Genomic DNA, 144,179 nt, shown 5'->3' with positions numbered 1-144,179 from the left:
CGACCCCTATGCAAGAGAAAAACCTAAAGAGTTTGTGTAGAACATGCAACCCTGTAAATGCCATCTCATTCCATATATAGCCTCACCTATAGAATTTTCTTGCTATAATCCCGTTGCTACTCATAGATTTTCTAGTAAGAATCGTGCTGCTACGCATAGAATTTTGAGTTTTTTAGGTATTGGATTTTGCCTTAATATTAGATAAGAATCATGCATACCAAATTCTCTATTAATTAACTGTCTTAATTTGAAACTCAAATTGTCTAATCTAATCTTGGACTTTCCATAAGTGTGGGCGCTTTAGTAAACCCTCATCGCATGGGCTCCATAACCAATAAAGGCACTCCAAAATAAGGGCAGGATTTTTATTTTTATTTTTAGTTTTTTTGAAATTCCTGCTTCAATGGGGCTATACAAAAACTTACAATTTGGGCTGATCTTCTTCAACGAAGGGCAGGATTGAATAAGTGTATTCCATTTATATCATGTGGATAAGCTAATGATTACCCAATGATATTTTCTATAGTCATAATAGTAATTTTCTATTGATAAGGCTTGATTGTAATGTGGGAGTGTTGTTTTGTTTTTTGCACCTTGTTTAGCTGAAAAATCTTTTTCTTTCTAATAAAATTATAAGTGGGGTGCTCCCATCTTTCGATTAAAGAAAAAAAAAATCATGGTGATAATAGAAAATAAGATTTCACTTGTTTGAATAGTAAGTAGAATCTGAAAACCGGTTGTGTGGTATGAACACCTCCCTAGTGTGTTGATGTCACCAAGTTTTATGGGGCCGACCATGATGTATGTGCTATATCTACACCATTCACCCATTTTATGAAATCATTGTAGTGTATGAACCCAACAATGAGGCAGATCCAAACCTTAAGTAAACCACACCACAGAAAGCAGCGGGATAGTGATTCCCACCATTGAAACCTTCCTAGGGCCTACTATGGTATTTATTTGCCATCCAACCTGTTCATGAGGTCACATAGACGTGGATGAAGGGACAACACAAATATCGTCTTGATCCAAAACTTTTGTGGCCCTTGAGAAGTTTTCAAAGGTAGGCGTTCAATCCACACTACTTTATGTTGTGTGGTCAACATGAGGTTAGGTTTGAATTTGCCTAGTTTTTGATATCATGTCATAAAAATCTTATAAATTGAATGGACTATTTAGATGTAACACATACATAATTTGGTGACATCAACACACCATGGAGGCCGGTGCTGTGGCACACTATGTAATCAGTTTCATAGAATTTCATTAGACATTTAGGGCCCGTTTGGGAGGATGGATTTGGAACCCTTGGATTCAAAACCCCTCGGATTTGAAATCCTCTTGTTGTGTTTGGCACCCTGGATTGGAAATCAACTTTAATCCAAAAGTAGCTATGGTATATTTACAAGGGTTTGAATTTAATTATTAAATCAACTTTAATATCTCTAATTAGTGATCGTATGTAATGTTTGAGATAATAGTTGTAATAAGCCCGTTGAAATATATACTTTGCCCGAAAATGACGAAATTCCAAGTCTTAAATGGGCCACAAGCACAAGATCATGTCCTTTTAACCATTGATTTAAATGGACAATGTTTGGACAGCACTTATCATCATATTAAAGTAATTAAAGCGACGCAATTGATAATTTAGTTGCTTTAGGATATCTGGCCATGTGCCCAATAGTTTAATACTCTAGTGACTTACATATTACACAAGCAACTCTTGGAAGGATTTTAGATGTAATCCAAACTTTAATGGGATTTGAATCCCCCGATTATTTTATGGTGCCAGCCTAATTATCTTTGATTGGAAAATAATTTTCATGTTTGCATGGATATTGTGTATCCAAACACATCCTAAACTTCAGGTGGCTTTATAACAAGGAGAGGCATATCCTTTTTTTTTTACACACGCACACACACCCCCGCACACTCACGGTAGTGGAATTTCACCACCTATGGATACCCGAAACCCTTGACCGGGTGTTGAAACTCCTGAGAGTCTATCAGTACCCGAGCAAGAGTAAGGATCCGAGAGGCATATCTCAATCGGCAAATACATAGGCATTTCATGGGTAAACACCACATCAACATCACGTTCGACGAGAAAAAGCTAATTTAGTAATGGGCTTGTTTTTTTAGCGGCCAATCATTGGTGGACGCCACAGGATAGACGGTGTGGATCATCCCAGACAGGCAAGACTTCTATGTTAGTTGTACACCATTTTTAAAAAATGGTGGTGACTCTTCAACGGTACACATGGCATAGCTGCACTGTAATCCAGATCGTCCAGACCCCTGACTCAAATTTTGTATGAAGCACAGCCAACAAATTGCACTGAGAAGATATGCTAAAGCCATCTGATTTTTATCTTTGGATGCGGATCATTCACTACTTTAACCATCCAGATAGCCATTAATTGGGTGGTTAGGATTGTTTGATCAACATGATTTTAAAGATACTTTTCAGAGGGGATTAGGTACTAAGTAAACTCTGTGGGGCACACTGTAAACGTATGTGTCTTATATCCACACCGTCCATCCATTTTTTCAGCTCAGCATATCTAAAGTTCAAGTGGACCACACTGCATGAAATAGTGGGGATAAGATGTCCACCGTTGAAACCTTCTTAAGATTTTTATCTGTCATCCAACCCCTTCATAAGGTCACACAGAAATGGACGAAGGGAAAACACAAACATCAACTTGATCCAAAACTTCTATATATGGCCCAAGAAGTTTTCAACGGAAGGCATTCAATTCACACTGTTTCCTATGGTGTGGTCCACTTGAGCGTTGTATATGCTTCAATTTTAATCATATACTAAAATGATCTGGTAAAATGGATGGACAGCATGGATAAGGAAATATATCAAGGTGGGCCCCACAGAATTTACTCATATTCTCCATCCCGAATGGGACCAATCATCCAGATTGTCCGGATGGTCGTACATGAATGCAGCATGTGAGGAGATGAATCACTGCTGTAAAGGAGGTGACCACTTTTTGGTACGCCTAACTACCATTATAGAAAAAAATATTCCACGTTTGGATGACCTGGTCATAGCATCGTATCAGCTTTAGCTGTCCATTGGAGGACACCTGTTAACATTACTGATGGGAAGATGTTTGGAGCATGTACACATATTTTATACTTTTTAATGGTCATGGATCTGTTTGGATTGCCAACTTGCTCTTTTATCCCATTTTAGGAGCTGTTTGTTTTTCCAATCATGACTATAAATTATAGTGACATGCTTACCTGGAGCTGGTTCTCATGAAAACCCGCGAGCACTTTTTGATATATGATATGTGCATAAAGTCCGACCAGTCCATATGATGCAGCACCCCATGAAACTTTTAGGGCTCAACTCTCAGCCTGTTCTAAAACTTTGGTAGACCATGGCAAAAGAAAACAGTTTCCTCCCCTGGTTTGCTTCTTTTTGCTATGGCCAACTAAAGTTTTGGATCAAAATGAAAGTTGGTCATTCGAGGTTACATAGGGTGTCGCATCACATGGATCAATTGAATTTTGTGCCCATGACACGTGTAAAGGTGTACATTAGTGCTCACCTAAGAAGATGCCCAAGTGAGCGTGACTCATGAATTAACAATTAATAATGACTATTGAGGGGTGTTTGAATAAGAGGAAAATATTTATATAATTACACCACAAAAATCAGGTCTAAATTGGGATTGGGTACTACTAAAATTTATGAGCCCTTTGTGATGTATGTGTGATCCACGCGCATTGTCCATATATTCTACTATCTCAATTTTTAGGGCATGAGTTTATAAATAAGGTAGATTGGATGCTCAAGTGGACGGCACTATAGGAAACAGGAGGTTAATCACGTCCACGGTTAAAATTGAAACTTTCGTATGGCCTATAACGATATACGTGTATTTATCATCCAACCGGTTCACAAGATTATAGCATTTATGTAGGATATACACAAATATCAGCTTGATCCAAAACTTATTGTAGCTCGTCCTACCTCCAAAATCATATATGGTGCATTGAGTAACTCATTTCGGTCTGCGAAATATGCCTGTTTTAAGGTTTTGAGAGTCTTGATGAATTCCACCTCCGATCAAGTCCTATCTGGTTCATCTTGGATATAAAAGTGTCCACGATCCACTCTACATCACTAACCTAACAAGCTTTTAGGAAAAAATATTAAAAGAAAATTTGGCCGACACGCCAGCATTCCCCATCAAAACTACTAATTCAACATTGAATCTAATGAATTTAAAAAGTAAGTTTCGTGCCGGAATCCTCCAGAATCCTATATGTAAAAGCTCATTTTCAACCAAACAAAGGCGGCGCCTGACATGTAACAAATGTGTGTGATGATCCATAAGCAAAATGCACCGTAGCCAAAAGTCATTACGGTCCACTCATTAGTTGGGGCTCACATGTCTATAAAAACGATGGACGGTCAAAGCTAGCCTATAACCGACGTCCGTGCCAATTTTGATTCTCTGGCTAAACAGCATTCACTGGGGGCCCACCAAATTTATAGATGGGACAATTTTGATGACATTGATAAAGACATTGTAGCCAATTTGTCTATCATGCACTCATTTTCTTGGAAATGCCTTGTCTATCAATATCTATCATTTTCTTTTGAAATGAGAATAAGATCCAACTATGATTGCACGGCCTGTTTTTAGCCTAAATGGCAACGATTGTAGGCCGTCCAATTGGTGGATGGACATCTTTGAACAGATGAATGAGAATATTCGTGGTCAGTTCGTCGCATCATTTCCTTGGAAATGTCTTCTCTATGAAATGATTTGCCCATTGATTTATTAATGGAATGCGGCCCACGGAACAGCTCCCACATACGCCTAATTCATTCATTAATTGGATGGACCACATGTTAAATATTCAAGCCATCCATTAAGTAGTGGGCACTCTAAATATTCCATGTACCAAAAATCAAAGTGGGATATCCTCCCATTGCGGCCAATCTCTACAAAAGCTAGTCAAAGTGGGTTGCGTGTAATCTGGATGGATTTGTACTGTGTATTTGAAAATTTTCAGGATGTATAAAGAGGATTCTATGATAATACAGCTGGATGACATCAAGCAATGCCACATCATCCATTAAGCGGTCCAGTGAAGGGTGATTGTGCTGAAACGATTACAACTTTTGGACTTTTTTCTTAACCATTCAATTTTTCTCATACCAGTTTGTCCCACCTGATCAGTGAAATGTTCAGTGTCCACTCTACCTGATGGATGGCTACGATTTTTGACACGTGTGCATGCCATCTCACATTCTATCAAAACCCTTTGAAAGTGTGGGCACAAGTCATATCAGCCAGTCAAGCTACATCTGTGAAGAGAGTATGGGGAGCGGATTAGGTGAGCCCGGGGTAACAGCGTGGTGGGTGAGTCCCTGACCGTGGGGCCCACCTGGATGCATGTGTTGTATATATATCCATCAGTTCTGTCAGCTCATTTTAGTTCAGGGTCCAAAAGAAATTAAGTAAATCCATTTCTCAAATTAACCACACGGCAGGAAATAGTGGTGATCATGGTCATTAAAAACTTCTTGTTGGCCACATGTTTTCGATCAAGCTGATAATTTGTGGCTCACAAGAAGATTTCAACGGTAGGTGCTCAATCCCTACTATTTCCTGTGGTGTGGTCCACTTGACCTTTGGATATGATTTGAGTACCATCCACACGATGGCCATTAATTGGGTGGTTAGGATTGCTTGATCAGGATGATTTCAAATATATTTCCATGGCTGGATATATATATATATATATATATATATATATATATATATATATATGTGTGTGTGTGTGTGTGTGTGTGTGTGTGTGTGTGTGCATGCCTACACAGCGAGGAGATGAATCACTGTCATCTACTCCATGCTTTTCTAAGGGTTAAGGGTCTGTTTGGGTTGCCAGCTTCAATTTTATTGCAATTTTATGTAATTGAGAAATTACATGAAATGAGTTTAAATTATTTTAGTTGATAATAATTATGTATTAGAGATCAAGATCTTTTTACTGTTAAAAATCCTTAGAAGTATATATATATATAATTACTGTTAATTAAAATGAGACAAACTCATTTTTAGACATCTACCAAACAAGCAAATCTTTACGTGTTTAATGAATTTTTATTTTATTCTTAAATGCTTATTGGTTGTTTGGCATGTTTACTCTAAGGGCACATTTTTATTAGGGGCTACAGCAGTTAAGTGTTGCGATGTTCCATAAATAGGTAATGATTATCACTAGTTTTTTTTTTTTTTTTTTTTCAAAGGCCATGCATTACCACTCTCGCATCTTTAATTTTGATCTTGGATATGCACGTTAAAGTACTCACTATGATTAGATACATGCGGATATAACTTGCCCAATATATGTTATATCTACATTGTCCATTTATTTTATACTATCATTTTAGGTACATAAACTCAAAATTGAGAAAGATCTAAAGTTGTGTGGACCACACCACGAAAAGTAGTAGGATAATTATGTCTATTGTTGAGACCTTATTGCCTACCAGTATGTTTATTTGCTATCTAACTAGTTCATGAGGCCACACAAACTTGGATAAATTGAAAACACAATATCAACTTCATCCAACCCTTTTGTGGACTGCACGAAGTTTTCAATAGCAAGAGTTCAATCCCCACATATTTACGCGGTGAAGTCAAATTTTACTTTGATTGTGCCTCATTTTTGTCTCCTTCCATAAAATGATATTGTAAGATAGATTGATGGGGTAGATATAACACATACATCATGGTGGGACCCACAAAAGCTTGCCACGTCAATACAACTCTGCCCATCTAAGTCGGTAGTACTTCTGGTGGTAATTCTAAAGGATTAGGGACCCACGAAAGCTTGCCACGTCAATACAAGTCCGCCCATCTAAGTCGGTAGTACTGCTGGTGGTAATTCTAAAGGATTACCATGATGTGTGACAACTAGTTTTATCTAATCAGCGACAAAGAATAATGATGTAAGTTTTACATTACATATAAAAGAAAATTTGGTCAACAGGCAGGCTTTCCCATCACAACCACTAATTCAACATGAATCAAAGGAATTTAAGAACAATGGTTTCATGCCGGAATCCTACCTGTAAATGCCACTCGTTAGCTGGGGCTCACAATAAAACAGATGGACGGTCAAAATCAATGATCATGCATGGCCAATGCTAATAGGACAATTTTTATTCTCCCTCTACACGGCATTCACGGTGGGCCACCAAATTGATCACATGGATAACGACATTCGTAGCCAATTTATCTACCATGTCATGATTTCCTTGGAAATTCCTTGTCTATCGACCTATCATTTTCTTTTGAAATAAGAATAAGAGCCAATTATGATTGGACGGCCTGTTTTTAGTCTAAACGGTGCCGACGGTGGGCCACCGGATTGGTAGATGGACATCTTTGATCAGATGAATGAAGACATTCATGGCCAGGTTCATTAATTACATGGCATCATTTCCTTGGAAATGTATTCTCTATGATCCCAAATCATTTTCTTTAGAAATGATTTGTACATGTGTGTGTGTGTATATATATGTAGGGAAAAGGTACTATGCGCTGGACCTCACAAGACCGTCCCATGACGTCAAGTTGTGTGAGCCCCACCGTGATGCGTTTCGAACATCTACCCCATCAGTCAGATGCACCATTCCATCGTGGGCCTAGGTCTCAAAAATCAAGTCAATCCGTGACTTTTGTGGGCCACACCACATACAGAAGTGGGGAGGGGCCGTGCACCATTAAAACATTCATAATCATTTTTTGGGCCCACCGAGATGTGGTTTGCAAATCCAGCCCATCCATTATGTGTGTCCCACTTGGATGAGGGTTCAGACCAAGTTTCAGCAGCATTCAAAACTCAGGTGGGCCCCACCAAGTGTTTTTATATGTTTTTGGCATGTCTTCACATGATTTTAGATGGTATGGCCCACCTGAGTTCCGTATACGGCTGATTTTTGGGATATCCCATAATTTAGAGGGGACCCATCAAATGCACGGTGTTGATGGTCGACACGCATCACGGTGGGGCCCACACAACTCGACCTCACGGGAGCTTATCGTGAGGTCGAGCGCATAGTACCTTTTCCCATATATATATATATATATATACACGCGCGCGGGGTCAAGCTCATGGGAACTCCCCATGAGGTCGAGCTATGTGGGCCCCGTCATGATGTATGTCAAACATCTACCCCATCAGTCAGATGCACCATTGCATAGTGAGCCTAGGGTTTAAAAATCAAGTCAATACGTGACTTGCATTGGCCACACCACATACAAAAGTTGAGAAGGGGTATCCTCCATTAAAACATTTATAATCATTTTTTGAACTCACCAAGTGGTTCACAAATCCAGCCCATCCATTATGTGTGTCCTACTTGAATGAGGGGTTAGACCAAGTTTCAGTGTCAGACACATCCAAATTTTAGGTAAGCCCGCCAAGTGCTTTTATATGTTTTAGGCATGTTTTCACATGATTTTAGATGGTATGGCCAACCGAAGTTCCGTTTACGGGTGATTTCTGGGATATCCCATAATTTAAAGGGGACCCATCAAATGCACGGTGTTAATGTTTGACATACATCATAGGGTGGCCCACAAAGCCCGACCTCATAGGGAGTTCCCATGAGCTAAATCGGCCATAGAACCTTTTCCTATATATATATATCCATCCATCCATCCGAATGCTCAGCTCAGCTGTGCACTAGTTCTCACTAAACTCATGCAAACTTTTTTAGAACTCATTATACGTGCTGTAACCCCAAAATCTAAATGGTTCACATGAAGCAGCACCTCACGAAACCCCTTAGTCCCAATTTTTACTTTGATCCAAAACTTTGGTGGGCCATGAAAAATGAAAACAGTTTCCTCCCTTGATTTATATTTCTCTTTGCTATGGCCCACTATATTTTTAGATCAAGGTGAAAATTTGTCTCTTTGGGTTTCATGGGATTCCGCATCACATGGACTGTTCGGATTAGATGACATGTGTGCAAAGGTGAACACGTGCATAGGTGGGCATGACGGGCATGACTCTCTCTCTCTCTCTCTCTCTCTCTCTCTCTCTCTCTCTCTCTCTCTCTCTCTCTCTCTCTCTATATATATATATATTGGTTTCATGACAGCTCCCGCATTAACCTATCGAGTTATTGTATGGAACACGTGTCAAAGATCCAAGTCATTCATTATAGTAGGCACTCTGGACATTTCATGTACCAAAAATCAAAGTAGGATATTATCAGGTGAGCCATTGGATATATGTTGAGTTTGGACTGTTGGACTTTTTTCTTAACCGTCCATTTCTTTTCTTCAATAGGTTTGTCTAGTGTAATGTCTAATGTTCACTCTACCTGATGGAGGGTTAGGATTTTTGACACGTATAGCATCTCACATTCTTTAAAACCCTTTGAAAGTGTGGGCACAAGTACTTAAGAAGAAGTTTGGGAGTAGGTGTATTAGGTAATAGTATAGTGGGTGAGTCCATGGGTACACCTTGATGGTACTCAATCCATCAGTTTTACTAGCGCATTTTAATGCCTGGTCCAAGAGAGATAAAGCAGAGAGCCATATCTCAAGTGGACCTCACCACGGAAAATAGTGGTGATTGACTATTAAAAACTTTCATGGGCCACAAAAATTTTGGATCAAGCTGATAATTTACGGACCTCATGAAGCTTTCAACAGTAAGTGTTCAATCCCCATTATTTCTTATGATTTGATTCACTTCCTTTGTATATGCTCTTCAATTTTCAATTCATGCTTTTGTAGACACATCACCGAAAATGAGAAGAAAATACCCTTTGGCTTTTAGCCAAGCTTCAATAAAACTTTTCTTTTAAAAAAAACCCAGACCCATCAAAAATTGGTAGGTATCTAAATCAAAATATCTGGACCTTCTGAGGCCTTAAACCATGCACCACTACGATAAAACCATCTTTATCTGACCCAGAAGCCTTTAAAATCTAGACCAATCAAATAAGAAAGCCCATTGACTTGATTCAAAGATAATTGAACAGACCAGATTGGTGGCCCATGACTCAATAAAACTAATTATTAGCTGATAATCCAGAATAGCTGGAATTTCGACTCCAACAATAAGAAATTCCGAACAGATCAAGATGAAAGGATTCCCAATGCCTCTTGGATATAACTATCGGATCTGATTGACCAATGCTAAATTCAGTAAAGAGTATATATATATGGCTATACATAATGGCTCATGATCCTAGAAGTCCTTCGTACTTAGCACATGGAAAAAGGCAAGCTAACGGGAGGTTATTTTAGTGCTACTTATAAAGAATAGTTGTTCCTTGTTCATAGTCCATCCCTATCTGATTATCAGCGGGCAAGAGCAAACCCTATACATAGCATATCGGCGGCTCTTGGGCTCTTGGAGCGCCGCTTGTCGTTGTCTGTATAAACTACAAAGCAACGAGCCTTCAAGGGGTTAATAGTCTTCAAGAACCAACGTATGAGGGTTGAGAGGGAAAAGAAAATATTGTAAGAAGGGTTTCATAAGGTTTTGGATGGGTAAGGTGCACGTGTGACGCCTGGCCAAGATTCTAATTGTACTGAAACTCTACCCAATTAACGAGATATTTATGATCGAAGCTATTAGATTAAAGATAAGATCGTCTGTATGATTGAAATCAGGGATATCCGATCGGCTCTTTCGCAGAAAAATATTATTTAAATTTTTTTCTTTTCATATTTCAAATAAAGTTGTATTCTACTCCACGCATTTTAAGAACATAAAAAAAAACATATATACTCTTTTAGTAATTTATTTTTGCAAACCTTCTCATCTATTTACATTCTTCTTCTTTAAAAAATAATAATAATAATAATAATAATAATTTTGCTCTGGGTCTTAAACCCTACACAATAAGGCTAAGGGTCTTATTCATTTCTTTTTATTTATCTAATATCTTAAATCCTACAAAATAAGAGAAAATGTGATATCGGTGAAATTATATTAAAAATTTTAAAAATCCTAAATCTAGTAAAATAAAAATTGCATGCTGTGCAGGCAAAAAATAGTACATAATTCTTTCTTTTTCTTTTTTTTTTTTTTTTATAATCGAGGGTCTTATCTAAAATCTATGAGGCAAATCAATCATAGGAGTCATCGGGATCCTTACTATTGCCCAGGTGGTAGACTCTCTGGAGTTTCAACACCCGGTCAAGGGTTTGACGTCATCATGAGCGAGAAACTCTTGTGATCCTTTAAACATGAATGATTAAAATATTTTAATTAGCCATGAGTTCTAAAGTTTTATTTGACGAGTGGTAATTCCAATTTAGATATATTTTATATTATTATTTTTTTATCCCACCTCATTTCACAGCTTTAAAATCAGTTTACAAAATGGAAGTGCTGCTTGGATAAAACACATACATCAGGGTGAACCCCAGTCTCTTATACCATGTCGGCACGTGGTGATGGGTCCACCTCGCAATCCGCGTCCGTGGATTGAAAGGGATATTCAACCAAACACGGAATAAACATGACCGAGGAGAAATGTGAATGTGATTCGCACAATGAAAGATTTGGCACATGCTAACTTGGTGGATGTGTGTTAGATCGGAGCCGTTCATCAGTTGGGGCCCACTCTTGAATATTTCCTATGAAGAAAATCAGGTGGTTCAAACTGCAGATGGACCACACCTAGCACGAGTTGCCTTAGCATTGCTCGCTATCAGAAAACGTAAGGAAGCTAGACTCTACCTATGCCACAGGTAAAGAGAAATGCATGAAAGTGATGGTTAGGATGGTCTGATCAGTCTATTTCTTGAACCATGCACCATCTACTCTCGGGCCCACCACTTGACCAGTCACGATGCACCGTACACCTGTAGGCAGGGCGCTTCTCCCATTCTCTCATGAAGAGATCCATGTTGAGATTTGTGTACGAAATAACTTGAATGGTCAAGATCATTTGAAGTACTTTTGAACGGTCCAAATTTCTTAGGGTTGATACGAAAACTTCTAGAATTTCTTTGAAAAAGGGGTCATGGAATTTGCTTTTTTGACGTGCATGGCACGTGACGAAGTGAAAAGGAATTGTTTTGCATGTAAAGGGACGTGCGAATGTCATAGAAAGAAGTCGTGGCGTGTAGATTATCAGAATATAGTGGACCCCGCTTCTCATTTTGGCGGGACGTGATTTTGGCGCGACCCCAACACCAGCCAGCTAGCTGGCCGGTGTCAAAGTTCCGTGGGCCTCACCATTATGTACGTGTATTATGGTGCCATCCATTCATTTTGCTATATCTTTTTACGGGAGGATCCAAAAAATGAGGCAGATTCAAATCTTAAAGGGTCATTTGGCACCGTGGATTGGAGGGGATTGGAGGGGGTTTTAAATCTCCTTAGTTGTTTGGCACCGTGGATTGGAGGGGATTGGAGGGGGTTTCAAATTCCCTTAATTGTTTGGCAACATAAAGTAATTGGGGGTTTTAAATATAGGGGGTTTCTAATCCCCTCTTTGAGAGGTTCATGGCCCACTACTGATGATCAGCACCATCCAAACATTGTCCATGTAAATCAGCACCTTTCAAACATTGTCCTGTCCAAACATTGTCCATATTAATCAACAATTAAAAATAGTTAGTTAGTCACTCAGATATGATCTTGTGCTTGCGGTCCATCTGAAACCTGGAATTTCATCATTTTAAGGCAAAACATACATTTCAGTAAGGTTATCACAACCATAGTGTCAAAAATTATATGTCTCATTAATTAGGGATGTTAAAATTGATTTAGTAATTAAATTCAAACCCCTATAAATATACCATGCATAGGTATTTTTCAATTAAAGTTGTTTCACACTCGGACGTGCCAAACAAACTGGGAGGATTGCCACTATACAACAAAACAATGTTGATTGATGGATTCCTGAGTGTGGAACCCACTTTGATATATGTGTGTTACATCCCTGCCGTCCATCTATTTTGTTAGATCATTTCAGTGTATGAGCTCAAAATGCAGCAGATCGAAATCTACTATGAGCAGTAGTGATTGACCATTAAAAGCTTCAAAGGGCACAAAAGTTTTGGATCAAGTTGATATTTGTGTGGTCCTTCATCTAGATCCTTGTGATCTTATCAATTGATGGAAAATTAACATTTTGTGTGGTCCTTTCATGCAAATCTTTGTGAACTTATCAAACAGATTGGATGGAAAAATAAACATTAGGGTGGCCCCTGAGAAGTTTTTAATGAGGAGCGTTCAATTACTACTATTTCCTGCGGTGTGGTCCACTTGTGATTTGGATCCGCTGAATTTTTGGGCTCACAACCCAGAGTGTCCCGGTGAAACGGATGGACGGTGTGGATATAAGATACATATATCACAGTGGGCCCCACAGTTAGGGATCCACCTTCGTCCCATTTAGGCCAGCAACCGTTGAGCATCCATGCCTTTCGACGCATGTGGCCCACCGTGAACATGACATGGCCAAAAAATCAGCCTGGCCCACTCATCATCTGGGCCAGAGATGCATGTCCATCGAGCTCGTAGCCTTACAACCGTTCATTTTTCTCGTACAATTATGTTCCTGATCCCGTGAGTAGACGGTTGATTTTCAGGCCTGTGCAAATTTCACGGCCTGATTTTTGGGCCAAGGGATGTTCAAGGTGGGCCCCATCAGATGAATGCCTCGAATCTCGCACGTACATAGCAAGTGCGGGAGAGTGGGATATGGATGACTATTGCGAGTAGCCATAGCAGGGCTACGTCGAGGCACGGAACACGTCGAGGCATTGTGGTTAGTATCCATCAGGAGTATGTATGTTTGATTGGGGCCCTTGTTCGGTGATCCGAACCGCCGATCTAATAAGGTATAGAGCTGATGGTAACTACCTCAAACATTTCAAGATTAAAAGATCTGAATTTTCTATAAATGCCCCACAACATAACGGTTGATAAGCCTGCCTACATTTAAAATAAAACAATTAAATGATCAAAATTTTTAAATATTTCAATATAATAATTATTTATTTATCCCTTCTATTTGAGAAAGATTTGGCATTGGATTTGACAATATAGATACAGCAAGTGGCATGCACAAAATTTTCAGAACGTTCATTAAATATATGAAGGATGGCTCCTTAATGATTAGGCTTTGAAGATTCATACTGCTTGGATAACTTGTGGATAAGAAAGAAAAAATCATCACAGCTATGTCAACATTAAAGTACAATTGATAACCGATTATCTTAGTAAAGACATATTCAACAAAGGTAAAACACAAACGAAGGCAACTACCGCTATACAATTGATCGTATATGATATTGCCACATAAGTAGTGATTATTCTCACATTGTTGCTAGAAAATATATAAATAATGGAGTACATTGAAGAAGGGATCATATCTCAATTAAGAACCAACAACAAATAAATCAAATAAATTAACTTTAGTGCAACGTTGCTTATCCAATCCTTTAAGATATTTATTATCTCCACCGCTAATTCTCTTAGCATCCAAGAGTAGTATTGTCCATCTTAGCTGTGCATAGGACTGACTTAATCATAATTAGTAGTTGCAGTTCCCTTTCATCTACACCTGCATACTAGATTTGAAGAAAGATTATAGTGTTAGGAATCATTTGTCTATACTTATATGTTGAGTCGACAGTAGTATATAATTTAGGTATTATCTACCTCTTGTTTATCAGCGCATTGATCGGTTAAGCACTCTAGTATTCTCAATTAAGACAATAGTCTTTACGAATAATAAGTCTTGTCATTTTAGGCTATAAACTTCGTTGTTCATCTTAGTTTGATATAACACTTGTTGCACTTTCAAATGTCACTAATTTCAAGATAAAAAATAATTTATCAGAGAAAAAATCTTATCCTCTGCAAATGATAGTGCACTTATTAAGTTGAGAGAATAGACAGTTGACCTAACACCATTTTTATTCTGCCACTCTATCTCAACATCAAAGATCACGGCGTTTGGTTTATATCAGATTGTAATCAATTCTGACACGCATACAAATTACACACGTGCGTCACCAACACCGTCCACATCGAGGCATATTGTATAAACGGCCTAGAGAATTCAAACACGCCCCAAATCCACACGGCAACGTATACGAACCTCTCATCACACCCTCATGCAGTTGGATTTTGGGTTCGTTGGCATCCCCATAACCCCATCTGGATCCCTTTATCTAATACCGTAAAAAAAATAATAATAATAAAAATAAAAATCACAGCAATCTAATGGTCTTAAATATCCATGGCTGGACTTATCTTCTAGGAAAGATCTTGACCATCCATTGTTAATTTGTTTCCTATGAGTGGACGATTGTATCATCAGACCAGTGTGATTTTTCCAAAGAAGCACGTGAAAGAGCAAGTCGGCCAAATGGATGGTCCAGATCAATGATATAAATTATCACCTGTCCAAATTAGGTATGGAGAGTTCCCACATTCGCTGCATTACATCATCAAGCGACCGTATGTCAAAACGAAAAGATGGACAGGAAAATTTGCATGTGGAGACGGGGACGACCCCAACCGGTTGGACCACAAGGTATGGTTCACCAACTATATTACTTCCATAAGTTCATGTAAGATCCAACCCTTCCGGTACATCGATCCCACCATGAAAATCTCCTAGTACAGAAACCATCATATTATCAGATGTGCCCCACCAACGAAAACAATTTTTAACCATTAGTAATTTGAAGAATTAATTTTTATTCCACTCTACAATTGAATATGGATGATTTGACAACACAGGTACGGCAAGTGGCATGCATGCACAAAATTTTCAAAACATTCATTAAATATATGAAGGATTGGTTCATTAATGGTTAGGCTTGGAAGATTGATACTGCTTGGATAACTGGTGGATAAGAACAAAAAAAATCATCACACAGCTATATCAACATTAAAGTACAATTGATAACTGATTATCTTAGTAAAGACACATTCAACAAAGGTAAAGCATGAACTAAGGCAAGTGCTGCTTTACAATTGGTGGTACATGATATTGCCATATAAGCAATGATTATTCCCATGTTGTTGCCAGAAAGTATATAAATAATGATGGAGTACATTGAAAAAGGGATCATTTATTAATTAAGAACCAACAACAAATAATTCCAATGTTGAAAGTATATAAATAATGATGGAGGATATTGAAGAAGGGATCATCTATTAATTAAGAACCAACAACAAATAATTCAAATAAATCAAATTTAGTGCAACGTTGGTTATCCAATCCTTTAAGATATTTATTATCTCCACCACTAATTAGTTTAGCATCTAAGAGTAGTTTTGTCCATCCTCGCTCTACATAAGACTGACTTAGTCATAATTAGTACATGCAGGTCCCTTTCATTTATGCTTGCATGCGAGATTTGAAGAAAGATTACAGTATTAGGAATTATATACATATACTTATATGTTGAGTCTGTTAGACAGGCTCACATGCCTTGTATACCTTGTATAGTTCGTTTCCATAGGTAGAAGATTCTGATTTTATTATTTTTCTTGTATAAATTATTGTAATCTCTATATATTCAACCCCTTGGGGCTGTCTCAAATACAAAAAACCTTTTGGCATCTCTCTGTTTTCACTGTTTTCATGGTATCAGAGCATTACTGATCCAAATCCGGCACCCCTTCGTCACCAGCACCACCTCCTGACAGATTCGACCGCCTCTGCATCGTCACACAGCCAGTCCGGCCATTCCTGCTGCATCCAGCCACCCCTACTGCTGGGTCCGACCACCCCTGCGATGTCTGACTACCCTTGCTGCTCGTTTGCTCGCCCCTGCTGCGTTGTCCGACCGATCTTCCGCCCCTTCGCATGCCCTCTGCTCCCTCAGCCCATCCACACGCCCCTCTACTCTCAGCCCTGTTGCTGTTGCGCCAGATCTAGATCCAGCAACCCCTGGTGCTGTTGCTATTGCGCCAAATCCATATTCAGATCCAGATCCAGCAACCCCAATTGTCGTTGCTATTGCGCCCGATCTAGATCCAGAAATTGCAATCCCTTGGGTATCTCCTTCTGCTACCTGCTGTTATCCTTCTACTGCAAGGTACATCCAAAACCTCCCTCTGCTGCGACTCTTCGCGTGGTTTACATTACTTCGGATCTATGGACAAGGACTCATCCCGTACAGAAGCCGTACATTGTAGTTTTGATGGTACCAACTACTTTCTATGGGCCATCTATTTTTAGAGCTTCCTCAAGGGTCGTGGTTTGTGAGGACTAATTGATGGATCTGTTACTATCTCCACTTCCACAAATGCCGATAAATTAGCTGATTAGGAAATAAAAAATGGACGAATTATTACCTGGATTCTCGATTCGGTCGATCAGTCCATTACTATTGGCCTCACACCTCACCGCACTGCTAAGGCAATGTAGGAGCATCTCCAGACAATTTATCAATAGAGTAATGCGGCTCGGTTATACCAATCGGAACAAGATCTCGTTAACCTTACTCAGGATAACGATAGTATTTTAATCATTTTATTCCAAAATTATCACAATTTGGACAGAGATGGCTATAATGGATCCAATATTTCCTCATGACTTTAAGATATTCCAAACTATGCGTGAGAGTGCACAAGTTCGATAATTTCTTATGAAGTTGTATCCGAAATTTGAGCATTGTCGGGCTGCTCTCTTGAACCGTAGCCCTACTCCTTCATTGAATTCAGTTATTAATGATTTATTGGATAAGGAACAATGACTGAAAGTTCTCTCTCTTCCTTCCTCAACTCCGGGATCATCTAATATAGTGCTTGCTGTGTCCACCACTACACCAACCCGTGGTTCCACTCCTTTGACTTATCGCGGCTGCAACAAGGTGGGTCATATCGTTGCTCAATGCAAAGAATGGTGTGCTTATTGTCGACGGACTAGTCATGGTATTCAGGACTGCCGTACACGTGCCTATGCATCTTCTTTTGGCCGTGGACGTGGTGGTCGTGGTCGTAGTCGTGGTCATGCTCTCTCTGCTACTACTGCCGTTATTTCTTCTGAATCGTCTGTTAGTGATACTGTATCTATTGTTTCTATTGAAGGTCTTTCATCACCTTTGACTCCTGCGATGCTCCAGCAAATCATTCAGGCCCTTTCTACAGCCTGTATGTCAAGTACATCCTCATCTTCTACATAGTTCTTCGATTCGGGTGCTTCCAATCATATGACTGGTGTTGTATCCCATCTTCGTGACATTCGTCCCTACACTAAAAATTAGGCTATTTCTACTGCGGATGGCACTAGACTACCCATTCAGTCCATTGGATCATTGACTTTCTCTCCTTGTACCTATCGTTAGTTTACCCTTCATGATGTGTTTCATGTCCCTAACCTCTCCTCCAATTTAATTTCAATTGGTCAACTCACATTCAATAACTGCTTAGTCATATTTCTTCTCAACTGTTGTTTTGTGTAGGATCTGACAACGAGGAAGGTACTTGGGATGGGTAGGCTGCATGGTCGTCTGTACGTGTTGGACTTTGATCCATCTGTTACTTCGGCTCGTTGTTTTTTTCTCCATCTTCATTAAATATTTGTTCGGCAAATAAATTGTGAAAATTATGGCACTTTCGCCTGAGTCATCCACATTCCGATCGGTTAATTCAGTTATTTTCTTCTGGCATATTAGGGAACGTTTCTCTTAATATAAAAAAGATTTGGATTATTCTTGTTTATCTTGTTGTCTTTTAAAAAGTAAGTGTATTCTTTTTCTTCTAAGTACTACAAAATCATCTTTTATGTTTAAACTAGTGCATACGGATGTCTGGGGTCCTTCCCTAATTATGTATCTCTTTGAGTTACAATACTATGTTATATTCATTGATGATTTCACACGTTATACCTGGATTTATTTTCTACACTCGAAGTCACAGGTTTTTAAAAAATTCAAGATATTTCACTTTATGATGGAGACTCAATTTCGAGTTCCAGTTCAAACTCTCCGCTCTAACTCAGGGGGGGAATATCTCTCAACAGATTTTCATACATTTCTTCAGGGTCATGAGATTATTTATCAGACCACCTGTTTTGATACTCTACAATAGAACGGGGTGGCTGAACAAAAAAATTGTCATATTGTTGAAACTGCTAACACCCTGATGACAGCTATGAGTGTTTCTCGTTCTTTCTGGGCGAAGGCAATATTACATTACGTCTACTTGATTAACCGGATGCCAACCAACATTCTGAACAGTAAATCTCCATACTTCGTTCTCACCGACTTACCTCCTGCATATTCCACATTTCGTGTTTTTGGTTGTATCTGTTATGTTTACCTGGCTTCATGTGAGCGTAACAAACTATCTCTAAAATCGATCAAATGTATGTACTTGAGATTTGGAGAAACTTAGAAGGGTTTTCGATATTATGATCCTGTTTCTCGTCGTGTTCGGATTTCACGACATGTTGTTTTTCTTGAACATATTGCATTTCATTCATTTCTTCCTCCTCCACACTCCCCAAACTCTCCTGGTCTAACCACCTTTCTTGATATTCCTTTTGCCTCGAGTACTCTCCCTCGTCTATTGTAGGTTTACTCATGTCGATCAGGTACAGATTCACCACCTATTACTCAACCCGAACCTACTGTACCTATTACAGATCCTGAACCTACCTCGATACATCGTTCTGCTTGTGTACATCGAGAGCTTGATCGCTTGATATACTCTATGTCTGCCATGAATGTTACTCTAGATACTGTCTACATTCCTACTTCATACACTCAGGAAGCCACTCATGATTGTTAGAAGAAGGCTATAGCAGAAGAACTTGCGGCATTGGATAATAATCATACGTGGGACATTGTCACTCGACCCACTGACCAACAACTAATTGGTAGTAAATGGATTTATTCTGTCAAGTTTAAGTCTGATAGATCATTGGATCGATACAAGGCTCAGCTTGTCGCTCAGGGATACAAACAGGAATACGGAATTGATTATGATGAGACATTCGCTCATGTGGCCAAGATGAAAACTGTTGACAATATCTTCTATTTGCTCTTGGCCACTTGCTCAGATAGATGTGAAAAATACTTTTTTTATGGAGACCTCCAAGAAACATTATATTTGAAACGTTCTCTTGGCTCTTTAATCCCTAACAATAAGGTATGTCGCCTAAAGAAAGCCCTATATAACCTCAAACAGGCACCTCGGGCATGGTTCCAACGCTTTCACGATGTTGTTAAAGGTGTTTGCTTCACTCAAAGTAGTCATGATTCATCCTTATTTTTGCACACCACTGCTCGTGGAATTGTCATTGTTCTCGTCTATATTGATGACCTACTTCTAACTGGTAGCGATGCTACTAGCATCTCGACTTTAAAGGAAGTTCTGCAATCATCCTTCAAGATGAAAGACCTCCGTCATCTAACATACTTTCTTGGGCTTGAAATTTCATGTTCTAAACATGGAATCCTGGTCAGCCAGTGTAAATATACCAAGGATCTTCTCGCCTTGGCATCATTGACGGATCAAAAGATAGTTTAGACTCCCTCAGAACTTAACGTTCAATATGACTGTGACGATGGTGATCTCCTTGCACAGCTCGTCTAATACCGCTGTTTGGTTCGGAGTCTAGTTTACTTAAATATGACTTGCTCTGATATTGCCTACGCTGTCTAAGTCATCAGTCAGTTTATTTCTACTCCTCGAACTCTTCATATGACTGCGATGTTGCGCATCCTATGGTACCTACGTGGAACTCTAGAATGATCACTGTTCTTCTCCTACACGGCAACTCTAGACCTTGTGCTCATTCGGATGTTGATTGGGCCGGTTGCGCTCTCACACGAATATCTACCACTAGTTATTGTGTTTTTCTCTGCACTTCTCTCATCTCTTAGAAATATAAGAAGCAGGCCACTATTTTCAAATCGAGCACAGAAGCCGAGTATCGGGCGATATCCGCTGCGTCAGTGAGCTTGTTTGGTTATGTGGAATTCTTTTCGACTTGGGCATTCCTCTGTAGAATCCTACTCCACTCCATGTCGATAATCTAAGTGCCATTCAGATTGCCTCTAAACTGATTTTTCATGAACGGACGAAGCATATTGAAGTCGACTGTCACTTTATCCGCGAGAAATTTCAGTCTGGGCTCATTTATCTTCCACATGTTGCATCCCATGATCAAATTGGCAACATTCTCACCAAGTCCCTCATTTCTGTCTGTCACTCATTTCTAGTTAGCAAACTATTACTTGGTGATGACCAGCATTAGTTTGAGGGGAGATGTTAGAGAGGCTCACATACCTTGTATAGTTCATTTCCATAGGTAGACAATTCTAATCTTATTATTTTCCTTGTATAGATGACTATAATCTCTATATATTCAGTCCCTTTGGGTTGTCTCAAATACAGAAAACTTTTTGGCTTCTCTCTGTTTTCACTGTTTTCAGAGTCGACAGTAGTTTGTAATTTAGGCATTATCTACCATTCGTTTTTTAGCGCGGTGCTCGGTTAAGCACTCCAATGTTTTCAATTAAGACAACAATCTTTACTAATAATAAATCTTATCATTTTAAGCTATAAACTCCTTTTTTTTTCATATTAGTTTGACATAACATTTGTTATACTATCAAATGTCATTGATTTCAAGATAAAAAATAACTTATTAGAGTAAAAATCTTATCCTCTGCAAATGATAGTGCACTTAATAAGCTGATAGAATAGACAATTGACCTAACACCATTTTTATTCCGCCGCTCTATCTTGACATCAAAGATCATGGCGTTTGGTTTAAATCGGATTGTAATCAATTCTGACACGTACACATATTACACAAGTGCGTCAGCGACGCCGTCCACATCGAAGCATACTGTATAAACGGCCTGGAGCATTCAAACACGCCCCAAATCCATACGGCCATTCAAACACGCCCCAAATCCATACGGCAACGTATACTAACCTCTCATCACACCCTCATGCAGCTGGATTTTGGGTTCGTTGGCATCCACATAACCCCATCTGGATCTCTTCATCTAATACCGTAAAAAAAAATAAAAAAATTTTAAAAAAAAATCACAGCAATCAATGGTCTTAAATATCCATGGACGGACTTATCTTCTAGGAAAGATCTTGACCATCTATTGTTAATTTGATTCCTATGAGTGGACGATTGTATTATCTGATCAGTGTGATTTTTCCAAAGAAGCACGTGAAAGAGAAAGTCAGCCAAATGGATGGTCCAGATCAATGATTTAAATTATCACCTGTCCAAATTAGGTATGGAGAGTTCCCACATTCACTGCATTACATCATCAAGCGACCGTATGTCAAAACGAAAAGATGGATAGGAGAAATTTGCGGGTAGAAACGGGGACTTCAAAAAAGAGCCCAGCTAGTTGGTCCACAAGGTATGGTTCACCCAGTGGATTTCTCCCATAAGTTCATTTAAGATCCAACCCTTTGGTACCATCTAAACCACCATGAAAATCATCTGGTACAAAAACTATTCTAATCATAAGGGCCCCACCATATAAAACAATTTCTACCCATTAGTATTTTGAAGAATTAATTTCTGTTCTATTCTACGATTGAGTATTGCTGATTTTTTAAAATATTGATCTTCATGATGGGTAAAATCTGTCAGACGGTTTGGACTTTCCATATACTTGAAAGGTTAGAAGTTATCCAGCGGTGGACCGGAACTTATAGTCTAGCCATTTGAACTTTTGACCTTCTTCCCAAAAAATGTCGGGCGCCGATTAGTGAATCGGGATTAATACCTTAGTGTGTGAGTCGTAGAACGTGGGGTCGACCTTGATATATCTGTTATATATCCACTCCGTCCATCCGTTTTTTCATATCATTATAAGATATTATACGTGAAATTAAGCAAATCAATATCTCAAATGGATCACAACTACAGTAAGCAGTGTTCATTGAAATATCAGCGTTAAAACATTCCTACGGCCCACAGTAATGTTTATTTTCCATCCAACCTGTTGATAAGGTCAAACAGACCTTTATAAAGGGAAAAAAAAATTATCAGCTTGATCCAAACCTTTCGTGGCCCCCACCAAGTTTTTAATGGTCAATCACCACTGTTTATTATGGTGTGGTCTACTTAGTAGTTAAGATCTTCTTCATTTTTAGGATAATATATAAATTGATCTGAAAAAACTTATGGATGGAGTAGATATATAAAAAACACATCAGGATGGGCCCCATGGTTAGGGTCTCACCCAATAAGCTGTCACCCCGGACCCACCTAATCCTCGCCCTAAAATGTCACCATCTTTCTCATGGCGAGGGTCTGACAATTTGGCTGGTATTGAAGGGCATCTTTGAAGAGTGTGGATGAATACTAGGTTCCTCCGCCTGAGTAGCTTCTAGAGTATACTCGAGTTTTCAGTTTGACAAGTGGGGCCCATTTTCAATAATCTTAATTTTTGATCATTTGTTTGATGCATCCCACCGTCATTGGATTATAATCAGCATCTTTTTTTTTCTTTTTTTCTTTTTTTTTTGTTTTCCGAAATGAATTGAATGTGATGGCTGTAACCTCATCTCTCTTTTTTGACCATCTATTTTATCCAAATGATCAGAAAGGTTATGATTGTCTCATCAAGCGTATTTTGTAGTAATGATACATTAACGGTGGAGTGAAAACGTATCAACGGTCTGGATTACTGAAATATTTTCCCCAGTTTTCAAAACAGGGAAATGGAGTATAATCATCAGAGCCTTCGGTCAAGATGCTACATGTTATATCTTTGACAGAGAGAGAGAGAGAGAGAGAGAGAGAGAGAGTCGGATTGTATAGTTTACAACACAGTGTGACGACGTGGCAAACGTCCGTGGGACCCACCATGATGTATGTGTTATACTTACCCAGTCCTTACATTTTGCTAGATTATTTTAGAACATGAGTCCAAATATAAGGTAGATACAAATCTAAAGTGGACCACACCACAAAACATTGCAGGGACAATAATCCCTCTGAAACCTCCATAAGGCCCATCATATATAAGAATCATTTGGTACCATGGACATGGGAGACTTGGAGGAGATTTGAGGTGGTATGTTTGTCATCTTAAAGTGATTGGCGTTTTCAAATCCTCTCATAAAGGTGGTTTCAAATATGATAATCTGCACTATTCAAACATTGTCCATGTAAAGGATTAATAGTTAAAAATAATTGGTGAGTCACTCGAATGTGATCTTGTGTCTGTGGTCCATTTGAGACTCAGAATTTCATTATTTTCAGACAAAGTATATATTTCAATGGCTTATTACAATCATTATGTCAAACATTATATACGTATATTAATTAGAGATATTAAAATTGATTTAGTAATTAAATTCAAATCCTTATAAATATACTATGCATAGTTATTTTTAGATTATAATGGATTCTCAATGATAGGCCTAAACACAATAGGAGGATTTCAAATCTAGGGCTTCAGAATTGAGGAGCTGCCAAATCCATGCTCCTAAATAAGACCTAATGTTTATTTGTCATCCAACTTGTTAATAAGATTGCGTGAATATAGATGAAGATAAAATACAAATACAAGCTCCTACATATAAACTATAGCCCTATCAAATTATCAATGCTCATGTCTTTGAAAATGGTTGGGTTCATGATTACAGTGAGGATTTGATGATCTCACTTATCTATTTTTTCTAATTTTAGGCGCTCGATATAGGTTCGCGAAGCCTAACCACTAGTGAATGGGTTCCATATGATTTCTCCTTGAAATATCTTGAGGGTCTTGACTCCTTAAATTCAAATTGAAAATTTTACTATGAATGTGATGGGACAAGTCCTTATCTATCGCATGCAAACTCCACCTAACCCTCTCACTATCTCACTTGACGTTGAAAACATACATATCCTAAAAATTCTCAAATAAAAAATTAAAGAGTAATAGCTATGGAATACATTATTATCTATTAAACTAACTTTAAACAATTTAAACCATTAATAGTATACTCTAACCATTTTAACCATGGATGAGGGGTGATTATCTTCTTGCCACACCCTTCGTAGGTCGGGAAATCATCAAATGTTCATGTATTTTTAGTTTTGTAAAGGTCCGTAAAATTGTGTAGGTACTATCAAGAATTTTCGTAATGGCACCAAAATAACTTTAATGTAGTTCCAATTTGTGTCGATGGATACTTACTACATTGAAGTAACTCTTTTTTTAATCTAAATTTTATTTAATATAGTGTTTATATATTTAACATAAGTTATCAATTCCCGCTCATAAGTCTTTGCATCCAAGGCTGCAACTATGGGAGAAAAAAGAAAAAGAAATGGGTCTGGCCCAACGATGAGAATTGAGAAGCCCATCACTGCCACCTTCGGAGATTGTGGGTTGGCTTACTGGTAGAGAGAGATGCATATATGAAAAAAGATGCCATAATGCCAAGTTATATGGGGCCCACCATGACGTGTTTTGGACATCCACACCATTAATCAGGATGCAGACTTTCATGGTGGACCATGGGCCTAAATAGTTAAGAGTGAATGCCCACCCATTAAAACCTTCGTGATTGTTTATAGGGTCCACTAACGTATGGTTCTAACATTTAACCCAAGCCCATCCATCATGCATGTCTCACTTGAATAAGGCCTATTTGGCTCAGGAGATTGGATGATATTAAGTAGTATTGTATTTCAAATACCACATTTTAAAGTCAGGGTTAGGTTTGTAATCGCATTCTCCGCTACTTGCTTTAATTTTTGTCATTAAAAAATGTGCAAAGGATTTCAGCAGTTCTCTTCAGATCCACCCAAATCCATCGGGGGTTGCACACCACCCACCTCACTCACATCACTAGGTTTTGTGGGCCCCACCATATTGTATGTGTTATATCCACACCGTCCATCCATTTTTCAAGATTATTTTAAGGCAAGGGTACAAAAACGAGGCAAATACAAAACTCAAGTGCACCACACCACAGAAAGAAGTGGGGACAATAATGCCCGTCCATGTGTTGCACCTGAGTTCCTGATACAGCTGTTTTTTAATATATCCCATAACCCAGTGGAGACCCACTACTGCACAGTAGCGGTATTAGAGGGCGCGGATTGGATACTGACAAGGTCAGTAGCCAAATCACTACTGGAGTGATGTCACCAAGCTCTGTGGACCCTATCATGATGCATGTGTTGTATCCATACCATCTAACCATTTATAAAGATCGTTTTATGGTATTAAAAAGAGAATAAGATAGATCTAAATTTCAAGTGGACCCACCACAGAAAACTGTGGGAGCCGTCACACCCACCGTTGAAACATTTACAGGGCCCACAGTGATGTATTTTTGAGATCCATCCTATTCATAAGTTAACATAGACATAGATGAAGTGAAAACAAAAATATCAGCTTCTCATCAGAAACTACTGTGGTCCCTTAGAAGTTTTGAACGGTGGATGCCACTGTCCCCACTATTTTCTATGGTGGGGTGCACTTGAACTTTAGATCTATTTCATTATCTTTGTAATGCCATAAAACGATCTCTAAAAATGGTTGGACGGTATGGATACAACACATGCATCATGGTGGGGTCCACATAGCTTGGTGACGTCACTTCAGTAGGATTTGGCTACTGACCTTGTCAGTGACTCAGTATTCAATCCGCGCCCGATATTAGACAGATTTCATGGTAGGCCCAGCTCAACTTTATGGTACGTCGAGCCCAACCTAACTTGACCCGACCCACTTACAAATAAATGGGCCAAGTTGAATTGGGCTTGGGCTTGATTATTTTTAGTGGGTTGGTTAGTTGAGCTATTGGCCCATTTAGTAAAGAATTACTGAGTCAGGCCAGGGTTAATCTCGACCCTACATATCGTTTTTATAAAGGGAATTTTGTTGGGTCCATTCGACATCATACGGGTTCATCCGGACCATTAAGTGGGGTCTCGGGTCCCCCAGCTTGCGGATCGATCAAACCCATTGATAGCTCCGGACAAGAAATTGATCAATGGTTGGGATTCATTGTACATATATGGTCACCAAAGCAGCAGATCAGCCTAATTTTTGTGCCCGGGCATCTCACAGTGGGGCCCAGCTAATGAGTTGCTTGGATGCAACAGGCCGGGACTGGGCCAGAGACAAAATCAATCTTTTTGTAGGCTCAGCCCAACGAGTTCAAATATGGGGTCCGTACCAACCCCGGGCCTGGCCACGTCACCACTAGATCTGATACATGTTGGTGATAAACTCGGGAGATCCACGCAGTTCATCAGCCTGTTATATGATCTGCTTATCTAGTGGGCCACATAAGTATGTTTAAAACAAGGAATGCTCACCTGCACACCTTCTTATGTGAGCACCGATTCGCACCTTTGCACACGTGTCATGGACACAAAATCTGAACGGTCCACGTGATGATACACCCATTAAAACCTTAACATCCAAAATTTCAGCCTGATATAAAACTCTTGTGGGTCATCGAAAAGAAAAATGCAAATCAATGGAGGAAACTGTTTCCATTTTACATGGACTACTAGAGTTTTATATTGGGTTGAAATTTAGGATAATGTGGTTTCAATGGGTTTTGCATCACGTGGACCGTTCGGATTTTTTTATCTATGACACGTGTGAAAAGGTGCGCACCGGTGCTCACGTAAGAAGGTCCGCAGGTGAGCATTCCTCTGTTTAAAACCGCCCGCGAGAAGTTCCTCCGGTCAGAAAAGGCTATGTGGGCCCACATAGATTTTCATGACAAATCCACTCCATCTATCACTTTCTCAAGATCACAATAGGACAGGAATATGAAGATCAAGCAGATTAAAAACTCAGGTGGGCCACACAATAAGAAACAGTGAGAATGGAAACGTTCACGGCTGAAACCTTTCTGCAGCTGATCATAATGTTTATATGCCATCCAAATCGTTCATAGGGTTATTACCACTTGATTAAACTAAAGGCACAGTTATCATCGTGATCCAAAACTTCCATGGCCCACAAAATTTCCAATGATGGGGATTTAATCTCTGCTGTTTCATGTGGCATGGTCCACTTGAGTTTTGTATGTTCCTGATTTTTGGACGCCTATATTATTGAGCTTGAGAAACTGACGGACGGAGTGGATTTATTATTGGAATATCTGTGGGGCCCACATAGCTTCCCGATCGCAGGAACTTCCTGCGGAAAGGGGGCATAGGCAAATGTGGACGAATGGTTGATTGGCTACTCCCCCTCCCACCGGGAGCGGATTGGCCACTCCCCCTGACACCAGCCCACCGGGAGCGGATTGGCTACTCCCCCTGACACCAGCCCCGTGGCTGGTGTTCGGTGGTCTGTGGGCCCACCATGATGTATGTATTTCATTCATTCCGTTCATCCATTTTTAAAAATCATTTTAGTGCTTCATCCTAAAAATAAGAGGGATATAAATCTTAGGTGGACCACACCACAGGAAAACAATAGTGATTGGATATCCATCACTTAAATCCTCCTAGGGCCCACTGTACTGTTTATCTGACATCCAATCTGTTGATTAGGTCATAAATACCCAGATGAAGGGAAAAAACAAAGATCAGCTTGATCCAATACTTTTATGGCCCCCAAAAAGTTTTTAATGGTCGACCTTCCTTCAACACTGTTTCCTGTAATATGATCCACTTGAGATTGCGATATACCTCATTTTTTGTGTAATATCATAAAATGATCTATAAAAATAGATGAACGGCATGGATAAAACACATACATCATGTTGGGGCCCAAAGACCACCGAACACTAGCCATTGGCTGGTGGCAGGGGGAGTAGCCAATCCGTTTCCCTCGCACCAGCCCGGTGGATAGTGGTCGGTGCTCTGTGGGCCCCACCATGATGTATGTTTTTCATCCATTCCGTTCATCTATATTTAAAGATTAGTTTATGGCTTGATTCCAAAAATGAGAGGGATATAAATCTTAGGTGGACCACACCACAGGAAAACAATAGTGATTGGATATTCACCATTAAAATCCTCCTAAGGCCCAATGTACTGTTTATTTGACATAATACAGGCCCAGATGAAGTTAAAAAACAAAGATCAGCCTGATCCAAAACTTTTGTGGCCGCCAAAAGGTTTTTAATGGTCGACGCTCATTCAACACTGTTTCTTATAATGTGGTCCATTTGAGATTGGTATATGATCATTTTTGGGCTCATATCATAAAATGATCTGGAAAAATAAATGGACGGCATGGATGAAACACATACATCATATTGGGGCCCACAGAGCACCGACCACAGCCATTGAGGGGAAGTAGCCGATCCGTTTCCGGTGAATCTTTTCTAACGGACGCGGATTTCCTGCAAAGCCAGGTTCCTGCACAAGGATGCTGGGTGGGGCCCACCAAAATGTTTTTGAGAAATCCACTCCGTCCATCCGTTTTATGAGATCAGTTTAGGATGTACGGCCAAAAATGAGGTGTATCCAACACTCACGCTGGCCATATAAGAGGAAAAATTGGGCATTCAGTGAGCACGGTTGAAGCATTTTTATGGCCATAGAAGTTTTGTATCAGGCTATAATTTCCATGTTTTCACCTCGTCCCATTGGTAATGACCTTGTAAAAGGTTTGGATATCATATAAACATCAAGGTGGAGCTCAGTAAGATTTCAACAGTAGAAATTTCTTTCCCCAATTTTCCCAATCGTGTGACCTACTTAAGGCCTGTTTGGATTCGTGTATTGTATTATATTGTACTGTATTCGGGTACTGTTCATGTATACAATGAACGGTTTTCATAATACATCCAAATCAAGGCGAGACAAATCGGTGTTTGGATTGGAGGTATTATGGAGAATAGTATATAGTATCTTATATATATCAACGTTTGGATAGGAGGCATTATGTTTGCGTACTGTACAACTGTATAAGTTTCCGAATATTACATGGACGGATTGAATTTTATCACCATTCTATCATGATTTGGTGGGAACGGATTGGCTACCCCCCACACCAGCCAATGGATGGTGGTCGTTGCTATGTGGACCCCACCATGATGTATGTATTTCATCTATTCCAAAAATATGTTTTTATACATCATTTTACTGTCTGATTCCAAAAACGAGATATATCCAAATCTCTGGTAGACCACATTACAGGAAATAGTGTTGAATGAGGGTCGACCATTAAAAACATGTTGGGGGCCATAATGTTTTCGATCAAGCTGATAGTTCTTTGTTCTCTTCATCTGGGTCTGTATGACCTAATCAACAGATTAGATGTCAAATAAATAGTATAGTGGGTCATGGGAGGATTTTAATGGTTGATATCCAATCACTATTGTTTTCATGTGGTGTGATCCACCTGATATATATGTCCCTCTCATTTTTGGGATCAAGCAATAAATTGATATGTAAAAATTGATGAACGGAATGGATGAAACACATACATAATCAGTGGGGCCCACACAGCACCGACCACCAGCCATGGAACTGGTGTCAGGGGGAGTAGCCAATCCGTTCCCTGATTTGGCACCACTGCACTGTGAAATCAACGTGACAATTAGCCCCATCGTATATTACCAGCGACAGACTGAGATTGCCACACCTGTAATATGTGGACCTATGTGTAATCATCTAGTCATCCACGCCCTAGAAAACAAAATGTGTTGCACAAAAACAAAAGTAGAAAACATACATTATAATTTTTGTAAACCAAAAAAAACATATCATTAAAAAAAAAAGAGGAGATGATATTCGGACACCAGCAGCAAAGAGAAGAACAGAAAGAAATTTTAAAAAAAATTTAAAAAAATAGACACGAATATTACAAATGCGTCAGATGTCATTCATCTCCAAGAAAAGAAAATAACAATAACAAAATTAGAAAGCCAACTTCGAAATTATATATATAATTTTTTTTTAAAAAAAAAATTATCCACTTCAGATGATATTGAACATTTCAGGAAAAAAAAAAAAAAACTGAAAAAACGAATATTACAAATGAGACATCCTTAACTACATACTATGAAATAGTCCTTCAATTCGTCTTTAATTACAGACGCAAAAAACATATCCGCTGCAACGGACATTCAAGTAAACACCCGTAAATAATATGAGACACCAAGCACCAAACCAACAATCGTACGATCTAGGTGTGGTTCGTTTCCTGGACCATCAGGAAACACTCTTTCCTCATTGTCATCTTGCACACCATTGTCACCAATTACAGTTGGCTCTCTGGGTGCAGCTACACATGTCCCGTTATCCATCGTCATGGTAGAAGTTGATGCACGAACAATCCGAGTTCCAACTGTTTCAACTGCTACTCTACCGATAGCGAAGGCCTGAATAATATAGTAAACCATGCACATGTATGTGAATAAATACGATTGTAAGATATGTAAATCAACATGGAAAATTGATTTCTTATAATGTATAGTGACGTTGTTAAAGATTCATCCAACCTTGTGTTGATTCCATGCAAGCATGACATCTTTATAAACCGTGAATGACTTATGTCTGCATCCACTGAATCCATGAACCTGAGCATTGCACTCTTCCCACGCCTAGTATATGCCGCGTGTTCTTCCCTCAAACACTACGTAAAACCTCATCTTCATTTTCTCTACAATTGGTAAACATACAGTTTCTCAGCCCAAAATTTGAGTGATGAAATTATAAGAAAGTTTGAGGATATTGATTATGTTGCCTGTGTTAAAGTCTGTATGTTACATCATTAAGGTCAGAAGTTTACCACTATACAAATAGATTCAATGACCTCTGATTCAGTAATTTTATGTCAACATAACCAATGAAAAGAAACTCATACAAGATTTGCCGAAAGTGACACTGGGAATCAGTAAATTATAATGAAGAAGAATATATCGGATCTAATCCAAATCTGTGAAGATTATCTGTATATAGAAAATGAATTTCAAACATGTGTATGTGTATCCTTCCTATATTCCGAATCAGAAACGCAATGCCTCCTGTGAAAATTATCTGTTACTAATATCCAATTGCATTAATTACATCAATCTAAAACAAAAACATGTACGAATATCAGCTAAAACAGAAACCATAACTACCTAGCTAAGAAAAAAATCTAATTGCTACAAAAGCATGTAGCAATAACCTGCTGACACCTGCGATTAAATAATGCAGTCATTGGAATGAGAGGCTGATCAAGACAGCAATAGATGTCTTCTAAAACAGAAACCATACCTACCCATCCAAACAAAAAAGGTTGACCAACCACACCATTAACAAATCATCCAAAGTTTAAATGACCCGACATAACTCCAGGCCTTTCAAATAGCGCCCTCAATTATCAAAATTATCTGTCGATTGTAATGCAAGTGAAGAGTGTATCAGTCCATAATTAAATATTCATATTGAGCACTGCAAGAGACCATCAAATGCAACTTCTGTATATCTAACCTTTTGCAAACACAACAAATCAGACTCACATTTATCCTCTAACATATTCCTACTGCAGAAATGACTACTGTATAATGAAAATTATATCAAGTTATAATCTCAGACAAAGTATCGCATAACAGTTAAAGTCAGAACCTGCAACAGAAAGTAGCACTGCAGTTTTCATATATGTAGCAGTCCAAAAGAAATATCGATCTGATTACTGCTCCAGCAGCAATCATATAATCCATATCTTTGCCATTTGTTAACCCACCAAACCAAAGTATTCATAGACTTGGTTGAAACGGTATCCACCCCAAAAGCCAAAGGAAAAAATAAAAAAAAAAATGTCCAGAAAACACCATTGGCCAAAAAATATTTTTAGTCATCCTAAATTCACTCCTGCCCACTCCGCGAAAGGATAACTTTTTCTATCCACTCATTTCTTCTCTCGTATCCCATTTTTATAAAATATCCTGCACTGACCAAATCGGATTGCAGCACCCTCGCAGCCCAAATCTGATCCTCATTACTCAGACCTTCCACATCCTCAAGTATCTCCAGCAACCTCTACACATGTGTCATACTTTTGCCCTGCGTCATAGTTATAGTCAGGGTCTTTACAGCCTCTACCATCTCCCCCATCTTGTCCCCTATTTGCTCACTCGGCTTACCCTTCCTACAACGGCTGATGTCACTCTCATCCAAACGACTATGAAGAGATCCTGACGTTTCCTCGATTGGGCTTTTGTTATATTTCTTCGCCTTATTTATAGATCCCTCACATGCGTGTGCGTGACAGTAGTCCTCTGACCGTCGTTATCATCGGATGAGAGTCGTACAGTATCAGAAGCCTCCTCATCAGAGCCGTCGTCGGAATACATTTCGGATCGGTTGCGCCGCTTCCCAGAAATGGGTGATGAGTAAGCCGTGCTTACAAATGATACTTGGCACAGTCATTGCCGAATATGAAGGCCAAGTCATCCCATCTATCGATGTGCTTTCCTCGCACACGTTCCGCATATGGGTGAGATTGTATAAAGAAAGAAAATATTAGAAATCATATACTGAAAAACTAGAAATTTTAGAATGATTTTTTTTTTTCTCTTAAATATCCAACCACAATATAACCAGCCCACACATCATCAGTAGCGACGACCATCTTTCTATCTGAGTCTCATCCAAAACCAGATGCATTGAGCAAGTCCTTGATAGAAATATATAACCTCTTCAAGGTCCGCAACTGATTAGAAATGTGACAGTTTTCAAGTAATATGCCACATGTCTCATTGATCTCTCTGATGGTTACCTTGTAGGCCTCGGGTTTGAACCTATTATCACTCTTCAGGCCGAGATTGACTTGTTCAACCAGGGCATCCACCAATAAATTGTCCATATTATCAGACCATTGAAGTCTACTTATTTTTCGAGAAGAGGCTTGCCTACGCCTTGGGGTAGATATACCCCTAGGTGAGAGCCCTTTCCTTAAGGGCGTAACAGTTCTTGGCGGAGTTTAAAGAGGTTGTGTAACATCCTGGATTTTTCACTGTTTTGGATTTTCAAAAATCCTTAAAATTTTCTTCTATAATTAGCTTATAATATCACTTACTGACCATTAGCACTCAATGTTAGTTGTACACGGCTGGTACCAGTAAGAACCGCACAAGTCCGATTAATCAACCATAGGAAGCCAATGAATCCACCTGGATCTTGACTAATAGGCCAAATCAACCCTGCTAGTCCTTTAACTTAAAACCGACGGTTTAGAGTAATCATGACCAAATCTCCACTTTCATGAGTTATAAATAGGCTACACTATGAACTTAGTTAATCCAAATCCTAATCATCGCCCATGAAAAATCTCACTACCAAATTCATTCCAAAAATGCCCTGATTCTCCGAACAAGTTCTAAATCATTCGTTGGTGGGCTACTAGTTCCAAAACTATAGAATAATGTCCGTCTTATTGGGCTTGACGTCCATCGCGGGAGTTGGACCTAGGTACTGTCCAGAACCGCTCAACTTGAGCCAAAGGACGAGTGCATGAGAAACGCAAATACCCCAAAGAAAGGAGCTGGAACTAAAGTGAATTAAGTCATCCACTCTTATGCAAAGTTGAGGATTTCGGACCGTTAGTTTACGACCAAACTTCACACGTAGAGTGGGGATATTTCTCTGCTCATATCCGTATAGCCACGGCCCCGATCAACTATTGGCAACCGTTGAACAAACTTCTCATCATATCTGTCGATCGGCGCATCCAAATGGCGGGCCGATCATATCCATACGTAGATCATCATTAGGGCTAACTATCCTACGGTGTATATTGACTTGTACATCCCATAGCGGGCCTTAGAGGCTAGAAAAACTCTCCCATAGGGTTAATATAGTAAAAACCCAACACTTGGGGCCATTGGCACCAAATCTAACATTATAAGAGGGCCTCATTTGGGGCACCCCTCTTCTCATACGATTTTCCATCTTCAAAGGGGTGAAAGAGAGAAAGAGGGAGAGAGTAAAGAAAGAAGAGAGAGAGCAAGAAGAGAAAGAAAGAGTGAAGGAGAGCAAGGGTGGACCATAGTCGAGGTGGGCCCAAGGAAACTCAATCTTGCAACTCCCTATCCCTTCTCCAAAGGAAAACCCTATACCACAACCACAAGAATCGTTTCGTTGATCGTCTAGGTAAGATCCCTTTTTTTTTTCCTTAAAACCCTTTGTGTTGAGAAATGATTGGCATGGATTTCTAACATGCAAATGTATGCTTTAGGGATTTCGGCCGATCAACCCTAAATCCACCCTCCTAGATCGTTTCCAAGATCTCAACGATCCATAGGTGCGGACTATTATCCTTAGGTGGTCTAGCACCAACTATACTATGAGCCTAATGATTTTGATTGCTTGAATGATGAATTTGAAAATTCTAGAGAAAACCTAGGAATTGTACGTTTTGTTTGAAATTGCACAGAATGGTATGTTTGTTTAGTTTTCACATGATGTTATTCTTGCCTCTCACATGATTTGCTACAATGATTGAATATATGTCCATGTCTTACTTGATTCCTCATATGACGTGCCCCATAACATGTACGATTCATTGATTCTTGTGCATTTTGGTTCTAAGGGATGTAGGAAGTGCTTAACTTCCTCACCAACCCACACCGCACACACACCTTGTTCGTCATATTGTTAGCTTTGCTTGCTAGGAGAAATTAGAATTGTATGCTGAGAAAAATGAGAACATGATGTTGTTTATGCTAGTTGATACATTGATAGTTGGCATGTTATGGATCATCATCCAAACTTTTGGGTTGGTCAGGAATATGAGGAAGGGAAGGTGGTCCCACTGGTAGGACTATCCTGAGGCTAAACCCATGGATTTGGGCGAGGGCGTGCAGGCGACAGTAGTTAGACTACATGGGTCGCTTGTACTCGATATCGTATGTCCCGTGCTTGCCTGACTCGTGTAGTTTAACCTATTTACTGACCAACATTGATTGTTAACCCTGTTTGCTCACATATGTATGGAACCTGGAACACCCTACAACCGTTGTAGCCCATCGATAATCAAATTGAAACTGGTCCACCGCCTCGTGAGCCGGGCATGGTGGAATGGGACACTGTGTCCGAGCTGTCGGCCTACGCTGGGGTGACGCGCCTCCCCGTAGTGACCACGAGTGATCCCTTTCTCTCAGCACTCCCCATGTGCTTGAAGTCGGGGATAGGGAACCCGACGGGATCAGGGATTGCGGGGTCTTGGCCTCACACGTTGGGGGGCCTTGGCCTTACAACTAGTTCAGGGGTGTATCAGTTTTCCCAACCTACTGGATGAATGAAATTAACTAAGAACTTGGTTAACATTATCATCGCATTGCACTAGTTAGGGTGACGACTCGGCAATCGAGGTTGCTCTGAGGGAGTGTTGGTCATACGCGATTGTTAAATAGAGTAGCTCAAGGGAGTGTTGTGACGAGGGCATACATCATATCACACATCATGCATATGCATTAATAAGATTAGTTAGTTGTTTATGAATGATTATTTTTCATTAAATTCATATTATAACTGATGCTTGTTACAACTTAAGACTAATAGAACCCACTGAGTTGATTACTCACTCCCACTCTGGGATGGTGTTTTAAAACACCAACCAGACTCTTCAGTAGATGCAGGTGACATAGAGTATGAGGAGCATGGCGGCGCGAGCCTTGAGGAGGATGACGAGTTGTCCTATTTTTAGTTCATGGGCGGCTTGCCTTAGTTTTGCGAGCGGATTTGGATTGCTAAGTAGGAGACTTGGTGAATCATTCTTTTGGACATAACTTTTTTTTGTACTTTTGTTGGGCAACGCCTTGTGCAACCCATAGTTATATTTTTGGACTTATAAACATTGAGCCTTTTCCATTACAATAAACTAGTTGTGAATTGTGATTCATATTTCAAGTAATTCGAAGCTGCGCATTTAAACATGATTAATCATAAAACTATAAAATTAATTATAAATGATACCCAGAAACTTGGGAGTCGAGTCTATGCGCGAACCCCAATTTCCAGGGCGTTACAGGTTGTCTTGCTGATCTTGGACTGAGGTGTAGATGACCACCCCTTCTTGTAGGTGACGAGTCCACATTTATATTCCTTGGATTATATGTGGAACTCCTCAGAAAATTCATTTCACCTACAAGTAACACATATTTATAGTAATATGACATGAGCATACAGTTGATCAACGAAAGTATTAATTCATGAAAATTCATAAGAAGATTATATAAGTCATCCTATCAAAAAAATCTACAGTAAAAGTAAATAAGTATGCAAATATTCCTGCTAAAAATATAGCAGATGAGTACAAAACCAATGAAAACTAAATACGTTGACTGGTGCATGGAAGACTGTCATTCCACATTCTCTCAGCTATGTCGTCTCTCTTCCTCACTCACTCTTCCCGACTGCGGTCCATCACCAGAGATAAAGCTCTTCCTTCCTCCGCAGTAGATATTTCCACAGGGGATGGTGCAGTATCCTCCGTACTGTCTCCACTGTCTTGTACTACCTCAGCAAGTCCATCATCACCACTAATATGGATGAAACTATGAAGGACACAATAAGCTATAACAATTTTAACTTGTGTTTTAAACTTGAACTGAGGAGGAGCACGTAGAATAGGGAAGCAGGCTTTTAAAAGCCTAAAAGACCGCTCTATGACATTTCACAACTAGGCATGGGGATAATTGAAAAGTTCCTTTTTATTTGCGGGCTTCCTTCCAGTACGGAACTCATTCAGATGATATCGCACACCTTGGTAGGGGGTCATAAACTCGGGCGTATGTGCATATCTAACATCAATAACATAATATTTTCCCACACATTGCATGTCAATATTTCAGTTAGGTTTCATTCATAAACACCTAATATGTAAATAAACACCCCCTATATGTGATTACCGTGAGGAATAAGAAAACAGTTAGGGCGACGGGTTAATGCATTTTGCAAGATATGTGCATCGGATGCAAATACATCCCAACCAGCAAGCACATACACAAATTTCATATCAAACGTATATGCAGCAAGAACATTTTGAGAGAGATATCCTTTCCTATTTCTGAAAGTTGAGCTCATTTCTCTTGGCACATAAGTCTGTATATGGGTGCCATTTAGGGCCCCGATGCAGTCCTACAATCAAACGTGTGCTACATGATTAGTTCACTCTTTATACGAATTAAAATTCTTACCAATGACATCTACCTCTTCTCTAATATTACCTGAAAGTATGCACTCCATAAAGGGTTGTCAAATATTTCCCTGGGTGTGTGTAAACCAGGAAACTTCACATATTCTGGGTATATACCGATAATTGCGTCCTACACCCTAGTAAAGTGTCTGCTTACGGTTTCACCAGATCTTAAAAATCGATGACCAATTACACGATTACGTACATTGTGTCCAACTGTATGTAAGAACATTACTACTTGCTCTTCCATACTATATCTCCTGGAATCGGATAGGAGTTTTCGATCTCTCAACAATGAACACAATTCGAAAAACGTGTCCCTTTTCATTCTCAGCTGTGTGAGACAATCAACATTACTTTTTCGTATTATGCCATTGACAAATCTCTCCCTCTTAATATAACAATCCTTATACTCTGATTTAATATAGTAACGACGATAATATTCTGCAGCACCCATTAGACATGCAGAAGCTGTTATGGCTATTAATGCAGCGGCTACTTCACTCTCAGTCCATTCATTAGCAGATGACCTTTCATTACTGTTTTCAGCACTATCGGAAGCCATATGACTATTGGAGATGAAAGTTATTTGATTGGGAATTACAAAGAATTCATAAAATTTATATTGAGAGTATGGAAAGGATATGTGACAAGCATTACAGATCAAATTTAAATGTTTGTCATGCATATGTTTTTATGTAAACTGTTTCATACATTAATATACACTTCTGTTTTATTTAATATACAGATTTGACTGCAAACATGAAACCATGCACATATTTGTTATCAGATAATTTAGCTATCATGTTACCATCCCAATCCAGATTTAACAGCTACACAAATATGTTTACTATGAAATAAGCGAAGGCAAATGTAACGTTTACAGTTATTTACTGTACACATTTATATTAATGTATGATAATTTAATGGTACAGGAAATGTTCATACAGTACTTATGCAAATCATAATGCAAAACATATTCAGGGAGTTTAACAGGTATCACCCTGATTTGAACATATACAGGCATGGATACATCTCATAGTTCGTGCAGACATCGTATCAATATCTATTTATAGCCTGTAAGTTACTCACAGGCAAATCTACCAATAACCTACAAGGGGATGGGGGATTGAAGTCGCTTCTCCATAACTGACTTATAGGCATCCATACATTCCCATGTAAGTGACCGTCACCTGTAATGACTTACCATTGACAATCACCTGTAAGAGACATACAATTACCCAAATAAGCTCTTAATGATTCTGATATACATATTAATCTTATGATTGAGTTAGTTGTCAATGAACATCATACATGGTGATATAAACAGTATTTCAAAATCAGTAATGACATACCTATTATATGGCAAAGAGATTGTAGCGAGTTGGAAATTTTGCACTGAGGGCTGCAAAACTTCTATTGTCTGCATCAGCGCATGATATATTGTAGGGGTGAGGGTTCGATTACGCGATGAAAAAAATTTGGTTAAGGAGATGATAGTTTAATAATGAGCTCTCATAGCATGCATTGCTTCTTTTCGAAAAGTAGAAAATGGTGATTTGAATTAGAATACCATATACTCATAGGAGCACTAAAAAAAACATATCGTTAGAGGACCAATGAGTTGTAAATATGCATACTGTATAGTTATCAGTGAACATCTTCTACTGATAATCCTGACAGTTAGCAATGGATACATAGCTGAAAATGGAAAAACCGTTATCTTAAGAGAGATTCATCTTGAAATGGCTATTAGAAATCCATAATAATCAGTTTAAATTTGTGCAGATGTCCAGAAAAACGATTTTGAAGAGTTATACCTCAGACAGATCAACCGAAAGTAGTAGAGCCATTTCAGATACAGAATCATTTTCAGAAACAGAAATTTTTGAAGAAATGAGACCATGCTCGGTTTTTATCAATAGGAGCAAATTAAAAAATTCATTCCACTATTTATAGGCATTGACAACATCACACCCTACCTGCAACTTGGAAGATATGCAACCGTCATTTCCAAAATCCCAACTAGGATTCTATACAGAACAAGATTTACCTTATATTATCTCTATCGAACAAATCTGGACAAGGCTGAAGGGTTTCACAAATACAGGTGTATACGACCAACAGTATACCCTCCATCCTCCTCCAGAAATATTGCACTCGATGAGAGCGATACAGGAGGTCTGCCTAGGTAGGGTAACTCTTACAGGCGAGAAGTATCACATGTTTTTATCCAGAGGAATGAGATTCATACCTGTAGGGATGACCTTCCGCCGGACGATGTGGGGTGCTTCGGCACGATTCGAAGGGCAACGGCGTTTGGAGTTATACTGCCTATGGTAGTTCTTATCAGTGGTTCGGAGAAGACAAAACTTGTTGCTATGGCGACATGCAACCTATGCAGTGACGCTTATCACCGCTGGTGTAGCGAACTTCTCTTCTCCCATGCGATAGAACGACATGAAGCTGATATTTCAGTCATCAGTCTTCCTTTCTCGAGAAGGGAAATACAGTGCAGTGCCGTCATTTGCCTGTAATGACGAGAGGCGTGAACTCTGACAACACAATACCGTGATTTCGAATTTTTGGTAACGGACTGAAATCGCGCGCATGGGATACCGTCCGTTATACACTCCAATCCAAATGCCGTGTAATTGGAATATTCGAGAATATTTACTTCTAATACGATACACCGCCCTCTTATATGCGAATCCAAATAGGCTCTTAGAGTGTTGCATCCACCTCATTTTTGGTAGAATGTACTAAAACGAGCTCAAAAAATGGATGGACGGAATGGATTTATAACGTACATTGCAGTGGGCCCCACCCAACATCCTTTCGCAGGAAATCCTTGTCCCATAGAGATGTCCGTGACAAATCCACTCCATTCAAATATTTTTAAGTACCACAATTGGACATAGATCTAAAATTCAGGCTTATCCAAAACTAAGGTGAGCCACACCAACCAAACGGTTGGAACAAAAACGTCCACCCTTGAAACTTTCCTGAAGCTGACCATTATGTTTATATGCCATCCAAACCGTTCATAGGGTCACTACCACTCAGATAAACTGTAGTAACAAATTTCATCCTGATACAAAACTTCTGTGACCCATAGGCGTTGAATCCCTACTATATATTATGTGGTATGTTTCACATGAGTTTTAGATTTACCTGATTTTTATAATCCTCTTATTGTAGTCTTTAAAAACAGATAAACGGATTAGATTTTTTACTAACATCTCTTTTGGCCCCACACAGCTCCAGGAATATTTGGTGCCCTGGATGGATGCGGATTTCCTGCAACAGCCTTTCACATGAAGTTCCTGCGCTGGGATGTTGGGTGGGGCCCACTTTAATGTTTTTGAGAAATCGACCCTTTCCATCCATTTTTGAGCTTATTTTAGGACATGTAGCTAAAATTGAGGTGGATCCAAAACTCAAGTGGGCCACACGAGAAGGAAAATTAGTGAAAGAAATGTCAGCCGTTGAAATCTTCTTGGGCTCAACCTTGATGTTTATATGCCATCCAAACCGTTTATAAGGTCATTACCACTGTGTTGATGTGAGAATAAAAACCTTATCCTGATTTAAAACTTTTATGACCATTTGAATGTTTCAACGGTGATCATTGAATCCCCACTGTTTCCTCTCGTGTGGTTCACTTAAGTTTTGGATCCACCTCTTTTTTTTTTTTTTTTTTAATGTCCTAAAAGGATCTCTCAAAACGGATGGACAGGATGGATTTCCCACAAACATCATGGTGGGTCCCACCCACATCCCAGTGCAGGAATTCTGCAAAAGGCTTTCGCGGGAAATCCGCGTCGATCGCAGGCAATCCGCTTCCCGTCCGCTCCTTCTGCTCCAACGGAGCTCTAGACCGTTGCGCATGAGTACATATGGAGAATTGCCACTCCATGCAAAATCACACCCGTTCGAAAGATCAAGACCACTCATTTCAAAGTTCAATAAGGTCCATTCATCAGGTGGGCCATAATACTCCATTGAGTGTAGAAATTTTCTCGTTCTTCTCATAAAATCCTGTAAATATCGATAATTGGAAAATAATGATTCTTAAAGCAAACAAATAGTGGCCTATCTACATGATCAACGGACCTGATCTATAACACGTGTATCATACCTGCATATTTTCCGTAAACCGGCATTCTATTATCTACTCCCGCAGAAGTCTCATTATCGAAAACGCGCCCGTCGCATGCGCACGTACGAATCGTTTTCCCTCCTTTTATTTCTTTCAAAGATAATTACATAAAAAGTTACCCATACTTTTCATACCATATACTAGATTTTAATTCTGACAAATGGGGTTCATTATATATTAATCCAAACCGTTGATATGATTTTAATTACTACAGATGAAGATCATGAAAAATATTTTGATCAAATTTTATTAATAATCTGATATTTTTAATAAAAATATTGATTTAGAAGAGGAATAAACTAACGATCAAAATTCAACTAGAAAAGGTCCCAAATTTTGCATTTTTAATAATTAAATTTATTAAAATAAATAAATTTATAAACTATTTACTATTCTTACCAACAGATGAATGGTCCGGATTCCTTCAATTGGGCCACCTTGTCATTATTGAAAACTCGTGTATAGTGTGTAAAAATGCGAGTCACGTATTATATAATTCCTCACTTTCAAATCTCTCTCTCTCTCTCTCTCTCTCTCAAAACCCATTTCTTCTTCTCTCTGCTCGAATCATCTCCTTCTCATTTTCTCCCATTTCTCCGCCCCTTTTTCTCCAAAACCCTAAAAACCTTCCTACACGGTTTCTGAAATCCAGTCAAATCGAAATTAGGGTTTCCCAAACGATCGAATCCGAGCAAGCTGTCCTGTTCTGATTCTTGAGATTTGCCAAAATGAATCCAGATCGACCAGATTGCTTGGATCATCTCCTGACGATCTCCCGAAGGATGCGATTCTTGTTCGGATGCTTCGGCGCTAAAGATGACGACGGCGACAACACCAATCCACTGATCCCTTCTGTGAACGAAGTGCGTGTTCTCGATTCGTATTTCTTGAATTTTCTTTTCTTTTCTTTTCTTGTTTTTTATCGACGGTAGAGATTTCCAGGAGTTCTTTTTCTTTTTCCATTTTTTTTTTTTTTTTTTTGCATTTCTCTGTAAAAGAAAGGTCTTAAAAGCGGAATTTAGGAATGCGTGCCGTTTGATCGGACGGATATCTCTATGGGGTCACTGTCGGGCTGATTTTGGACTGATCATGATCGGCGTGGGCCTGGCCCATGCTAATAATGGCAGGATGGAGGCTGAGCCCACCTAGGCCCGGCCCGGAGACATTACTGGAGTAGTTTCTTGCTACAGGATTTCATGCATGTGAGACTATGGCGTGGTGATCTGAACCCTTGGATTTGATGGGTCATGGGCCACACTATGGATTTGGAAGTCTCCCATGCATCATAGATTGGTTTCTACAGATAAAAATAAGTCATGGATTGGAAGATCATAGCCCTTCTACGAATGGAGTTACGTTAAGAAGAAACACGACATAAATCCATTGGAAATTAAACTAAAGAACAGAGGGTTAGGATCTTTCACTGCATCTGATCTATTGGGACCCTGTTAGATCAACGGTTCCGATTCTAAGCTATTCCCCTTCGCGCCCCCCCAGGGTTTCATTTCACTACTATGTATTTTTTATTTTTATTTTTTTAAAAATCTTATTAAATAATTTTTTTTAAAAAAAAATCTCCTCATCAGATGACGACATCGCCCATAATACGACCTATCGTTTTTATCTTGAAAAGTGAAAGGTGAAACATTCTTTTGGGCAGGACCGAGGAGGCTTCAAAATAGAGTCCGATCCTGGCCCATTAAAATAAACGGGCTCGATTTCCCGGGCAGGAACAATCTTGCCTGATTGAGCAAACCATGCCCAGCCCTTGACAGGCCACACACAGGCCCGTCTACCAGCACAGCCCATTGACTCCCCTTCAAATGGGCCTGGACTAAAACTTCATGCCCAGGACCAGGTTCTACAAGCTGATGGGCCTGCCCGGCCAGTTGCTTCTTTCTCTTGGCTGCCCCCTTCCCTGCCCCCCGGCCCCGCCCCCCCCCCCCCCCCCCCCAGTGGTGAAGTTGTTTATGGCTGATGGGGATAGACCTGTGTCCATCAGAAAACACTTAGGGTCTGTTTTGGTGCCACTTTAAAATGAGTTACCTCATATTGGTTAATTGTAATTATGTGAAAAAAATAATCTTGATGACCAACAGGTCTATGACCCCTGATACATAGTTGCGATTAATCAAAATGATCAGGTCATCTCATTTTAGTTAATTGTAATTGAGTATCAGAGATCATGATAGTTGGTCATCGATATTATTATTTTTGTCCTTGTGATCTCTAATACATAATTATGATTAACGAAAATGAGATGGATTCATTTTTAAGTGGCAGCAAAATAGGGTCTTGTTTTTAATCAATAAACAAGTACATGGTACTTGTGGATGTGATACAGAGTTCACCAGGTGTTCTTGCCATTCAGGGTCCATAGTTCAAAAATGGAAATGGTCAGACAATCCTAACCATTTGACCAAATAATCCATGCAGTTAAATGTTCGCTATTACTTATTTGGTCTTTTAGTATCTATCTGTATGCCATGGAATGTATTGTCACGATCATCCCATCTGCCTGATTTTGAGCTATGGGCTCCCCATGGTATACCCCACATGATGAGCGGTCTGAATCTCATCCAAATGACACATGGTTTTCCTTTGTTCACGTGTATATAAAATTTGATTGTTTTTTCTTATTCATCAGGCTCCTTTCCTATTGGAAAATAAGCCTGCATCTTTACATGTACGCGAAGGTAATGCTTGTGGATTTGATCTTGAATTGTATGTAAACAGTTTATTATATAACTATTATTATTACCCGTGCAAAGAAATTTTACAGAATCACAGCTGAGTAATTGGGTATGTGTTTCTAAAGAGCATAGAGTTGTGTTCAAGGATATGGAAAACGGTTCAAAATCTGCAGATAATAATGTTGATGGAGACAACAATGATATGGTGCTCAAGGATAAGGTGTGTGCATTTTTATGCTCCTAATTTGTGATCTCAATGATAGCAGTTTGATGTAATTTTTAATAATGAAACTGTTTTGTTTGTGGTAAGTTTTGTATTTGTTTAAATTGTTCTTATATGAAGCAATTCACTATATCTCTATTAATCTAAATTATATTGCAATTTCAGTTGTTTTATTGTCATGGTTTAAGAACTGGTCAGAGAATTAAACCATGCTCCTAGTGATAAAAGAATTGGAGTCTGCATCTCATCCAAATGACACATGGTTTTCCTTTGTTCATGTGTATGTAAAATTTCATTGTTGTATCTTATTCATCAGGTCCCATTCCCATTGGAAAATAAGTCTGCATCTTTACATGTATGCGAAGGTAATACTCGTGGATTTGATCTTGAATTGTCTGCAAACAGTTTCTTATATAACTATTGTTATTACCTGTATGAAAAAAATTGGAGAATCACTACTGACTAATTGGGTATTTCTTTCTAAAGAGCACAGAGTTGTGTTCAAGGGTGTGGAAAATGGTTCACAGTCTGCAGATAATAATGTTGGTGGAGACAATGATGATATGGTGCTCAACAATGAGGTGTGTGCAATTTTATGCTTCTAATTTGTGTTCTCAATGATAGCAGTTTAATGTAATTTTTAATAAGGAAACTGTTTTGTTCATGTAAGTTCTGTATTTGTTTGAATTGTTCTTATATGAAGCAATACACTATATTTTCTATTAATCTAAATTATACTGCGATTTCAGCTGTTTTATTGTCATGGTTTAAGGACTGGTCAATATTCAGATGTGGGCCCTATATGATTTGATGTCTGCATGTATGACTGTTAAAACACTAAATTGTCTATGGTTTGCACCAATAATATGATACTGATGCGGACACAGGTGCATTCAAGGTGTACCAACGAAGAAAGCGCCAACCACAAGTGCCGTCCTTGTGGATAGGCGAATATTGAGGAGCTGAAGACCTTTCACATGTGATTGGACATATAGAAGACCCCACTTAGGGAAGACACATGTGAAGGAAGATTGGAGAAAGAGGACCGAGCGCCCAAACTTTCCCATACTTATGTTATTTGCACGTTTTTTGACTTAGTTAGCGGTCTTTTAGTAATCTTATATCTTTATTTGCTTATCCTAGGGGTATTTTAGTAATTTTATGTCTTTATGTGCTTATTTAAGTGGGGTAAAGCCCTAAACACGAATTTCAACTATTGATGAATGAAAAGCAAACCCTTTGGTTGCCTCCTTCCTCTCTTCTCTCTAATGGTGCTTCTTCTCTCCCCTTGATCTTCTTCTTCTAATTTCTTCTTGTGCCCCTCCAACTTCCTCAAGGTAATAACTTTCTTTCTTCTATTGTTTTGGCTAATTCCTCTTCGATCAAAATCTTGAGAACCGATCTAAACCCTAAATCCCCAAATTCTCAAATCCCTAATCCGAGAAACTTCTTGGTTCTTCGGACTAGTGATCTTCATTGATCGATTGGGTGTGACCATGCAAGATCGGGAGGTCTCATCCCTCGCCGGATCCAACCTAAGTAGTAATTGAATTCCATACTCCATGGTTGTAGTGATGGCCCGCTCCATTGCATGTTTCCTTTATGATTTTCTCAGTTATGATGATTATTGTTAGAATTTTAGATCATTTATTCCTTTTATTTCCGCTGTTTAATTATCTCCATGAGCATGCATCATAATTAGGGCTGTCCTGCGTCAAATTTGGTATCAGAGCCTAGGCTTGCATGGTTTTTGTCTAGATCGAGTTATCAAATTAGGGTTTTGATTTTTAGGTTTAACTTGGGAAAGTTTCAAGTTTAGAAAGTTTTCAATTTTCGAAACTTTCCAATTTTAGAAAGTTTCTAATCTGGAAAATTTTCAGATTTGAGTTGTTTCCTGTTTCAACTTAATTGTGTCAGTTCATAGTAGTTTTGCATTCATCGCATTCATCTTGAAAGTCATAACACCTAGTAGTCTAGTTAGGTAGAGTTTGGTTCAAGTCTTCATTGTATGCCCACGAGAAGAGGTAGAGGTTTCGGACTTCAACCTACCATGAATAACGAGCAGTTATCTGAGCAACTTGCTCAATTGTTACTAAAGATAACCGCCCTAGAAGCGAGTCAAAGGCGTGAGTTTGCCCGCCTTGAGAACCAAATTACCACCACCATGACTAAGGTGGAGCAACTAGAGGCGTCCCAAAAGGAAAACCCCGCTGTAGGGGAAGATGCGCACTCCCAAGTGGAAGGAATCATTGAAGAACGTGCTGCCACACGTGGTGGTAGTGAGGATAGAGATCGTGGTAACGGTCGTGGTGTGGTGCGAGAGGCACGAACCACATGTGATCATCAAGACCGTTATGATCCAGATGAGCGTGCGATGAAGAGTGTGAGAGTTGAGGCCCCGAGTTTTGATGGACGCTTGGATCCCAAGGCATTCCTTGACTGGGTTGCTGACATGGACCACTACTTTGAGTGGTATGGCATGTCGGAAAACCATCAAATGCGGTTTGCTAAGATGAAGCTTGTGGGTCAAGCCAAGCTCTTCTGGACCAACACCGAGCGTAGGGTAGAGAGAGTTGGTAGAGCCCCTATCACACATTGGTATGAGATGAAAGAGAAGTTGAAGGAGAAGTACCTTCCTCTCTCATACCGTCAGAAGCTCCTTGACCAATGGCAATCCTTACGCCAAGGGTCAATGTCTGCCGCTGACTACATCGCTAAATTTGAAGAGTATGTGATGCGATGTGATATCCGAGAAGACCCTCTAGTAACGCTCTCGCGTTTTAAGACGGGCCTTTGTGCGGATCTTCAGCGCGAGCTTATCACTCGGCCCTTAACGGACTTAGATGAAGCATATCAAGTCGTGCAGGAGTTAGAGCAGTATCTGAAGGCTCCTGTCGTTCGTCGTTTTGAGTCCCGAGACTCCAATACTAGATCTAATTCCCAAGGAACTAGACCTAATATTGGTAATCAACCTAGGGCATAGGCGACCATTCCGCCTAGGCCTAGGGAGGACAAGGGCAAAGGGGTTCTTGGTGCCGGTCCTAGTAACATGAGCCAAGTGAGGTGCTATGAGTGTGGCAACCTTGGCCACATGTCTAATCAGTGTCCTACGAAGAGCCGTGGGAGAGCCTTAGTTATAGGCGAATCCCACGAGGGTGGAGATGACCAGGGTGATTATGAAGTTGAAGAGTATCACCCTGAAGGAGGACTTACTGATGAAGAAGTGGATGGAGAAGCAACGCTTGCAGTAGTCAGGCGTGTGTTAGCTCAGTCTCGAAGTAGTGCTGACTGGCGTCGAAGCACTATCTTCTACACTATTGCCAAGTGTGGTGAAAAGAATTGTAAGGTGATAGTGGACAGTGGAAGTTGTCAGAATGTGATTTCCACTAGCACCTTAGATCGCTTAAAACTGAAATCCACACCTCATCCAGACCCGTATAAAGTTTCTTGGGTTGACAAGACATCCCTACCTGTCACCCAGCAATGTCTAGTCCCCATCGAGTTTGGGTCATACAAAGAGTCCCTGTGGTGTGATGTTTTACCTATGGATGTGGGGCATGTTATCCTAGGTAGACCGTGGCTATTCGATAATGATGTCAAGATCTTTGGCCGTTCGAATGCGTGTACTTTTATGTATAATGGTAAAAAGATCAAACTTAATCCCATGCCACCTGAGAATACACTAGGAAAGAAGAAGGATGAGAAGGCAAGTGAGCCTAGAGAAATGGGGAAATCCAACCCTAAGTCTTTACATATAATCAGCGCAAGAGAGTTTGAAAAAGAGGCTAAGGAGGATTCTATGGTGTATGCCCTTGTGGCTAGAGAAATTACACCTGAGGTTCCATCAGAGTTGCCCTGTGAGGTGATCTTAGTCCTGAAGGAATACAGTGATGTATTTCCTGAAGACTTACCGAATGAGTTGCCACCTATGAGGGACATACAGCATGCCATTGATCTTGTCCCAGGGTCTACTCTACCGAACCTTCCTCACCACAGGATGAATCCTGCAGCGCATGCAGAGTTGAAGAAGCAAGTTGATGAGCTTCTGCAAAAGGGTTTCATCCAAGAGAGTATGAGCCCGTGTGCCGTGCCTGCATTGTTGACGCCAAAGAAAGACGGCATGTGGCGCATGTGTGTGGATAGCCGTGCCATAAACAAAATTACTGTCAAGTATAGGTTCCCTATACCTAGACTTGATGATATGCTTGACATGATGGCCAGGTCCACTATATTCTCTAAGATAGACCTCAAGAGTGGATATCACCAAATTCGTATACGCCCAGGAGATGAGTGGAAGACGGCGTTTAAGACGAAAGATGGGTTGTATGAGTGGTTGGTCATGCCCTTCGGCTTGACTAACGCACCCAGTACTTTCATGCGGGTGATGACCCAAGCTTTGAGGCCGTTCATGGAAAAATTCCTAGTGGTGTACTTTGACGATATTCTTATTTATAGTACCACTAAGGAATCACACCTTGAACATTTAAAGAAGGTCTGTAGTGTCCTTAGGAAGGAAAAGTTGTACGCTAATCTTAAGAAATGTGCATTCATGTCTAACCAAGTTGTGTTCTTAGGATTTATAGTGTCATCTGAAGGGATGCGCGCAGACCCTGAAAAAGTCAGGGCCATAGTTGAGTGGCCAGAACCAAGGAACATTCATGAGGTGCGAAGTTTTCACGGCCTAGCAACTTTTTATCGTAGTTTCTTTAGGTGTTTTAGAACTATCATTGCTCCATTTATCGAGTGCATGAAAAAGGGAGAGTTCGTGTGGTCTATAGCCACCGTCAAGGCTTTTAAATATATTAAGGGCAAGATGGTGGAAGCTCTGTCATGCGTCTACCTGACTTTTCTACAATCTTTGTAGTAGCGTGCGATGCGTCTGGTGTCGGTATAGGTGGAGTGTTGAGTCAAGAAGGACACCCGGTGGCCTATTTCGGTGAGAAACTGAATGAGGCAAAACAAAAATACTCCACTTACGACAAAGAATTTTATGCGGTAGTGCAATCCCTGAGACATTGGTGATACTACCTCCTACCATAAGAATTCGTTTTGTTTTCTGACCATGAGGCTCTAAGATATTTGCATTCTCAGAAGAAACTCAACCCAAGGCATGCCAAGTGGGTAGCGTTTCTTCAGGAATATTCGTTTGTTTTGAAACACAAGGCCGGGGTTGAAAACAAACCAGCGGATGCCCTTAGTAGGAGAGTGGCGTTGCTCAACTCTTTGAGTGTAGAGGTAGTCGGATTTGAGCAACTGAAAGATGAATACCCCATATGTCCTGATTTTGGGGGTACTTACACGTCGCTCTCTAGTGACCAGCATATTATGGGTGGATATGTTCTTAAAGATGGCTTTCTTTTCAAGGGAGACAGACTTTGTATTCCCCGTATGTCCCTTCGTGAATTCCTCATCTGGGAGCTTCATTCAGGAGGGATAGCTGGCCATTTTGGTCGTGATAAGACCATTGCCCTCGTGGAAGATCGTTTCTATTGGCCAAGCCTCAAGCGAGATGTAGCCAAAGTTTTAGGGCAGTGTCGAACATGTCAGCTGGCAAAGCAAAGAAAGCAAAATACTGGGTTGTACACGCCATTGCCAGTGCCACATGCTCCGTGGCAGGACATTAGTATGGACTTCGTGCTCGGGCTTCCCAAGACTATAAAAAAGCACGATTCCGTTTTTGTCGTTGTGGACCGTTTTTCTAAAATGGCGCATTTCCTCCCATGTTCGAAGACGTCAGATGCGTCTCATGTTGCTCGTCTTTTTTTTGATGGTGTGGTGCGTCTCCATGGGTTACCTAAAACCATAGTGTCTGATCGTGATGTTCGATTTACTAGCTATTTTTGGAAGACACTGTGGCACATTATGGGAACTCATTTGCAATTTTCTACTGCTTACCACCCACAAACAGATGGTCAAACTGAAGTGGTAAACCGTAGCCTTGGAAATCTTCTACGTTGTCTAGTGGGTGAACATGTTAAGACTTGGGACCTAATTTTACCAACTGCTGAACTTGCTTATAATGGGTCAATTAATAGATCTACAGGGTTGAGTCCTTTTAAAATTGTAAGTGGTTATAAACCTAGAATGCCCATAGATCTCTTACCTATGTCTGTTACCCAAAGGTCTTCTGAGTCAGCCGATGCATTCGCACGCCATATTCATGATTTGCATACACATATTAGACAGCGGTTAAATAAGAGCAATGATGATTATAAAGTTTTAGCTGATTCTCATCGTAGAGTGCAAGAATTTCAAGAAGGAGACTATGTAATGGTGCGAATAAGGCCAGAGCGATTCTCTCAAGGATCTGCAAAGAAATTACAAGCGCGTAGTGCTGGACCATTCAAGATATTACAAAAGGTTGGGTCCAACGCGTATCGGGTTGACCTTCCATCTGAAATGAGCATTAATCCAACTTTTAATGTGGAAGATCTAGTCCGTGCCCATACTCCCATTGTTGATACATCATCCCTTTCATGGCCTTTTTCTGAGTTTGCTACCCAACCCCTTCCACCCCCTCCTCCACCCATTACCCATAAAGAAGCAATTGAGGAAATCTTGGATGACGAGATAGTATCCACGAGAGATGGGGGTTTCCAAAGGTATCTTGTCAAGTGGAAGAACAAACCATCGTCTGAATCTACGTGGCTGTCGGGCGACGCATTGCAGGGTATTGATCCAGATCTACTTGAGCGTTACAAAAGTTTCAACTCGTCGGGGTCGAGTTTTTCTCACCCGAGGGGAATTGATGCGGACACAGGTGCATTCAAGGTGTACCAACGAAGAAAGCGCCAACCACAAGTGCCGTCCTTGTGGATAGGCGAATATTGAGGAGTTGAAGACCTTTCACATGTGATTGGACATATAGAAGACCCCACTTAGGGAAGACACATGTGAAGGAAGATTGGAGAAAGAGGACCGAGCGCCCAAACTTTCCCATACTTATGTTATTTGCACGTTTTTTGACTTAGTTAGCGGTCTTTTAGTAATCTTATATCTTTATTTGCTTATCCTAGGGGTATTTTAGTAATTTTATGTCTTTATGTGCTTATTTAAGTGGGGTAAAGCCCTAAACACGAATTTCAACTATTGATGAATGAAAAGCAAACCCTTTGGTTGCCTCCTTCCTCTCTTCTCTCTAATGGTGCTTCTTCTCTCCCCTTGATCTTCTTCTTCTAATTTCTTCTTGTGCCCCTCCAACTTCCTCAAGGTAATAACTTTCTTTCTTCTATTGTTTTGGCTAATTCCTCTTCGATCAAAATCTTGAGAACCGATCTAAACCCTAAATCCCCAAATTCTCAAATCCCTAATCCGAGAAACTTCTTGGTTCTTCGGACTAGTGATCTTCATTGATCGATTGGGTGTGACCATGCAAGATCGGGAGGTCTCATCCCTCGCCGGATCCAACCTAAGTAGTAATTGAATTCCATACTCCATGGTTGTAGTGATGGCCCGCTCCATTGCATGTTTCCTTTATGATTTTCTCAGTTATGATGATTATTGTTGGAATTTTAGATCATTTATTCCTTTTATTTCCGCTGTTTAATTATCTCCATGAGCATGCATCATAATTAGGGCTGTCCTGCGTCAGATACAGTGTCCATGTCATCCGATACATACATAGGCGCAGCCTGTGCCTGTACGTGTTCCAACATGGAGACTTAACCATGCTCCTAGTGATAAAAGAATTGGAGTCTGTTTGATTGGCTGGTGAATCCCATAGAATATTGATCTCATGGAAAAAAGGATAAGTAATTGTATTTCTATACTTGTATTTTGGAATGTGAGAAACCACTCACCAGGTGATCTTGGCATTCAGGGTCAATAGTTCAAAAATGGAAATGATCAGACAATCCTATTCATTTTACTGGATGACCCATCCAATGTTAACCATTACTTATTTGGTCTTTTTAGCTTTTATTTGTTTGGCAGAGAATGTATAGTTAGATCATCCCATCTGCCAGATTTTTGACCTATGGCTCCCCCTGTGGCATGCCCTAGCTGATGAGTGGTCTGAATCTCATCCAAATGACTCATGGTTTTCCTTTGTTCATGTGTATGTCAAATTTTATTGTTGTATCTTATTCATCAGGTCCCTTTCCAATTGGAAAATATGCCTACTTTATCACATGTACGTGAAGGTAATGCTTGTGGTTTGATCTTGAATTGTATGCAAACAATTTATTATCGTTATTACCCATATGAAGAACTTTTACCGAATCACAACTGAGTAATTGGGTGTGTCTTTCTAAAGAGCACAGAGTTGTATTCAAGGATGTGGAAAATGGTTCACAATCTGTAGACAATAATGTTGAAGGAGACAATGATGATATGGTGCTCAAGGATGAGGTTTGTGCATTTTTATGCACCTAATTTGTGTTCTCAATGATAGCATTTAATGCAATTTTTAAAAAGGAAACTGTTTTGGTTATGTAAGTTTTGTATTTGTTTGAATTGTTCTTATATGAAGCAATACACTACATTTTCTATTAATCTTAATTACATTGTGATTTTCAGTTGTTTCCTAGTCATGGTTTAAGTACTGGTCAATATTCAGATGTGGCCCTATATGATTCGATGTCTGCATGTATGACTGTTATAACACTAAATTGTCCATAGTTTGCACCAATAAGATAATATAGTGTGCATGTCATCCAATACATACATTGGCACTGCCTGTGCCTGTACATGCTCCAATATAGAGATTTAAACCATGCTTCTAGTGATGAAAGAATTGGAGTCTGCTTGATTGTCTAGTCAATCCCATAGAACATGGATCTCATGGAAATAAGGACGAGTAATTGTATTGATATAGTTGCATTTTGGAATGAGAGAAACTACTCATCAGGTGTTCCTGCCATTTGAGGTCCATAGTTAAAAAATGATCAGACAATCCTAACCATCTGACCAGATGACCCATGCAGAATGTCTGTATGCCACAGAATGTATTGTCAGGATCATCTCATCCACCAGATTTGTGAGCTATGGGCCCCTCAGTGTTATGCCCTCCCTGATAAGTGGTCTAAATCTCATCCAAATGACACATGGTTTTCCTTTCTTGATCTGCATGTATAATTTCATTGTTGTATATTATTCATCAGGTCCCTTACCCATTGGAAAATAAGCCTGCATCTTTGCATGTACATGAAGGTAATGCTCCTGGATTGGATCTTGAATTGTAAGCGAACAGTTTATTATGTTATTATTGTAACCAGATTTGATCTTGAATTGTAAGCGAATAATTTATCACAATTACTATTGTTATTACCCGTATGAAGAAATTTTACATAATCACAACTGAGTAATTGGTTATATCTTTCTAAAGAGCACAGAGTTGTGTGCAAGGATGTGGAAAATGCTTCACAATCTGCAGACAATAACATTGATGGAGACAATGATGATATGGTGGGGCTCAAGGATGAGGTGTGTACCTTTTTTATGCTCCTAGTTTGTGTTCTCAATGGTGGCGGTTTGCTGTAATTTTTAGCAAGGAAAGTGTTTTGTTTATGTAAGTTTTGTATTTGTTTGAATTGTTCTTATATGAAGCAATACACTCTATATTTTCTATTAATCTTAATTAATATTGTGACATTTAGTAGTTTCCTAGTCATGGTTTCAGCATTGGTCAATTTTCAGATGTGGGCCCTATATGATTTAAGATCTACATGTATGACTTTAATAACCCTAAATTGTCCATAGTTTACACCAATAAGATGATGCAGTGTGCATGTCATCTGAGACATACACAGTTGCACATGTTCCAATATAGAGACTTAAACTATGTTCGTAGTGACAAAAGAATTGGAGTTTGCGTGATTGTCTAGTGAATCCCTTAGAACATGGATATCATGGAAACAAGGATGAGTAATTGTATTTCTATACTTGCATTTTGCAATGCAAAAAACTACTCGCCAAGTGTTCTTGCCATTTAGGTTCCATAATTCAAAATGGAAATGACTAGACAATCCTAACCAATGTTTTAAATATCGATGATATCGGCCAATATATCCGATGATATATCTTGTATCCCACCTTTGTGATACGAAATGCATAGGTAGTCCTGACATATCCCACATGTTCGGTCTGGTGAGCATTTTCAATTTCCGATTCCTTTTTTTTTTTTTTTTTGAAATTATGTTTACTTAGTATCAAATGGTTACAAATCCATTCGTTCTTCATGTTTTGCATGAAAAGTTATACAGTTAGAGCTTTGATTTCTATTCTCCATGTTTTTTTTTTTTGAAAATTTCCTTCATTCCACTGTCAATTGAGCCTAATTTTGAAGTATTTAGGAGTATTTGATGAAATGATCATCAGATGCACTCTAATTTCAAAATTTGAGTGTAGGTGGTCCTATTTGGGGAAAATTCCCCAATTTCTCCCAAATTGCTTGCAATGTTGTACTCCAAACATGAAATCAAGCATGTATGAGGTCTGATCCACTGATTTGTTAAGTTCTTGTCAACTTTTGAAAAATAAAAATCATTTTTAATTAAAAATTATTAAAATATTATTATTTTTCAAAATTTCCTTTCAACCAAATATCAATTGAGAATATTTTCGAAGTATTTAGGAGTTTTTGATTAAATGATTATCACATAACTCTAAATGTTATGCACTTAATTTGAATATAGTTGCATTAGTTCAGTCAAAGGGCGCATGACTTAAGACCCCTATACAAAGGAAACCTGTTATGTGCGCTTCTTTTTTGAGATGTTATGATTGAAAAGTGTGCAATAAGGTCTTTTATTTTTATTTTTATTTTTATTTTTATAACAATCCATGAAGTTTCACTGAAAAATTCAACCATTTCCCAATGTTTCCCCATGTTTCCCAAAAAGTGTGATAAATTACCCGATACAAACGATATATCCCCTGCGATAACCAATGTGTATCTATATCCCAAGGATGCAATATGTAACGCGATACCAATATTTCGAACATTGATGCTAACCATTTAACCAGATGACCCATCCAGTTAAATGTTAACCATTACTTATTTGGTCTTTTAGCATCTGTTTGTATGCCATGGAATGTATAGGTATGATCATCCCATCTGCTAGTTTTTTGAGCTATGGTCCCCTGGTGGTATGCCCCACTTGATAAGTGGTCTGAATCTCATCCTAATGACATGTGGTTCTCCTTTGTTAACGTGTATGTAAAGTTTCATTTTTGTATCTTATTTGTCAGGTTCCTTTCCTATTAGAAAATGAGTCTGCATCTTTACATTTACACGAAGGTAAGGCTCTTGCTTTGTTGTTAAATTGTATGCAAACAGTTTATTATAATTATTATTGTTATTATCTGTACAAAGAAAATTTACAAAATCACAGCTGAGTAATAGGATATATCTTTCTAAAGAGCACAGAGTTGCGTTCAAGGATGTGGGAAATGATTCACAATCTGCAGACAATGATATTGATGGAGACAATGATGATATGGCGGTGCTCATGGATGAGGTGTGTGCAACTTTATGCTGCTAGTTTTTGTTGTCGATGATAGCGGTTTAATGTAATTTTTTGTAAGGAAACTTTTGTTTATGTAAGATTTGTATTTATTTGAATTGTTCTTATATGAAGCAATACACTATATTGTCTTTTTATCTAAACTATATGATTCGATGTCTGCATGTATTGACTGTTATAACACTAAATTGTCCACAATGAAGTTTACAACAATAGGATGATACAGTATGTATGCCATTCGATACATACATAGGAGCTGCCTGTGCGAGTGCATGTTCCAATACAGAGACTTAAACCATGCTCATTGTGATGAAAAAATTGGACCCTGCTTGATTGTCTAGTGCATCACATAGAACATGGATCTCATGGAAACAAGCTTGAGTAATTGTATTTCTATAGTTGCATTTTGGAATACAAGAAACTACTCACCAGGTGTTCTTGGCATTCACTGTCCATAGTTCAAAAATGGAAATGATCACACAATCACAACCATTTGACCGGAGGACCCATCCAGTTAAATGTTAACCATTACTTATTTGGTCTTTAGCATATAATTTGTATGCCATGGAATGTATAGTTGGGTTCATCCCATCTGTCAGATTTTTGAGCCATGGGTCCCCCGTGGTATGCCCCACCTAATGAGTGGTCTGAATCTCATCCGAAGGGCACACATGGTTTTCCTTTGTTCACGTGTATGTAAAATTCCATTGTTGTATCTTCTTTGACAGATCCCTTTCCTATTGGAAAATAAGCCTGCATCTTTACATGTACAGGAAGGTAATGCTCATGGTTTGATCTTGAATTGTATGCAAACAGTTTATTATAATTATTTTTGTTATTACACCTATGAAGAAACTTTACATAATCATCAAAAAATGCTTCACAATTTGCAGGAAATAATGTTGATGGAGAGATCGATGATATGGTGGTGCTCCAAGATGAGGTGTGTGCAATTTTATGCCACTAGTTTGTTGTCAATGATAGCAGTTTAATGTAATTTTTAGTAAGGAAATTGTTTTGTTTATTTAAGTTTTGTATTTGTTTGAATTATTCTTAAATGAAGCAATACTGTATTTATGTTTATCTAAGCTATATTGTGATTTCCAATTGTTTGCTGGTCATGGCATAAGACTTTGAAGTACTGGTCAACATTCAGATGTGGCCTTATATGATTTGACATCTGATGTACGATTGTTATAATGCTAAATTGTCCATAGTTTACATCTACAGGATGGTACAGTGTGCATGTCATCTGATACATACATAGGAGCTGCCTGTGCCTGTACATGTTCCTATACAGAGAGTTAAACTATGCTTCTAGTGATAAAAGAATTGGAGTCTGCTTGATTGGCTAGAGAATCCTTTAGAACATTGATATCATGTAAACGAGGATGAGTAATTGTATTTCTATACTTGCATTTTGGAATTCGAGAATCTACTCACAATGTCTTCCTGGCATTCAAACTCCATAGATCAAAAATGGAAATGACCAGGCACTCCTAACCATTTGACCAGATGACCACTCCAGTTAAATGACAATCATTACTTATTTTATCTTTCACCATCTATTTATATGCATGGAATGCATAGTCCGGATCATCCCATCTGCTAGATTTTGAGTTATGTGCTGCCTGTGGTATGCGCCGCCTGATGAGTGGTCTGAAATCTGAATCTCATCCAAATGACGCATGGTTCTCCTTTGTTCGGGTGTGTGTAAAGTTTCATTATTGTATCTTATTTTCAGGTCCCTTTCCTGTTGGAAAATAAGCCTGCATCTTTACATGTACAGGAAGGTAACGCTCGTGGTTTGATCTTGAACTGTATGCAAACAGTTTATTATAATTATTATTGTTATCATCCGTATGAAGAAACTTTACAAAATCACTGAAAAATGCTTCACAATCTGCAGAAAATAATGTTGATGGAGATGACGATTATATGGTGGTGCTCAAGGATGAGGTGTGTGCAATTTTTATGCTTGTAGTTTGTGTTCTCAATGATAGCAGTTTAATCATTAATGTAATTTTTAGTAAGGAAATTGGTTTGCTTATGTAAGTTTTGTATTTATTAGAACTATTCTTATGTGAAGCAATACACTATATTTTGTATTTATCTAAGCTATGTTGAGATTTTCAATTGTTTGCTTGTCATGGCTTAAGACTTTAAAGTACTGATCAACATTCAGATTTGATATCTGATGTATGACTGCTATAACACTAAATTGTTCATAGTTTACATCAATAGCATGATACAAGCCTGCATCTCATCTGATACATACACAGGAGCTGCGTGTGCTTGTACATGTTCCAATACAGAGACTTAAACCATGCTCCTAGTGATAAAAGAATTGGAGTCTGCTCGATTGGCTAGAGAATCCCGTAGAACATTGATATCATCGAAATGAGGATGAGTAATTGTATTTCTATACTTCCATTTGGAAATTCAGGAAACTACCCACCAGGTGTTCCTGCCATTTCAAGCTCCATAGTTCAAAAATGGACATTATCAGGCAATCCTAACCATTTGACCCGGTGACCATTCCAGTTAAATGATAATCATTACTTATTTGGTCTTTTGGCATGTATTTGCATGCATGGAATGCATAGTCCGGATCATCCCATCTGCTAGATTTTGAGCTATGCAAACCCCACCCCCCACCCCCCGAAATAATAATAATAATAATAAAATCTCATCCAAAGAACACATGGTTCTCGTTTGTTCACATGCATGTAAAGTTTCATTTTTGTATCTTATTTTCAGGTCCCTTTCCTATTGGAAAATGAGCCTGCATCTTTACATGTACATGAAGGTAGTGCTCATGGTTTGATCTTAAATTGTATGCAAACAGTTTATTATAATTATTATTGTTATTAGTTATTACACATTTAAAGAAAATTTACAAAATCACAGCTGAGTAATAGGATATTTCTTTCTACAGAGCACAGAGTTGTGTTCAAGGATGTAGAAAATGCATCACAGCCTGGAGACAATACCATTAATGTAGACAATGGCGATATGGTTGTGGTCGAGGTTGAGGTGTGTAAATTTTTATGCTCCTAGTTTGTGTTCTTGATGATAGTGGTATGGTGTACTTTCAGTAAGGGACCTGTTTTGTTTATGTAAGTTTTGTATTTATATGGAGCAATCCACTATATTGTCTATTTATATAAACTATATTGTGATTTTCAATTGTTTGCTAGTCATGGCTTATGACTAAATACTGTTCAACATTCAAATTTGGGCCTTATATGATTTGAGGTATGCATGTATGTAACACTAAATTGTCCATAGTTTACACCAATAGGATGATGCAATGTGCATGGCATATGATACATACATAGGAGCTGCCTGTGCCTGTACATGTTCCAATATAGAGACTTAAACCATGTTTGCAGTGATAAAAGAATTGGAGTTTGCTTGATTGGCTAGTGCATCCTTTAGAACATTGATATCATGGAAACAAGGTTGAGAAATTGTATTTCCATACTTGCACTTTGGAATTGAGAAACTACTCACCAGATGTTCATGCAATTCAAGGTCCATAGTTCAGAAATGGAAATGATCAGGCAATCCTAACCATTTGACCGGGATGACCATTCCGGTTAAATGTTAACCATTACTCGGTCTTTTAGCATCTATTTGTATGCCATGAGTACGGATTATCCCATCTGCTAGATTTTTGAGCTAACGCCCCCCCGTAGTATGCGCCAACTGATGGGTGGTCTGAATCTCATCCTAATGACATAGGGTTCTCCTTTATTCACGTATATGTATAGTTTCATTTTTGTATCTTATTTGACAGGTCCCTTTCCTATTAGAAAATGAGCCTGCATCTTTACATGTACATGAAGGTAAGGCTCTTTGCTTGTTGTTAAATTTTATGTGAACAGTTTATTATAATTATTATTGTTATTACCTGTATGAAGAAAATTTAGAAAATCACAGCTGAGTAATTGGATATATCTTTCTAAAGACTACAGAGTTGTGTTCAAGGATGTGGAAATTGCTTCACAATCTGAAGACAATACCTTTGATGGAGACAATGATGATATGGTGGTGGTCATGGTTGAGGTGTGTAAATTTTTATGCTCTTAGTTTGTGTTCTCGATGATGGCAGTTTAATGTAATTTTTTGTAAGGGAATTGTTGTCTATGGAAGTTTTGTATTTGTTTGAATTGTTCATTTATGAAGCAATACACTTAGATTCTATTTATATAAACTATACTGTCTTCAGTTGGCTGCTAGTCATGGCTTAAGACCAAGTACTGGTCCACATTCAAATGTGGGCCTAATATTTTTTGACATCTGCATGTATGTAACACTAAATTGTCCTTAGTTTACAACATTAGGATGATACAATGTGCATGTCATTTGATACATACATAGGAGCTGCCTGTGCCTGTACATGTTCCAATACAGAGACTTAAACCATGCTCCTAGTGATAAAAGAATTGGAGTCTGCTTGATTGGCTAGTTAATCCTGTAGAACATTGATATCATGGAAACAAGGATGAATAATTGTATTTCTATACTTGCACTTTGGAATTCAAGAAACTACTCACCAGGTGTTTGTGTGCCATTCAAGGTCCATAGTTCAAAAATGTAAATGATTAGGCAATCCTAATCATTTGACTGGATGACCATTCTAGTTAAATGTTTCCCATCTGCTCCACACACCCCCTGGTATGCACCATCTGATGAGTGGTCTGAATCTCATCCAAATGACACATGATTTTCCCTGTTCATTTGTATGTAAAATTTCATAGTTGTATCTTATTTGTCAGGTCACTTTCCTATTGGAAAATGAGCCTGCATCTTTACATGTACACGAAGGTCACTTATGGTTTAATCTCAAAATTTTACGCAAATAGTTCATTGTAATTATTATTGTTTTTACCCATACGAAGAAATTTTACAAAATCACAATTGAGTAATTTGATATATCTTTCTAAAGAGCACAGAGTTGTCTTCAATGGGGTGTGTGCATTTTTATGGTGTGTGCATTTTTATGCTCCGAAAATTCTTCACAATCTGAAGTCAATAACATTGACGGAGGCAACTCCGATATGGTGGTGCTCAAGGTTGAGGTGTATGCATTTTTATGCTCATAGTTTGTGTTCTCGATGATGGCGGTTTAGTGTAATTTTTAGTAAGGAAATTGTTTTGTTTATATAAGTTCGGTATTTGTTGAATTGTTCTTATATGAAGCAATACTATATATATATATATAGTGATTTCTGTTGTTTGCGAGTCATGGCTTAAAACGGTCAACATTCAGATGTGGGCCTTATATGATTTGATGTCTACATGTATGGCTTTTATAACACTAAATTGCCAATGGTTTATAGCAATAGGATGCACAATGTGCATGTCATTCGATACATACATAGGAGCTGCCTGTGCCTGTTCATGTTCCAATACAGAGACTGAAACCATGCTCCTAGTGATAAAAAATTGGAGTCTGCTTGATTGGCTAGTGAATCCTGTAGAACATTAATATCATGGAAACGAGGATGAGTAATTGTATTTCTATACTTGGCATTTTGGAATGCAAGAAACTACTCATGCCATTCTTAATGTATGATTTTAATTTTCTTTTTTTCCTTTTTGAGTCGTGCTACCTAAAGAATAAAGTCAGCATTGACTTTACAATAATGCAAATTCATTATTGACTTTCACTAGGTTGACATTAGGAGTTGGGAGGAATGCTACAGCCTCTGGTAACTTATTGTTATTTGTTGAGTAATCCTATGATTACGGTCATGGTTTTAAATATTGATCTCAGAAGGCTGTAACTTGTACTACTAGGCAGACACGTACATTTTGGATGCTTGATTTATTTTATCATCAAACAAAACTGATTCAACTTGGTTTCTAGTGATATTTACAGCCATGACTGCAGTGTAATGACTTACTGATGTAGGACAAAGTCAAGGACAATCACATGGACGGTTAGGATCGAAAGAAATCTGGTTAGAAAGTTCGATCCACGGGTCTAGTGCACATTATAGCTTCTGACAACAATAACATTGTGATTAGTTATCATTTTCGCACATATAAGATGTCGATGGAGAACTTTCATTGAGTTCTACATCCTAGGCAATGACAAAGGCCATTGGTCCCTGAATTGTTTTCCTAAATAAGGCCGTTTTAGGGGTTGAGTTTAAGTTTTAATTTAAAATTTACTTGTTTTTTGTATGTTATGTTTATTTATTTATTTATTTTAATTACTAGGGTATTTGGAGTTAAGAGTCATGTAATAGTTTAATGTCGTTGTTTACGTTATGGGAAAGAGTTTGAGTCAATTTAAAAGTCGTTTAAAATTGTTAATAAGTTTACTATATTAGGAAAGGATTTACTATTTCGGGAAAGTTACAAGTTTAGGGTTTAGGGATTATATAAGTCAAAAGGGCTTTGTAAACAGATTTTTCATCTATAATATCAATTTGAGAAGGTTGCAAATCCAAGCAAGTAGACCAAAAGTTACGGTCCACCCAGTAGATAATTTCCAACCTATTAAGTGAATTCGACATCTAACCCTTCCAATAGATTGGGCCCACCATGAGGATTACCCGGTGGAAAAATTAGCCCTACTCATCGGGTGTGTTACACCATAGGAAACAATGTCTAGCCAATGATAAATAGCATAATAGAAGGTTGGCCTGCTCTTTTTGTGGTTGTGGCTAATTTTTACATAAGGCAATCCCTGTGATGGGGCCAACCTACTGGCGGATGGATGTTGCTAGCACATGAAAAGTGGAAGTCATCCGCTGGGTGCATTGTAACTTGTGGTTCAACTGGTTGGACTTGAGACCTTATATATCAATTTTATCTCTTGTTTTTAGAGATTTCTCTATCCTTTCTGCGACACACCCACTATGCTAGTTGGTATCAGAGTAAGGTTTTTCTTTAGATTCATTGCTTCTACTGCTCGATTGGGTAGCAACAATCCTACCGATGATGCTCTAGGGAATTAAGCATTGATGAGTGTGGAGTTTGTGGCATTTTATCAGGAATTCGATTTTTTAAATCAAGAGATACAAACAAAGATTGATTGTTTGATTGAGGCCATTGATCATGAACATATTTGCAGCAACAAACAGCCCATGGCCGTCGAAGGGCCTCGTAGTCAGCTAGTTTGGGGTCTAATAGGTACAACACCCATGACACATCATAGGCTATGACCATATGGAGAGTGGGATGCTTTCTGGATAATCAGATCTTAAAGAAGAAGAGTGCCTCTTGATGAATCTATTGTCGAATTACTTGATGGATCCACGAATAGATTAATTAATGAATTTATGGTTGAATGGGAAAAAAATTCCAATTAAATTAGACGATCAGTTGATGAGTTGCCTAACACAAAAGGTTGATGGATTAGCGGATACAGATGACTTGATGGCTGAGGTCGGTACTTTCATGATCATTATGTCAAGCTTTAAGCATATTGTCACCCTTCTACTTTCTACACAACAACTGAACTGCATAGATCGATGGTTGGTAGTGAGAACAATTACAGCGTGGCTGGTCAATGTTTATTGGGAGTGACCAATCACAAATCTATTGTTACAGAAGAGCTGGAAGTTGACACCCCAGATGCGAAGGATCGTCAAAAAAAAAAAAAGTTTCGTTTGCTAAAGTTCCATCGAAATTATATTATTTCAATACGACTTGTAGGGGTTCACCATCAATTGTTCCTAAAGACAAAGAAGATGTGCTATAAGGAGGGTCATCACAATGGGTTACCACTACTATAAACTTCGGGACGAGTTTAATTTTTCAAGTGGAGGGTCTGATGTAGGAAAAAGTCAAGGACAATCACTTGGACAGGTAGGGTCAAAAGAAATTGGGCTAGAAAGTTCAATCCAAGTGTCTAGCTTTCGATGACCATAGTTTTGTGATCAATTTTCCATTTCATGCCTATAATATGTCATTAGAAAGCTATTGACGAGTTCCCATTGGCTTCTACATGGTTTTCCAAAATATGGTTGTTTTAAGGGTTAATTTTGAGTTTTAAGTTAAATTTTACTAATTTTAGTGAGTTATTTGTGTGTGCTCTTTTTAGGGTATTTTAAGGTTAACAGCTTAAAGTCCTTATTTAAGTCATGGTAAAGAGTTCGCGTCAGTTTAGAAGTTATTTACCATGTTTATTAAGTTAACTATTTTAGGAAAGTTTTACTATTTTGGGAAAGTTACATATTTAGGGTTTAGGGCTATAAGTCATGCAAGGGCTTTTCAAACAGACTTTTGATTAATAATAAATCAATTTTATCTCTCATTTTTAGAGCTTTCTCTCTCCTTCTGGATTCAGGGACTATTCTTGGGAAGAAGACATTGACATCTTGGCTTTCCACTATGCACCCTCAATGCCACATATCATGAGAAATCTTAATTGACAAAGTTTTTGCGCATCTTTTGAGATAAGCTCATGTGCCTTTACATTCTTTGTTATGTTATACGTGATAAGTGCATGCCAAGAGTTTATTTGTTGTTTAAAAGTCTAGTGAGTTGATGAGGAATCAGGATGGTGTGTTGTTGCCAACTCAATTTGCCCATTACTTGAAAATGGTAATTTCTAACTTGTTAATGTGGTTGGCAATGACCCCAACAAATCTTCTTCTTCTTCTTTTTTGTCCTTAATTTTTTTTTTTGTTCTTCTAACTTACTAATTATTTTGACTTGACAAGGTGGTCACTAAACTCTTATACACACCCATGGCTCCATAATTATTTATTTATTTATTTATTATTATTATTATTATTATTATTTTTTGTGATCTCTCTTTTCTTATTCGGTTCCATTTTAAAGAGAATGTACATGTTGCGGGATTTTAGGTACATAAACCTTTTGTCTAGTTATTGCTCCCACTTCAATCACGCTTCAGACTTTAGAGCCACTCTCCCGCTTCTTGCTTGTTCGTTCTTTTCACAATTCATGCAACTATTATGTAGAACTCTTTTGGAGCTTTGCAAAGCCATTTTCCTCCCAGTTTCCTTTATCGTACTTAGGAAAATCATTAAGTGAATATATATATATATATATATATATCTCATTTAGTTTGGACTGTTACCCCACTTCAATCATGCTTTATTCTTCAGAACCATGCTGCCGCTTCTTAGTTGTTTTTGCTAACCAACATTTTGGAACATATGCTTGCTTCTTACCGTATATGAATTTGTTATTGTTGTTATTTCCAATTTATGCAACTATTATGTAGGACTCTTTTGGAGCTTTGCAAAGCCATTTCTTCCTCCCATTTTCCTTTATTGTACTTAGGATATTCATTAGGCGAAAAAAAAAATCCTCATTTAGTTTGGATCGTTACCCCACTTCAATCATGCTTCAGACTTTAGACCCATGCTCCCACTTCTTAGTTGCTTTTGCTAACCAAAATTTTAGAATAAATGTTTGCGTTTTCCCATATCTGGATTTGTTGCCACTTCTATTCACAATTCATGCAACTATTATGTAGGACTCTTTTGGAGCTTTGCAAAGCCATTTTCCTTTAGCAGCCTTTTGAATTGGGGGCATTTAGATGCCCTGGATATTTCAATTACCAGGTATTGCAATGCCTGATTATTGTAATGACTGGCAATTGTAATTTCTTTTTCTGAGAAACCTCTTACAGCAGGGGATTGTGATTATAAAAAACAATCAATGCCCGTCTTTGGTTAGCTTACAAGTTGGGAACCATGTGTTACTACTGTGTTTTAAATATTGAATAGCATGTAGTATAGCGTTCGCCCCTTTAAAGTGTGAGGCTTAAGTTGCATAGCATGTACTTCTAGATTTTTAGTTAAGGTTGTGCTCGGTTGCACCAAATATCATAAAATTTCATGATGTTTTGCACTAAATTAGTCTATTACTAATGAAATGACTAATGAAATTTAATGATATTTGGTGCAACTAAACACAGCCTAAAATAATAGGAAAAATAAGCAAAGATCAAGTATAAAAGTAAAGAAAGAGCAACCTAACTGATTTAATATTATTACTTCTAATATTTTACTAAAATCTTTAAAAAAAAAAAAAATAACTTGAAGGAGCAACCTAACTGATTTAATATTATTGCTTATAATATTTTACTAAAATCATTAAAAAAATTATCTAGTTTTTATTTTTAAAAATGAAAAATGTAACAAATCACTGAAATCATCAATGGATTTTAATGTTTTACTAAAAAATAACTTGTAGTGTGAGCTATATAGCATGTACCATAGGCTATGTAGTGTGCAGTGTATGCAAAATTAGCATATAGCATAGACTATACGTGAATTAACCTATTTTCATGAGCTATATGCTACATAGCAAATCTATTTTGCCTTGTGCATTTGGATGCACTTATGCAAAACCTCGTCTTGTCTCCCCCACCCCACAACTTGTCGAAATGGGTGCTAAAAATCCCACTTGCCGAAAAGCATTTGGAGTGGTCTTTGGCAAGTAAACAAAAGTGTTGACCGAGAAAAAAAGGGATTTGCTGAAAACCTTTTGCAGGAGATGTGTCCAAATGAGCCCTTACTGTATATGTCAATGACTTCATGGTATTATCTCTGGACTAGCTTTCTCTCCAGTGATGCTTACATTGCAGTTCAGCATATAGGATCTTGGGCGACTTGAGGATTTTCTTGAAGTCACTAGATCTTAGCATGGCCACGTTTTCCTGTCAGTGATGTGCTCAAAATCTCATCTCTAAGGCCTTACTGTAACAGAAAGCTCCTTTTATTTTGTGATGGTACCACTAATTGTGGAATTGAATTATTAACAACCACTCATCCAAGCAGTATCCATTTAAATCATGTTTTTAGGCAGTTCAGGTGTTCTCCTAGTCCCCTAGGAGAACTCGCCATACAACCATTTGTTGTATTTGATGTTGCATTCACCCATTAATTGGCTACAATTCAACCCTGGCTTCTTTCTACCTCACTACTGCGTCTATACTGATTGGGCATATCGTTCTATTATGCCAATTGATGACTTTTGAGATCTTTCCCTACTAGTTTTTTCTCATCTTGTTGAAAAGGAACACAATAAACAACATTTTTCTTAGGATGAGTGATGCGGGACACATGATTTAATGCTAGCATGCAACGTGAAGATTATGAAAGAGTCTATAAAGTAATTCAATTAACAAAAGATGTTAATCCACTAAGTAATTAAGAGTAAACAATAGGAAATAAAATTTGATTTAACCTAAAACACATGCCCGCGTGCTAAGAAATCACATAAACCGATTAAAATTAAGACCGATGGAAGGATAAAACTTCCAATTTAGCATAAGCACGTTCCACACTCAATAGACGGATTTGTAGGTTTTATAATTGGGGTTAGGAATGAGAAAAATTTGAAATTAGGAAAATCAGGGTTCATGAGAATTGGGGATTTTGAAATTAGGGTTTTTAGAAATTTGAAAAAATAGGAAATTGAATATCTAGGGTTTAGAAGGTTGCAATGGGAAGGGAAAAGAGCAAGACAAGAGAAGAAGAATAATAACTTTCGAAGAAGAAAGAGGAAGGATGTAAAACAAAGAATACCTTGGGGAATCCACCACTAAACAAGCTTCTACCCTTCCAGACTTTAATTGGAAGGGAGGGTTTATTTTATTTTATTATTTTTTATTTTTAAAACCCTAGAAAACAATGAGGAAAATTCCTTCATACAAGAGAGCTCCTCTCTTCTTTTTTTCTTCTCAAATCTCCACTAGGGTTGGAACTCCACTCCCCTTATGGTTTTATAATTAAAAAATTCAGAATTAAAATTCAGCATAATTACAACTATGCCACTCACTTACGTAAAGTGACCCATCATCCAAAATAAGAAAACTAAAACATATATTATCAATCTCAACCATCAAATAACTCCTAAAAATAACAAAAACCATAAACAAAGCAAGATCATAGTCCAAGGGGCTCAGATATAAAAGATCTGGTGGCCCAATGGCTTGATCGACAAGATCCAACGGTCGGATCGACACGAAATAGACATCCTATGACCAAAATGATCTCCTAAGTAGCCACAGGCATCATCCCAAGGTGGGGTCTTCCTGATGCACGTCCAATGCATGTCGGGTCTTTAAAATGGCCTGACGGGCCCCATTTGGAACTCGTCTCTCATCCATAAAGAAAGTTGCGCTAATGTGGGTGGTCGTCTCCATCTCTGGTACATCTGAGTAAGTCCTTTGATGTCCCCATTAATTCCCCTCGGCTGCGGAGATTTCACCTCTGGCGAAATAAAGCTGCGGTGATGCTGGAGGAGATCCAGGTCTCGTCGCTGAAGCTCTGCCTCTATGATTCACGTACTGTTTGATTTTGGTTTGCCCTTCCACTTGACAAAGTACTCCTAGTAACCGCCATGTCGTGTGGAAACCACTTCTTTATCTAAGATATTTTTCATCTACTCTCTTCTCATAGGTATGGATGGTACGGATGGTATAGGTTGAGAAGAGGGGTCAGGTAATGGCCATGGATTTTCGGACAGGTCAGGGGCATCATCATCAAAATTAATTGAGGGTTAGGGGAATGTCCATGAAACGGTACAAGATCTTCCACATTAAATGTGGAACTGATACCCATGTTAAGTGGAAGATTTATCAAGTAAGCATTCAAACCTAGTCTTTTCAAGATTTTATATGGTCCAGCGCTATGGGCTTATAATTTTTTATGGTTCTCTGTGGAAACCTTTTTAGGCATATTTTAATCATGACTTTATCACCCATAACAAACTCTTTAAACCTATGGTGTGAGTTAGCAATCATTTTGTATGTTTCATTACTTATATTGCTTCTTTTTCTAATCTCCACATGCAAGTCATGCGTATGTTGTGTAGATGCATGTCCAAACTCTGAAGGCCTATGGAACATAGACATGGGTATGCAATCTATAGGGGTCTTAGGCTAATTTACTTGTCTTTCCAATCCACGTCCTCCCCAAGACTCATTTGATCATGATGAAGGTTTGGTAGAGTTAATGTGTGAATGTCTCGCATGGGTATAAGCTCATCCGGTATGTCCTCTGAAATAACAACACTGGACTCCTCCAATACCGAACTCACCTCAGATGGTAACTCTACACTAACCTTGGGTGTAACCTCAGGTGGCAACTCCATAATAATCTTAGGTGTGACCTCACTTGCCATGTGTGCATACAATGTCAAATCAGTTTTAGTCTCTCTTTCAGACTCAGTATTAACTATAGGAAGAGACTCAAGCTGGAGTTTCGTCACATCTTCAGGACCACATGTCTTGACATCCTCCTTTTTAGGGATGCTTTTGGGCGGGAGAGACTTCAAGACAATCCTTTTGCCTCCATACATAAACGAACAGATATTCGAGCGACCGAATAGTGTTACGTCCATGTCATACAACCAAGGCCTGCCAAAATGATGTGGCCTCTATCCATAGGCAAAACATCACACCACAATGTGTCCGTATAGGAACAAAATTGGATGGGAATAGGACAACGTTGAAAAATCAAAATTGAAGATGCATCAACCCATGAGACTCGATAGGGCTAAGGGTGAGGAACAACTACCATACCTAAGCGGTCCACGGTGCGAGTAGATACCACATTGATGCAACTGCCACTATCAATAATCACCTTGCAATTTTTGCCACCACACTTGGCATAAGTGTGGAAAATTGAATCCCTACACCAATCATCACTTTCTACAATTTGGCTTAAGGCGCGGCTAATAATTGCAAGTGGTACAGTCTCAACTTGATCCCTGACTTGTGATTGGACATGTTCTTGAGTGTCGGGGTTTTCCTGAAGGGAGGCTTCAAGCCGATTGACACGCGCATTGATCACGGTCAATTGAGTTGTGGTGGTCTAATTGTGCACTTCAATAGCCATTAGACGGTTGTTGATAACGTTAAGGGTCTCGTCAATCTGCTCTAGATTCATAGTGGGGTGTAGGCTAAAACCATGTCCTGAACGAGTGGGCATACACAAAGATACTCTAAAGGAAACCCTAGGTCCTAGGATAATGTGATGACAACGATAGTACTAACTTAGAGATCATGCTAGACACACTAACCAGAAAATTCAGCAAGTCGCTATCCTTAAATCTTATGTTGAAAAAATTCAGCAAGATAGCAATCCAACTGTGCCAAACTGAAAATTTAGCAAAAGTGTAATATGAAAATTACAAACTAAAAATTCAGCAATGTGACAACTTGACATTACTATGCTGAAATTTAAGCAATGGTATAAGGGAAAACGCTAGTTGAAAATTCAGTAATAGGATACTCCAACAAAAATTCAGCAATATGATCCTATATGCAATGAATGCTCTACTAACCCTAGATGTGACATTAACCTAGATGCAACACAAAAATCCTATGCTAAACCTATGGTCTCTGATACCAAATTTGATGTAGGACACATGATTTAAGGCTAGCATACAACGTGGAGATTATGAAAGAGTCCATAAAGTAATTCAATTAACAAAAGATGCTAATCCACCAAGTAATTAAGAGTAAATAATAGGAAATAAAATATGATTTAACCTAAATCACATGCTCGCATGCTAAGAAATCACATAAATCGATTAAAACTAAGATTGATGGAAGGACAGAACTTCCAATTTAGCATAGGTACGTTCCACACTCAATAGACGGATTTGTAGATTTCATGATTAGGGTTAGGAATGAGGAAAATCTGAAATTAGGAAAGTTAGGGTTCATGAGAATTGGGGATTTTGGAATTAGGGTTTTTAGAAATTAGGAAAAATAGGAAATTGAAGATCTAGGGTTTAGAAGGTTGTAATGGGAAGGGAAAAGAGGAAGACAAGAGAAGAAGAATAATACCTTTAAGAAGAAAGACGAAGGATGCAAGACGAAGAATACCTTGGGGAATCTACTACCAAACAAGCTTCTACCCTTCCACAATTTAATTGGAAGGGATGGTTCCCTAGAAAATAGTAAGGAAAATTTCTTCACACAAGAGAGCTCCTCTTCTTTTTTTCTTCTCAAATCTCCATTAAGTTTAAACTCCACTCCTCTTGTGGTTTCATAATTAAAAAATTCGGAATTAAAATTCAACATAATTATAATTATGCCACTCACTTAGGTAAAGTGGCCCATCATCCAAAATAAGAAAATTAAAACATATATTATCAATCTTAACCATCAAATAACTCCTAAAAATAACAAAAACCATAAACAAAGCAAGATCATAGTTCGAGGAGCCCAGATATAAAAGATCTGGTGGCCCGATGACCTACTCGACAAGATCTAATAGTCGGATCGACATGAAATAGAAATCCTATAACTAAAATGATCTCTTAAGCAACCCACAAGCATCGTCCCAGGGTGGGGTCTTCAAAATGGCCTGGCGGGCCCCATTTGTAACTTGTCTCCTATCCACAATGAAAGTTGTGCTAATGTGGATGGTCGTCTCCGTCTCTAGTACATCCGAGTAAGTCCTCTGATGTCCCCATCAATGAGTGTAGTTGAAATGAGGATGCTGAGACGAGAGAGTGGTAGCACCGATAGGATATGAGATGCGGAAATTTGGCCATGTGCAACAGGGACCAAGAATTACACTTATTATGAGTGAGTTGGTTCAAGTAGGACGGATCTAGAAGGCTAGAGAAGGTCTACAAGGATGTGGAGAAGGTAGTAAGAAAATATTTGATGACTTATAAATTTAACTGAGGTTGGTCCTTGATAGAGTGGAATGGCAAAACAGGGTAGCTGCAATGTTTCGAGTATTGGTACCGACTAGCCTTTTGGCGAATTCGATACGGGGGCTGTATCGGTCCCTTTTTCTGCTTCAAAATTCCCAAAAAATATTGAATTTTTCTAAAAAATTGGAAGGATCCCAAATATGTAGCTTTTGTGTTTTGGACTTGTATTTAATGGTGTAAAGTGCCATTATTTGGTAAGAATGCTATTTGTCAAGCAGTGTCAGCTTGACTTGCTGAAATCTAAAAGTCACTATGATAGGCCCCAATCGAACACAAACCAAGCATGATATGGTGGATTAGGGCCTGTTACATATAAATACAACAAAAAGAAGGAAAAATGAAAAAAGAAGAAGAAGAAAAAGTGATAGCTTACCTCTTCTTCCAATATTTTCCAAAATGGTCCATTTTGCATCAATGTTCATCGAATATCACTCAAATCTTGTTCTTGATCTTCAAAATAGGCCTTGATCTAGTTTAATAAGCTTTCATCATGGTTGAGACGAAGAAAGAAGTGGATGAATTGGAGAAAGATTGAAAAAAAAATCAAAATGGGGAGTAACAGCCATGTCTGCCCCATAACGGTGCCAAAACTGGCCCATTCAACCTTTTATTTTTCTCATACAGACTGGTTCAGCCCTGTATTGCATAATGGAGGTGATTTATAAGGCTACATAATTGCCAATGCAGCTGTAAAGTAATCGTTTTTCAAAACTATGGGTAGCTGATCCCAATTAGTTGGGATAAGGCTTAGATGACATGATCCTGTGGAATAGGAACAAAAAATTCATTGTGGCTAAACCTACTAAGAAGCCTACTATGCCATGTTCTTTGCTTGCAAAGAACCATTCGGTCTTATCCATAATGGAATCACCTGGAAGAACAACTTACTAGAAAAGATAATCCCAACTCCATACTCTCTAATCCAAGCCATTCTATGGGATATGCTTCTTACCCTGTCATGGTTCAAAATATCGGCTAATATATATTGGTATTTTGAGAAAAATATACTGCTCTATTTTTTGTATATATCAGTGAGACATCACTAAATCGGTCAAAACTCACATGACATGTATTGGTCATTAAGGGCCCATTTGGATTGTAAGTTGCTTAAGATAAGTTACTTATGCCACAAGTAACTTATCTTAGCTTCTACTTATCAAGAACGTAAGTATGTTTGGTAAACAACCTACTTATCAGCTTCTCCTCTCTTTGGTCTCTCCTATGCCTCTCTTCAGCAACTCACGAAAAGTAGAAAAGCTAAAAAAATTAACTGAAGTGATTAAGTACTTTTAAGTAAAAAAGTTGCTTATAACTAATCATAAACCAAACTTACTTATCTGAAATAAGTTACTTTTCTACTGCCGTAGGGTCTGTTTCGAGACAGGCTGCTACATGCTTTAGTGATCATATTTTGTCAACTCTGGGTTTCACACTTTTCTGTCTTTTAACAACTTCCCTGAGGCAGAATCATGTATCTGTTTGGAAACATTGTACAAACTCAATTCCTCCCGAGAAAAGATCTTCCAGAAACCTAACTCTATATCTTGCCCCCACATGCATCTAATCCCCTTCCAACTCATCAATCACCAAACACATGGAACACAATGGCCAGAGGCAGCCTTTTCTTCAGATAACTCTACCCACACACTTTCACCATGCATATGCCCTCCCTGATAAGCTTTAACCTTTGTTACATGGTTGCTCAATCCTAGCATCTCATGGATACATTGAAATGAGAGATACCTGTTTATGTCATTTTTAGAAAGACTGTAGAATAGAGTGGAATGGTGGAACAGGATTCATATAGCCAGCCCCAATTAAATGGGACAAAGGCTTAGATGATGATGACAAGAACCATTCTAACCACACACTGATAATCAGTTCATTCAAAAGGTCCCACCATTGTGATGATCCAGACAGTTCATTCAAAAGGTCCCACAATAGATGGGCCACATTGAAATTTCTAACTCGACAGCAATAATCTCTGATCATTACGTGGTGAGGCAGATGGTGCAAGCAGCTTGGGCATGTTTCCAAAGAGCAGGTCTCCATGGCATTCCTTTAATAAATTAATGATTTGATCATAATACGCATTGTTGTCCAATTAACTCATCCCTGAAAGAAAATTCCATTCCATTGGTTAAGAAAATTCCATTCCATTGGTTATGAATTTTACCAGGCTGAACTCCTTGAGTTAAGCTGCTCCTTACTAGAAACTACTTCTGAGATACAGAAAGCATCCAAGACAATGGAAGCTACCCCCGATGATGGAGATGATACAGCTTCCAAATTCCATTCCTTGTTTACTGGTACATCTGGCATGAAACTCAACTTGGAGGAGCAACCTGATCAGGTCCCCACTTCCCCTGCTCAATTTCATGAAGAACCAGGAATGCCGCTGATGTCTGAAAATTCAGATTTTCCAGAGCTTAACTCTAGCAGGTAAATTGGTTTCCTTCTGATTGGAGTTCTGATAAGCCCACACACATCTTACTTGTGCACTAATCTAGACTGCACATCATGTGGACCCTGCCATGTATATGACCTCCCAAAAATGAGGTGTTCCAACTCATCAGGCGGGCCACGTTGAATCTTGACCATGGGCAATTCTATACGTGTCTCCTGCCTGGTGAGTGCACTGGCCTATGTGCCAGGTTATCTTCTGAATCACAGCTCAGATATCTCACACATATTGCCTGGTTGGCACATGCGGCCACATGTATGTTGGACATGGGCCTGTGGGCAACCACTAGTGGGTGGGTCCCACAGAGTTTTCGCTCCGATATCCCTCTTCAATTTTCTATCAGAATTTGAAGTTTGAATTTTAAATAGGAGGAAGAAGACTGTTAAGGGAGAGATCAGATGTCATAAAGAAAAGCCTTTTGCATCCAAACTCCCATATCCTCATGACCTTAATAAAAAGGGAGGCATACCCAAGTTAAAGGCAATCCCTATTGAGAGAATTTCCCAGAGAGATAGGGATGGAGGAATTATACCCATTTGTCCATCAAGCCCGCCTCTAGATGATCTAAATTATTAATTGTGTTTGAAGGCCATCTTAACCGTAGGATCAGAGGGGTGATTAGATCCCTTCCTCTCCCACAGTAGTTAGGCGGACTGCTGGATGTAGGTTGTCCATCTTCGGTGTTGTGCAAAGGTCCCTAAGATCGTGTAGATATCATCAGATCCTGTGGACCCACCATTCAAGCCTTTTAGTGTAGAGGTGTGCTTGCACTCAGCAAAACACTTACAGTTTTCCTATTTACACATCTTGAGATCTTTATATCTACTTGTCTCGACCCGCTCTAATTCAAATCCAAAGCCCATTTCTGGCAGTTTCGACGTATTCGAAAGCCCTACAACTGAAGTGCAGAGGCAGAATCAGACGAACCGTATTGACTCCCTCAGAGGCAGTGCATTTGCTAGTTCTGAGTCTCCTGCCTCACCTTCGGAGATGCCTGCTCATTCAAATAGCAGCAATGCCTCACCTACAGTTACTCATGAGTCTCCTGCCTCACCGTTGGATGTGCCTGCTCATTCAAATAGCAGCGATGCCTCATCTACAGTTACTCATGAGTCTCCTGCCTCACCGTTGGATGTGCCTGCTCATTCAAATAGCAGCGATGCCTCTTCTACAGTTACTCTTGAGTCTCCTGCCTCGTTGGAGGTGCCTGCTCTTTCAAATAGCAGCGATGACTCACTTACAGTTACTCCTGAGCTTCCAATAGCAACCACGCAAGGCAAGAAGATCGTACGATTCAAATGTGATGCTTCTGTTAATCCGAACGACGACTTCCCTCCCTCAAGCAGCTCCCCAGCTAAAAGCGAAACCCAAACCTGCAACAGATCTGATTCCTCAGGCACTGATGATGGGAGAGGCCCACTACCTGGACCACAACATTCGCCTTATCAGACTCCATTGAAACTGACAGATGAAATGCAGACACCGGGAACTGTTTATCCAGCAAAACTGATAACTACTGCAATCCAGAATGATACCGGGATCCGATATCAGTCCGTTTATCCATTTCCGACTTCAATGGGGAACTTGGGTCCTTTGGAACAATGCCCAGAAGAGGACATTGAGCAGATTATTGATGCAAAGCTTGAATTGCTTTTGAAGGCATGTGAGAAAGATACAAGTGGTATGGATCTCTACACTTCTCTTGTGAATAGTTTTGCTAGATTCTCTAACTTTTTAAAAGAGTATGAATTGGCCATGAATATTTCAGAAAAAGAAAGTTCTTGAATAATCTTGTGAATTATTGAATTATTCAAGAACAGCCGAGTTTCAAGGCCTGGACCAAACTAGATGGTCAGGTTGGTTTGAACATTGAATGGGCGTTTGGATCTTAAGTTGCTTAAGAAAAGCTACTTATGCCTTAAGTAGCTTATCTTGATTTCTACTCATTAATTGAAGTGATTAAGTAACTATAAATCGAAAAGCTACTTATAATTGATAATAAATCAACTTACCGTAAGAAGAAAAAGTAACTTATTTGGTGGTATCCAAATGGGCCCTGAACGGCCACCTAACAAGCTCACTCACCGTCAGAACCCTGTAAAAATGGATAACTGTTTTGTTGAGTGTTCTGACTCAGTGAGACTTGTTGAGTCATCTCATCAACTCGGTCATTTCAAACTGAGTCACTCGATGAGTGAGCATGTTTTTTCAACAAATAAAGGGTAAATATCTATCATTGTTGTCATTGTATAAGTCTACTCTTTGTAACACAGCATTTTAAATATCTAATATTACTCAGATCCATGGTATTTAAAAAAGGTAAGTACAGGTCTGTAATGTCCCTTCTGAGAAAATGGCCCTAAACTGCTCTGTAATGGTCATAAAAGCTCGTCATGGTCCCTTAAATATCAAGTCGAGTTGAGTGTTCGAGTCAACCTGAACAGACTGGATATCCGTTCAAGTTGTTGGGTTTTTGAACTATGACACTAAACAACAGGACAGTGATAGATAGTTGTTAGTTTTCTCTGGTTTTTTAATTATTTTTATGAAGTAGATTGCCAGCTGAAATGGGCCAGAGTGGTTCTGACCCGTTGGATTGGCGGGTGCACACACTTGTGCTGAACCACATGCTCTTTTCTCACTACGTGTTTCATGTGTTACTGGTAGATCCCACCGTTCCTGATGAAAGTGCGGAGAGACTCGGCTGGGATTCTATTAGCAGGGACGACTTGGATTTTATGAGGGACGACTCGGATTCTATGAGCAGGGACGACTCGGATTCAAGCAGTGAGGATGGTGCCAACGTCAATTAAGTGATGGCCATTTTGGTATTCTTTTTCGTTACATTTGATGCATAGGTGTTGTTCATAAGTTCAGATGCAACTATGTTCTCTCTCTCTCTCTCTCTCTCTCTCTCTCTCGGAATTCCTTTTAGTTACATTTGATGCATGCATGCTGTTCATACGTTCAGATGCAGCAATGGTTTCTATACCTCTCTCTCTCTCTCTCTCTCTCTCTCTCTCGTGTGTTGTATGTTTGGGATTTGAATCCGGAGGGGATTTGGAGGGAACTATTTCCTGGCCACAAGATTCGGAACCCTCTTTTTGTTACTTGATATGATGGGTCAACTTTGAGTGAGGCCCAGACAAATCTCTAACATCGATACTCAATCGACGGTTGAGGGAAAGCTGTCTACATTCGGTAAGATGGAAGGGATTGGAAACCCCAATCTGGGCACAACTTTGGGCCCATCTCCTCGCAATGGTGGGACTAATCAGGTTGATCTGGATCAACATAAGGTTGGCCAGGAAGCAGAACACGCCCGTACATGTTTTGGGCTGGGCGGGCTTGTCATGTTTTGGGTCATGGCCCGTACATGTTGGATGAGGCCTTAAAAAAGCCCCGTTTGTTAATTTACAGAATCGATTAATAAATGGGCTGGACCAGGCTTCTGTTTCACTTGGTGAGCCTCGTTTTCTGGTCCTTTCAATTTGGGTTTGGAAACTAGTGGATTGTTTGGAAGACGCCTAAAATTGAGCTTCAAAGAAATTTATTGCACTGGCCTCCCCAGGCCCATATCGGCACTTTTCATACTAGATATGTTTTTGGGAATTTTACGAAAATTACCTAATTATTATGGATTTTACATTCAAGTACTTTCTTAGAAAAGGTTTTAAAAAAACCTACTTAATTAATTGATATTATTTTCATTCCACCACCTTCTGTCGTGGTTTCTGTGCAAGCAAATGTGTTGGTGGCTTGGGTGGCCTTGCTTTGACTGCTAAGTGCAGCATACCATGTTACCATGTTAGTAGGAACAAAGGGTAATAACTTACATTAGTCTTATATCTAATGTGAGAAATGATTACATGATGATAAAAACCTCATCCCAAATAGTCCCATACCTATTGGGGATTATAATTCATGAATGGGTGCACTAAAATTATATTTTTGCATTCACAATTTGAATATAAGATGACATTAATATTTCACTAATAACAAATGAAATTTTGAAATGAATTCAAATAAAACAAAATAGCTTCTAATCCGTTTTTGGACTTTGCCATGACAAAGCATTTTGCACTCATTTTAGGAATTAACCTAAGGCAGAGCAACGTGACCGTTTTGAACCTCCTAGGGCAGGGCACCATGCATCCAATATCTTAAATTTTTTTAAAAAAATTGGTCAATAAAAACCCTTTCCCAAACGGTACAAGCTTCTTCCAAAGCATACGGTTTTCTAAGACTTTCATCCTAGAACACAGGCCAAGGATCAAATATTCAAATACAATACATCCTAGAACACGGGCCAGGGGTCGAATGTCCACTATTGTTAAAATTTAAAATGCGGCTCAAAATAAACATCCTCATCGGGAATAACCTTGGGCAGAGCACTCATAATAGAATAACATGATGATCCTTCTTAATGCAGAGCATCCGCAACTTAATCATATTTAAAAGCAGGTAATAATAATCAAATGAATTAATTCCATATATTAATAGTTAAATAAATGCATTTTATTTTACGTGCAACTAAAATCAAATAACTTAAATCAATAATATGAAATAAATAATCAATAGAAATCAAAGTACCTACTAATGTAGGCTTTTTAACCAGAAAGATCACCTACCTGTTATGGTTGTCGATATTGACGAAGATCTAAACTCTCATGTGGTTGAGTTAAATGATCCAAAACAGTCTTGGCCCTCTATAAGTTTTAGAACTGGTTTTGTAGGGTATACCATGAGTTCCTATTGAAATCCACTCTAATTATTTGAAATGGAGAGTAATTTCAAGATATGGCCCTAGGAACATTAAGTGTGGATGACACTAGAGGAAACAGCTTAAAAGAAAGAGAATTGTCATCTTCATTTGGGAGCTAGTTCGCATCAAAATGAAATTAATGCCTTCAGAGGTCCTAAGATGCCGCGAATGATATGAAGAGATCAGATCTCCTATACAGTGGGCTCAATCTTGATTTAGGGGGACCCACTATCCTTTTAGGAAAAAAAAAAACTTCTGAGACAAGCAACTGTTGTACGCTGGCTTGATGATTTTTTGTAGGGGTGTACATCAAGTCGAACTGAGTTGAGCTGGCATCAGCTCAACTCAGCTCGGCCACTAGCTGACCTTAGCTTGAACTCGGCTCGGCTCGGTCCTCAAGCCTGACTGGCCAGCTCGGCTCGGTTCGGTCAGTAGCTTGGGCCAGTTCGAGCCGAGTTCACCTGTGCAGCATTTTCACAAACACCTGAACTGCACCTTCAAAATCTCACTATATTTGAGACAACAGCAATGGTTTTACAGGTATTTTATCAAACACCTTCTAAGCAACATAAAAATCAAGAGAAAAAGGGTATTGGTTTCATATACATACCTTCCTTGCCACCAGCCACACTTCATTGAGTCATTTCATCCAACAACGTCAATAGCAAAGTAACCGAGTCATTAAATTGGTTCAATCCAAGTTCAATTCGAGCTGGGTTCGATCTAAGTCGAGTCGAGTTGGGGCCAACTCGAACTCGGCTCGAACTCATTTTCGAGCTTAAAAAATCAGCTCGAACTCAACTTCGAATCGAGCTTTTTCGAGCTGAGTCGAGCGACCTAACCGAGCTAGCTCAGTTCGTGTACACCTCTAGTGTTTTGGTCTAAAAAACACTCAAAAGTTGCACCTAAGCTAAAAAATAAGAGTTAGGGAACTAAAGGCCATTCTTGTGAAAAAAATAATTAATAATAACTTTTTGATTGAGCTTAAAAGGCATTGCTTGCCTTCCAAACTGCTTTCACTAGTGCGGCTCACATGAATCATGGATGAGTATGATTTTTAGTCCACATGCCTAAATATTTGTGGAATCTAATGATTGGAGTGAATTTCATATAATTATCGCAATGGGTCTCTCCCAAAATTTCCTTTAGTGTCTCCCATTTGAATTACAAGTTAGTATATTTTGTCTTTGGGCATGGAATGGATCCTACATAAACATCAAGTCGGTTTTTAGCAATTAAGAAGTGTAGAGGGATATTGGGGCTTGATTTTTAGTAGGGCTCATCATGATGTGTATGTGAAATTCACTCTGACCCTAAGATGTATATTCCCAGTTTAGGCCCAGAGATAATCACACCGTCTTGTGATTTAGGTGGGTCACATACCAAAGTAAACAATTGGGAGAGAGACATCCATACTTATTTTCATTCCAACTATTAGATGTCACACCGAAATAAGGCCTAGGGCCTAAAAACCAATCTCATGGGTGATTTAGGTGGGTTATACCAAGGGAAATAGTTTGGAGGGCAATTGTTGCCCTGTACACCATTATCAATTATATGATCCACCTATATCACATATGGGGGTATTTTTGAGCCCTTGGCCTAACATGAGGTGATGCATCTAATGGTTGAAGTGGAGTTTACATAATGTCCTAGTGGGGCCCACCTGACTGCTCCTCAAAGAAATGCAATTGAAGGTAGTAGAATGATAATTATATCTATGAATGAGGTAATGTAAACTCCATACCAATTAAGTAGTTTTTAAATTTTCTTTAGAGAAATAGCTTTATTAATGTTTTTTTTTTTTTTTTTTATCAATTGAATTGAGAGCCACTTTAAGAAAATATAGGAAATTTTAGAAGAAAAACTATACAATTATTATTAAATTTACATTCCGATATCTTTTTTAAAAAAATCTACCCCATAAAGGTATGATAGATGGTGGACGACCCCACATAATAGATGTGGTGGTCCCCGCATGATGGATGATGAACATCTGAGTTAGGCCCCACATGTTGAGATACCACATTAAAGGTGGGTCTCATATGATGGACTGCCAAATCAAATCAAGGTAGCTACTGCATGATGGACAGCCACCTCGCATGGGCTTCACATGATAAAAGGTGAGAGGCCCCGGATGATGGGCACCCACATCAAAGGTGAGCATTGCATGATTGATACTCAACACCAAGGTGGACATCATAGGTGGGCTGTGCATGATGGATGGTCCACATTAAATTACGCACTGAATGATGGATGGCCCACATTAATGCCACTTCCCACATGTGGACCGCACATGACGGACCATCCACATTGAAGGTGGACCCACACAATGGATGGTCTACATTGAAGGTCAGCCCCACATGATGGACAGTAGACAGTAAAGGTGGCCCCTACATAATAGATGACCAATAATCCATGATGGTTTCTTGCAAATAAATTAATCAACATGCTTCTTAGGCAAAATTATTGTGTCAATTTTCTTAACCGTCCATACTTAAGGCCATTGATCAACTAGTTAATATTTGTTATATTGATGTGATGCTTTCATAGTAACCCATGAAACGTTCACTGGACCTAATGAACAGTCTAGATCAATGGATCAGATTTTCTAAGTATCCCAACGCAATTGAGAGCACTATATCTTATAAGAGTCTAGAAGCATTGAACCATTTCTCATTTCTAAAAGTGGTGCACTATCACCATGTGTAGCACATGTGAGATCCAATACATCCATTATGGTCACCCCCATAATGAAAATGAGATGCATATGCTATTTGATATTTAGTCAGTCAAATCATCAAGAGGGTTACATCATTTGAATTTAAAGGTTTTTTTGTGCATTTTCATTGGAGCACTTATGAAATCAAGATAAGCTGGTTCTTGAAAAAAAAATATGAAATGATTTTGTGTTTGTGATGTATCTATCCTGTAATTAAGAATTATAGTTTTGCAAGACTAATGGCACTTAGGAGGTGTTTGATTTTCTAAATCCAATTATAATTCAGGTTAAATAAATAATTATTATTTTCAATTGGAATTATGGCTTGCTTCCCAATGTGATTTGTCAGCCGCTGTCTTTGAAAATTTTTTGTCACTTGACTTGAGGAGAAAAGGTTTAAAATTGTGGGGTCCAATGTTTGTATCTTATCCACACCATCTATCCTTTCTCCTAATTATTTTAGGGCATGAACCAAAAAGACGAGGCACATCCAAAGCTCAAGTGGACCATGCCATAGGAAATAGTGAAACTTGAATGGCTACTGTTGAGAACTTCTACAGGCCAAAATTCATTTATCCATGAGATGACAAATAAATATCATTGTGGGCCATTGGGAGGAAATGACTGTCAACAGTGGACATCTTCAAGGTCACTATTTCTTAGAGTGTGGTCCACTTTTGTGTTAAATTTGCCTCATTTTGCACTCATGTCCTAAAACGTTTTGGTAAAAAAGATGGACAACATGGATAAGTCACATACATCATGATGTAGCCTATAAATTTAAATCAGTACCAACTAGAGTTGGGCACGGGACAACTTGACTCGACTGACTTGACTCGTTCAGACTCGACCCGAACCGAATGGGTGAGTCGGTCTAAACCGGGTAAGCTTCGCCCAATCCGAACTCAAACCAAGTCGAGTCTGAATTACCCAACTCGACCCGAAACTCGATCTGGTCAGACTCGACTCGAACCTTGCATTTTTTTAAGTGAAAAAGGGATCTCCACCGTTGATTTTTATAATTCAAGGCCCACATGATTTGGGACCCATTTTGATGAATGTATTTTATTTACATGGCCCACTTAGGGAGGGCTCATAGTGGCGGAGCCCCTCCCCTCCACTACCATCTCTCTCTCTCTCTCTCTCTCTCTCTCTCTCTCTCTCTCTCTCTCTCTCGATCCGACTCGATACTTCTGACCTGGTTGGACTCGATCTGGATCAGTCCAGATCTGGATCAGTCCAGGGTCAGGCATGATAGACTCAGTATTGAGTCGAATCAAGTTGGGTTTGCCCTAACTCGATCTGACTCAATTCGATGCCCAATTTTAATATTAATAGGTTCTTTCCAGCTAAAATTTAAAGAAAAAAATCTTCACCAATTTCCATTTCAAACAATGAGATAGGAAAAAGTAATTATAACTTATTTACTTGTATTCACATATACAGCTCTTAGGAACTGATTTTCATGGAAACTTCATGCCGACTTTTGACCTGTGATGTGATCATAAAATCAAGATAGTTCAATAAATGAATCACCTCCTGAACCTTTTAAGCTAACTTTTTAGTTAGATCTAAAAATCTGATGGGCCATGGCAAAGTGAAAACCTCCAGGCCATTAATTTGCCTCTAACCTTACTATGGCCCACCAAATTCAAAGACTCTAGGGTTCAATAGGCTCTACTTTCCACGACCCACAATGTTAGTTTACCTAAAATAGGATCACCTTCATGGCATCCAATCTGTCCATCATGTGCTCCCCCTCATGTCCCATTAATGCCCAAAAACGAGGCTGATACAAAGTTTAGGTGGGCCACACCACAAGAAACAGTTGGGATGTGGATGCATGCCCACCATTACAAATATTTCAGATTATGTGTGGGACTCGCCATGTTTTTTTATATACCATCCAATCCATTCATATTATGCTCCCCACCAGGATGAATAGTTATCCACAAAATCAGGCTGTTCTAAAACTATGGTGGACTGCACCACACGATTTTACATAGTGTGACCCATAGGAGTTTTGGATCAGCCTGATTTTTAGGCTGCAAGGAGATCATGAGGAGCCACACATGATGGACGGTTTGGATGTAATTAAAACAACGGTGGGCCCTACAAAATATGCATTACATTGTTGTTTATGCTCAGCCTACAAAAGCTTTTTAGTGGATCAGGCCTGCCATTGGATATTTAATATTTTTCATTTTCAACCGTCCAATTTTTGTCCACCAATCGAATAGTCAAATTATCAAAATACTCTTGATTTTGTTTAGTGATAAGTCTAAACTCGGGGCCCAAAATTTGGACAGTTTAGTTTGAATTAATTGTACGCCACGTATGCAATTTTGGAATAATTTCCTAGCGCCTGTGTATCACCCATCACACTCTGCCAGACTATCAAAGTTATTCCTCAAGGATAAAACCGGCCGTTGATTTCAATGTTTCTATATTTCCGGCGCTTGCCACTTTCGACAACCTCAAAGCGAAGAAAAAAAAAAACTCAATTTTGAAATATTAGAGTCGTTGACTGCCGGTCGTGGATGATATTTAATACACTGGAGGACATGATTATCCATGTGCATGCACATAGACAATTACACTTGGCATACACGTACCTTGATCTCAACTGTTGAACTGGTGCCCTCGTTCGCAGATCGGCTAGATTCTAGAACTTACATTGATCAGATGGTCATAAAATTTTCACTGATTACCATCCAATGGATGGTTAAAATGGGAAAAAAAAAACATGGCTGAATTCAACATAAAACATGCTCCCTAACAGGAGATCAGGATCATACTCGATCTGATTTTGGGGTAATACCCATCTAGAGTGGGTCCCACGATTCTGATGAGTAATGTATGCCACTTGTGCAGAGGTTTTCTGCATGAGCATGGATAATTACGTTCCATTACACCATCAGTGCTTGTGTCGTTACCCCAGTTGGGTTGGCCGGCAATAATTTCATATTTCAATATGGAGAGCCGGATTCACTACAACGCTGTGTGGGGCCCACCATGATGTGTGAATGACATTCAGTCCGTACATCATGTGATCCAACTCACTCTCCTTGGCACCCAAAGATCATGCTGATGAAAAACTCAGGTGGGCCACACCATATAAAAGCATGCTTACAGCCTCTAAAGTCATGCTGTGTGGACCACCTGAGTGTTCCAATGGCCTGATTTTTAGATGGTCCATTCATCTTGGCGGGGTGCATCTTCTAAATGGATTGGATGTTATATTCAAAACAGGCTAGGCCCCACACAAAATCTGGAAGGTTTTTGATGGTGGGAGTCCCCAACTCAACTGCTTTCTATGTTGTGACCAACCTGATTTTTAGATCGATATTTTCTTGGGTGCCAAGAACTCGAGGGGGCACATATGATGGACGGATTCAATGTCATGCATACATCAAGGTGGGCCCCACACATTGCATTGTAGGTTTAAGCTTACAATGAGCTTTTTAGAATGGGACTTCAAGTATGGATTTTGATTGCGTTTTATATTCTTCAAAATCATTCATGGGATTTACTCGTGTAGTTTATTCGAGCAATCCAGGACGTCGATTTCAGGTGAATTTTATGTTTTTGAAGAGAATATTAAAATTTTTTATGCAATGAATTAGTCAATGATTCTTTAATACATATGTTGCTGAAAAAAATAGCATTTTATAGAAGATGAATTGGGTTTTGTTCCATTTAGTTTAATAAGCGGCGGGCCGCACTAAGGCCTCTCCTGAGAGTAGGATTCCAATGTACATGTATGCGCAAAATCCGGGCCATTCAATGGGTAGCCTTTGCATTTGTCTCAAGCAATTAGAATATTGTTGATTGGCCTGCTTGGAGATTTCGAGGCATCGATTTCTATTTTAAAAATTGATGAATAAGAGACAGTATAGATGGAAGGCCTGCTTCATCCCAAAAAGTCCAAAATTCAGCATTAGAAGCCTCAAATGGTCAGGCATTTGGAAAATTAAGGGGAAGAGATTGTCTACAAGAGTTTCTCAAGGGATTTTTTTATCATGTTGGTATTATTCAAATCCGATGATCGGAAATTAGCAGTTGAATCGGAGTGTGTTTTGTATCGGATCGATGTTTCCTACAAGTCCATACCATGTTTTCAATAGAACAGGATTCAGTTAACTACATGGAATTGCAGGACTGTTAGCACTTCAATTTTGAATCTGCAAGTCTTTTGGGACACCGGCATTTTCAATTTCTTCAATAGCGGGAACGAATTCGAATATTCGACAGACTTATCAAAAATGCAACAGACATCAGGGAGAAGTAAAGGAAAGGTGCGATGGACCAAGCTGTATTCGTTTTCCTGTTTGCGGCCCACTGTCAGCTTGCAAGATTCTTCTACTCAGCAGTTTGGCGGGCCAGGTTTTAGTCGGGTGGTTTTCTGTAATCAATCTCATTTTCATAAGAAGAGCCCGTTCAAATATCCGAGTAACTATATTTCAATGACGAAGTACAATGTCATTACATTCCTTCCAAAAGCGCTGTTTGAGCAGTTTCGTAGAGTTGCCAACCTCTATTTTCTTTTGGCCGCAGCACTGTCGACGACTTCAGTGGGTCCCTTTTTGCCGATGAGTGTCATCGCACCATTAGTATTCGTTGTGGGCCTTAGCATGGCTAAGGAGGCTATGGAGGACTGGCACAGATTTGTACAGGTAATTTCTCAAAAACCAGCCAAACTAGTCCTTTGATTTTTGGATTATATTGTTTTGAATGTGGACTGCTGATGTATTTTCTTCTTAAGTGTCTATTTGTCGGACATTAATTGAAGTGTTAGTAGCATATTCCAATCTGGAAAATTTTCAAGGTGTTCCCATCCATGTTGGGGTCCATCATATCAACAGTTCTGATCAATTAAGCATGGGTTTGCATATACTGAATATCTTTTCTTATATATTTATTTTCTGCCCATGTTATCAAATTTCTGATGGATAGATCATCTGATCGGCTTGATTTTTACATAGAGGCTCCATGAAGAGTCGGTTTTACTGGACAGACAGTCTTGATTGATTGATTGGAGTGTCCAATGTCCAAAATGCAAACTAGTGTAGGGAGCTGGTGCAATATTCTGATTTATTTTACCTTGAGATTGCCCAACCAGTCGACCATGAATTCACTTAGGTAGTCCATGGACTATGAGACTGTGCATCTATAGCTAAGTTCTTGCATCCATAGTAAGTCATCCATTCTCCTATGAGAGAGAGAGAGAGAGAGAGAGAGAGAGAGAGAGAGAGAGAGAGAGAGAGAGAGAGAGAGAGAGATTAACCTTTACTAATGGTTTCTTTCTTCTGATGTTTTCATAAACCTTCACATAATCAAAGGCAGCATGGTCTTTCAAGACCATAGTATTAAAACTCAAAATCTCAATCCAAGTTGAAAGTCTGTCAAGCCGAGTCGAAAATAACTCAGCCTAGTTGTGACATTTAATATTGAAATATTAGAAATGCAGTAGATCTATGCAAACCAAGTCGAATTTGGTGAAATTTTCAGAGTTTTTCCAAGTTTTGTCGAGTTGCATAGAATTGAGTTAAGTCTACCGAGTCTCAACCAAATCGAGCCTATCCAGTGTTCGTGAGATCTAATCAGGTTGACTTGGCCAAGTCGAGATTTTTCGATTTTCAAACATAGTTCAAGGCTGTCAAAATCTGAGTTCAAACATATTTTAAGAGTTTCAAAGTTCGAGATCTAATTGATTCTCAACAGCATGATTTTAACCAATGAGAACATTGTTATTAAATCTGCAAAACTACCAACATGCTCCAAATTCATCAATTGAATTGGATATGCAGCTCACCATGTTGAGAATACTAACTCAACAGTTACCATGTTGTGTCTTATGGTATTGTCTCTATTGTTTCGTCCCACTATCGCTTAGTTGTGAGAATATGAGTTGTCGCCTCTATCTATATAAAGGTGCTCAAGTCTTCTAGTCTAAGGGTGGAGAGTGTGTAAGCAACATAGCTGTGCTTGCAAACACTATTCTAGTAAGAGAACAAGGGTGTGTTGATTGAGAGAATACTTTGGAAATGAACTCGATTTCCATGGAAATCGATTTTGCCACTGTTTGTTCAATGTGGAATTCAATTTCCATTTCCAAAGTTTAACTTAAAAACATGAATATCGATTTCTACCAATAAAACATGTTAAATGTCTATTCCAAGGTATGAGAGACAACTCTTGCCCTTTGACTGTTGACATTTTAACATTTTAATGTAGAACAAAGTCAAGGACAATCTCATGGACAGCTACGATAGAAAGAAATCGAGCTAGAAAGTTGGATTTAGGGTCTAGCACGCACGCCCAATGGCCATAAATTTGTGAACAATACCTATTTTCCGCATATAATATGTCATTGGAAAGCTATCAACAAGATCTACGTCCTAGCCAACGGCAAAGAACATTGGCCCAGTCATTTTAGGGGTCAAACCTAATTCAAAATTTACTATTTTTAGTAAGTTATAGTTTTTGCTAGTTTTAGTTATTTTAGGGTTTCAAGAGTCCTCTAATAACTTAAAGTCCTGGTTCGAGTCATGTAAAAGAGTTTTGAATTAGTTGAGAAGTCTTTTACCATTTTAGAATATGCACTATTTACTATTTTTGAAAAGTTACGAATTAGAGTTTAGGGCTTATATAAGCCTTGTCAATTTCTTTGTAAAGGGACTTTATTCATATTTCAACAATATTTTCTATTTTTAGGATTTTTCTTCCTCAAGGATTTGAGTTTTATCTTAAAGGAAAAAGAAGGTGATCTCTTCCTTCCCCTTTCCACCACTCACCTACAATGCCACATAATGCAGGGGCATTTTCACACCAGGGTCGAGTGGGGTCGCCTGTGGGATGCAAGGGCACACTCGGGGTGGGCGGGGCCCACGGGGGAGGTCTCGTATTCGAGACTCCTCATGGGGGGGTGATTAATGCACATTTCACACCAGAATCGAGTGGGGTAGCCTGTGGGATGCGGGGACACACACCGGGTGGGCAGCCCGTGCGAGGCGGTACCCATATGATTTGAGGCCCACAAGGGGGGTTCAACCGAGGTCCTAACCCATGAGATGTGAGGTCTGGGCTATGAGATAAAGGGATTAATTCATCATGCTCTAACAGTTTGAGCTTTTAGAGCAAGTGGTTAATTGTCCTGCATCAAATTGATATCAGAGCGGGAGGTTTCGTGTTCGAGACTCCTCATCGGGGGTGATTAATGAAAGGGCATTTTCACACCGGGCTCAAATTAGATTCAAGGAATCGAACTAATTGAGTACAAGAACTTAGCAAATACATTCCACAAAATGAGTGAATTTTTGCTGATCAAACTATGCTAATTGCACAAATCATAAACTGTTAACAGAAACCGAATCAAACTGAACCACAAACAACGGTGCTAGTGTTTAAAACCATTCTGCGGTCCAGTTCTGTAAGCCCACATGGATCTCTATATGCAGATGCAAGTGATAACCTGTAAGTGTGGGAGATACAGGCGATACATCAGATGGGTCCTTCGTAGATGGCCTGGCCCAAAAATCAGAATGGTCTACTTACAAGACAGCCATATGTGTACATTGGATGTAGATCACAGGCTATTTTAACCACCCCATCATCTTATAGTCGACCATTGTGATTTTTTGGGCAGATCATACATACATGTGGGGTCCAGTTAATGCAATGTTTGGATGCCTCACATGTGTCTGGTTGGCATGTGTGGTCATGTGTAGAGTCTATGTTGGTTAGCAAAGCTTCTCATGTTGAATGTAATTTTCCAAACAGTTGCTAACAATTCAAAACATCATGGTTGACAGGATTTGAAAGTGAATTCTCGAACTGTGAAGGTTCATGTAGGAAATGGTGATTTCAAAGACAAGCCATGGAAGGGACTTCATGTGGGAGATGTTGTCAAAGTCATGAAAAATGAGTACTTCCCGAGTGATCTCCTTTTGCTATCTTCTAGTTATGACGACGGACTTTGTTACGTCGAGACCATGAATCTCGATGGAGAAACAAATCTAAAACTCAAAAGATGCTTGGAAGTGACGCTCGGTTTGGATCACGACGTGGAATTCAGTAGCTTCAATGCTAAGATCTGCTGCGAAGATCCCAATCCGAACCTTTATTCCTTTGTCGGGAATGTGGAGTTTGAAGATCAGGTGTATGCTTTGAGCCCTGCTCAAATTCTCCTCCGAGATTCGAAGCTTCGGAATACTGAGTATGTTTTTGGGGTTGTCATTTTCAGTGGCCCTGATACAAAGGTAGTGCAAAATTCGACAAGATCACCTTCGAAAAGAAGCTGCATTGAGAGAAAGATGGACTTTGTAATCTATGTGCTTTTCAGTATGCTCGTTTTGATCTCGCTCGTCAGTGCCATCGGATCTTCCTTGTATACGAAATTTGAAATGGTGGATTGGTGGTATCTTTGTCTGACTGATAACGAGCACCAAGATCCATTCTTCAACCCGAACAAGGCCGAATGGTCCGGTATCCTGCAATTCATAAGATCGCTGATTCTCTATGGTTATTTGATCCCGATATCTCTCTACGTCTCGATTGAAGTTGTCAAGGTATCACAAGCATTGCTCATCAACTGGGATGTGAAAATGTACGATGATGAGACGAGCAGCTCAGCCAAGGCTAGAACTTCGAATTTGAATGAAGAGCTTGGTCAGGTCGAAATGATCCTGACTGATAAAACTGGTACACTTACGTGTAATCAGATGGAATTCAGGAAATGCTCGGTCGCTGGGATTTCATATGGTGGCGAAGTGAATGAAGTTGACCTTGCCGCATCGAAAAGGATGAATGCTGACCTTGAAAATTACAATTTTAGCATCAACGGGTCTGATTCTATGAGCCAAAGCCTTGATGTGTTCAAATTCTCTGTCACTGATTTCAGCACCCAAAAGGCCGTGTTTTTTAAAGAAGACGTTGGGAATTCGAATATTGGTAATGCGAACAATGGCCGCTTGGGAAGAGAATCTATAATCAAAGGTTTCAATTTCAGGGATGATCGGCTACTGAACAAGGACTGGATAAGGACTTCTCAAGTTTCGGACGTTGCTATGTTCTTTCGGATATTGGCCTTGTGTCATACTGGCATACCAGTTGAAGATGGAAAAACAGGACAGCTGAAATACGAAGCGGAATCACCTGAAGAGGTGTCTTTTCTGATTGCTGCTCAAGAGTTTGGATTCAAATTCTGCAGAAGAACTCAGTCCGTCATGGTTCTTAAGGAACTCAATCCTTCTTCTGGGGTGGAGGTGGAGAGGTGAAACTTCAAACTTAACAGAGAAACTGTTAATGAGATGTTCATAAGTGCACTTCCGTGGGACCCATGGACCACATATATCAAGTGGGTGCACTATGTTTGTGCAAGATCCAGCCACTCATCAGGTTGGGTGCACCATATATATGCCTGGTGCAAAAATCAGGCTGGTCTGTCCATGGACACATGTATGTTGTGTGTGGACCTTCATCAATTCTTTTTAACCATCCATTTCTTACGTAAACATGTAGCCTGTATGATTAGCAGATCGGCCTGATGGGCCATGGAATCTGTACAGCAGTGCCCGCCTGTCGAGCGTCTCTTGCAAACATGTCCCACATTGTCAGGTGTGAGCCGCGAGTCTCATGATAGTTAACCAGCATGAGTTCTGTTATCAGTGTTCAAACAGATTGTTGTCAAGAATGCTTTTCTTGTTACATGACGGGCGCATTTGATTGCACCAATTATGAAGAAATTTCATGAATTAGGGTGCGTTTGGCTGCACCATTATCATGAATGTAGCAAAGCATTGTTGAGAATATCTGTTTAACCCTGCTAACAGAACGCGTTCTAGTGAATTTTCATGAGACTTGCAGTTCACACCTGCAAACATCAATAGACTTTATAATCATGAAAATTCATGATCTTTGATGCAACCAAACTCAGAATACAAAAGCCAAATGATGCTCAATTCCTTTTACAGGGAATACAAGCTTCTAAATCTACTTGAATTTAGTAGTTCTCGGAAACGAATGTCGGTCATAGTACGTGATGAAGCTGGCCAAATCTTCCTTCTATGCAAAGGTGCTGACAGGTATGAATACTCTTACAGTTCGACCTCATTCCTCAATGGTCAAGATACTAGAATGATTGAGAATGATTTTACCATGAAAGGGTGCGTTTGGATGTTCAACTGAATTGAATAGCATTTAGTTCGATTAATGAGCCATGATTCTGTACAATGTCTTGGTACCTTATTGTGGTGTGAATTTTTATGTGAGGCCCATGTGTTCCCACATCTGATCATGTGGACCATTGGATAGGATCACTCCACCATGGATCATAACATGGCCCAAATATTACCCTGATCAAATGATCACAACCACTTTTTTAATCTTATGGCAGCTTTTTACCATGGAATTCTCATCTTATAGGGTTTGTTTGGTTGCACCAAATCTCATGAAATTTCATGATTTCATGAAACTGGATGCAACCAAACACACCCATAATCATATCTTTGGTGAAATGGTGTCTTTCTTCGATCTTTCTTTTTAGGCATGGGTGGGGTTCATTTAATGCGGTAATCATATTACAGTGAAATCATGCTTTGCTTCGATCTCTTTTCGTTTCTTTTTAGGCATGGGTGGGGTTCATTTAAAGTGGTGTTTGGATGCATGAATGAACTGAATTGCAAACACTCATTAAGTTAACATCATCTCCTAGCAATCATGATGAGGACATACCGCCCGCCCCCCCGCCCCCCCCAACCCAAATTACAGTTATATTCCCTTCATGTCCAGCATTTCCCACTTCATTAGACTAAATGATCGCAATTTAATTCAATAGTACATCCAAACACATCCTAAATATGTCCTTATGGCAATAGATCTTGCTCATATGTAAATGTAACATTCAGCCTTTTTTACAAAGACTTATCATGTTATCTTTTTGTTTGTTTTGGTTTACAGCATTATCTTTGATAGGCTTGGGGTCAATGGTAAGCAGTATCAGCAGGCAACAAGCTCGCATCTTTCAGATTATGCAGAAGACGGTCTGAGAACACTAGCACTTGCATATCGAAGGATCGAACCAGCCGAATATGAGAATTGGAATTTGATATTTACACGATCTAAGACTACAATTGGTCCTGAAAGAGAGAAATTGTTAGAGAGGGCGTCGGAAATGATTGAAAGAGATTTGATTCTTTTAGGAGCAGCTGCAGTTGAAGACAAGCTACAGAAAGGGGTTAGTTGATTGTTTTTCTAGTACTGGATACTGGAGTTTTTCAATCTATAAGCAATGATACAAGGACAATTATTCTTACTGTTTGGACAGGCAGAATCCAAGGCGTGGACATGGAAAAAAAAATGATGTTTATTTCTATCGGCACCGTTGAAATTGGATTTCATTTTTTTGGGGTCATTGTCTATTTCACAAGCGGAAATCCCAAATTCATTAGACAATGATCTTCCGATAGAGAACCATCTCTTTAGACAAGGCTAATGACCATTTTGCAGAACCCACAATTTTCTTTACAATCCAAATAGTAGAAAACATCAAATCAAGGGAAAATGTTCTCTTTTCTCATGGATTCTACCTATCCAAATAGGGTTCTATGGCAAATTTCTTTGTGGGGTCCAAGTAAACCCAACTGCAATTGCCTATGAACATTGGATGGACTGGATTGCACGTTGATTGCCCCAACTTCTCGTTCATCAAATGATCACAGAAATTTGATTGATGGCCAGCTTTTAATAAGAATCATGTGATCATACTATTGATGTGATGTTGAGGACCTGTCAATCCAACCCACAGTAGGCCCCTCCTATACAATACTCTAACATGATCATAGGCAGGTCCCCCAGGGCCCACAAACAAACTCACACAGGAAAGATGAATTCTTACTGGATTATTAACTTCAATCAGCATGGTTTTTCTAAGCCCACATGCACCTCTACATGCTGTATAGGCCACACTGTGTGGATGACAAGGCCTGAAAATCATGCCGGTTCACTCATCAAGCTGGCCATACGTGTACGACGAATGTGGACTGTTGGAAATTTTTAGGCTGTCCATTGTTTTGTTACATGTTTAGCCTTCCTGATGAGTGGTTGGCAGGTCATCTACAGATGGGCCTCATGTGATGAATAGCTCAGATATCATATTGTTCTGACTTTGTATTTAAACACAGGTTCCTGAATGCATCGATAAGCTTGCACAAGCAGGCCTAAAGATATGGTTACTCACTGGCGATAAGAAAGAGACTGCAATTAATATCGGGTGAGAAATACAATCGTTAGAGAATATTTCTTTGCTGGTAAAGAGCCATAGCTGATCAGTTGTGTAGTCCTGAGATTAGTTACTGGTAATGCACTCTGCTAGCATTGCATTTGTGCTAGTGATCGAAACCAGACATGGGGAGACATCTGAGATAAGATCCTAACCATTCGTTAATTGGCGCCTCTTCCCTTCGAATGTGGAGTAATTTTTGTATTTTTCTTTCAACCATCTATTCATTGGCCAGCTAGTTGAGATCTTCCAATCTGGGAGATCTCCAGAGCATCCCTCATCCAATTGGACCTTTCAGATCAATGGTTTGGATAACCAAACCATGGGACCCACATGTATGGGATTATGTAAATCTGCAAACTATAATTTGCTGATGAACAGGACCCTGCAAATCCTCCCCATTCACAATAACATGGCATGTGTATAAGCCATCCAGACTGTCCAAATCATGGGAGGAATTTGAATACAGTGTAATACAAAAATGATATAGATAAGAGTGTCCTTACTGTCTAATTCATGGAAAGAAGAAAATGGTCAATAGTCCAAACTCAGGGGATGAAATTGAATGATCAAGGCCATTGAATCAGTGAGATATTCAGCCTAGGACACATTTATGAAGGGGCCCACAATTTGTGTTGTCTGGATTGGCATACATGAATGCCGTGTGCGCTGTGGAAGGAATTGCTACTATTTTGTAAATAACTGAAAACTGACACCATATCCATTCCTCATTTTTGCAACTGAAAGCAGCTTTTTTTTTTTCGCTTGGATTTGCAGATTCGCTTGCAGTTTGCTTCGACATGATATGCAACAGTTCAATCTGAGTTTGAACGAAGCAAAAGAAGGAAAGAGCAATGAGAAGGTTCAAATTCACAACTGAAAGCATGACAAATGTGATGGCTCCCCATGTTCTCAAAGTTGTTATCATATTGCAAATTGTAATAGGGGTTGAATCATATCGAATTGCATATCATATCGTAAATCATAAGATTTTTTTTTAATGATTTTCTTTAAAATATGAAAAATATAAATAAATCAGAAAAAGAAAAAAAAAACTTAGCAATCATCCTTTTGCCATCAAGATGCAGCAAGTAATACCATGTCTGATAGTGCTAAGGGATTCTTATCTCTTTTTTTCTTTTTCTTTTTTTTCTTTTTTCTTGTCTTTCAAGAATCTTTTATCTTAAAAAAACATTCAAGGATCCTTTAATAATTTATGTTCTTGTTACTTTTCTTGAATGTTGAGCAACAAGTGTTTTGACCAGTTAAGAAGTAAGAAATCATATTTAAAAAAAGAAAGCTCTATGATTATACATTAAAAAGAATATATATCATTTAATCTCTTATAAATAACAAAATAAAATAATTTACCTTTTCTAAATGATTCTTTTTTTCTTTTTTTGAAAGGTTTTTTCTCAATGATTCTTAAACTGTCCACTAATTTAAAAACACAAATTGAAAGCCAAGTGAAGCTAAAAATAGAAGAAAACAAGTATAATTTGAATCATAAATTATAGGATACAAATCATAAAATCATAGGATTCATATAAAAAGGGATTCAAAGGTGGGATTCAAATTATTTTGCTTAAGACTCAACTCAAATCGTATATCGTAAATTGTAAATCATAGGATTTTGACAACACTGATGGCTACAAATCGTACTCTATGCACATGTGCCAATGTGCCATGTGTGCGCAAGAATATACCCATCATCTTGTGCACCTGCTGTCCATATGTGTCCAATGGCCCAAAAACAGTCTAGTAAGTGGGCCACAAGTGTATAAAACCAGATGGTTAAGACAAATGCAAAACGGTTCATATTATATGTTGTTACATACACGTCCGGTCCATCTAGTGTCCGGACCGGCTTGATTTTTGGAACACAGCAAATGCACAATGGGTGCCAGCTGATGAACAACCAGTGTTTGGCACGCATGCTACATCGACAAGTATCGCAAATTGCCAGAGCAGGTTCCTGAAGGGTGCGTTTGGTTGCACCAAATAATTTCATGATATTTGGTGCAACCAAATGCACCTGAAACTACTAAGTTAGCATCTCTGGAGTTGGCTGTAATGATAATTTTTACAATTTCAGGCTTTGAAGGAAGACATTTTGCTTCAAATTGAGACTGCTTATCAAGTGACATGCAATGAAGGCAACAGCAACAAACCATTTGCTTTGGTGGTTGATGGGAAAGCTCTTGAACTCGCTCTGCAGACCGATGTGAAATGCCAGTTCTTACGCTTGGCCGTGAATTGCGCTTCTGTTATATGCTGTCGAGTGTCTCCCAAACAAAAAGCATTGGTAGGATTTTCTTTATCATCTTTTTTTTTTTCTTGATAGTGTTGTGAAGCCTCAATAACTGTAAACAAAGAGAAGACAATCCTCCTTTGGTTTCATTGTATTAGAGACAACCCTAAAGGGTTGAATATATATAGAGATCTACAGTCATCTATACAAGGTAAATGATAAAAATAGAATCATCTATCTATGGAAATTAGATATACATCATCTATCTATGGAATTAGCTATACAAGGCATGTGGCCTGTCTAACATCCCCCCTCAAACTAATGCTGGTCATCAACAAGTAATAGTTTACCAACTAGAAATGAGTGACATGTAGAAGTGAGGGACTTCGTGAGAATGTCTGCAATCTGATCATGGGATGCGACATGTGGAAGAGAAATGAGCCCAGACTGAAACTTCTCTCGGATGAAGTGACAGTCAACTTCAATATGCTTTGTCCGTTCATGGAAAACAGGGTTAGAGGCAATCCGAATGGCACTTAAATTATCTATAAGAAGTGGAGTAGGATTCGGTAGATGAATGCCCAAGTCGGAAAGAAGTCCACGTAACCAGACAAGCTCACTACAAGCAGCTGACATCGCCCGATAAGGCATGTGGCCTGTCTAACAATAACTAGTATGTTAACAAAATTAATGTGGAAAATGTAGGGTGATTGGGACCGTTGATCTGGTGGGCTGCCATTTGGGTGGTATTGCACAAAAATGATAGTGATTAGTCCTGTCCATCTGATTGCTGTGAGCACATTTTAATCAAATTTCAGTTAACTGCCCATTTGTAGTCGGGGATCAGGTGGCTACTCTTGGATCAATGCCCATGAGGCCCTCTTGATCCTAGCCGTTCGTGGTGGAAATCCTCAGTAATCTCCATTTAGGCTTTTTAACCAAGCTTCTAATTGTTTTGATTTCTTATTATTAATTATCATTTGTGTTACTTATTTTCTAAAACCACTTTTGAACTGTTCAAATCATGATTGAGAAGAAGATAAAAGCTTCCCAAATGAGAGGGCCGTTTCACCTTGGGAGAGTTGATGGTCCAACCGTTACATTGGTGGATCGTAGTCTTTAAAAGTGGACTAGTGACCCCAATCCAAATATGTAAGAGAACAGATAAGAAAACAAGAGAAAATTCAAGAAAATTCCACTTTAGTGTCAGGAAGAGCATTCTTCTCATATGGACAACATTCCTCAGTCTCAATCTTTTGATTTTTCGACCGCCATAGTCCAACCACCTTGATCTCTCCTGATGAATGGGACTGCTGCTTCTCACATAACCTGAATCCATATGTACACACACACACACACACACACACACTCACATATACATATATATATAGGGCAATAGTACATGGTAGCAAGGGCATACCACATTGTTCAAAAGGACTCATGGTCATCAAGATCATCGGCTGAGATCGTCCCTATCACATCCACTAGCTGACTGGAGCGCACATTTTTTTTTCCAGGGCACAACTCCAGTTTATTGTGCATTTCATGGAAATTCATGAGCATGCCTGTATATATTGTAGATTGTATGGATATTTACACATTTGCATATACATACAGAATTCCTATGAATTGTTTCTATGCATTCTATGAATGTGATGTACCTATTCTTACTGTGTAATGCATACTGTGGTCGAGGTTACAACATTGGTGAAGGACTATACCAGAAAGACTACCTTAGCAATTGGAGATGGCGCGAATGATGTTGGGATGATTCAAGCTGCAGATATTGGCGTTGGAATCAGCGGTATGGAAGGAATGCAGGTAACGAAATCTCTCATATGACGGATTATGTACAATGGTATGCTGTAACGGCTGTTACAAGGCTGTAAAGGCCGTTACATAAAGGTAATGGTGGCAACTGTTACACATTACAGGGTTGCAACTACCATAACAGCCGTCACGAAAAAATTTACCCATAACGGCCGTTACAGCTCCCATAAAGTCCGAAATAGTCTTGTAATAGTCCATTACAGGGCTGACACAGTTTTTTCTCGAGAGAGAGAGAGAGAGAGATCATAACAGCCGTTATGGGATCATAACGACTGTTATAGCTTGTATCGTAAAGGTAATGGCGGTGACCGCTATAGCTACTGTTACCGTTACAAAATACCTTTATGTATATTAATCCTTTATTCAAATGATAGTTCCAACATGTTATTGCTCTAAACATAACCATTTCACAAAATGAAACAACCAAACAGTTTTTCTCTACTCTTTGAAGATGGTCACCAACTGCTATCTTTTGGTTACATTTACAGGCAGTCATGGCGAGCGACTTTTCATTGCCACAGTTCCGTTTTTTGGAGCGCTTACTTATAGTGCATGGACATTGGTGTTATAAGAGAATTTCCAAGATGGTGAACTTCCTTTTCACTTTGAAATCTCTGATAAATCCATGCATGAATGTTAAATGGCACCGCATATGCTGATCTGGCACGTTTTTGGAACATCAACCTCTCCACCAGGTGGGTCCTACTGTGAAGATAAATCAGTCCAAAAATCAGACCAGTCCACTCATCAAGTGGGCCACAGTATGCAAAACAAAGTTGGCCAAGCTGCTTCATTAGCCATTCATTTTTTTTCATACATCATGGCCACCTGATGAGTTGATCAGCCTGATTTTTGGGCAGGACAGATGTGGTGAGGCCTACCTGATGGACAGCTTAGATACTCCACAGTGTGAAGAGAAGTGCACTGACACATGTAGAATTAGCGAAAGTCTCTAACAATAGAGATGTTCTTTTCTGATTTTATTTTATTTTATTTTATTTTTATTTATTTATTTATTTATTTTATTTTATTTTGGTGCAGGTACTTTATTTTGTGTACAAGAACGTCACTTTCGGTCTTACACTGTTTTACTATGAATTGTATTCAAGTTTCTCTGGGGAAATTCCATATAATGATTGGTATATGGCATTGTTCAATGTCATTTTAACATCTCTGCCAGTTATATCGTTGGGAGTTCTTGAGCAGGATGTTTCTTCTGATGTATGCCTTCAGGTACTGAATCTCTCTCTCTCTCTCTCTCTCTCTCTCTCTCTCTCTCTCTCTCTCTCTCTCTCTCTCTCTCTCTCTCTCTCTCTCTCTCTCTCTCTGTTACACCACGGGAAATAGTTGAGAGTGGAATCCCACCCACTGTTTGTGGGGCCCATTGAGATGTAATTTAGACATGTGCCCATCCATTATGTGTGTCCCACTTGGATGAGGGATCAGACCAAGTTTCAGGCCATTCCAAAATTCAGGTGAGCTGCACCAAGTGATTTTAGGCATGATTTCACATGGCTGCAAATGGCATGGCCCACATGAGTTTCAGATATGGCTCATTTCTGGGACAGTCCATTACCTGGAGGAGACCCAATAGATGCATGGTTCAGATGTCTGACACACATCACGGTGGGGCCCACAAAGCAAGATCTTATGGAAAGGTCCGATGAGGATGTGTGTGTGTGTTGATAGTAGCCAGAAATCACACTGGTTGTATGATCTTAGCCATTTATTGGTGGACCATTAACAACTGCAAATATCAGCTAGAAAAAGTCTGACCAATAGTCGGCATTCAATGGGAGAAAATCCTCCAATCAATGGCTGGGAACATCTGAATGGTTTGATTTTTTGGTGCATGGCCCATTGACAGGGGAAAAAGGCCTAACCATATGTCATTGTTCAATGGAGAATATACTCCAATCAATGGCAAGGAACATTTGAATGGTCTGATTTTAAACTTATGGCCATCTATGGTGGGGTACAATAGATGAATAGTCCAGATCTCATCTATGTCACCATGTGTATGGAGATTGAGTGGCTGATATTTAGATATAATCATTCTACCATTTAAAACTTTCTCACTTCTTCCTCTTAAACTTGGGAAATCTGACCTCTGCACAGTGCACCAATTTGCTTGTCTGGTAGACTATGGTAAAAATGGTAAATGACCTGGACTGTTCCATGGCCCCAAAATCTCCTAGATCTGAATATCCAAGCCATCCAAACTCTGGCCGTTACTCCATCACATGCAGACCATCATTGTGTTTTTCTTAACTGTCTATTTCTTGGTTCAATAAATAAAAGGTTAGTAGGATCATTAGTATTCATTAGCACCAAAGAGATTCTCAAGACATTTTCCATCCATAGTAAGGCCCATCAGATCAATAGTCTGGATTGCCCAAAAACGGGCCCCACATATCCTGGCACCAATCCTCCTCTCCCCTGACAATGTACACATCAAGGGACAGCAGTCCACTAGAACTAGTCCTTCAACTGCCATTGACAAAAGCCATGCTCCCCACCTAAGAAAGTGGTGGACCCCAGTGTGGTTGTGTGACCATCTATTTCAGCACCCAATAAGTGGGCCATACTCTGATCAAACCAGACCTCTGTTACTAAATTTCTGTCTTCTGTTTTTTAGAAGATTGAAATCTCATATCAAGTACTCACCTGTTCTTGTGATTTTATTTTTTTCTGTCACTGCTACAGTTCCCAGCACTCTATCAGCAGGGGCAAAAGAACATCTACTTCAGTTGGATCCGCATCATTGGTTGGATCATGAATGGAGTGTTTGCTTCTCTTGCCATCTTCATCTTAACCATCCATCTTGTATCGCCTTCTGCTTTTCAATCCACTGGAGAGGTGATGGACATCGCGCATCTTGGAGCAACCATGTACACAATCGTGATCTGGACCGTTAACTGCCAGATCGCGCTCATCATCAACCACTTCACTTGGATACAACATCTCTTCATATGGGGTAGCATCTCATTCTGGTATATCTTCTTGTTCATATATGGTGCGCTCCCATTGGAGTATTCACATCAAGCGTTCCGCCTACTTTCGGAAGCTTTGGGGCCCGCTCCAACATACTGGTTGGCCACACTTGTAGTAGTGACCGTTGCGATTCTTCCGTACTTTGTGTTCATTGTCTTTCAAAGGACACTCAATCCAATGGATGATCATGTGATCCAAGAAATCAAGTACTGTGGGACAGATGTTACAGACAGTTCCATGTGGTTAAGGGAACAGAAAAACTCCAAGAAGAACACCCACATTGGAATTACTTCGAGGGTGGACGCAAAAATCCGGCATTGGAAGGAGCAGTTGCAGAACAAGAAACAAGCTATAAGTAAATCATTAACAAACAGCCCATTTTTCTAGTTCATGATCAACTATCCTCTAAATTTGGGTCTATCCATTTTGTCTTTGTCATTCCTAATGTGTAAAAACAATCTCAATTGTACGTGGTGCTTGTCTACGGTGATTGCGATCATTAATTTGGTGGTCCACCATGTCGTGGCCATGAAAAGGATGGTTGAAATGGACAGCTGAACACGTTCAATCGAATCTTATTTTTTGAACTATAGCTGATTCAAAGTTGCCCCACCATATCAGCTGTCCTGATCACATATGGTTGTAATGTGTATAGTGGGGAAGGTGGTTTGATGTAATACGCATCGTAACAGCGTTTTTCTTCTCCATTTGTTGTATTCTTTCATTTATATGGATTTAAATGCCACTGTCGGAACTGCTCTGATCGAAAGTGCAGCTCATGTTGCCGTTGTCGACTGCATTTTGTTCTGTAAATGCTTCGATAGTTAGTTTCATGTCTCTCCTTCATCGTGATTCATCTGACAATCGTAAGAAAATAATGCTGGTGTGCGTTTGGACGTTACTATCCTTGAATTGGGTGGAATGGTGATTGGCCCAAATGTCTCAATTCTTTCATTTGATGGAATGAGTTCACTTGCCGTTTGGATCCAGTTCGATATACTTTCTCCATTCTGCTCAATGTGGAATTTAGTTTCCTTGCTTATCTCAAGAAGAATACCGGAGTGCATTTGGAAGTTACTATATTTTGCATTGAGTGGAACAGCAATTAGTCCAAATGGCTATAAATGAGCTCACTAGCCATTTGGAACTGGTTTGATATAGTTTCTCAGTCATGCTCGATGTGGAATTCAGTTATCTCACTCATATCAGGAAGAATACCAGGGTGTGTTTGGAAGTGACTATATTTGCATTGGACGAAATGGCAATCGGCCCAAATGGACATTTTGTTGAATTCTTCCGTTTGAAGTAATGAGCTCATTTGCCATTTGGAGCCGGTATTACATGCTTCCTGACAGGGAAGAGCTTGAAACAACAAGAAGAAGATCACTATCTTCTTCGAGTAATCAAGACCTTAAATCCACAAGGTGAGTTCTTGAGTCCACAAGTAGTAAGAGAGAAAATTTGAGTATTTTATTGCATTATAATTTAAGATTGCTTGATTACATCACTTATATGGATGACCCAAAACCCTAATCCAAATAGAAATTACCCAAAATAGCAAAATCTCTCCCAAAGGTTAAATTTGCCAAAAAAATAACAATAGGACTTTACCGGAGCATTCCTGATATTATTACAAGCAACTTCTAGAAAAGACAAAAATCCTAAAACTGCAAGAATAGGGAGATACGACGAAAATGGAAATTACCAGAAGTAGTAAAATTTTCCTTAAATCTCAATTTTGATACCGAAGACGTGTGTTTTCTCACAAAACGAACGTCTTCAACCAGCGTAGTGGGTTGGTTGACCCCAAATGCACTACTACATAAAGATCGATAGGTTGTGCATTTCGTGATGATGCCTGGACCAAAAGTTACGATTGTTTTATGGTCGACACTTCCAACAACAATTTCTCCATATCTGGAATGAATCTTTTTGAACCGGATATCCAGGGGGCACAGTTATGTATTGCCCTACGTAGGACTAGGCCCAATGCTGACAGACTACTGCTTTCGTTTGGGCTTCTTTTGGTCTGACTTTGCTAAGAATGCATCTGTGGCCTGCTTTACATCACTTCCTCAGTTCTGCTCAGTGTAAAATTTAGTTTTCTCACTTATCTAAAGAAGAATAATGGGGTGTGTTTGGAAGTTACGATATTTTCATTGAATGAAATGCTGATCGGTCCAATTCAATTCTTACATTTCACGAAATGATCTCACTTGCCATTTGGAGCCAGTCTGATATACTTTCTCCATTCCGCTCGATGTGCGGTTCAGTTTCTTCTGTCATCTCTAGAAGTATTCACAATGGAGTGTTTGGGCATTACTATTTTTGCATTGAGTGAAATTGTGATTTGCCCGAATAGCCATTGTGCTCAGTTCTTTCATTTGAAGGAATGAGCTGCTCACTTGCCATTTGGAGCCAGTTTGATATAATTTCTCCATTCTGCTGAATGTGAAATTCAGTTTCCTCACTTTCCAAACAAAACCCAATTTGCGTATTGGAGTGGGCAGCTCTTAAATAAGTTGCAATCGCCATTTGTGTCATGATCCAAACAGAGCCTCAATATCATTAATTAGAATTGCATGGTACTCTCAATGGACTAATTTCAGTTCACAGCTTCACTTGTTACTGATTGTGCTGTCCACATGCAGACCAATATACTATAAAGGAAGAGATTTCTGATTTCTAGTGCCTGACTGGTGGGTCAGTTGGGTTGTACTGTGTAGATTTCATGGCGCAAAAATCAGATTGATCAACTCATTAGGTGGAAATATGTTAAATAAATAAATAAGGTAATGAAAGATTTTGGATTTAGTTTGGCTTTAGTGCTTGGGAAAATATGTTAAAAAAGATGGAAACGGCAAAAACTCAAAAGAACAAAATATAGTTTAATATGTGTATGTGTACATATGTAATGCAGTTGCTGTGCAGATAAAGAGAAGATATCACCATTATCTTCTCAAGAATAGCCCTTGAATCTACAAGAAGAGAGAAATCTCTATAGATGGGAGTAAAAAATAATGTTATTGATCAAAAGTATTTCTTATAACGTATATAATGTGCTTATATGGGTCTGGCTCCATGGCTCAGTGGCAAATAGACTCTTTCAACACTGAGATCCAAGGATTGAGTGCCCATATGGTGTGGGTGAGTGTATGACTGTGTGTGAAAAAAAATTCTTATATAAGCAAAAGAAACCCTAGACCTTAATTTGATTCGAAATGAAATTTTTTTACGAAATAGTAAACATTAGCAAAAATAGTATAAAAAAAAAAAAGAAAAAAAAAAGATGCATAATCCTATCAAAACTTCAAAACTAACCCTAAATATGGGCCTGGCAATGGGCAGGGCTTAGCCTTGAATTTGACCTCGAACCTATTCAAAATATCAATTTTCATGGGCTTGAGCTTGACCCATTGCCAACATCCTTTGAAGACTAAAACAAAAACTTTAGACTACAACTAGACTCTTAAAACTATAGGACAACAAAAAAATAAAACTTACTAAAATATCTAAAACTCTACTTGACTCTTAAAACTATTGAATTTTGTGAAGTAGTTTGAGGGCTAATGCCAGATCGTAGAACTCATCAATGACTTTCGAACAATATATTATAAATGCAAAACAGATAATCAATTACAAAGTTATGGCCGTTGAAAGCTATAATATCTCTTTCTGAATTCGTGCGATCCTAACCTCCATTGAGTCATATTTTACCGCTCCTCCATTAATGTTTTTTTACATAAGATTTAAATAAAAAGTCTCAGGTCCAACATTGGATCACAATTTACAGTGCTCCCAATAAACAACTTCTGACCTTTTATGTGCAAGTGGCGTCCAATCCGTCCAATAAGTTGGCCCCACCATGAAGATTACCTTATTTAAAAATCAGCTACATTCACTCAATGAGTGAACCAAACCTTCCATTTATTAATGGCTGGACATTATTTGCTATTGTATGGCTCACCTAATGAATAGATGGGGCTGATTTTTACACTAGGTGATCCTTATTGTGGGGCCCACCTATTGTAAGGGTTGGATGTCACATTCATTTAATATGTTGGAAGTTATCCACTTGGTGGACCATAACCTAACGTCCAACTGGTTGGACTTGATATTAAAATACAAGGCTTCAATTAAAACATGTTAAAGTTTAGTCTGCATGTATCATACAAGCTGCAGTCTGTATGTGCGCCAGATCATAGCCGTCCATTTCATGGGCTCTGTGGTGAATGCAGCCAACCCAAAATTAAAGGTCCTGGCACTAGTCATGTGGGCCACATCATGCACTGGATGATTGAGTAGCCGGCCCAAATTTCGTTGAACCTTTGTGCCTTGTGGCCCACCTAATGAGTTGGTTGATTTTGTTTTTGGGTTTAAATAAAATTTACGGTGGATTCAAAATCTCACGTGTGTATGACATGTTAGTACGTGTGGGCTGGGCTTATAGGCCCATGGGCCCGATCCTGGGCTAGAGTCAAGGCCCGCTAGATAATCAGACTGGATTTGGGCTTGGAACTTCACGCTGTTAGGATTCACCTTTTTAACGGGTTGGATGGCATATAAACGTAGGTGGACCCCATGAAGTTTTTAACGGTGAGCATCCCCATCCCCACCGTTCCTTCATGTGTGGCCCACTTGAGTTTTGGATCTGCCTGATTTTTGTGCTCGCATTCTATCATGAGCTGGCGGAAACGATGGACGGAGCAGATGTCACACAAACCATGGTGGGCCCACTCTTTAGTTCTAGTTTTGCCATCTGTCTAGTACAAGTGTTTGAAGCTGTCAAGCGCGCGCCGATTCACCTCTTCAGCATCTCTTCCTTCTTCTCCTTCTAACTTGAAAAAATCATCAGAAAGAACGCCGAAGAAGAAGCTATAAATTCCGAAAAACCCTAGAAATCTCCTTTTCGATTCTCTTCGAGAATCCCAAATGTCTTCTTCGAAAGAAGAAGGAGAAGGAGGAGAAGAAGATCTGAGAGGCTCTCAGCTTGAAGATGTGGCGTGGCTCTCTTCCCTCTCTGATTCCGAACTCGTATTATCAATACTCTCTCTCCCCTCTCCTTTGTTTCTTTTCCCCTCCCTTCTAGAGAAAGGGAAAAGAAAATTAAGGGATTCTTCTTCTTCTTCTTCTTCTTCTTCTTTTTTATTTTTTATTTTCTTTCGTTATACATATATAAAAAAAGATCAGCAATCCTGATTTTATGAGAAACTGCTCCAAACCATAGTTATAAACTCGGTGGGTCGACTCGAAACTCGGCCGAGTCAACTCGACTCGACAAGATGAGAATAAGTCGGTTGGGACTTCACAAGACCCATCGAGTCTGCTCAAAAGCTCGGTCGACTCAGCGTGACTCGACCGAGTCACTCACCCGGTGAACTGTGTAAATGATTTACAGGTGTAAATCAAAATCATTTACAGCTGGTCCTGTTTGGCTTTAAGCCGTCAATGATTTTCTTCGATGGGATAGCCTGTAAATTGTTTAAGTCCTGTAAATGGAGAGCCAATCTTTCTATTTATAGCTGTTAGGCTGTAAATGGAGAGCCTGTAAATGAAATCTGGACTTTTTTGCCTGTAAGGGCCCGTTTGGATACCACCAAGTAAGTTACTCTTTCTACTTACAGCAGTAGATAAGTAACTTTGGTTTAAGATCAATTATAAGTAACTTTTTTACTTAAAGTTGCTTAATCACTTCAGCTTAATAAGTAGAAACCAAGATAAGCTACTTAAGGCATAAGTAGCTTATCTTAAGTACCTTACGAGTTACGATCCAAATGGCCTGTAAATGAGATGGGAGTAAATGCTTCTAATCATTTACAGCCTATAAATGATTTAGAGGCAAAAAAGGCCATCCAAACGCAGAGTGTAAATGATTTATCTATAAATCATTTCAACTTGGCCCATTTACAAGCATCCAAACGACCCCTAAGTATAAAATGGAGTAAGGCAAGAGTTAAACATGCGACCTCTTTAAACCATGCTCTCCAATACTGCAACTGTGATTTGTTATGGGCATTTTATTTACTTCAGGGCTCTCCAACAATTTTAATTTTTTCAACCAACTAAATGTTTTAAAATTAGTTATTAAGATATCAAGCCGAGTCGAATAAAGACTCTTTGAGTTGACCCAACTTGGCTAGACAACGAGTTGAATTGAGTTTTCGAGTTTTTGACCTATGCTTTGAAATTTGCCAAAGGATCTTCTTGCTTTACGAGTGAAGGGCAAAATGATCAAAATGCCCTTGGTCTAATCTTCTCAACCTGAACCTAACCCAACCTCAAGAGGACCCAACCCAACCCGAATTCCAACTTGAGGTGAGGTGAAGTGCCCAACCTCAATTCCTCTATGCTTGACCCTGTTGCTACCTCGTAGAGTAGGCATATTGCTAAACCACATAAATCTTTGTGCCTCTGGTGCAAGACTCCTCTTGGGTTTGTTGTTACCTGACGATTGGCAACGTTTGGGCAGCTGTTATTGGGAGTGTTTTTCACACTATTAGACAAGTTAGTCTTCAAGTAGGAGAATGTTGAGGCGGTAGATGTCTCATCTTCTTTCTTATTTGGAAACATCCACTGCTTTCTCTCCATGTTGCGTATGCATTTAAGCATATGTACATACGTACAGTGTAGGTGAAGCCTAGTTTCTTTAGGCTTTGCTACATGCTCTCTATTGTGTTGTGGTCTATATAAGGAAGACCACAAGTAGAGAGAAGTATTCTACTCATTTATTTTCTAGAGTATTCATTGGTGGGAAGTTCTTATACAGTGGGAGAGAGTTGAGTATTGTATTTCGTTTTTCTTGTTTTAGTGAAGAAGAAAGCTCTATGTTGTTGTCCTGTGGAGTAGACATATTGCTGAACTATGTAAATATTTGTGCCTCTTGTTTTAGTTTCCTTCTTTTGTCTTTTGGGTATTGGCCCTTTGGCCCCATTTTTTTTGCGGACAATCTTCACATTGATTGTTGTCAATCTGCTAATCAGGGTATTAAGATCTTATTTTACATCGATTTCCCTTCATACAAATTTGCAATTTATCCCACAAATCTTTTGTAGTGGTTTGATGTGACACGTTGAACAAAACTGAATCCTTTATTGTAAGAAGAAAATCTGTCATAGCCAATTGATTTTTCTCCTCAAATACCTTGACTTTCATCCCTACATGTATCTTTTCTTTTCCTTCAATCACAATTACATATCCCTCTTTCACCAAAACATCGCATTCAATGCGTAATTGGATCAGTCGAACTTCAGTACTTCGAATATGATGGAACTTGATCCAGCCATCTAAAACACAATTGCAACACAAACACCAAAACCAATCTTGTGCTAAAAGGCTTCTCAACCTTTGGCTCTGACACCAATTGTTGCAAATAACACCTGCACATATCGATGTAGGCAAAGCCAAAACCACAAAAGAAAATGGGTCAAAGCGCTAATACTCAAAAGACAATGGAAAGAAAAAAAACAAACAAGAGGCATAGAGATTTACGTGGTTTGGCAATATACCTACTCTAATGAGTAACAATATAAAGCTTTCTTCTTCACTAAAACAAAAGAAACAAAATATAAGACTTACTTCTTTCCCGCTGTACAAGAATTTCCCACCAAGGAATACTCCAGAAGATGAATGAGTGGAATACCTCTCTCTATCTATGGTCCTCCTTATGTAGACCACACCGCAAGAGAGAGCATGTGGCAAAGCCTAGAGGAGATAGGCTTCAACCACACCGTACGTATGTACATACGCTTTGACAGGGTGAGAGAGTAGTGGACGTTTCCAAATAGGAAACGTTATTGCCAACCATATAATGCCACAAAACATGAGACATCCACCACCTCAACAAGCTCAACATGAACTCGTACCAAATACATATGATTATTCCTAGCCTGACCCGAATTTGCTCAACTTGAACCCAACACGATTTCAATCCAAGTTGGCGATTTTCAACTTCAACCAAACTGAGGAGGACCTTGACAACCTTACCCAACTCGGATTGGATCAACTGGGTTTGGGTTGACCTGAACACAAGTTGCAGCCTTACTTAGAGGAGGGAATCTAGCTGCTCTAGTTCTATGATGGGAATAGAAGTCTCCAAAAATTCTAAGCCAACCAACCAATGATATTTAAGAAAGTAACGCTTCCTTGTGACATGTAACAAGGACAATACTTTCTTCTTCTTTTTTCTTGATACATGTCATACATCTATAAGGAAAAAACTTTATTTATGTTTTATATTGTAATCAGCTACCACTATACCATTTTTATAGTTCTATTTCATTTGGAGTTATTTAGATCCATTTGTTATCTTACGGAAAGTACAAGACTGAAAACCGATATTTTTGTTATACTTGGTCTGATTGATAATGTGTTCTATACTCTTTCTTGTAGTAGTACTACAAATGGCATTGTATTGTTGGATTTCTAATTTAATTATGAAATTGCTTTCCCATGGTTGATCTGGTTATGCCACATGCTCTCAACATGTTTATGATGTCTTTTCCCAGTGTTTTGTGTTTTAAATTCACTATGCGCCTTACTGCTAATTAAACTTATTTGTAGGATGTACTGATTAGCTTAAAGAAGCTGGCTATTCAGCGTGCAAAAAATATTGGCTACGAGAATCTAGGCAATAAATTGGATTTGAAAATGCTCCGAGCTCTTGGTATATTTTTGTTTCTTCAGAAACTTCACGTCTCTATGTGAACTTAAAAGTTTTGCTTGTGTGTGAATCTTTGTATTGTGAAATAAGTTTTTGGACCTGATAGTTCCATTTGCTCGCTTTATACTGTTTCCTTTTCATCTCCCACTTCTTGTCATTGTAGAAAGTGGTTGCACCTCTTGAAGGATGATACCATAGGAAATGGGATAACTTGAGTTTCTTATTTATGAGATTCTTGCTACTTAATACATTTCAACTACAAGCAAGGGGTTGCAAGTTTACCTCTTTGGGTTTGGACTGGTTAGATACTCATTTTAGTAGGTGCAAGGGGTGGCATTGTTGGGACTTGATGGGCCTGAGAAATTCTTGAGTCCAACTCAGTTCCAAAAGCTGTTTCACACAAAGAATAAGAGAAAAGGGTGAAGCAATCACTCTTGTTTGATTATTTGAAGTGGGTTACACACCTAGTTCGAGTTAATGGATCCAGTTTCAAGCCTATTGGTTAATCTTGCACTAACCTTGTTTCAACTACAATAATGGCTGAAATGGAACTAAAGAAGTACAAGATGAAGAAGGGACAACTGGACCCTTGGGATCTTCTTCTCCAGAGTTTCTTTTTTGACAAGCACGATTGCTAATAGAATGCTGGTTCAAGGCTTCCCACAAACTTACTCTCCTTGCACTCTTCAAGGATGTGCCTATGTCCCCCATTGATGCAATTTTCATCCCTCTTTTATAGAGCTAAAGGCAGTTACTTCGCTTGCAAGCAATGGCGGTTGTAAGTTGTAACTATAAGTGATGGGGGAGACAATGGCAGTGGTGGCAGCAAAAAATGATGGAAAACGTGGTCATGTTCTCCTCAACTGCCCGAAGAAGATGATGCCATGATGCATATGCATTGACCTGGTCAAAACTGGGTCTTAGCCCGCTTCCCGTGAACATGTTTGGATGTACAATTGCACTAAGTTGCATCTTAGTGAAATCTCCATTTTGGGTTCGCCCACTTAATTTAGAGGGAACCAGTCCAATCTGTGGTTATATTTATCCGAACTTGGGGTCTAAACAAATTAAGCAATAATCTCAAGAAAGCTAAAATTTTGTAATTGGAAAGATATTTCAAACATTCACTCTCACTTTGCTGCAATTTAAGTCTTTGTTTGGTCAAAACACAAACACCACTTAGAAAGTCCTGATTTCTATACATGTATGCCATGTGTATAGTGGATGAGGCACTGGAATTTAATATTGTGGTGAAATATCACCATACCCTACCACATCTTTAAAAATTTGTTGTTGAACTGTCATTATTCTAGAAAAGAAAAGCTAGAAATCATGAGTGAAGTATTGGTACTCTAGCAGAGTGGGACAATCATCAATCCAAGCCATCTACATCATCTAACCCTCTTCAGCCATGTATATCTCCAAAACTAAGAAAGATTGGACAATCTCTACCTTTACTTAGGTCACTTTCCATGAAATTTGTTCATTTGAATTTAAAAAAAAAAAGATTGTAATCTGTCTTGTCCAAACAGGCAACTAGATACACCTTCCTGTGCATTTCATGTGTCTCTTTAAATGCCTATGGCAAGGAGCAAGGGAGAAGCATAAGTTCCATCTCTTGAGATGGTATGAAGTGTGCAAACCAGTTAAGGAAGGGGGAGCCGGTGTGAGAAGTTTGGCGCAAATAAGGGGGTGTTTGGATTGTAAGTCACTTAAGAGAAGTTACTTATTCCACAAGTAGCTTATCTTAGTTTCTAGTTGTTAAGAAGATAAGTATGCTTGGTAAACAACATACTTATCTGCTTCTCCTCTCTTTTGTCTCTCCCGATGTCTCTCTTCCGCAACTTATGAAAAGTGGAAAAGCTAAAAAAATTAACTAAAGTGATTAAATACTTTTTTAAGTAAAAAAAGTTACTTACAACCAATCATAAACCAAACTTACTTATCTGGAATAAGTAACAAAGTAAAAAAGTTACTTATAACTAATCATAAACCAAACTTATCTAAAATAAGTTACTTATCTACTGTTGTAAGTAAAAAAAGTAATGTAGGAGCATTTTCACATCGGGCTCGAGTGCGGTGGCCTGTGGGATGCAGGGGCACACTCGGGGTGAGCGGCCCATGTGAGGCGGGTGACTTGTGTGAGGTGAGACCCATGTGAAGTGGGGCCGACAAGGGGGGTTTGGTCGAGGACCTGACCCATGTAATGTGAGGCGTGGGCTATGAGATAAAGGGATTAATTCGCCACACTCTATTAGTTCGATATTTTAGATCAAGTGGTTAGTTGTCCTGCGTCAAAGTGGTATTAGAGTGGGAAGTCTCGTGTTTGAGACCCCTCACTAGGGGTGATTAATGCAGGTGCATTTTCACACCGGGCTCAAGTGGGGTGGCCTGTGAGATGCAGAGGCACACTCGGGGTGAGCGGTCCGTGTGAGGCGAGACCCGTGTGAAGTGGGGCCCACAAGGGGGTTCAGCTAAGGACCTGACCCATGTGATGTGGGGCCTAGGCTGTGAGATAAGGGGATTGATTCGTCACACTCTATCAGTTCGAGCTTTTAGATCAAATGGTTAGTTGTCCTGCGTCAAAAATTAACTTATTTGGTGGTATCCAAACAGGCCCTAAATGAATCTCTTCTAAACAAATGGCTTTGGAGGCTAGGAAGGGAAGAGGAAAGTTCTTGTAAGTAAATAGTCTCTAGGAAGGCAGTTGCTGGATAAAATCTTCAGCCCTTTATAGGGCATCTGGGTTATGGAAAGGAGTCACAATGGTGATAAGCAAGTTTAAGGCGGGTGTTTGTTTTTCGTGGGGTGATGGGAAAATATCAAAAGAATCAGATCGTGGAAGGACTCTTGGATAGGGGATTGTCCGCTTGCAAATGCCTTTGCATCTTTAGCCAGGGTAGCTGAAAACCTGGAACTGGGAGTAATGATTGATAAATGTGTATCCTTAGTGGGTGGGTTAATGGTGTGGGTGTCACCTTGTAGAAGGAACTTATCAGATGAGGAGGCGGAGGAGTTAGTGCGTCTTTTGGATCGTCTTCAATGCTTGAGGTGGCAACCAAATGAGAAAGATTCCATGGTATGGTTTCCAGATAAATTAAGCTGGTTTTTGGTTTGCTAGGAAAAAGGAGGTAAAGTGGCGAGGCCTAGGAATGATGGCAGTTATTTGGGCTATTTGGAGAGAGAGGAACGACCGATGCTTCCAAAACCAAAGCGAGTTGGCGGATCATGTATGTAGAAGGGCGAAAATGGATGCAATAGGCCGGATTTCTGCTTCAAAGGACTTTGATCCAAATGATGGATCTCTGCTAGCCGTTTTGTATAATTGTATATAGAGCTTTTGCTCTTGTTTAATGAATAAATTAGTCATCTTTCAACAAAAAAAAAAACAAAACAAAAAAGGCAACCAGATAACTATTCAGTTAAATCAAATGATGTTTTTATTGAACTTTCCCAACTTGCAACGATTTCAGCTTGCTATGTATTTAAAGAGGTCGAGTTTCCTATTCGTTTCACACAGGAAAGTTCCCAATGTGAAACTGAGTTTGTAGATTTGGGGCTATGGTTGGTCTATCCAAGCCACTGATCTGACAGCCCCCATCATGGACGGCCATTCCCAAAAGATCCCCTCAGTCGGTCAGCTCTAACCTTCCATTAATGGCATGCAAATATATGACTAAAAGAATTGCATGAACAAGCCACGTTCTATGGAGGAAAGACCAAGGATCAATGGTTAGGATCTTCCGATTTGGGAGATTTTTTGAGACTGGTCCATTCATGATGGTGGGCATCAGATCAATGGCATGGATAAACTAACCATCAGCCCCAAATCTACAAACTGAGTTTCGCACAAGGAACTTCCCCATGTAAAACAAATGGGAAACTCAGCCTCCCATTTCAATCATGCATCCAAACAGGACCTAATTTGAGTAGCTTATGCATCCATTGACTGCCTAACAAGAGACATCCACATATTTGTCTCTCATGAAACCCCAATTTTTTGCTAGTTGGAAGAATTCTATTATTCCAATAGAAGTTTGTATGTGCAATTTGTTCACATCTGATCTCTTTCAAGTTCTTACAATTAAGAATGCTAGGCCTGATACTCTTCATCAACACAGATTTTTTCTTTTTTGCAAAATGACTCGACGCCATCTCAAACATGTTCCTGACAAATCCAAGTAACCAATGAACTTAGAATGGGCAAGTCCTAGCATGTTTTGAGTCTTTAGTCCAGGTTTTCAAACTTTGAATCCAAGTTCACAGGCCCATCATCAACAGACAAGGTAACCAAAAAATAATCAACATGAGAACATTGTAAAACAAGAGTTTCTCTTCTTTTTTTTCTTTTTTTTTTTTTTCCTTCTTTAAATAGGACTTGCTTATTATCTTCATTAACACCTGGAATTGTAGTCCATGGGGGGTATTGTATATTTATACGCGGCCAGCCTCACTTGATCAGAACCATTCATCTGGTGGGACCCTTCGCAGATGGCCAACATACGAAATCTGTACCAATCAGGTGATCCTGCCCACCCAGTCAAAAAATGACTTTCAGTGGTAGAACGAAAACCTTTGGCCTTTCCGTTTTTCGTGTGGAACAGGCCAGGCCACAGTGGGTCAACTGGGTCATCCAATCAGTAGGACTTTGGCACATTGAGGCCATCAGTTGTGGGGTCCAAGGATGAGAGGTTCTAATCACAGTGCACACCTGAGTAGGTCCCCATGTACCATGGAGGACTCACAGATAACAAATTTGGGTTCCCAATTTCTCCTGTGGACTGTCAATCTTATTCCTTATTTTTAAAAAAATTCCTTGAGGAATAACTGATGAATTTATTGAAAAGGTGCCAAAAAAGAGCAAAGAATTACAGGCTAAGCAAAAAATAAAAATTAGTCTTGTAAAGATTTTATACAAGACGCCAATAGTTTGCTTTCAAGTGGGTGTCACAGAAATCAAATGCTAATCTCATCATATCCATCGGATTCCTTCTTCCAGAAGTACCTTCTGTGGATGAAACTTTATCCATCTCTTTTGTGTCCGAATATCATACTCTTCGTGGTCTAGTTATTAGGTTTGAATTTTATTTATTGTAGTGCAAAATATTTATTGGATAGTATTGTACACAATTTTTACTGGAGCGGTTTGATAGTTATGCATGCATGTAGTTTCTGGCCCATCTAGACATGGCTACATGTGCAAATGCAGCAGCCTGTTTCTGTGGACCAAGCTGCCCATCAAGTGGGCCCTATCGTTTATGGGGCATGGTGAAAACCAGGCCAGTCCACTCATCAGTTATGGCACACATGTATGTTGAATGTGGATTGTTGACCAACTTGTTCTAACCAGCCTTTTCTTTATCTACAGCCCACCTTTAAGGACTGGATTGGTTTAATATTGGGCCAAGACACATATGATGGCCCAACCTAATGGATGGATTGGTTCTTGCACATGCGCCACATTGTTGCGCATGGCTATGTAGATGGACAGCAATTCATATCTGTGTGAAACTAGCAAATCTCCCGGAGAGAAAATTATTGTTTGCTGATGGTCTCAATGCTTTATGCAGGATTTATTTTGCTGGAATATCTCAAAGAAGATGTTAAGAATGCCTCGGTTTTTTCAAGTCCAGACAAGGCTTCCACATTCTTAGAAGGCTGTCGTTTGTTGACTTCAAATCGTGAAGGCGGCTTTGGTTCTATGGATATTGATGATATTAGGGCATCGATTCGTGTCAAAAGGAAGAGAGATGAGGAAAGGTAAATATATACTTTTAGAAATAGCAATATATATATATATATATATATATATAAATAATATTTGTTGTTTGCTACGACGGAGATGATAAAACAAAGCACCTTTGAATTCTCTACATCTGGTTGGGCTGTTCTCAGGTCTTGTAAATTGTTCATTTTGAGATATTAATTTGAACAAAATATACACCTATGACTGAAGTGTTTCGATTGCACAAGCCTTCTACCCAGTTGTCGCTTCCGCGTAGAATCACGCTCCTGCTTCATAGCATTTATGGTTGCTAAAATCCAGAAACATATGTTTCCCCACTTGTCCAAATCTATTGCCGTTTCCCTTTGTGCTTGATTCTATTGTAGTTTAAATCATAGTCACAGGTGGAAATGCGAATTCTTATGAGTAGGATTCTAACTGTCTCTTGGCTGTTTGTGTGAGATCCAAGCTGTTCATGAGTACATCCTAGTGTACCTGCCCCTATAGCACCCGAAACACCCAGGTGTGCTGTGAACACGCCTAGAGATTCAAGCTCAATTTTTTAGTTTTATATAATAAATATTAATATTTAATTATCTATAGATATAAGATGTTTTTTATTAAAATAATCAAAGTCAATAGTATTCAATTCCTGTTAGCCCAAAGCCCCATATCCCCAATTCTAAATCTTAATTCTCAATTTTCCAATCTTAACCCCAAAATTTTCATTTTCCATAAATCCTCCTAATTCACCAATCCAAGATGACAATTTTTGCCCAAATCCCTAAATATTCAAAACTTCTAATCCAAATTTTCAAAACCCCCAAATCTTCTAAGCTAAGGGTCTGTTTAATTTTCCATGTCCTATGTAAATCCCTTGTAAATAAGTAATTATTACCTTTTCACATGGTTTGAAAATGAGGGAGTAATTCCACTTCAAAAATCGGTCCAAAAGTATTTGACTTAAATTTGTGGGTCCATCCGTTTTACTAGAACATTTTGGAGCATGAGTCGAAAAATTAGGCAAATCCAATGCTCAAGTGGCCTACACAAAAGGAAATAGTGGCCTTAATACGTCCATCGTTAAAGGTGGTTTCCTTCACTTGGGCCACATTGATGTTTATTTGTCATTCAACTGGTTCATAAGGTCACACAGACCTGGATAAGAGGAAAACACAAATATTGGAAGGAAATCAAAAAGGAACTCGAGTTTTTGCTTGATCCAAAACTTCTAGGTACCCCAAGAAGTTTTTAATAGGTAGGTACGGGTTCCATTCCCACTGTTTCCTATGGTATAGTCCACTTGAGCCTTAGATCTACCTCGTTTTTAGGCTCATGCCCTAAATTCAGCTGGCATAACGAATGGACGGTGTGAATAAGCCACATACATCACGGTGGGCCCCACATATCTAGCAACTTTCTCGATTTTAGTATTAAAAAAGTAGCCTGTTATTGTCTGCATCAGGAAAGATGCGGTAATTACCTAGGTAAATAATTATTACTCATTTACAAGGTAATTTACATTTGGCATGGAAAATCAAACACGCCCTAAATTTTTGAATTTTCCTCAAATCCCAGTTCTCCTTAGATCTCTTGTACTCCACCAACAAAAGCTCAAATTGATTTCATGGAAATCCAATGTGATGGCCTTGACACACTATTAGAATGAAGAAATCAAGAGCAAAAAGAAATGAGAAAAGCTGTTGAAATTTGTGGAAAAAATAACTCAAGCTTTAATATCAAAAGAAATGAGAAAAGTAGTCGAAATTGGGCTTCAAATTCCTTTTATGTCTATTTGCACCCATATCGGGTGGTAAACCACAGGTATGAGATACCCTCCCGTGAAAGCCTCAATTGATGGTGACCCCAACACCATTGTGTAGTTGGTGTCAAAGCTGTAGGGGTCCCACCATGATGCATATGTTTTATCCATGCCATCTATCAATTTTGCCAGCTTATTTTAGGGCGTGAGCCCAAAAATGAGTCAGATCCAAAGCTCAAGTGGACCACACCATGGGAGACAGTGGGGATTGAACGCTTTTTGTTGAAAACTTCTTGGGGCCCACAAAAGTTTTGGATGAAGCTGATATTAACGTTTTCCATCATCAAGGTCTGTGTGAGCTTGTGAAAAGGTTGGATGACAAATAAACATCATTGTGGGCCCTAGGAAGGTTTCAACGGTGGATTTCATTATCTCCACTCTGTTTCCTGTGCTGTGGTCCATTTAAGCTTTAGATGTGCCTCATTTTTTGGACTCATGCTCTAAAATGAGCTGGAAAATGGATGGACGGTATGGATGAAACACATACATCATGATGGCCCGGAAGAACATTGACACCAGCAGCTGACTTGTGTTCAGGTAATCAGCCACACCGCATCCGCGCACGCCTAGGACTACCGGAAACGGATTGGCTACTCCCCTGCCACCAGCCAATGGCTGGTGGTCGGTGCTCTGTGGGGCCCACTATGATGTATGTGTTTCATCCATGCCGTCCATATATTTTTCCAGATTATTTTACGATATGAGACCAAAATTGAGGTATATCCCAATCTCAATTGGACCACATTACAGGAAACAGTGTTGAATGAGTGTCGACTATTAAAAACCTTTTGGGGGCCATAGAAGTTATGGATCAAGCTGATCTTTGTTTTTTTCCCTCCATCTGGGCATGTATGACCTAATCAACAGATTGGATGTCAAATAAAAAGTACAGTGGGCCTTAGGAGGATTTTAATGGTGGATATCCAATCACTATTGTTTTCCTGTGGTGTGGCTCACCTCTGATTTATATCCCTATGATTTTTGGGTTCAATCCCTAAAATGATCTTTAAAAATGGATGAATGGAATGGATGAAACACATACATCATGGTGGGCCCACATAGCACCGACCACCAGCCACCGGGCTGGTGGCAGGGGGAGTAGCCAATCCGTTTCCAGGACCACCTCATGCACTTGGAATGCCTTTGACCCCATGGTTCAGGTGATGCACAGCACACCTAAAAACGGAAGCCGATTGCATCCAAACCCCTGTCGGACAATAAGCCGTCCGACCATAGCTCCTGTGGGTCCCACCGTGATGCATCTACCATTTTCTTATATCATTTTATGGTATGAGCCCAAAAATGAATCAGATCCAACGCTCAAGTGGATCACGCCAAATAGTAAGCTTGGGTTACATTAAATGCAAGAGCCATCCTTGGTGCCGTCCACTTGAGTCTTGGATCTACTTCAGCTTTGGGCTCATACCTTAAAATGATCTAAGAAAATGGATGGACGGACAGTGTGGATAAACAGATACATCACGGTGGGCCCCACAGGAGCTCTGGTTGGACGGCTTATTATCTAACGGGGTTGGGACGCAATCCGCTTCCTCCTAAAAACGTGCACTTGGAATATGCCTTTAGAATACATTTTCATGAGGCGGGCCCCACCTTGTGTGCATTGTCGGATATAGGCATGAAGTTATCATGTGGGCCACACGTATGGAAAACTGGATGGCTAGAGGAAAGGAAACAATGGTCTACGATTGATGTATATTTCACTCGTGTGAACTCGTCTAATGACTATCACAGCATGATTTTGGGAGAGCGTTTTAGGCGAAACCCCAGCCTCACCGCACGCGGATTAGCTACTAACAGGTTGATTAGCGAGAATCCCTAAAGAAGTGACGTCACCTAGTTATGTGGGACTCACCATGATGTATGTGTTGTATCCACACCGTCCATTTGATGATATAAATTTAGGGTATGAGCCAAATAAGGAGTCAGATCCAAAGCTCGAGTGGACCCCACAACTGAAAACAGTAGAGAGAGTGCCATCCACCATTAAAAATTTCTAAGGGCCACGAAAGTTTTGGATCAAGCTGAAATTTGTGTTTTACCTTCTTTCATGTCTTTCTTAACTTATGAACACATTGGATCTCAGGTAAACATCATAGTAGACCTTAAGAAGGTTCCCACAGTGGGCGTCACTCTTCCCCCTATTTTCTGTGGTGGGGTCCACTGCAGATTTGGATCTGACTCATTCTGTCTCATGCCCTAAAATGATATCTCTAAATGGATGGATGGTGTGGATACAACACATACATCATGGTGGGTCCCACGGAACTTGGTGACGTCACTTCAGTCACCACTCTTGCTACTCGACCTGTCGGTATCTAATCCGCCTCCAGCCTCACCCAAGACCATGCGGCTACCATCGGTTACTGTGGGGCCCACCTTAATGTATCTATCATGTATTCAAGCTGTCCATCTGTTTTTTCAGATCATTTTAGAGCATTATTCTAAAAATGAAGCAGATCCAATTTTCAAGTGGACCATACCATAAGAAACAGTGGTGATTGACTATTAATGAGCCGAAAAAGTTTTGGATCAAGCTGATATTTTTTTATTTTTTCCTTTCATCCAGGCTCATGTGACGTAATCAACAATTTAGATGGTGAATAACCACTATGGAAACATTAAAGTGCTCTCTAAGAAGTTTTTAATGGTAGGACAACTAATCACCAATATTTCTCATGGTTTGGTCTAGCTGAAAATTGGATCTACTTCAATTTTTGTATTAACGCCCTAAAATGATATTGAAAAAACAGATAAACAACATGGATGCATAATACATACATCAAGGTGGGCCCCATGGTAAGGGGGTCTTGCCTAATCTGCTCTCTAATTTTCGACCCACGACGCATGCATGGTGATGCCATGCTTAAAAATATTATTTTATTTTATTTTTTATTTTTTATTCATAACTAATTGTTGTGGTTATCCTTTCCTTGTCACTATTGTGCGTTCCATATCATCATCTTGTATTGCATATTTAATATCAAGCATGGCCTCATGTGTTTCAACACTTCTAGAGCTTCCATCACTACTCATTTAATTTAGTTTTTGACTTCTTATAATACACTTCTTTAGATTAGCCAAAATAACAAAATAAATCTTCTCCCAATGTCCATTGCCTTTTATTACAATTCAAAACCTCAAAACTTGAGTTGGCTTGATATCTAGTCAGGTGGAATCAGCTCCAACAAGTCCTTACTTGACCCTATTTGATATTTTAATAAGAAAATTTTAGAAAGAATTACCTAATCAATATGAAATATAAAAAAGGTTTTCAAAAAGTTATTTGATTGATTAAGTATTATCATTCCACTACCTCTTATAACATACAAACACAAGCAAATGGGCGGCAATTGAAGTGGGGCTCCATCATAATTCTTATGTGAAATCTGCCTATGTTAATAGGTGTGTGTCACATCATGTTAGGAAATGGATTGGCTACTCCTAGAGGTGTACACGAACTGAGTTAGCTTGGTTAGCTCGCTCGACTTGACTCGAAAAAGCTTGATTTGACTCGTTTCGAAGCTGAGTTCAAGCCAAGTCGAGCTGATTTTTTGAGCTCAAAAATGAGTTCGAGCTAAGTTCGAGCTGGCCCCAGCTCGGCTCGACTCGGATCGAACCCTGCTCGAATCAAACTCGGATCGAACCAGTTCGGTGACTCGGTTACTCTCTATATATATATATATATATATATATATATATATATATATATATATATATATATATATATATATAATTTATTTTTTTAACACACGCACACACACCCCACACACTCACACCAGTGGGATTTCACCACATATGAATACTCGAACCCTTGACCGGGTGTTGAAACTCCTAAGAGTCTACCGCCCAAGCAAGAGTAAGGATCCTTGACTCAATTACTTTGATATTTGTCACGCCCTGAAATTCGGGTACCCAAATAAGGTCTTCGGGACCCGAATCTCAAGATTCGTGAGTTATAATATAATGATATTTATTACAATCCACATGATTCAATCAAATTTAATAAATATTCAACATCCTTTAAAAGAAAATACATCTGAAATGTTTATTAAATCCAACTCTCTTGATAGTTTCCCTTTCTACATCGAAATTTGAACATAAACTAAACCTAAATAACAAAAAACTAAATTAAATTAAAACTAAACCTAATTTTCTAGAAAATAAAACTAATAGTAGAGGCCCGCCTGCTCGTAGTATTCCAGCTCTGCACCTATGCATTTTTTATAATAGGGTGAGTATAACAGCTCAGTAGGGTCATTTCTTACTCAAATTTTAACACGTTCAGATAATATCAAATTTTTATAACAATGGAGGAAAATAGAATACAAATAATGAATTTAAGCGATAGAATTGTGAAAATGCGATGCATGTGATATTTTCTATAAATTCTCATAACAATTATATCATTTCTTACAACATCGTATCCAAGTGGATGGTTACGCTGCATTAACGTCCACACACTGGTACCTCATGGTGATGGACTCATTTATATGTTAGCTGATTAGACTACTGCTTTAATTGTACCTCTAACGTATGTCCACGCATACAATTATACTCATACGCCGTACACAAAGGTGACTCCAAAGGATCAAGTGGGTTATCGGGTCTTTCACCCAAGGGACACAATTGCCCTACTTGCTGGCTCTAGGGTCTCTCATCCAAAGGACACGATTGCCCTACTTGCTAGCTTAGAGTCTTTCACCCAAGAGACACGATCGCCCTACTTGCTGATACAACTATATATATATATATACACACACACACACACACACACACACAATCAGAGGCATTGCATCCTGAGCAAAATTTTGAATAATGCCTTATGCTTTAATAAATCAAATTTCTACACTATAATGCAGGTTGTATACGAGGTGCATAAATTTGATGTTATTAAAATTTAGTTTCTAAAATTTGTTAAAATATCAAGTTGTTTTCTTTAATAGTGTTGAAAAATTTACAAGAATTCCTGAAAATGCTGGAATACCAATTTTGTCTCAAAATTTGAATTTTGAATTTATTTACTTATTATATATATATATAATAAATATTTTATTATTATTTATATAATAATAATAATAATATATATATATATATATTTATTATTATTATTATTATTATTATTATTATTATTATTATTATTATTATTATTATTTTATTTTTATAACTTAAACTAGAGTTTAAATTAGAATAATAATTAGAAGTTTAAATTAATATCATATTAAATTTCAACTTAAATAATTTAAGAAATCATACAAGTCAGAGTTCATAATACTTACCAAATAACTAAAATTTTAAATTATAATTAATTATTTTTAAAGCCTTCAAAGTCACCTTAAATTTAGATTTACATTAATTTAATTCTTACAAAAAATAATAATAATAATAATTTTTAATTTTTAATTAATATTAATTCTCAAACTCTAAAAATTAAAATTTTAATTTAACTGCTTGTTAACAATTTAATTATAACCACTTTATTTTAAATTAAATTAACAAATCATTTTAATATTTAAAATTTCACTTGATCTAGATTAATTTAATTAAATTAATTATTACTTATAAAATTAAATACATATATTAAACAAGGCTTAAAATTTACAAATTAATTTAAGTTATTAATTCTATTTTTTTTACTAAAAATAATTCTAAGTTAAATTCAACAATTTTGATATAAAATAATAAAATCTATTTGCATATACTATATTACATCTGACTTAAAAATTTATAACTTAATTTGAACATATTCTATTTTTAATAATTTACCGTTATATAAATGAAATTTAAAATTTAGGAATAACTCATTTTAATTTTAATATTAACAAATATTTTTTATATATATAATTTCTAAATTAAAATATAAACTTAGATAAATTGTTTATTTTATTCTGTGAATTTATTTTATTATATATATATATATATATATATATATATATTCAAAAGATAGAAATAAAATAATTAATATTTACTATAATGAAATAAAATTTAAATCAGATAGTCTAATTCAGGATTAAAATTTAAATTTAGTGAATTTAATTTAATATACCTAAAGCTAAATTTCAGAATTAATGTTAGAATAAAATTGAATTTTATGAATCAATAAAAAAATTTTAAAAAATATAACATAATGTATAAATGAATTTGATAATTCTATTTCTAAGAAAATTATTTTAATATTAAATATCATAAATATATAAAATAGAAATTCATAAATGAGTAGGATTCCATATATAATAATCAACTAACAATAATATTCCTATCAAAATTTTGGAATAAATAAGTATAATAATTAACTGAAAATGATAAAGCTCAAGATAAGATCGCTTACATTAAAAGTCTGATGATCCAGCCCCGCTCTAATCTCTCTCTCTCTCTCTCTCTCTCTCTTGATATACAAAACTCTCTTTCTCCCTCTCTATCTTGATCTACCAGGTCCTTGTCTCCCTTTCTCCCTTTTTAATATGATTCAATTTTTATTTATATCTTTCTTTCCTTTTTAATGGATGTGAGGAACGAGGCGGAAGAGTGGGGAATGTGGACAGTTTTGTTTCGTGGGAAAGTTCGGTGCCCATTACCATACGAAAAGGAAGGAAGAATGGAGAAGGTGTGTTAGGTGGCGGGGACATGCAAAAATAAAATTATTATTATTATTGTAAAGATATGGTGAGTCCCACTAACGATGATATAAATTTACTCCATCCATCATCTCGGCCTGGCTATGAGAGGATATAAGGTCAAAAATGAGGTTGATCCAAAACTCAGGTGGGCCACACACAAGCGAATGGTGGGGTTGGTTCCTAAAAAAATGGATTGTTACAATATTGATGTTGCTCACCAAGTGTTTGATAAAATGACTAAACGAAGTGTGGCTAGTGGCAAGGAAGGTATGTATATGAAACTAATATCTTTTTTTTTCTTGATTTTTATGTTGCTTAAAAGGTGTTTGATAAAATATCTGTAAAACCATTGTTGTTGTCTTAAATATAGCGAGATTTTGAAGGTGAAGTAAAGGTATTTGTGAAAATGTTGCACAGGCGAACCGGCGCGAAATCGAGCCGAGTTGGCCAGTTAGCCTTAAGGACCGAGCTGAGCTGAGCCGAGTTCGATTTGAGGTCAGCTAATGGCCGAGCCCAGCTCGACGAGGTTCGACTTGATGCACACCCCTAGTTACTCCCCTGCCACCGACCAATGGCCGGTGGTTGGTGCTCAGTGGGCCCCACCACGATTGTATGTTTCATCTATGCCATCTATCTATTTTTCTAGATTATTTTAGGATATGAAACAAAAAATGATGTATATCCCAATATCAAGTGGACCACATTACAGAAAACAGTGTCAAATGAACATCGACCGTTAAAAGCTTTTTAGGGGCCGCAAAAGTTTTGGATCAAGCTGATCTTTGTTTTTTCCCTTAATCTAGGTCTGTATGACCTAATCAACTGATTGGATGTCAAATAAACATTACAGTGGGCCTTAGGAGGATTTTAATGATGGATATCCAATCATTATTTTTTTTCCTGTGGTGTGGTCCACCCGAGATTTATATCCCTTGTATTTTTGGGATCAAGCCATAAAATGATTTGTAAAAATGGATGAACGGCATGGATGAAACACACACATCATGGTGGGGCCGTCAGAGCACCCACCACCAGCCACCAGGCTAGTGGCTGGGGCAGTAATCCGTTCACCCCATGTTCGGAAGAAGGCACGAAAATCAGTTTCATGTGAGATTTACGTGCATCACATGATTGGAAAGAGCGTTAAAAGCAATGCTCACCGTCAAAACTAGTTCTCTTATTGTGGCCCACTTGAATCATAGATAACACGATTTTACAGCATTAAGCTTAAATTAAGGTGCGTCATTTGATAGTTGGAATAGATTTTATATAATCATTATGGCGGGCCCTATAAAAATCAAGGGTGGATATCTCTCTAAGCCATTTTCTTTTGTGTGGCCTACCCAAGATGGATGAGATAAAACACATAGATCCTGATCCCAACACATAAATCCAAGGTGGGTATTGGATCCACATTAATGTACACCATTAGGTCCGTTCATTTTGACAGATTATTTTAAGACATGATATAAAAATAAAATAAAAATTGAAGCAGATTCAAATCTTAGGTGGACCACACCATAGAAAACAGTAATCGTTGACCATTAAAAACTTCTTGTGGGACACAAGTTTTGGATCAAGCTATTTGTCATTTGATGAAGGCATCTTATATCCATGTCCACTTCGCGGGATTATTTTAAGGTAAGAACCGAAAAATGCAGCAGATCCAAATCTCAGGTGGACCACACCACGTAAAATAGTGGTAATTGAACGCTCAATATTAAAAAAGAGAAGTTTGATAAGAAATGTTTATTTGCCATCTAACCTGTTGATAAGGTTACAAAGACCGGGATGAATGGATTAAATGACCACACAAATATCATCTTGATCCAAACTTCTGTGGCCCTCGAGGAGTTTTTAATGGCCAATCACCGTTGTTTCCTGTGGTGTGGTCCACCTGAGATTTGGATCTGCTGTATGTTTTTTGGCTCATTTCCTAAAAGGGCCCAGAGAAATGGATGAATGGCATGGATATAAGAAACATATATCACACTGGGCCCCACAGTCAGCGATCCACCGAAGCCTTGTCCGACAGGAGATGGCACATCCATAATACGGTGGACCCCACATTTCATACGGGAGTTTCTATGGTGGATGTCCCTCGTTATTCCCTTCAGTGCGAGACACTTACGTATTAGCCTGGGTCCAGGCATGTGCGGTTAAAATAGGCGGTCTTACCTAAAGGAAGGTTTGGATGGAAGTCACGTATCATGGTGGCCCCCAGGATTAGCTACTGATAGGTTGAGTAGGGAGACTTGCTACTGAAGTGACGTCACCAAGTTCTGTGGGCCTCACTGTGATGTATGTGTTGTATCCACACCGTCCATTCATTTTAAGATATAATTTTAGGGCATGAGCCAAAGAATGAGGCTGATAAAAAGCTATAGTGGACCCCACTACAGAGAACAGTTGGGAGAGCGATTCCCACCGTTAAAACCATCCTAAGGCCCACCATGATGTTTATTTGAAATCCAACCTGTTCAAAAGTTTTCAAAAAAAAGACAAGAAAGAAGGGAAAACACAAATATCAGCTTGATCTAAAACTTTTGTGGCCTTTAGAAGTTTTTAATGTGGACGTCGCTGTACCAAGATTAGGATTTAACTCATTCTTTGGATGTTGTCCTAAAATGATCTCTCCAAATGGATGGACGGTGTGGATACAAAACGTACATCATGGTGGGGCCCACGGAACTTGGTGACGTCACTTCAGTAGCGAGTCTCGCCACTCAACCTGTCAGTAGCTAATCCGCGCCGTAATTAACATGTGCTCGCGCGGAATTTGCTGGGAGCGGATTAGGTATTACCCGGGAAAGACCTTAGTGGGTGCTACCTTACCGTGTGGGGTCCACCTTGACAAAAAAATTATATATCCATACCGTCCATCCGTTTTTTAAGTTCATTTTAGTAACTTATATAAAAGTAAAAGCTTAAGAAGATCGAAATTTCAGGTGATCCACACCGCTGGAAAAGGTGCGAATGACCATTAAAACTTTTGGTGCGCCATAAGTTTTGGATCAAGACGATATTTGTCTTTTCCCTCCAACCACGTCTGATTGATCTCATCAACGGGTTGGATGGAAAATAAACATTACGGTGGGCCTTAGGAAGTTTTTAATAATGGTCCTTTAATCACCCTATTTCCTGTAGTGTGATCCACCTGAGATCAGGATCTTCTTAATTGATCTATTTTTACCACGTATAAATGAGGCTGGAAAAACGGATGGACGGCTTGGATATAAGAAAAATCGTCAAGGTGGGCCCCACCGTAAGGGTGACTTACCCGCGTAACACCTGATCCGTTCCTTCGTTTGCTTCTGAGTAAAGAAAGCAAAGCAAAGTTTCTTTTTGCTACTGTCACGAATTAAAGATCCGACGTGTACCTTTTTTAAAGAAAAAAAGATCCAACGTGTGCCGTTGCTCATTAGGGCCCACACGAGATGTATTTATGATTATTCGAACCGTCCATTTTCTCTTTCATAATGTAAGTAAGTTAATTTTAAAAAAAGGACACTTAAAAATTGATCTTAACCTTTGATTTTTACAGTTTAATTGAAGCCATCAAAAATTCATTGAAACATAGTGAACGGTCAAAATCATCCTTTAGAATAATTTTCTTAAAGTAAACCTTATAGCATATATTCCAGAACATGGATGGTTCCGATCATTATACCTCTCATCATGTGGGCCCCAGGAACCAAAAGTTAGGCTTTTTGCTTATCCGACCGTCGGATTTGTGGTCATTTATTGGATGATCGAAAGTTAAAAACATCCCATTTTTAAACAAGAAATTACCCACGAATCAGACAATATTACCGTTCTAAGATTTTGAATTAAAGATGGCGATTGCATGATATTTTCTTGGTTTAGTTCGAGTAAATATATTCCACGTGTACAATTTTCAAGTGTCTGTGTATCAAGTTTACTACGCTCCCGAGTATCATATGCTCAGTCATGGTCCTCTTGGATTCTGGCAGGGGAGGCCACCCCGTCGGACGCATATTGCCACCAGCGACATCCATGGGGACCCGACTCTGTGGAGCCCAGTGTGATGTAAGCGTCTTATCCACACCGTCCATTCTTTGTTTTAGATCTTTTTAGGGCATAAGACCAAAAATTAGGCATATCCAATCTCAAGTGGACCACACAACAGGAAAGAGTGGGAAAATGATGCCTACTGTTGAAAACTTCCTAGGGCCCACCATTATTTTTATTTTCCATCCAACCTATTCATAAGGTTACCCAGACATGGATGAAGTGAAAATACAAATATCAGCTTGATCCAAAACTTCCGAAGTTTTCAACTGTATGCATTCAATCACCGCTGTTTCCTGTGGTGTCGTTCAACTGGGCTGTAGATCTTACCTCATTTTTGAGCTCATGCCATAAGATAAAGCTGGTAAAATTAAGTAGGCTGTAGGGATAAAACACAAACATCAAGGTAGCCCCAAAGAGTCAGGTCAGGTCATATCCCTGGTGATGGGTCTCTAGGCAATCCGGGTCCCACCCCTTCTGGCTTACATGGAAGCCATCTGGACCATCCGAATGGTGGAACCTTCTGTTGATGAATCCTAACCAAAACATCATCATCGATGGGACCATCTTAATCATCCAGTTGCATCAAACGGTCCTTGGTACCAATTCAACGGCAGGAAGACAAAAAGTACATTTGGGTGAATTTCGAGAATTCGGATTCGGCAGTGACCCCTCTAGTATCAAGGTCTTAGTACCGGTGGGTTAGCCCCACAATGATGTGTGTTTTATCGAGGCAGTTTATTCATTTTGCCAGCTCATTCATTTTAGGGCATTATTTTAAAATTGAGTTAAGATCCAAACATCAAATCCACCGCACCATAGGAAACAGTGTTGAATGAACGCTCACCATTAAAAAGTATTAAAAAAAATAAAAAAAAAATAAAATCCTTCTCTATGTTACACTTACAAGAGTTTCGATGCGAGGTGCTGGATTCATTCAGATCTATGTGACCTAATCAATGGATTGGATGGTAAATAAACATTACAGTGGGCATAAGAGGTTAGTCCTGAGCGTTTGCTGGATCATTACTATTTCCTGTAGTGTAGTCCACTTGAGATTTAAATCTCCACTCATGCCATAAAATAAGTTGGAAAATAGATGAATAAGGCCCACAGTAACGACATCGGTACTAGAGGGGTCACCACCTCAACTGAGTCCCAATTTGGGGGTTTTTTCTAAAAATGGGGCTGCACTGTTGGGATTTTGGTGCATGCATGTCCCTGGCAAACAGTGAGCGATACACATAAGCAAATGCACTACTCAAGATTTTGGAGCCAAACATGATGTGTGTGACATCCACTCCGTTCCCTTCGTTTCACCCCCTCATATTCATAGCGGGTGGCAAAAAATAAACTTGATCCAAAACTCAGATGGACAACACTATTGAAAACGACAACACTCACCCTTCAAATTATTCTCCAAGGTATGGTCTAGTTGAATTATGAATGGCCTTGATTTTTGGCCCAATGCCTAAATTTTGGTGTGGCATATAATGTTCCAAGTGGATTTCATATAATCATCATGATGATCTCTATAAAAAATAAAGGTCGATGTCTCTCTCCAAATTGTTTTCTTCAGTGTTGTCTGCTTATATCATTGGCCAGTCTTATCTTTTGGGCCCAAACCTGGTGCAGGATTACATGTCTAATGGTCAGAGTTGACTTTACATACACATCATAGTGAGCCCCATAAAAATAAAGGGTTGTGTACATCTAACGAATCCTAGAGATATCTAGGGTGCTAAAATATATTGGATGATGAAGTTTTTATTTATTTTAAGGTCTCTCCTCTAACAAATGGATGCAATGTAGAGATTATAAGATGACACTACTCACTCAACATAAGAGGTCTCTCCTTAATATATCCTAATGCGGGGAGTTGAGAAAGCCTCAGTTGAATCCTTTGGTCAGTATTACGGTTGACAAACATTGGACCACATATGATCACACATGTGCACAAGGAGAAGATGTGGTATGGGCTAATGTGATGTGGGATGGAAATGATCTCTCACTTCTCTCTTAACACTCTCTCTCTCTTCTCCTCTCACTCACACGTCCAAAGGAGTTGGATGTCCAAGATTTTATTAGTTATTCATCTTTTTAAGGATGTGATCATATTTATAAAGAGGGGTTATGATTTTAAGAGTGCATCCATTATGGTGATCCGCTACTCTATGAACTTCAGTATAATCTACTATAAAGAAAGTTTATCAGTCCACCTCATCCATGCATATACTCATGATCTGATCCTTAAACTATCATGATCATCTACCTAAGATCTATGTCATATGCTGATCAAATAGTAAACCATCATATTATCATCAAGTGTGATCACCTCAATTTTAATGGATCAGATCTTAATTAACAAACTAAATTGACTCAGTTATCTTTTTAGCCCAAGAACCAATGGTTTAAGGTAATTATGATTGAATCGTCATTTCCACTAGTTGCAAATAGAGCTGTACACGAGTCGAGTCGAGTATCGCCCTACTCGTATTCGGCTCTTAACGCCCGAGTGCTGCTCGTACTCGGCTCTACTCGGCCGACGAGCATGGACTCCCTGCTCATACTCTACTCGCCCGAGTACGAGCCGAGTACGAGTATTAAACGAGTCGAGTCGAGCCCGAGTTTTCAAGGCGAGTTCGAGTACGAGTAGAAATCGAGTCGAGTAGAGTGCGAGTTTTTGAGGCGAGTTCGAGTCAATTGGAATTCGAAGTTAAACTAAACAATAAAAGATATAAAATGCACATAATTTATGATTAAAAAACTTTGATAATTACATTAACATATTTACATTACATTGTTCACTTCAAAATGACAATTTATAACTAATAACCTCCATAAGAGGAGTGTCTTCCTGTATTGTCATCTGATCCATCGGAACTGCTATCTATTTTTTCATATACAAATTGGTTCACTTCCTCTGAGTCAGAAGGCGAAGAGATTTTTCCTTCGTGCTCTTTTACACTTTGAACTAGATTTTTCAAACTTGCTTTATGTGAAGAATTGTATGTAGTACCCAATGCCCTATAAAATTCACCGAGACGAGTCAGGAATTTGAATTTGTTACTCTTTTTTTTCTTCTTGTTTGTCGTACTCGAATAACTCGACCCTGCTTCAACATCATGTTGTCTTTGACTCGAATATCGCTGAAGTCTAGAAACATCTTCCATACTGCGTTTTAAGGCGGGTTGGAATTGTTGTTCCTCCAAGCCTTTTAATCTGGCTTCCTCCTCTGCATCTTCTGTGGATGTCATTCGTGTACTAGATCCAGAAACAGAAAGTTTGGATGGAGTAAAAGGTTTTCTATTCGAATCTAATAGAGCTTGAAAAAGAATTTGGACATCCTTAGGGGCATTGGGGCATGGTTTTGCATCACCACCTCGACATGACAAGTGTAAGCGAAAGCGATTAGTCTTGTTTACAAATTTTGCGCCACACAAACCACACTTAATCTTTATTTTTCCAGACCTTGGTGGTGATTCAACTAGAGAAGCATAGTCCCAAATGTTTGTCGATGGCTCAGATGACGACATATCTACATTCAATTTTTAATTTAAAAATCAGAATATTGATAAATAAATTGAACTTGATATAGGAACAAAAGAAAGCAATATAAATGTATCAAAAGTAAAAAATAAAAGCAAATGAACAAGCATATGTAAATAAATATCAAAGATTAAAAGTTTTTCAAACCATATTCCAAAAGGACCAACACTTTCGTGTTTGCAATTACAGTGAAATAATATTACAGATCATTCAACATTCAACCAAAAAAAATTGCAAAACCGAAAATAATTACTGATCTGTAGGTAGAGACTCGTCACGAATCTCAATCTCCTCGTCTTCATCATCATCATCATTCATATCTCCTCCCCATATTGGGCGCAACCAATCTTGCGTACAAATCAACGCCTCAACTGTATTTGGCGAAAGTGAGCTTCGATACTTGCTCACAACCCTGCTCCCTGTGCTGAATGCGAATTCTGATGCCACTGTTGAAATTGGTATAGATAATATGTCCCGTGCCATCACAGATAATGTAGGGTATTTTGATTCACTAACCCTCATCTTCCACCATTCCAACACATCAAATTCGGATCGCACTACGATTGGCTCCTTGAGGTACATTTCTAACTCTGATTCTTTAGTATCAACTCCCATTCGTGCTTGTGCCAAGTATGATATGTATTCATTTAGCACATCCGGATTACCAGGTATAAAAATATCCGCATCTCTAATTTCTTCAACACCCGCTGCAGGTAAAGTATTAACATACGATTTGTACAAATCTTCAAGGGCTTGACGAACCTTAGACGTCTCTGCTGCCGCTCTTTCAGTAGGATAAAGCTTCATGAAAATAAATCTAACCAACCCCATATTACAACGAAGATCAAGAACAACTGCCAAGGACATCAACAGATGACATTCCTCCCAGTATTTATCGAACTTCGTCTTCATACCAACTGTCATTTGGCGTATGAAATCTGGACCCGCACTGACATTTTTCTGTAGAGCATCCTTAATTTTTCAAAGAGACGGAAGAAACAGATTCGCAGTTGGATACTGATTCCCAGAAAAAATCTTCGTGCAATCGTAGAAAACTTTGAGAAATGTGTGAACTTGTTGTGCTTTGGCCCAATCATCTGTGCTCGGCAACCAAGAATACATTCTGTCACGTGCCGCGTATTCAGGAAATGCAAGCTGTAATTCCATTGCCACATCTAACATTTCATAGGTCGAGTTCCAACGTGTACAGATATCCAACTTCAACGTTTTTTTAGATGGCACATTCAAACGTTGGATGATGTCATTCCATACACTCAGTCTCGATGGTGACCCCCTTATATATTTCACACTTTCTCTTATGTTCTCTATAGTGTTGTCAATTGCTTTCAGCCCTTCTTGTACAATTAAATTTACAATATGGGCACAACATCTGACCTGGAATATTTTTCCTTCAAAAAATAAATTTCCTGTAGCCTTGAACTGGTTACGTAAGCATGAAATGACACTGTCATTTGCTGAAGCATTGTCTAAAGTTATTGCTGAAATTTGCTTCTCAATGCCCCAGCCTTCTAGACAACTGTAGATGCAATCTGAAATAAGTAAACCAGTATGTGAAGGAGGAAGGTGTTTGAAGTTCAAAATTCTCTTGCATAGTTTCCAATCTTTATCAACATAATGAGCGGTTAATGAAATGTATCCTTTTCTTTGATTGGACGCCGTCCATAAATCAGAAGTCAAAACTATTCTAGTCACTGAAGCTAAAACTTCTTTCAATTTCATCTTCTCCTTTGCGTACATCTTCATGTTTTCTCTCCGCACTGTGACGCGGGAGACATTCTCAGCCCGAGGATTAAGGAATTGACAGAAAGCCCTAAATCCTTTACTTTCAATCATTCTGAAAGGTTTTTCTTCCAAAATCACTAATCTAGCAAACCACTCATTCAACTTCTCCTTGTCAAACTTATGAGTGGACACTATGCCTTGGGAGTCGTCCCCTTCTGACTTCGTAAATGACAGTATTTGTTGGCCGGGAAGAGGAAGTCTTGCTTTCTTAGGACACGTCTTCAAATGTCTAATCAGATGTATCGTAAATCCTCCTGGAATCTTGCTGAATAACCCTTTGCAGTGATTACACTTTATCTTCTGTACACCGTTAACTGTCACATCTTCGAAATCATCCCACACTGCTGATCTCTTCTTCTTCCCTTTACATGCGGTTGACGTGTCCGTGTCACCCTCTACTATTAGAGGAGATGTGGCCGATGCACCCATTCCAGGGGTATTTGGGCTTTCGTCTTGACTAGCCATCTATAAAATAAAGTTCTCGATATGTTATACGGCTATACCTAGGGTCCTAGATGGCTAGACCGACCGCTAGACGGGCATAATTACTTAACTGTCTAAATCAGTCACCCATTCAAAGTTAGATAGATTATAATGCTTCATTTTTCAATTTAAATGCTACGCCGAAATTCCGGCAGCATCTCCCCTTATCTCTCCAGAATATATTAATCTTGTATTTGATTCCCATGTCAATCATCAACACAAAGTGTAGACATTTGATGACGGAAATAAATACATGAAATATATCCAGAGAGAAAAAGAAGAGACGAAACCAGAACAGGCATATGCATTTAAATTGGAATAAATGAAGACATTACAATCTATCTAACCCTGAATGGTCCAAAAAGGGACAATTTGAGAATTTCTATGCATCCAAGAACACACTGAATCTATGTCTGGCAACATAGAAATCCTCAAATGGGCAACCGATTATCATATACTACAAGTCTACAACTAAAACAATACAAATAATTCATATCTATGCAAACAATGGAGCATGCTGAAATTGACATTTATCATCTAGCTAACTAATAACAAAATGTCAAATAAAAAATCAAAGGCATCTTAAAGTGGTAGCATTCAACACTAACAGTTTCATTAATTGTTAGCCCTATCCACTTATTAAGTGGATCACATTTAAAGATCTTTATAAACAAAAGCTACTCTGACTTTGATAGGCCCACCATGATATTAATTGAAGACCCACGATAGGCTTAGAAATAAACAAACAAACAAAATGATGACTTGTAAGTTGTAATTGAGGTGAGCCACACACTAAAGTAAATAATTGGGAGTGAGATGTTCACCTTTGATTAAAAAATTTCTATATTAACAATTTCTAACATATGTTAAACAATTTCTATATTAACATATCAGGTTAATCCCAAAACTATATTTTGACCATACAGGATCAAATTGAATATTTTGACCTGGGCCCACATGGCCAATTTGAGATCGAGGGCAGGCTAGGAATTTTGATGGCCAACTTGGTTTGACTCATATGCAATTTTAATTCTACCTAATGAAATTCAATACCATTTAATCTGCATTCCTATCAGTATGGATCCGGACTGTCCTGGGTTTGCACTCTCACGTACATCAAGTGATAGGACTGTGTAATTTACCTTTTCAAATCCACAACCCTGCCCTGTGTACAATGATGAACGGCGATAATCAAGAGTGGGCTACCGCCTACCGCGATGAACTGGGGTTGTTGCAATATATTTCGTACCATAGAAAACCAAGTACATGTAATGTAAATTATAGTTGGAGAAAAGGAAAATCAACAATGAGACCAATACAGTCAATGATACAACATGTATGCATGAACTCTACGTGCATCGTTGTCTGAGCTTTTGGAGTGAGTCCCACGTTCATGATTCAGACAATTGATCTAATGGCTAAAACATGAATGGTGGATGCACAAGCATCTTCTATCGTGGAAAATCCTAATCTTTAGATCTGTGATCCATTTTCAGTCAATTTAAAATGCCCCACTTTTATATTTGTACGCTAGAGCTGTACATGAACTGAGTTAGCTTGGTTAATTCGGTCAACTCGACTCGGCTTAGAACTTAACTCGAACTTGAGTAGGCTTAGAACTTGACTCAAACTTGACTCGATTCAAATCAGTTCAACTCGGATCACATTCACTTAATATAAATATTTACAAAATATTTACATTCACTCAATGATACAACATGTATGCAAATGGAAACTGAACTTAGCAATTCACCATGATATCAAGAGAAAACACAAATATCAGGTTAATTTCAAACTATATTAACAATTTCTAACATATATTAGCATTTAAAAATTAAAAAAATAAACCCCATACAGCCACACCTTATCGGGCGAGCAGAAGAGGGACGATCGGCAGCTGCGTGCAGGGCAAGGCGATGACGGACGACGGGACGAGTGGCAGCCTGTCAGGGACGAGCTGCGGCACACCGGACGAGTGGCAAGGACGAGCTCCGTCACCGGACAGGGGCACCGGATAGGCCGCAGGGACGAGCGGCACCGCCGGACAGGGCATAGGGGCGAGTGAGAGAGAGAGAGGGAAGAAGAGGGACCGCCGGCCGGGCGTTGGGAGAGGGAGAGGAGAGAGAGAGAGAGAGTTTTTTTCGAACCAAGCACCGCCGGACAGGGGATAGGGGCGACTGGCGAGTGAGAGAGAGAGAGAGGGAAGAAGAGGGACGGCCGGACGGGCGCTGGCCGCTGGGAGAGGGAGAGGAGAGAGAGAGAGAGAGATTTTTTTGAACGCTGGCTGGGAGGGAAGGGTTTAGGGCGCTGCTTGAAAAGGACGGGTGGGGCCGTGGGACGGTGGGGGTAGGGTTTGGGCGCTGTGGAAAATGACGGGCGGGTAGGGCTTTTTTTTTTCGGGCAGAGTTATATACACAGGTACCGAGTCGAGTACCGAGTTGAGTACCGAGTCGAGTACTTCTAGACTTGTACTCTACTCGTAATCTAAACGAGTCGTGGAAACCCGTTCGTACTCAGCTCTAACTCAGACGAGTCGAGTACGAGTCGAGTCGAGCGAGTACTCGAGCCTTAGTCTGCTCGTGTACAGCTCTAGTTGCAAATAGGCCACACTGTGAACTTAATTAATTTAAACCTTAATCATTCTGCACAAGAAATATCACTACCCAATTCATTAAAAAAAATGTATTGATTATCTGAACAAGCTCTGTACCGCTCGTTAGTGGGCTATTAAACCCGAGGTTATACAAATATGTTCATTTTAGAGGGCTTAACATCCATCATGGAACATCGAACTTAAATCACGCATTGAATCTCTTAAATTGGACTCACAAGGCTAGTATATGAGATATGTATATATTTTCAGAATTAATCAAGAAATTAAATTAGTTGTGTGTATCCAGTCTTTGTTAAAGTTGTGGCTTTCCAATTATTAGATTGTGACTAGGTCACCAACCTAAGTTAATACCTTATATGTAACCAGATAGCCTTGGTCTCAATCGACCATCGGTGACCGTCAATCCGACTTCTAATCATATCCGTCGATCGGCGCATCTAAATATTGGGCCAATCATATCCATACATAGATCATCATTAGGGCCAAATATCCTACGGTATATATCAACCCATACACTCCCATAATGGGCCCTAAAAGTTAAAAAAACCCTCCCATAGAGCTAGTATAATGAAAACCTAGCCCTTATGACTATTTGCACCACTTCTGGTACTATAAAAGGCTCTCATTTGGGTACCCCTTCTCCTCATATGAATTTTTTCATAGAAAGAAAAAGATAAATAGAGAATGAAGGAAATCTTGAGTGTTCTTGATGGATTCTATTTGATTAAGCCATACCCTCGACCGTTCTCCTCCGCCAAATCCATCCCACTTGCGATCAAAAGGTAAGAAATGAACCCTACTTCCCAACCTAGGTTGTTTTTTTATAGGTTAAATTGCATGAATCTCACCTAATTGCTTCAAAATTAACGTAAGAATCATTTTCCCTCAAATCCCTAACCCTAGGAGCTCAAAATCAGATATTCCTTTTTAAATGTGCGAACCATTATTCCTACGTTGCCATTTATCAACCTTTGAGGGTCTTAGTTAATGATTTGTTGTTTGTAGATAGTTTGGTGTATGCTAACATGTTCATATTTTAATTTGATTGCAATATGTGTTATTACTTATTTACGGATGTTTACATGTTATCAAACATGCCTAAATGATTGAATGTGTTAATCTATTGATGCTCACATGTTTGATAGAATGCCTGCGTGAATTCGTGGTTTTATCGATGCTCACAAGTTTGATTAAATGCTCAAGTGAGTGTGTTGTTTCTATTGATGCTCACATGTTTAATGAAATGCTTAGTAGTAGTGTCATTGAATTTATGCTTCATATAAAACATCGTTATGACCGTATGATTAATGGTTAGTTCGTCGTGATGTTTAGAATTGCTTAAAAATGCTGTGATAGTCGGCTAACTACCCGAAATAAGGGATTGCCTGAGTTAGGTCGGCCACCTTAAGCTTATTCGATTGACTTGGGTCAAACGCGGATGATCGACAATAGTTAGACTACGCAAGATGCTTGCACTCAATGCTGGTTACACTGGGATTCTCCCAAGTCAATTAATTTAGTCTAACAACAGACTAATCATATATGTTTACAATATATGATACGACCAAATTGAATATAAGATACCCCGTTCCCAGTGGATGAGTTCCTTCACAACTGTTAGTGCGATACGACCTTACTAAAACTCATAAGTCGGGCATAGTGGTATGAGACACTGTGTCTAAGATGTCTGCCTATGCTGGGGTGATAAGTCTCATCGTAGTGACCAGTGAGCATTGATGGAGATGATCAATTATTGTTCAAATGACCCCCGTCAAATTACCTAGTGATGGTTCTGTGCCAAAGTAACATTCGAACGACTCAAGCGTGAATATGTGATGAGCCCTTTTTCTTTGTGGTGATTTGGTTTTATGTGACAAGCCCGCACCTCGAAACTAAGTGATTATACTCAGTGTTTGAGTGATGAGCCATATCGGGTTGATCATCATACTTTTGAGATCATGTTGTACCTTTGAAATTATTGATTTGTGCGATAAACATGTGATACTTCAATTTGAATCAAGGGATACTGGTGAGGAGCCGTAACGTGCAGTAACGAGTCATGTAATCCGGATAAGGACTCGTGATATAATGTCGGTATCATAATTTTGCCAATTTGCTGTATGAATTAGAATTAATAATAACTCAACTAATTATGCACATCATCGCATTGCACTAGAATAAGATATTGGGATTTAGTGTTAGAGTCGTTTGATGAGGGAGTGTTGGCATTTGCGAAATTGGCGTTGGAGTCGGTTGTGAGGGAGTATTTAATTTTAAGGTGCATGCATCATTCCATAATTTCTTTCGTGCATTTGACAAAAGTATCTAGGAAATGTTTGATTTCTTGGTTATCATTAATTGCGTTGATTAAGTTAATAACATGTGTAACTTAGAACTAATGGAATCACTGAGTTAGCTAATCACTCCCACCTCGGATTATGTTTTAAAATACTAACCAAACGATATTATCGATGCATGTACTATCGATATCTCAGACGGGTAGGCTTAGATTGACTTGAACCACCACCGTTATGTTTTAGAGGATAAGACCAAAATCGAAAACTTTACACTTAAATCATTTTGGGTATGCATATTGTGACTTGTATAATCTCTATTTGAGTAGATATTACTTTTGAAATTGTACATTTTGAATATATGCATATATTTTCGGGTTTAGTTACCTTTGCTTAATTTTTAATACCACTGATTTAAAGCAACTCTGATTTTGATCATATATGAATGTTAGCCTGATTGCGCGGGCATGTGGAAACTTGCCCATGTGCATTTTCTCTAGGCTCAAACTTGCGAACTCAGGATCGTAGTTTCCATGCTTGGGTGCTGATTATCAGGGTTTGATAAAGTATCCAATCACGTCCACTTTTAATGGCACTCAATAGCCTTGTAAGAAGAGTAAAAGTCGAGCAGTTAAGATTCTAACCCCTATGTTGTTAGGGTTGTGTATTGGAAAACCAATGTGATTAGACCTCAATCAATGGCATGATGCATTTTTTTAGTTAATTCCTATCAAAACATGTTTACGTGGGTTTGAGAGGTAAAGCCTTTAATGCTTTTGAGCACTCACTATTGGACATGACGACTTGTTAGCCAAAGAAAAGTTGTGTTCCATGGATTTCATTGTCTTGGCCATGACCATCGGGTTCTTGAGCATAATTATGATAGAAGAAGATGGTCATCTCATGTGAGGGACCTAACTTGGTATTAAGATGAATATTTACTAGCTATTCAGGCCAACTTGGTGTTGGTTTGACTTCTTCCATACTCTACATGATATGTAAGCGTGCCATAGATAGTTCCTTGGATAGGGCTTTTGTTAACTTACATTAGCATGCATCACTTGCAAGCATAAAGGTCGGAAGACCCATTATGCCCAAACTTGAATAGGCTTGTGATTACACTAGCTCATCAAGTCTCCATAATGTGAGGATGTGCAGATAGAGAAGCTATAATTGATTATACTTTGGCTTTCCTTACGATGCTGCTGTAATTCTTATAAAAGTGGGTATAGTTGGGGTTTTCATGAGGGTCCTCGAAATATGCATGGTCCAGTGTGGGATCCACTTAGTCTACTCGAGAAATAAATGGGTAGTTGATCTTAAGGTTTGGACCGCTCATTAAGTGTCTAAAAGGCCGCCATATAGATGGTTTTGGTCACACATCCACACGTGTTATGGTTTTGGTCACACATCCACACGTGTCAACTTGGGGTCTGCCATATAAATGGTTTTGGTCAGATTTGTCTTTTACCAGAATTCCTATGGAAGCTCTCTACTCTCCTCATATAGGAGAGATACTTGTGTTAGGAGATCGACAACAACAATGATCAATGGTAATATACACAAGTATAATTAGAAATACATTTTTCATTATATATATATATATATATATATATATATATATATATATATATATATATATATATATATATATATATATATATATATATATAAACATGAGCTGATTTAGATGGATATCTTATAAAATTAAGAATCAAGTTTTCAAAATTTTTAAATTCCATTACGTTTCAAAATTCAAAATCAACATGCACATCATTAGTTTAAGAATTAATCATCTTTCACCCAACATTAAGTCATCATGACCATTTGGGGTCCGCCTCCATGGCTCAGTGGTAGACAACCTTTGTCTGAACACTGAGATCAGGGGATCGAGTGCTCATGTGATGTGGGTGTATGTATGAGTGTGCGTGGTGTGGATGTGTGTAGAAACAAGAAAAAAAAAGGTCATCAGAACCATTTGGTCTAGGCTAACAAGCCCTCAAACCATTAACTTGATCACGATTCAACCAATGTGTCTAAGGGGGTGTTTAGCGCGTGGGAATAGATGGTATTATGTGGAATGGGTTTAAGAAAAAGTAATGATGACATTTATCTGGGAATTGTCTTAGAATGCTATGGGTTTTGTGGACTCATGGGATCCTGTGTCCTTGTGTTTGGATGACATGAGATCATAAGATTGGATGTCATGCAAATCCAAAGGAATGTTTGGATGGAAGGGTTTTAACCAGTCCTATCCCACAGGATGTTTAGATGGAAGGGTTGCAACAAATCCCATCCCATGGCTAACCCACAAATGTTTGGAAGGAAGAATTTCAACAGATGAACCGAATGGAGTTGCCACGTACATCTCTGTCAGTCCAACAAAGCATTGGGCACATCTCTGTGGATTTGACACGTACATCTCATGGTCTAAAATTATTTGGAAAAATTGATAGACGATGTGGATAAAATCCATACATCACAATGGTTCCTCAGAGCCCAGGCTCGTGTTGACTTCCAGACAGGCAGTGTGGTACCCAATTCACGTCCAACCACCCGAATCCTTACAATTCCCGTTTTACGCAGCATGTAAACACCCAAGCCCTGTGGGACCCACCATGTTTTATATGATAAATCCACTTTGTTCATCATGTTGAGTGGGATTCCTGACCATGGGATCCACCATGATGTATGTGCCTTATATCCATGCCGTTCATCGATGGAGGTTACGCTTGTAGGGCGTGATCCAAAAAAAAAATCAAATCCAAATCTCAAGTAGACCATAATACAACAATAAGTGGTAATCGCCTATTCAAAACTTCTCTTCATCCTTTTAAGATGGCCTCATGAAGTCTTTAAAAGTGGAGATTCAATCCAAACAGTTTCATGTTGTATGATTCACTTAAGATTTAGATTCGCTTTTTTTTTTTTTTTTTACATCATGCCATAAAATGAGCTATCAAAATGGATGAACGGTGTAGATTTAAGGTATATGCATCACACTAGGCCCGCCTCCCCCCTTTCACGTATACTTGGACAAAGGGAAAACACCCATAGCAACTTGAAAACTTGTTAAGAAGCATGGTGAGACTACAGAGAACCCATGAAAAACCTGATAAGGCGCACGGCAGAAGTGTATCTAGAGATGGTTGGGTTTCCAAGGCAGGATATCCGAAAAACCATGGGTCAAGCATTGTATCCAAGGACATTTCCAATACCACCTTAAACACCCCAGGCAAACAGATACTGTGTATAGTCTATGGGATTGAGAATCCCAATACCACCTAATGTAATTTATTCCCACGCGCCAAACACCCCCTAAAGGTCTTAGCTTGGATTCTGTATCCATGATACACTTACATTTTTATATGAGTTAAGGGCGAAGGCACACCAACACTGTATTAGTTCTTTGATAATAGAAATTGTCCATCTTTACCTAAGTTAGTCCTCTCACATAAGGGTGATCGTACATCTTATCATAGAATGCCCATAGGTGTGTCCTATATACTTGTGACAGTTGTGATCCAAATATGATACTAAGATCCATGGATCACAACTCTTCCTTAACAATGACTGTTGTATCTAATCTCAAGTTTTCAATGACTACTAAAGGACTCACAAACCAACTAACCCATATTCTTATAAATTGAAGGGGATATGAATAATAAAGTATATCAAAATGTTTACGTGGAATCTATGGTCATCATGACCTATGGTTGATATTAGCCTTGTCCCATCCACATGGCTATTGGATTATAACTTATATTGGTTTTTTAAGACATATCTCCCAACAATATTCCACTTGCTCTGGCTTGTATTGAAATTCATCAAGCACACATGTCAACTCTTCTTGGTTAATAACCATTACGTAAAATCTCAAATTTCCAAAGACTATTAGATGACTTACGGTTCAACTAAACTATCTCCATATAAATTCAAGGTGACACAAACACTAAGGTATATGAAGATGTTCATGTGGGATCGATTGACATCACAGCCTACACTTGAGAGATTAACTCTATCTCATCGACATGGCTATTGGATTATGGCTTACAATGGTTTTTTAAAACATATGGTCTAACAATTTTTCAAAATTTCTAAAATCAATACATAATTTTATTAAGTATACATGCCAAATAAAAACTTCTTAATCAAGAGAATTAGAGAATTATATTAATCCTCTTAAAGTTCATATAATCACCTTATAGGTAACTCCCACCGTTAAAATATACAATTGTATGTACCCATGGTTTTTTCATTGTCTTATAAACTCACATTTTTAACATTGTGATCAAGACCCGTTCACCATACAAGTAAGGTTCATCTAAGAACCATATGATCCACGAGCAAGTAAGGTTGTGGTTTTAAGGACATGAAATGCCTTATAAAATAGTCCAACATTCGGTCATTTGTTAACTCATCCGCACGAGTAAATTGACGGAACATGTCTAGTAAACACTTCAAAATTGGTGTCGTTTGAGTAATGTGACGCACACATCATGGTGGGCACCACATTGCTCAATCCTATCTTATGGATGTACTCACACGCAAACCACTGTTGGCTTTTGTTGGATATGTGATGTCACCACAAGGGAGATTTGACATATATCGGCCCGGCCAAACTTGAAGGGTACGAGGTTTGGCTAGTTACCCCCAACACTTGCCAGCTAACCGGTGTCAAAGCTTTTTGGACCTTTTTCTTTTTTTAAAAATAAAAATAAAAATTACTTCTTTATTTTTTTTACACACGCACACACATCCCCACACACTCACGCCATAGTGGGCTTTCACCACTTGTGGTGTTGAAACTCCCAAGAGTGTATCACCGGCGCAAGAGCAAGGATTCAGCTTTTTACACCACGCCATGATGTATATATTTCAATCCAGGCCATCCAGCCATTTTTTCTCAGATATTCTAGAGTATAAGC

At 38.8% G+C, this 144,179-nt stretch overlaps 3 protein-coding genes and 1 long non-coding RNA gene across 4 annotated transcripts; 3 read left to right on the top strand and 1 right to left on the bottom strand.

Annotated features, from left to right (window-relative positions):
- Nucleotides 1-37,824: 37,824 nt before the first annotated feature.
- LOC131220378 (uncharacterized) lies at nt 37,825-38,484 on the bottom strand. The gene is made up of 2 exons (XR_009158541.1): nt 38,134-38,484; nt 37,825-38,044 (listed from the first exon to the last, which is right to left on the bottom strand). It is a non-coding gene; the product is annotated as an uncharacterized LOC131220378 (long non-coding RNA).
- Nucleotides 38,485-42,992: 4,508 nt separating this feature from the next.
- Nucleotides 42,993-77,800, top strand: LOC131219951 (uncharacterized). The gene is made up of 18 exons (XM_058214933.1): nt 42,993-43,127; nt 44,912-44,960; nt 45,083-45,177; nt 45,497-45,545; nt 45,667-45,761; nt 54,282-54,330; nt 54,506-54,603; nt 56,371-56,419; nt 56,542-56,639; nt 57,374-57,422; nt 57,539-57,588; nt 58,390-58,438; nt 58,555-58,604; nt 60,448-60,496; nt 60,619-60,716; nt 74,509-74,771; nt 75,666-76,474; nt 77,461-77,800. The coding sequence occupies exons 1-18, from the start codon at nt 42,993-42,995 to the stop codon at nt 77,604-77,606; spliced, it is 2,280 nt and encodes a 759-aa protein (XP_058070916.1). The 3' UTR covers nt 77,607-77,800.
- Nucleotides 77,801-77,999: 199 nt separating this feature from the next.
- LOC131219950 (probable phospholipid-transporting ATPase 5) lies at nt 78,000-102,405 on the top strand. The gene is made up of 12 exons (XM_058214932.1): nt 78,000-78,148; nt 86,440-86,956; nt 90,095-91,554; nt 92,255-92,365; nt 93,240-93,516; nt 94,463-94,551; nt 95,338-95,422; nt 96,656-96,865; nt 98,507-98,632; nt 99,130-99,228; nt 99,683-99,874; nt 101,348-102,405. The coding sequence occupies exons 1-12, from the start codon at nt 78,000-78,002 to the stop codon at nt 102,020-102,022; spliced, it is 3,990 nt and encodes a 1,329-aa protein (XP_058070915.1). The 3' UTR covers nt 102,023-102,405.
- Nucleotides 102,406-106,464: 4,059 nt separating this feature from the next.
- Nucleotides 106,465-116,089, top strand: LOC131220963 (uncharacterized). Its single transcript, XM_058215992.1, has 3 exons — nt 106,465-106,669; nt 110,195-110,297; nt 115,865-116,089. The coding sequence occupies exons 1-3, from the start codon at nt 106,568-106,570 to the stop codon at nt 116,056-116,058; spliced, it is 399 nt and encodes a 132-aa protein (XP_058071975.1). The 5' UTR covers nt 106,465-106,567; the 3' UTR covers nt 116,059-116,089.
- The last annotated feature ends 28,090 nt before the right edge of the window (nt 116,090-144,179 follow it).

The sequence above is a fragment of the Magnolia sinica genome, chromosome 12 (genome assembly GCF_029962835.1).
Source record: "Magnolia sinica isolate HGM2019 chromosome 12, MsV1, whole genome shotgun sequence".
NCBI lineage: Eukaryota > Viridiplantae > Streptophyta > Magnoliopsida > Magnoliales > Magnoliaceae > Magnolia > Magnolia sinica.
The sequence above is the reverse complement of the archived record's forward strand: the minus strand, read 5'-3'. Positions and strand labels throughout refer to the sequence as shown.

Coding starts and splice junctions, on each gene's coding strand:
- LOC131219951 (XM_058214933.1), top strand. CDS start 42,993: ATGAATCCAGATCGACCAGATTGCTTGGATCATCTCCTGACGATCTCC. Junction 45,178..45,496: donor ATATGGTGCTCAAGGATAAG/GTGTGTGCATTT, acceptor CTTATTCATCAG/GTCCCATTCCCATTGGAAAA. Junction 58,439..58,554: donor ATCTTTACATGTACAGGAAG/GTAACGCTCGTG, acceptor CACAATCTGCAG/AAAATAATGTTGATGGAGAT.
- LOC131220963 (XM_058215992.1), top strand. CDS start 106,568: ATGTCTTCTTCGAAAGAAGAAGGAGAAGGAGGAGAAGAAGATCTGAGA. Junction 106,670..110,194: donor CCCTCTCTGATTCCGAACTC/GTATTATCAATA, acceptor ACTTATTTGTAG/GATGTACTGATTAGCTTAAA. Junction 110,298..115,864: donor GAAAATGCTCCGAGCTCTTG/GTATATTTTTGT, acceptor TGCTTTATGCAG/GATTTATTTTGCTGGAATAT.
- LOC131219950 (XM_058214932.1), top strand. CDS start 78,000: ATGGAAGGGATTGGAAACCCCAATCTGGGCACAACTTTGGGCCCATCT. Junction 93,517..94,462: donor AAGACAAGCTACAGAAAGGG/GTTAGTTGATTG, acceptor ATTTAAACACAG/GTTCCTGAATGCATCGATAA. Junction 98,633..99,129: donor GCGGTATGGAAGGAATGCAG/GTAACGAAATCT, acceptor TTACATTTACAG/GCAGTCATGGCGAGCGACTT.